Source organism: Glycine max, chromosome 10 (assembly GCF_000004515.6).
Source record: "Glycine max cultivar Williams 82 chromosome 10, Glycine_max_v4.0, whole genome shotgun sequence".
NCBI classification, from domain to species: Eukaryota; Viridiplantae; Streptophyta; class Magnoliopsida; order Fabales; family Fabaceae; genus Glycine; species Glycine max.
In genome coordinates, this window is record NC_038246.2 from 1,136,122 (window position 1) to 1,241,714 (window position 105,593).

General features: G+C 32.7%; 12 protein-coding genes, 1 non-coding gene and 1 pseudogene across 19 annotated transcripts; 11 read left to right on the forward strand and 3 right to left on the reverse strand.

Moving 5' to 3' along the window:
• Window positions 1–2,400: 2,400 nt before the first annotated feature.
• Window positions 2,401–4,091, forward strand: LOC100783821 (DELLA protein RGL2-like; annotated as a pseudogene).
• Window positions 4,092–8,117: 4,026 nt separating this feature from the next.
• On the forward strand, window positions 8,118–18,182 carry LOC100808730 (histone-lysine N-methyltransferase EZA1). Of its 5 annotated transcripts, none has more exons than XM_006588501.4 (17): window positions 8,118–8,338; window positions 8,778–8,879; window positions 9,148–9,419; window positions 9,608–9,769; window positions 10,082–10,166; window positions 10,310–10,465; window positions 10,549–10,596; window positions 10,678–10,749; window positions 12,457–13,091; window positions 13,700–13,853; window positions 14,475–14,695; window positions 15,076–15,207; window positions 16,725–16,812; window positions 16,932–16,979; window positions 17,069–17,197; window positions 17,436–17,513; window positions 17,628–18,182. In XM_006588501.4, exons 1-17 carry the CDS (start codon window positions 8,300–8,302, stop codon window positions 17,817–17,819), a joined length of 2,613 nt encoding a protein of 870 aa, XP_006588564.1. In that variant the 5' UTR covers window positions 8,118–8,299; the 3' UTR covers window positions 17,820–18,182. The 5 variants fall into 5 exon arrangements, with proteins under 5 accessions (XP_006588564.1, XP_006588563.1, XP_006588565.1 ...); XM_006588500.4 differs by having other exon boundaries at window positions 8,132–8,338; window positions 10,546–10,596; XM_006588502.4 differs by having other exon boundaries at window positions 8,132–8,338; window positions 10,546–10,596; window positions 12,460–13,091.
• A 454-nt stretch (window positions 18,183–18,636) lies between these two features.
• Window positions 18,637–18,708, forward strand: TRNAD-GUC (transfer RNA aspartic acid (anticodon GUC)). Its single transcript has one exon. It is a non-coding gene; the product is annotated as a tRNA-Asp (tRNA).
• Window positions 18,709–19,738: 1,030 nt separating this feature from the next.
• On the reverse strand, window positions 19,739–22,939 carry LOC100809270 (uncharacterized). The gene is made up of 2 exons (XM_003535880.5): window positions 22,337–22,939; window positions 19,739–20,468 (listed from the first exon to the last, which is right to left on the reverse strand). The coding sequence occupies exons 1-2, from the start codon at window positions 22,860–22,862 to the stop codon at window positions 19,927–19,929; spliced, it is 1,068 nt and encodes a 355-aa protein (XP_003535928.2). The 5' UTR covers window positions 22,863–22,939; the 3' UTR covers window positions 19,739–19,926.
• Window positions 22,940–26,488: 3,549 nt separating this feature from the next.
• Window positions 26,489–27,903, forward strand: LOC100500524 (cytochrome c oxidase subunit 5C-2). Its single transcript, XM_003535882.5, has 2 exons — window positions 26,489–26,582; window positions 27,500–27,903. The coding sequence occupies exon 2, from the start codon at window positions 27,515–27,517 to the stop codon at window positions 27,707–27,709; it is 195 nt and encodes a 64-aa protein (XP_003535930.1). The 5' UTR covers window positions 26,489–26,582; window positions 27,500–27,514; the 3' UTR covers window positions 27,710–27,903.
• Window positions 27,904–31,296: 3,393 nt separating this feature from the next.
• On the forward strand, window positions 31,297–31,967 carry LOC100814289 (calvin cycle protein CP12-2, chloroplastic). Its single transcript, XM_003535887.5, has one exon. It carries the CDS (start codon window positions 31,458–31,460, stop codon window positions 31,845–31,847), a length of 390 nt encoding a protein of 129 aa, XP_003535935.1. The 5' UTR covers window positions 31,297–31,457; the 3' UTR covers window positions 31,848–31,967.
• Window positions 31,968–38,918: 6,951 nt separating this feature from the next.
• On the forward strand, window positions 38,919–39,725 carry LOC547726 (lectin). Its single transcript, XM_003535888.5, is given in 6 exon segments — window positions 38,919–39,006; window positions 39,009–39,058; window positions 39,060–39,127; window positions 39,129–39,341; window positions 39,343–39,429; window positions 39,431–39,725. Coding segments are annotated over 6 exon segments (801 nt in total).
• Window positions 39,726–44,194: 4,469 nt separating this feature from the next.
• BZIP59 (bZIP transcription factor bZIP59) lies at window positions 44,195–45,360 on the reverse strand. The gene has a single exon (NM_001250082.2). It carries the CDS (start codon window positions 44,939–44,941, stop codon window positions 44,483–44,485), a length of 459 nt encoding a protein of 152 aa, NP_001237011.1. The 5' UTR covers window positions 44,942–45,360; the 3' UTR covers window positions 44,195–44,482.
• Window positions 45,361–45,409: 49 nt separating this feature from the next.
• LOC100818891 (vacuolar protein sorting-associated protein 51 homolog) lies at window positions 45,410–55,333 on the forward strand. Its single transcript, XM_006588506.3, has 21 exons — window positions 45,410–45,550; window positions 46,433–46,667; window positions 46,786–46,925; window positions 47,013–47,067; window positions 47,165–47,272; window positions 47,427–47,525; window positions 47,635–47,712; window positions 48,157–48,234; window positions 48,498–48,608; window positions 49,054–49,154; window positions 49,241–49,308; window positions 50,669–50,742; window positions 50,895–50,961; window positions 51,258–51,367; window positions 51,490–51,756; window positions 51,864–51,980; window positions 53,713–53,784; window positions 53,885–53,935; window positions 54,230–54,457; window positions 54,539–54,715; window positions 54,931–55,333. Exons 2-21 carry the CDS (start codon window positions 46,497–46,499, stop codon window positions 55,048–55,050), a joined length of 2,292 nt encoding a protein of 763 aa, XP_006588569.1. The 5' UTR covers window positions 45,410–45,550; window positions 46,433–46,496; the 3' UTR covers window positions 55,051–55,333.
• A 3,085-nt stretch (window positions 55,334–58,418) lies between these two features.
• On the forward strand, window positions 58,419–72,224 carry LOC100784354 (bromodomain and WD repeat-containing protein 3). Of its 2 annotated transcripts, none has more exons than XM_006588507.3 (26): window positions 58,419–58,764; window positions 58,902–58,985; window positions 59,493–59,856; window positions 60,461–60,615; window positions 61,225–61,464; window positions 61,762–61,871; window positions 61,965–62,042; window positions 62,118–62,218; window positions 63,268–63,359; window positions 63,750–63,883; window positions 64,004–64,107; window positions 64,188–64,265; window positions 64,397–64,475; window positions 64,641–64,809; window positions 66,323–66,393; window positions 66,635–66,715; window positions 66,811–66,881; window positions 68,049–68,145; window positions 68,230–68,289; window positions 68,400–68,454; window positions 68,533–68,918; window positions 68,987–69,828; window positions 69,905–70,820; window positions 70,995–71,549; window positions 71,690–71,748; window positions 71,898–72,224. In XM_006588507.3, exons 3-26 carry the CDS (start codon window positions 59,507–59,509, stop codon window positions 72,097–72,099), a joined length of 5,085 nt encoding a protein of 1,694 aa, XP_006588570.1. In that variant the 5' UTR covers window positions 58,419–58,764; window positions 58,902–58,985; window positions 59,493–59,506; the 3' UTR covers window positions 72,100–72,224. The 2 variants fall into 2 exon arrangements, with proteins under 2 accessions (XP_006588570.1, XP_040862194.1); XM_041006260.1 differs by having other exon boundaries at window positions 58,420–58,764; window positions 68,987–69,795.
• Window positions 72,225–75,336: 3,112 nt separating this feature from the next.
• Window positions 75,337–78,622, reverse strand: LOC100776501 (uncharacterized). The gene is made up of 7 exons (XM_003535901.5): window positions 78,009–78,622; window positions 77,858–77,929; window positions 77,652–77,719; window positions 77,146–77,284; window positions 75,922–76,002; window positions 75,732–75,830; window positions 75,337–75,628 (listed from the first exon to the last, which is right to left on the reverse strand). The coding sequence occupies exons 1-7, from the start codon at window positions 78,168–78,170 to the stop codon at window positions 75,539–75,541; spliced, it is 711 nt and encodes a 236-aa protein (XP_003535949.2). The 5' UTR covers window positions 78,171–78,622; the 3' UTR covers window positions 75,337–75,538.
• A 7,248-nt stretch (window positions 78,623–85,870) lies between these two features.
• Window positions 85,871–87,063, forward strand: LOC100306535 (uncharacterized). 2 transcript variants are annotated; one of them, NM_001249483.2, is given in 4 exon segments: window positions 85,927–86,153; window positions 86,264–86,376; window positions 86,464–86,582; window positions 86,688–86,964. In NM_001249483.2, coding segments are annotated over 4 exon segments (492 nt in total). In that variant the 5' UTR covers window positions 85,927–85,969; the 3' UTR covers window positions 86,764–86,964.
• Window positions 87,064–89,722: 2,659 nt separating this feature from the next.
• LOC100784884 (uncharacterized) lies at window positions 89,723–91,052 on the forward strand. The gene has a single exon (XM_006588512.4). It carries the CDS (start codon window positions 90,199–90,201, stop codon window positions 90,799–90,801), a length of 603 nt encoding a protein of 200 aa, XP_006588575.1. The 5' UTR covers window positions 89,723–90,198; the 3' UTR covers window positions 90,802–91,052.
• A 6,436-nt stretch (window positions 91,053–97,488) lies between these two features.
• Window positions 97,489–103,634, forward strand: LOC100778624 (probable beta-D-xylosidase 2). Its single transcript, XM_003535905.5, has 7 exons — window positions 97,489–97,943; window positions 100,058–100,336; window positions 100,978–101,147; window positions 101,262–101,359; window positions 101,479–101,829; window positions 101,915–102,328; window positions 102,537–103,634. The coding sequence occupies exons 1-7, from the start codon at window positions 97,548–97,550 to the stop codon at window positions 103,142–103,144; spliced, it is 2,316 nt and encodes a 771-aa protein (XP_003535953.1). The 5' UTR covers window positions 97,489–97,547; the 3' UTR covers window positions 103,145–103,634.
• The last annotated feature ends 1,959 nt before the right edge of the window (window positions 103,635–105,593 follow it).

The window sequence follows — 105,593 nt, forward strand, 5'->3', positions numbered from 1 at the left end:
TAAATTCAGTTTTGTGATAGGCTTAGTTATCTCAAAACTTTGTTTGTGTGTTAAAATTTTGCCTACAAGTTCAATTGTGTAGAAGTAAAACTTCGATTGTTTTTGCAAATCTTTATCCAAATATACACTTAATAGTAGAAGTTAGTCAATATTGATTTTACTTGTCATTTGATATATTATTTATAATTTTAATCCTCCTAACATTTTTCTCCTATGATTTCATCCTTGGTTATCATTATCATTAATATTAATATTATTATTATTATTATCATTATCATCAACATCACCTATAACATCATTTATCACTAGCAAGTTTGTATCCAATACAAGACATGATGACATAATGTTATCTATTGGACATCAAATATTAAATAAGATTAAATTTTATTTTATTCTTATTTTTTCCATATTCTTGTCTTGCTCTAATATTGTGTTTGATTTAAAGGATGAAAATAGAGAATAGAAAGAATATTTTTTTCTTAATTAAAATAGTATAAAAGGTGTATGACTCAGATAAAATCTACACATTTTTTTCCTGTTTCTCTCTTCTCCCCCTTGACTAAACACAACCTAAATAAATAATTACTAAAGTCCATTAAGTTTTTTTTTGTTCTAGGTCAGAAATCACAAGTGTTTCTCAACCCACTAGATCATAGACTAATCTTACTCATGGTTTGTAGTTACTATTGGCTTAAGAGAATTTTACATACACTGGAAATCGAATACAAATTCTTCTATTAAATAAATCATTCTCACTCATGAGAATGTAACGAAATTTTACAGTCGTATGCCAATCTCTTGGGTTACTAAAGGTCGTTAATTGGCCATACAAAAGATTTTATTTTATTATATTTTGGAAAGAAATTTTAATTTGAGCGCAGTCAGCTTCACCAAATATATTGAAGTTTATTTTGGGGCCAAATATATTGCAGTTGGATTGATGGGTTCGATACAAAGTTTGTACCTAGATTCAACAAATTTAGTCATGGGTGTTTTTTTCTTTCTAAAAATGGAAAATCATAAATTACAGGTGGACTAGATTATTTTCACGTTTTTTTCACCCATATTTTTTCTTTATTTTCCTTTCCAAAAAATACTCCTAGCGAAACTGTGTTTCCACTATATAATGTACCTACTAAAAATGCATTTTTGTCATGTTAGGGAGTGTGTCCTTCATACACAACAAAAATACATTTATGGAGGATGGAACTCTAACACAATGAAACCATGTTTTTATTGTGACTATGAATAATACACAATATGAAAATACACTTTTGATGAGTATTGAAATTCAATAAAAAAAAAATATTTTGGTTGTGTAATATTTTAAGATTTAGAATAGAATGTGTTCCATTATATATTGAAGAGAAGGAGAAAATAAAGGCGAGGATAAAATAGTAATTTGCTGTCTTTTTATATAACAAAAAGGGTGGAAAGAGCAAAAAAGAGTGCGAGAATAGAAGCCTTGTTCTGTTCGCTGTCATTCCAATAGAAAGATGCTTTTGAAAAATATTATTTCTTTCAAAAATGTCATTTTATCTTTTATTTGTTCACTTTTTTTCCTGAAGTGTATTTTCTATTAGAGTAAAAAAAAAAAGTGGAACGAATAGTATTTTTTTTCTTATAAAGACAGCAAAGGAGACATATAAAGGGGATAGGTGAATTTCATCCTTCGAAAAGGTGCCAACACTATTGGATTCATGTAAAACAATCACACGTCCAATGTGACTATTTTTCATATTTATTGTCACCGTATTGTAAAATTTTTTGTTATTATCAAGGTAAATTTCCTTGTTAATTTGATTGTTTTTTTTCCCTAATTTGTCTTCAACTTAAATGTTGTTTTGGTATAATACAATCAAATTTATAAAGTATTAATCCATTCACTCACCCACTTTCTATATACACTTAATTTAAACATCTTTATAGCATATTCCTCATCTTTTCCGCAAGATGAAGTCAGTTTGGTATTGTGGGACTTCTCTGGAAAACCACCAATCCCTTGTTAAAAAAACGTCATCCATCATTTTCCCTCAACTTTTTCGTCACGCAGACTGAACTTCTTAGGAACATGTAAGGGATTAAAAACTTGAGCTATTATTCCATAGGAACACGTATGGTATTAAAAACTTGAGCTATTGCTACATAGTTTGTATTGATCCTTGTATTTGTTTCAATAACGACATACCAATTGGGGCTGATGACGGCTGCACTTGATGAAAACATCGAAATATCACATCAAAGTTGCATGATTCCTTTCATGTTCTAGATAACGTAGTTAATTTCTTTAATCATTTATACGTTTAAATATTCCTTTTGCACCATGAATAAGGACAATGCAAACACACCAATGTTGATATTTATCTAGAGAAGCTCATTGCCAGGGGAACACAGTTTCTTTTCAACAATGGAATTACTAGGAGGGATAAATACTTTCCCTACATCTTCAGAGAAAAACCAGAAGCAACAATATGATTTCAATTTTGATCCCTTGATGTTAGAGGAGTTCAACTTTGTACTTGTTCATCAACCAAAGCAATCTCTTCAAGAAATCAAGGAACCAAAGAAGAATGAACAGGTTCTACCATCTTCTATAGCATCATTGGAGCTTCTGAGCAATTATGGAAGCAGGTTCAAGAGGCTAGGGAAGCAAAACATCATCGATAGTAATGTTCAAACTTGTGTGAGTACTCCTCAGAAGTTGTCAACTGAAGAAATAATAAGATTGGCTGTAGCAAGGTATATTCAACACTCTACACAAAGGCATGAAGATGTTTGCATCCCCATGCACCCTTACCGATTTGGTCTTGGAGTTTTATCCAAAGAACTCAGTTTCTTCTTGCAGCTGCTGAGAGGGTAGGGTGCCAACAATTTGAACGTTCCAGCATGTTACTCTCCTATTTTCAGTTTCAGGTGATGGTGCCGTTCAGAGAGTTGTTTTTCATTTCGCTCAAGCACTACAAGAAAGAATCAGAAGAGAAACTATAGGAAAGTTGACACTGAACAAGCGTGAGAAAAACGAGGAAAAGGATATGATTGAGAAGTTAAGATGGATACTAACATGGCTGTTGCATGCCATCAAAAAATTCCTTTCAATCAAATGATGCAGTTTTCTGGGGTGCAAGCCATAGTGGAAAATGTTGCATCAAAAACCAAAATTCATCTGATAAACCTTGATATTGGATGTGGAGTGCAATGCATGGCTTTGATGCAAGCACTGGCTGAGAGACAGGAAGAGCAAGTTGAGATTCTGAAGATAACTGCCATTGGACTTCAAGGCAAGACCGAGCCAGAAAAGACAGGGAAAAGGTTAGTGAGTTTTGCTGAATCCTTAAACTTGCCCTTTTTATATAAGGTAGTTTTTGTCACAAGCATCATAGAGATCAAGGTAGAGCAATTTGGCATTGAAGATAATGAAGCTGTAGCTGTATATTCTCCTTATATGCTGAGGACTATGGTGTCGGATTCTGATTCCTTGGAACACTTGATTCGGGTGATGAGAAAAATCAGACCAAGTATAATGATAATTCTTGAGTTGGAAGCAAAGCATCATTCACCCACCTTTGTGAATCGCTTCATTGAGGCATTGTTCTTCTATTCAGCATTTTCTGACTGCATTGAGACCTGCATGAAGCAGGATTATGAATGCAGAATGAGAATTGAGGGAATATTATCAGAAGGGATACGAAACATTGTTGCTATGGAAGATGGAGAAAGGATGGTTAGGAATGTGAAGATAGATGTTTGGAGAAGATTCTTTGCAAGGTATAGAATGGTGGAGACTAACACTTAGCGAGTCATCGTTGTACCAAGCTATCTTGGTTGCCAAAAAGTTTGCGTGTGGGAATTTTTGTACTGTGGACAGAAACAGGAAGTGTCTAATATTTGGATTGAAGGGGACCCCAATTCATTCAATCTCGGTTTGGAAGTTTCTTTGATGAGAGAAAACTATATTCAATTGTCATTTATTCCCTTGAAAATTTCCCCTTCATGGCTTGTTTGGTCCATGTATTCTGAATATCAAGGAAATTGATGTGGCTTGAGTTAGTTAGATTGAAATTTATGGTTTCATCTTAAAAAAATAATGAAAATTAGTAATTAATAATCAGATTAAAAACAATTACACGATTTGAATGCAGTTGCAGATTTACAGTTCTTAACATGCATTGTTAGTTCCTGGCAAGAGTTGTTCTTTCTTTGCTTTTATAGTCTTTTGGCCTGCCTTGATTTTTTTTGTTTGGTCCTTCAAAATTAGAATGGAGAAAATTCTTTTACAAAGTATGTACAGGACAATAGAGTGTGTTTGGTTTAGAAGAGAAACTAAACATGCATTTGGAAAGAAGGGAAGAAGTTACTCCCCTTCCCCAAGTTTCAAGGTTTTAGAAATTTTGAAAACCGAATCATCTCTCAAATAACCCCAAATAAATTTCCATCAATTTCAACACATAAGCAACCACACAAAAATCATAATCTAAAACTAAAAATTTTCATCAATACTCGTCAATCAACCAAAATCACCATTTCAAACTTAAAAATCTAAATTTGCTTGAGCATTCATTTTCATACATTATAGTTCATTCCGAAAGCAATCTCAGGCCAATCCAAAGCAACAAAACACAGGGACAAGTGTAACTTCCCTTACCTTGCGTGGTTTTAAGTTTGGGTTGCCTGAAGAGGATGAGAAAGAAAAAGGCTTTAGGTCCAAAGGTATGGCTTTTCCACCACTGTACTACCACACACTATATTGGATTTTCTCTAAAGCTCTAGAGTGTATGAAACTATGCAATAGAGTGTGGAACTCTACTAATCCACCTTGGGATGTCTTGGGGGAGAAGAAATGAGAGATTATGACTAAGTCCATGTTCAATTTTCTAACTTGTAAGACTTAGGAAAGTAAGGATTTTAGGGGTTTTGAGGTTTTTCCTTTCACCAACGTTCAATCTATACACATTAACTCACCTATTTTGCTCCTTAAGGCCCAACCATAAAGCCCACCAACTCATAGACTCAAAACACTTAAACAACTTATCATATTTCATTAAATACATTATTCACTATTATAATTAAATATAGTTTCTCTTGTATTTTAATCAGACACTTAGTCACATAATTAACGAAAAACACGGTGTTCCACTCAACATGGTCAAACCTCCAACATTATATTTTCATCACTCATAGATTGCACGTGTTCCTCCATTATGTTAATGAGAACTGAATTTAAAAATGATAATGGTAAATATGGAGAAGCCTTCAAAAGTGTCAAACTAATCAAGGAAGAAAAAGTGATTCCAAGTTCAACTTAAGAAAATATACCCTATAAAATTAACAAATACGGCCATTAACTAAAATTACTCTCACTTTAGTAATGTACTTCTTTAATGCCAATTTAAACAGGCTATGAAGAGCCACAAATCCAGTCAAGGGAAAAGGATTTCTTTGATTGTGAGAGGGCTAACAAATCTCCAACTTTACCAAATACTACACAAAAGATCTAATTTACAAACTAAGAGAAGTATAAAATGTAAAAAATAAAGTTATAGAGAATAAATAAATAAAAATATAAAATTAAATCTAGTATGAAAAATGATCAATTATAACATGTCATTTAAGGTGATTCATAATACACCATTTAATACATGGCTCACCTTCATCGGATCCCAAACTTAGTATGTTACTTGTGATGGAGTCATGTGATACCAACTTTTTAAATATGTTTATGTGAATAATCACAATTTTAAAATTATCACCCCTCTATTTCTTTATATCTATCATCTAAACTTTAAATACATCAACCGAAGAAATCAATAAGTTTTTCAAAAGTGAAATTGTTAATCTAAATACCTTAGTCGGTTCACTCTCCCCAATGTCTCCCCAATGCATCTATTTCATCGTTTCCTCTAATATCCTTGTCTATTCTTTATATCTTTCATCTAAGGTTTAAGTACATCAACCAAGAAAATCAATAAGTTTTTTAAAAGTGAAATTGTTAATCTATTTCCTCTAATACCCTTGTCGATTCACTCTCTCTGGTGCATATGTTGCATCATATGTTGCATCGTTTCCTTTAATACCCATGTCAATTCTTTATATCTATCATCTAAGGTTTAAGCACATCAATCAAGGAAACAATAAATTTTTTTAAAAATTAAAATTATTAATCTTAATACTCCTCAATTCTTTATATCTACCATCTACGGATTAAACACATCAATAGAAGAAATCAATAAGTTTTTTTAAAAGTAAAATTGTTAATCTTTTTCATATAATACTTCTTTGGGTTCACTTTTCCCAATACATTTGTTGCATCTTTTTTTCTTTCTACAATTAAGTCCACTCACTATTTTCTCTTTCTTTCATTTCATAAAATTGACTCTCTAAAAAAAAATTATGCAAAGTCTTTTCTCAATGTATCTGTCAACTACGATTTTAACTCATAGGTCATTCTTGAACTTTTTGATTATTTACTACTTCATTCATCATATAATAAATGTCATGCTAGTTTTTTTTACACATGCAGTAAAAAAAATAATAAATAGATGTAATTAGTAATAATTTATGAAACTAATTTTATATTTAATATTACATTGAAAAACTTTTAAAACACCTATTTAGATATTTAATTTTCTTCATATACACTTTTTTTGAGAAATTCTTCTTACATGATACTTATTATGAAAAAGAGAGTATGTATTTTATAATGAAAAATGAGAATAAATAATCAATTTTATCTTTAAAAGTTTGAGATGCTATCAATTTAGTCTCTAAAAATAATTAAATAATAAAATGGTCCATAAAAGTATAATTTATGTGACTTAAGTATCAATATTAATATACTTTTAGGATTAATATGACAATAAATAATTAAACTTAAGAATTAAAATAACACTATAAGAACTTTCAGGGACTTTTTTTGTAATTTTTTATTTTAAAAATTAAATTGACAATGTTTTACACTTTAAGGATGAAATTTGTCATTTATCTTAAAAAATGTGTAAAATAATTAATGGATGCAATGTATATTTGAAAAAAAATATAATCTTAAAATAACAACTAAATAGAAATAATATATTATCTCGTAAAAATAAAGAAGTCAGTTACATTAGTACTTAATATGAATAAATGCAAATCTTATATTAATAATAAATCTAAGAAACTTAATGCTTATTTATGAGATCGACGCTTTCAGACCGTGTAATTAAAAAATCACAGCACGATGTACGGTTTAAATCCAACGGATACTAGTTTCTGAATTAATATTTTAACGGTAAAAATCATCCGCGGCACGATAAATGTAGTAGGACAGGGTAGGGTAAATTAATCCCATTCTGTCCTACAGCACTAAACCATTCCTTGCACCCTTCTACCTTTATGTTTATCTTTCGGTTCAAACCACAAAACGTACATTATCATTAGAGTAGAAGCAACAAATTGTTGTTTGTCACTAAAAGGAGCATTAGACGAATGAAATAAAGGCTTTCCCAAGGGCCACGTTATAAAAAGGTGTGAGGATCCGTCCAAAATAGGGGTAATTACTAATTAGCTCCCACAATAACCCAAAATATAAAAAAAAGGAAAAAATATATTTTTAATTTCTATATTTTTATAAAAACTTATTTTTAATCCTTAAAGTTTCATATCATTTAATATAATTCTTGTATTTTAAAAATAATAATTTATTTTTAGTTTTCTCTCGTTGAATTCTTATAGATGACATTAACTTTTATATGATGTGATAAATAAGATATATTTTTTAATTGATAAAAATGATGTGGAAAATTATTTTTAAAAAATTATTAATATATCTCTTTCAAACATATTAAATTATAACTTTCAAATGATTTTATTTTTATCTGCATTTTCATCGTCATTCCTCAACAATTGTTATATGTTTATTTTTGTGTTTTCTTTTAAATTTGTTTATTTATTGAACATTATTTCCATAAATTTTTGGGTATAATTTATTTGTCATATAAAAATTGATGTTATCATATGTGGGAAAAAAACTAAAAACAAGTTTTTTTTTATATAAATTACAAGGATTAGATTGGATTATAAAAAAAAAAATAGTGGCGGTGGATAGTGCGTACAAATACTACTTATTACTTAATAGACGGCAACACCAAAAATTACGTTGCGTTTGTTTCCGCGGTAGGCCATGTAACCAAACGTGTCAAAACTCAGAAGCAGTTATTTTCTTTCTCTTCGTTCTTACACACACCACCAGAGTGAGTGAGTTATTTCTTTCTCTCACTCTTCTTCTTCCTTTGATCAACTCCCCACACAGCACGGCACAAAAACGATGGTGTCCAAACCTACCGACTCTGCTTCCAAACCTCGAGTCAGTTTCTCTCTCTCTTTCTTCAATTCAACAATAACTAAAAACAGCTCCTTGTTTAGATGCTTCAATTCCTCTTTTCCTTTTCTGATTCATCGGAATCGGTGTCGTAACTACGTTCCAGAATTTCATTATGCACACCTAGAATTTTGAATTTGATCTGATAATCACAAACGAGCATCATTTAAGAGCTCTTTGTTCCTCTTTCTCCCTGTAATTGAATGCTACAGCACTTGAGTTCGCGAGTAGGGCTTTCAGATTGCGCTTAATTTTGGATTTTGGTTTCTGTTTTGTTGTTGATATTTCTGTTGAGAAACGATAATTATTAAATGGTCCTTGTGCTGCATCGCGTGAGAATTGAAATTTTACCAGTGCTGCATACAGAGGATTTTCTATTTGTGTATTTTGAACGTGGTAATAATTTGTTCTGTAATGTTGACAGAAACAACATGGAGAGCCAGCAAATGATGCAATTGGAAACTTGTCCCTCAAGATAAATCAGTTGAAAAAGCAAATCCAGGCGGAGAGAATATTGTACATTAAAGTAAGATTGCTATCGGGTTAATGTAGAGATTTTAATAAAGTTCTTATTTGACCTTTTCCATGGAGAGGTAATTTTTCTAATTTTGTTTGGTTATATTGGTGGCAAACCTTTGTATGAGCTTCCAGCAATTTTTTTTGCGTTTTTCTGGTTACAACATTTTGCTATTATTGCTAATTTGAACTTGAATTCAAATAATTAAAAATTTCAATGTTGAGATGGCTTCTTTTTGTATTCCTTGAAAATTTCAACCTTAGTTATATTTCTGCAGGAAAAAATTCAGAGCAATGAGAAGAAGCTACAATTTCATATGTCAGGAGTCCTGTCAGAAATATCAACAAGGGGATCTTCACCGCCAGAGGAAAATAGGAAAACTCCAATTCTTTCTTCAAGAATTGACCATCCTTTATGTAAATTCAGTGGTTTCTCTCCAGTCTCAGGAGACAAAGACCACAGCAATCAAGATGCATTATCTGCTACAAGTATCAAAATTCCATATATTGAAACATTACCGCCATATACCTCTTGGATATTTCTAGACAGGTGTTTTAACTTACAAAGATTTAACTTTTTGTCCTGATCTGCCTGTTGTGTAATTTTTTTTTTCCAAATTGAAACTGCCTGCTTCTTTCCATTTTAAAATAGAAACTATATTTCGGAACTTATTGATCAGTTAGTATGCAGACTGTATTATTCATTTTTGCTATTTTAAAATCTTTCACATACATCAGAAATCAGAGGATGGCAGAAGATCAGTCAGTGGTTGGAAGAAGACGTATATACTATGATCAACATGGAAGTGAAGCACTGATATGTAGTGACAGTGAGGAGGAGTTAACAGGACCCGAGGAAGAAAAACATGAATTTTCTGAGGCTGAAGACCGTGTTATATGGTAAGTTAAAATGAATAAGATAGAGATGTTATAAGAAGGTCCATATATTTGTGAATATTCAGTGAAACAAGAAGAATTTTGATTGTAACATGTCTCATTAGCTATATGAATAAAATTTAATTAACAAGTAATGTTGATGCTTTGTTGGAGCTCAAATGGTTGTTTTAAATGTTCAGGAAAGAATACTTTAATTGTGATCCCGAAAGAATTTTAATACCACTTTTAAACTCATAGCCTATAATTTCCATATTTATTCAAATGTTCAAAGTTTTTCCTTTCTAGAATTGTTGTCTTGATTATTGAATTTACTAGGATGGCATTTGAGGAATATGGGTTAAACGACGAGGTACTGAATATTGTTAGCGAATTTGTTGGGGGCACCAGTTTAGAAATTCAGGTAATCTTGAATAACCTGTGGGCACAAGTATATGCTTCGTGACTGTTAATCTTAATTATAGAGGAAAAAAAATTATTGGACTGAGTGGATAGTGAGAAGCCAATTTTATTTCTGGGAGTTTTTTTGTTTTTGGAAATATGTAGGAGAGGTACAAAACTATCAAGGAAAAGAACATTGGCAGGTTGGACCAGCCTTCTGAAAACTCAGGAGAATATGAATCTATTATTGGCATATGTCCAGAGAAAAGCCTGAGTGCCGCATTAGATTCATTTGATAATCTTTTTTGTCGCCGTTGCCTGGTACGTACTAAAGCATAATCTTTTCAGCATTCTTACCATTGTCATAGTAAGTGCATCTATACCTTTCTACTTTCACACAGCAGATTTTTGACTGTCGTCTGCATGGCTGTTCTCAACCTTTAATATATCCTGTAAGTAACAATGCTCTATGCTATTTTCTACTTAAGCTATAGTTACTTAATCCATAAAGCTAATTTGATGGTTTACTTCAGAGTGAAAAGCAGACAGTTTGGTCTGATCCTGAAGGTGACAGGAAACCATGCAGTGATCAGTGTTACCTTCAGGTATTCTTCTTTCTCTGAGATTTAAGTATTTGTTAAATTTTCTGGTAAACAGAACTTATACTTGTTTTCAGTTCTCAAAGAGATGAAATTAATCAATCTTTTTCCTCGGTTGGTATTCTGTTTAGCATGTTTTTATTGACTGTCGAATCATTATACAATAAATATGGTTGCATTTCTATGTTCTGTTGATTTATATTGGATTTTGGAAGTAATTCCAGTCAAAAAAATTGTATGAGGCATATATCTTTAACAAAAAAAAAAAAACAATGCAATCTCACACAAACATGAGCCAGGGAAGTCATAAATGTAGAATTAATTCAAAGTATTTGGATTTCCAATTGAAAACTTCTTTTGTGCCAATTTCAATTTGATTGCAGCCATGGCCACCACACACCTCCTTATTTATTTATTCTTTATTTTTATTATATACCTATATTAAAAAAGGAAAATCTTAATGCCAGTTCTACTCTGGGTTATCAATTTGGAGCGCAAGAATTAGCAAGCACAGTCACGACAATACACAAAATATACTGGAAATTTAATATTGCAACAGCATGCCATATATTATATATGAATAAGGTAATTCAATCATTTTAAAATTTATATCCAGTACACACAAACGTTAAAACATGATTCAACCATAATACCCAGAACACTGTTAATCTCAAATTCTTTATATGAAGAACACAAAAACACATCTTTCAAGAATTATACCAAGGAGGTTTTCAAATTACATTTTACTCACCTCTTAAAGGAAAGTAATTCACACTTTTCCTTTAATTTTCCTCTTCTCTATTGACTGCGTCAACATGATTCTCGTTGTTTCTTCCTTCTCCTCAATCCTAAGTAGTCTACTAATTTCCTATTTACTAAGAGAGAGACTGTCTATGGAATTCTAGGAAAAGGAATCTGCCTATCCTTATATAAATGCAGTTGTACATAATTTAAGATTGGATTGCATAAGGTTTGTTTCAATTAAATAGTTATATTTTAATTCAATTGTTTCAATTAAATAGTTATATTTTAATTCAATTGTTTCAATTAAATTTAATATATATATCATAATACAAATATTTATAAATAAATAATCCCAGCTAAATAGTTATATTTTAATTCATTTGTTTCAATTAAATTCAATATAGATCATAATACAAATATTCCAAATAATATATATTGTCATAACCATTTTAATTCAAATAAATTATTATACTAATAATTTTTTACACTAAACCCCATAACTTAATATTTTAAATAACAATAAAAAACTTCGTACCCCATTGCCCGGAGGCTCTTCGCTATGCGAAGGTATGGGGGAGGGATGTTGTACGCAGCCTTACCCTTGCATATGCAAAGAGGCTGTTTCCGGATTCGAACCCATGACCAACAAGTCACCAAGACACAACTTTACCGCTGCACCAGGGCTCGCCCTCAATATTTTAAATAACAATAATTATGTTAAAATTTTAGTATGTTATTGTGAATGATTTTATGTGTGTGTCAGTATATCTAAGTGTGCCAGCTTTTGCACCCAGCTACAATGTAAACTCATCAGTATATTTTGCATTTGATTGCCATTTCAATTGCCATTAGTATATGGTGAATGATTCTATGTGTGTGTCTGTGTATCTATGTGTGACAGCTTTTGCACCCAGTTACAATGACAACTCATCAGTGTTTTTTGTATTTGATTGCCATTTCAATTGCCAGCAGTTAAAGGTAGTAAAAAATGTGACAGAAGATTCAACTTCTGGGTCTGATCAGAATAAGAGAACTACAATTACAGAAGAGGCAGATGTGAAATTGGCTCCCTCCATTATAGAGGAACCTAGTAATCAGAGTATAGCACCTTTTCCAACAGAAGTTGATTGTCTTGGATCTCTTAATTTAAATGTTCCTATCTCAGTGAGTGTGGAAAAATGGAAAGTCCCAAATCAGTCAGACACAGCACTCCGTGACTCATCACTCCCTCCTGATGATTCTCAGCATTCTTATAAAAAGCTGAAGACAATATCTGATGATGTAGTTACTGCAAATAGTGATTCTAGCAAGAACATAAATTTTGGTGCATGTGATGAAAGTATACATACAATTACTAGTGGACTTTTGGACAAATCTGTTAAAGATAATTCAAATAAATTAATAGATTCTTCTAGCACTTGCTGTAGTGATGAGCAGGACAAAAGTATTGGGGATGGACCAAAAGATCCTACAAATAAGACAGAATTTAAGAAGTTGTCCAATTCAATGGAAGGGAAAGTTGATGGGATGCTAAGGGTTTCAGATTGGAAACCTCTGGAAAAAGAATTATACTTAAAGGGAGTAGAAATGTTTGGCAGAAACAGGTATGGAGCTTTCTGTGTTTCACCTCCTATTATTATGTTGAGAAGTACAAGGATGGCACCAATTTAGTTGTGTTTCACCTCACAAACTATCCATTAAGCTTTCTCATGTCTATTATATATGTCTGTGTTGCCTGTTTGTACACTGTTTGTTAGAATTTTATTTTATTTTACTTATTATTATTATTTTTTTATTATTTCCATTGTAATGGAAGTGGCACTTTTCATTTTTTCCATAAATCCTACAAACTCAACCTCTTGTTTTAGCTTCAATTTCAATGAATCTTCTGGAAGACATGAGTAATTATGGAAAACAAAGGCACTAACTTGGAAGGAGTTTGTAAATTTTGATTTTACTTTCCATGTGTTATCTACTGAGTAAATTGTCTGCCTTTTGTTTCTTGAAAGTAATGAATTGTCTTGTATGTTCTGTAAGAAATTATTTTTGCACTTGACTTCCCCCCTCCAAATAAAAGGGAATAATAAAGATGGGTAAAAATGAAGACTTCATCTAAATGAAACTAATGCATAGTGCATGTCATAAATATCTACTTCATGTAGAGGTCTAATTTTATTTTGTGCTCATGTCAAGTGCAACTCGTACTCTGCAGTTGCCTCATAGCAAGGAACTTACTTTCTGGCCTGAAGACTTGTATGGAAATATCTAGTTACATGCATTCTGGAGGAGTGTCAATGCCCCATGGATCTATTGTTGCTCCTAGTTCAATCATGGAAGACAAGGGAAAATTTGATGCAGAGTGCACAGTGAGAATTACAAGCTCTTCTGTTTCCATCTTCTTTATCCTACATTCTTGTGTCTTGACCATCTTTTTGTTATTTTCTTTTTGGAGGTGAGGGGAGGATTGGTAAAGCTAAAATAAAGTTTTCCATATGTAATATACCAGATGGCTCCAACTGTTTTGATAAGTTGTGATTTTGTATTATACCAATAGGTTATGACCAATTTTTTTAAAAAAAAATTATATAACCAGCATCATTATATTCTGAAGAATTGGTATTTCTATAGTCTAGTTGGGCATCAAACTTAAAAAATATTATCTTTGATTGTAGGAATTTTTCTAGCTTTTTTTTTTGGCTTCCTAATAAATAGGATGTTTCTAGGTTGAACATGTAAAGAGAAAGATTAAGTTACTTGTGCGTTGATAAATGTTATTTTCTTCTTTCTTACCTCTGTCATGGTACTCTGTTTTGTATGATGAGTTCTTCATTTTTTTTTTTTACAAGAAAACATCAGTTTGAATTTTAACCTAGTTGCACTCAAATTTATTATGCAAATCTTTGTTCCGACAACTTCTAACAACCTTTATGAGTACCCCCTACTTTAGATGCCAAAAAAAATCGTTTCCATCTGGGTTTTTATGTTAGGACCAGGAGATGCCATCTAGGTCACGGTTGCTGAGGAAAAGGGGTAAAACAAGGAAATTTAAATATTCTTGGAAATCTGCTGGCCACCCATCAATATGGAAAAGAATTGCTGATGGGAAAAACCAATCTTGCAAGCAGTATACACCATGTGGATGTCAGTCAATGTGTGGAAAGGAATGTACTTGTGTTAATGGTGGAACTTGCTGTGAGAAATATTGCGGGTATGTCACTTTTCATTTAATTATGTAGCTTTTCTATTAATATAATGGAAGATAAAATTGCAGGATATCTTATATTTCTCATGGTCATGTGTAATTGTGTTGGACTGTTTGAATTATTCTGTTAGCAATCACGGGGCTATGGTCATAACATAATGAGGGTAATCTAGATTGATGGTCAAATATGGTTTCCCTTGGTTAGCAAGCTTTTGAACACAAAACAAGAGCCGAGGAGCTAGAGATGTAAAACTGTCAATATAAAGCTATTTCTTCAAAACTCTTATTTTCCACTGTTTTGCTAGGTTCCTATAAAATGTATTTTCAACTTAATTTGTGAACTATCAGACTTGACAAATGTAATAAATTGGCTCTTCTACCTTCAGTTGTTCTAAAAGCTGCAAAAATCGGTTTAGAGGATGCCATTGTGCCAAGAGTCAGTGTAGAAGTCGACAATGCCCATGCTTTGCTGCAGGACGGGAATGTGACCCAGATGTCTGTCGGAATTGCTGGGTTAGGTAATATGCCAAATATTTTTACTGTGAACTTTTTTTTTTTTTATCAACAAAATAATGTATTATATATATAAGATTAAACAGTACCAGAGGTACTGATACAAAAGAGGGATATACAGTCCTTATATCTAGACACCAGCACTGAATGGTATTCTAGATACTAGGAGAACATCTAGTTGTTCTATTTGTATCACCCATTACATATACAAAAGCCTTGTCTAATGTTGCTTGACCATTGATTTAGATGAATTGAGAAGTCTTTCTCAAAATGTCTAAGCCAAGTCCAGGTCAAGAAAATAGCTTCATCAAACAATCTATTAATATCAAATTCTGCATTTGAAAACAACATTCTGTTTCTAAACTTCCAAATAGCCCATGTTACCGCTAGCCACCAATATCTCCACCTCTTTCCCCTTACTCCTTTTATCTGAATAGAGATATGCTGAAGGAAATGCTGTACAGGTCTGAGAGGAAAGGCGCTTTTAATATTCAGCCAAGATATCGATTCCCACCAGATTGGTTGGATCTTTACTGTGAACTTGATTTTATGACTCCTATGCTTTTGAATCAACATGTCTCGATTCTATTGCTTCACCTGATCAAGAAGGTCATTATTCACAAAACCACAAGTAATATTTTGTACCCCAATGATCCAGTATTTCAGTAGTACTATGCAAACCTTTGTAAATTTTTCGGTCATATATTTCGACTGACTTGAGAAAATGTGACCTTCCGCTACTTCCATCTTCTCTGATGTCTGAACCTAAAACTGGGAAGATGCAATTTGTCTTTTACATCAACGAATTAATATAGTTGTGCTGAAATATTCATTTTATGTTTTGTTAGAATATCCTGTAATATCAATATTATATTTTAGAGTGTCTTAATAATTTCTATTTCATTATTTAATTAGGATTATTAGCAAAAATAAGAGTGAGTACTCTAGGTGTTATCATCACATTACATCTTACTATAATACAATCACATTAGGCAACTAAATATCATTCAAAGTTTCTTTTTCTCTCTATTTCCTCCCTCAATACCTAATAAATGTAATAAAACCAAAAGATTCCTTTAAACTGTCCTTGAAACTGTCCTAAATTCCTTCATGTTTTTATTTTTTATTGAGCTATATTGATTGTAATCATTGACTTCTTAGAACTTTATGTAGAATTGATCCTTTTTTAACATGTAAAGCACCTCTTGTACGAAAACAATTGAGTAAATCCTGAACAGAAAATTTTGCTATTAAATTTTCATCCCAGAATTTCACGTCCTCCACAGCCCACACCCCACCCCCTCCAAAAAAAAGTGGAGAAACTTTAGAAACCATGAATTGATAATTCTCTACTTCACCTGTATCTTCTAGTTTGGCAACACTGTAATTCCCTTTAATGCTGTATCAGTTAAAATCTTCTCAACTGTTTCCTTTTTATATGTTATTTGGACTCTGGAGTGCTCCTCCACATCAAATCATTGTGAATGCTTTTATAAATTATGTTCTTGTGTTCTTTATACAGTTGTGGGGATGGTTCATTAGGGGAGCCACCTCGACGTGGAGAAGGGCAATGTGGAAATATGAGGCTTCTATTAAGACAACAACAGAGGGTTAGTAATTCTGAGCTTAGGTGTTTAAAATTATCTGCATTTCACTCACGTGAATCATAATCATGGATACATATAACATGCATTTGGATCTCACATTGTTTTTTATTTTTGTCTGTCAGATTCTCTTGTCAAAGTCTGATGTTGCAGGATGGGGAGCCTTCTTGAAGGTTATAAATAAGATTAATAGATTTGTTTTGTTTTAAAAATTCGAACAACATTAGCTTCTTCTCCTCACTAATTGATGATGATATTTCAGAACCCAGTAAACAAAAATGATTACTTAGGAGAGTACACAGGAGAACTGATCTCCCACCGAGAAGCAGATAAACGTGGGAAAATATATGATCGTGCCAACTCGTCTTTCCTTTTTGACTTGAATGATCAGGCAAGTGTCTCACATCATCTACATTTTCTCCTATCTTGTGCTGCTTTAGCTCTTTTCTCATTGATTTGAGAGTTTCCTTCTAATTTATAAGAGGTCGAGTCATATATTATTTTTATTATATTTTTTAGCTTTTTGGCAACCAAGTATTTTCGTCTCATTTCTTTCATTGCAAGCTATAACAATTTGGGATTGCAAAGTGATTATTTTAGACCTTAAAGCTGCTATATTTTTTTAACAGTATGTTCTTGATGCTTATCGCAAAGGAGACAAGTTAAAATTTGCAAACCACTCGTCAAACCCCAATTGCTATGCAAAGGTGAGTCCAAAACTCAAGTTTTGGGGAGCTTTGAAGTTATAACCTTTTGGCTCAGTTTCTTGAACTTGATCTTTGAACCGTTACAATTATTGGCCTCTTGTACTTGTGACATAGGTGATGCTGGTTGCTGGAGATCACCGAGTAGGCATATTTGCCAAGGAACACATCGATGCTAGTGAGGAGCTCTTCTATGATTACCGTTATGGTCCAGATCAAGCACCACCATGGGCACGTAAACCTGAGGGTTCCAAGAGAGACGAATCAACAGCTTCTCAAGGCAGAGCTAAGAAACACCAGTCTCATTGATGAGCCTGGACCCAAGTCTAGCACATACAGATTTTTGCTTCTACTACTATACTCTATACAAACAAATTTGTGACATCCCATGGGTCAACTGTCACAGAAGGAGATAATAAGTGGTTTGCTGATGCTAATTTGCCATTAAATTATTGGATATGACACAGCTAAAGCAATAAAATGGGCAAGAGACGAAGGCATGAAGCAAATTAATGTTGGCGGCAAGTCGGCAACAAGCTAGTAGAAACTAACCTAGCATGGCATTTCGGCGAACTTGTTCTATTCAAACTTGGTTTTGCTCTTCATTATGTTATGTGATTGTGAGCCATCCAAGGTATTATTAAATATAATAAAATGCTGAGATTTGTGAAATGAAAAACAGATTTAAGATTTTAAGCTGTGTTAGATGTGGAATATACTGTAGCCATCTGATTGAAGGTTATCGTCGTTGACGTTTATCAATCTTAGATGACAACCAATTCAGGGACATTTTATGTTCATTAATATTTATCTATTCAATTTATTAAATAAATAAGTTTATAAATTTTTTATAATTTAAGATTTAAAAGTTTATTAATGAACTTCATTTTAAGGTTTACTCTTTAAATATAAAAAAAATATTACTTATAAGTATGTATTTTAAGTATTTATTTTATTTAAGATTTAGGATATATAATTATTCAAATTATTGCACCTCCAACTTTTTAATTAATTCATACTTTTTAAAGAAGTTAGTAAATTTAGTTAGTAGCATTACATAAGGAAGCAAATAGTAACTTTATTATGTTAGTATGTAAATCAACTTAGTTTGAAAACTTATAAATAAGTCGTTGTAGTATAGTGGTAAGTATTCCCGCCTGTCACGCGGGTGACCCGGGTTCGATCCCCGGCAACGGCGTGTTATTTCTTTTTTTATTTAGGAGCAAAAGTAGTAAAACATAGCCACATAATTTTTTTATTTCAAGGTAATGGATCTCTAGTTATCCAGTATATTATTATGCAACTTTCAAAGAACCTTAAGTATAAGTTGCAGGACTAACGTTATATTATTATTATAGTATAAAATATTTACCATTTTTACCCGTCATTGATATATGTAAACAAAATTGGTTGATTATCATTAATGATTTTAAACTCAAGACTTTTTGCTTAAGAAATTGAGAATAATTTTATTCAAAATTAATGACTTATAGTAACAACATGACAATTCATGTATTTAATCTTTATGCTACACTTAAAAAAAAGTATATTTAAATTAATTAACTTTTTAAAAAGAAATGATTTGAATTAACGGTCTCTTTGAAACACATTTAAAACACATTGATTATAAAATTTCTAAATGAATACAACTTAAATTAAACATGTGAGATCGGATTAAGTTGGAATAACTTTACATCAATTGATCTAGATATTCAATAGTATTTTTTTTCTTTTAAAGAAAATATTTATATATTAAAATAAAATAAAATAGTAAATTTGATCCCTAAAAATGTATTACATTTCATGTTATTCCCTTAATGTAAATAAACTAAAAAAAAGTCTCTTAAAACAGCTTCCGTCTTTCATATTCATCTTTATATATTTGAAATAAGTTCTCACATGTTATCATTAAAATGCAATTTAGTCCTTACATTAAACTGCATTTTAATGATAACTTTTAGGGACCTATCTAAATCGAAAGAGGAATATGAATGATGGAAGTTATTTTCCGTGATTTTTTTAGTTTATTAACATTCAGGGGCTAACTTGAAATTATCATTTACTATTCGTGGCCAAATTAACTATTCTACCATCAAATAAAAAGTTTACAATTTAAAATAAGCTTGTAATATATGTGATGTGCTTCTCATGCCTAGTATCAGCAGATTCAGTTCCATATGCGATCGCCAAGAAACAGAAATAAGAAAGATTTGGATGCACCCAAGAGCTAAGACAACAGGGTAATTTACTTACTCGAGCCTCTTATGTTTTGGTTGAGATTCATCGAGGACAAGTAATGCAACAAAACCAAACATAAATAAGCGAAGGTACACCAAATTTCAACAAAACGTCCTGTAAATGTATGATCCCCACATGCCCAATTCCCTACTGTTTACATTTCTAGAAAAAGTATGAGTTAAAAAACTGCTTCAACAATTGCATGCTTCTTTTTGGGGTATCCAATTCCAACCATATGGTTCAAATACACCTTCCCTTCCTTCACAGTTGCTGCTGAGGCCAAGCGATGCTTTGGCCCTGAGAATGTTCCCACAACAGAAGCTGTGTTCCACCCATCAGAGCTCTCCACTAATCTCCCAGAAGGATTCCCAGCAACTACAAGCTTAGTAGGAGACAGTAGTTCCAAACCATCTCCAAAAGATAGAGTCCCTCCCTTTACCTTTATTATCTTCACTTCCTCTCCTTTTGTTAAATCAATCTTGAACAAGTTGCCGCTGAAAGTGTGAATCACAATCAAGAACCCATCTGGGTGGTAAACTATCCCATTTAGCCCAACCAAGTTCTTATACCACTCTTTTGCACTAAACAACGGGTTTCTAATGATTGATATAAGCTTCCCTTCCACCCCAACTTTCCAGATTTTGTTGCCTTTTATATCTGTGACATAGGCATTGCCTTCTGCGTCCACTGCAACATCATCCGCGAAAGATTTCTCATCACCTGCATCCAATTGAAAATTGATATTGTCACAAATCACAATAATGTCACCAAGACCCACCAGTTGTATATCTAAGCTGACACAATTTGAAGCTATACCCCATGTTAAGAGCCAACAAGATAATAGGACACATGCAATTAATGGGAGGTACTGGCGTAGGTAGACCACTTCCCTTTGGTTTATTATTATTGCCATGCATAGCTCACAACCATCCATATGTTTTTTTTTTTTCTTTCTTACTTTATTCTTGCACACATGAATAACACGTGCATGTGCAGACAAGTTTTGTGGCGTTGATTTGAATGTTGATATGAATATCAGGCAGTTAACTAAACGAACAAACCAACTTGGAGGTTAGATCAAATGTTGAAAGATTTGGGTAAAACAACTCTTTTTTTTACTATCATAAGTCCATAATTATCTCCGTCTTACCGTCCATTTAGAGTAATGATATACAACACTTCATTAATACTCATTATTATTTCTTTTTAACACCCAATTCTATTATATCAGCTATTACACACTTATACTTAAGTTTCTTTCTTTTTCTCACTTTAGGTGTCATGTAACATACAATTCTCCATATATTATTTTCCTATCATTTAACTGTCGTATACCTACCAACAGGTCCCATCCAACAAAGAGTGAGGTCTAAAGAAAAAATTGAAAGAAACCTTCTGTATTTTAAAGAAAATAATGATATGGGTCCTTCTAGGCTTTTAGCTAACATGTGAGATTTTTTTTTGCTTTAAAAAATTAATAAAAAATATTTTTTTATGAACTTAAAACTTCAGTTTTAGTTGTTTTATCCATGAGCCAATCATGCTTACCCAGTACCAACTATACGACACGTTATTTTCCAAGGGGATTCCCAATCACTTTGTTTAGATATGCTCATACACAGATTTTTAACAGCTTTATGATAAAAAAGTTCCATACTCTGTCAATAGAATTCTCTTTTTTCTCTTATACAATAGTAGAAGAGTAAAACTTTTACCTTTTATGTAGGTTCAAGAACAAGTTAAAAAATAGTTTCCTGATATTAAAATATTTGGAGAAAACAAACATCAAAATTCAAAAGGTTAGCATTTGTTTCAACCATCCACATCTAGATAGAGGATTCCCTGCAGTTCAAAATTAAATGCACGGTATGCACACATAATATTATTCACATGAAGAATTAACTGTTAAAGATGTTGATAGTACATGTTGCGTGTCTAACTTTGAAAATCTTTTTTATATATACATAAACTTTGAAAATCTTCATGTGCGTGAAGTGCAGATATATATATGATTGAATAAAAAAATGTAAATAAAGACGTATTAACACGAATTCTCGTGGAATTGGCACCTTGCAAACGAGCATCTCACATCGTTCAGTTTAATACTAATCATGCAACAATCCAAACCATACATTTTATTAAATTCCAAATGACATTAAAAAATACTATTAAGCACAAACTACATGGAAAGCGCGTGTTTTGTACTTTTTTTTAATAGAAAAACAATTGCCTTTTCTATTTAACTAAAAAAATTAAAAAAATATATATTTTGTTTTAAGAAAATAGTCCAAACATGCATTTATTTATTTGATCCAATAAAACTACTCATTTAAACATAATATCTGTCGAAAATTAAAGAGTTAGTTAAGAGACAATAGTATATAGACTAACGGTGTCAACGATTATTAACACTATCATTTAATCAAATCCATCCAATATGTTCAGTAAATTTGTTAGACTTTTATAATAACTATCGGACATGAAAAATACTTTATATGAAATAAATAAAAAAAACTATGAAAATATTTAGTTTAAAGTGAAGAGATATCTCCTCAAGAAAAGAAAAAAGTGAAGAGATAGAAGCTTACTTGGAGAGCTAAGTTGGGTTAAAAAGAGGCGATTCCAGGTGGAGAGATCGTATGCTGCAAGCGCACCGTATCGATTACCGATGACGTCAGCGTTAACAACGAGGACTCGATTTCTGGGTGGGTCAATGGCGATGCCCAATGACGCATTTCCGGCCAAGTGTGCATCTCTGACCACCGTGACTTCCTCCAACGGCGGCGATGACGAGGACGACTCGGAATCCTTCTCCGGCAGCTTAACCTGACCAAGACCACCTTCGAAGAAGGAAACAATGAAGCGGCGATGATGAGAATCCCACTTGGCGCATTCTCGGAACCAGCCGGAACTGTGGTAGTGGTAGACGTGGGTGGCGGGTTGGGCTCGCTCCAAAGTGACGATGATTCCGATGGGTATGGCAGAGAGGAGTAGGAGGAGGGTGAGGAATCTTGGAGAACAGAGAGCCATGTGAGAGAGAGAGAGAGAGAAAAAGAGTTTTGGTGTTGGTTGTGGGAGTGGTATTGTAGTGTATTTGTGAAAAGGAACTTGCATTGAGAATGGCGTTGAAATTTGAACAGGATCCAGCACAAGACAACAACAAAACCGAGCCAAAGTGCAACTACAAAAGTTTGATAACAATTAGGTACGGGTTCGTGAAAAATAAAAATGCAATATTTACTATTATTCACTCAACAAATATACCAAGCATAAAAAAAACTGAACAAATATACTAATTACTTCTACTATGCCTGCCTGGTACGAGATTTCTCTTCCAAAACAAGGAGGGGACGTTATGCAATTTATACCACTTTCATTATTTTCAATATTAAATAATTAATATAATATATAATATTCGTTTTCATACACTGTATATGTAAAGATATTTACACTATTAATTAATTTTTAATTTAGTTAATACAAAAGTCAATAATTTTATAACATATAGTAATTTATGATTCTATTATAATGTAAAAAAATGCATCGTGAGTGTATTTAAACTAAATTCATATAAAATTATATATAATTCATTTTCTTTTTATTTTTTTATCTTATATTATGGAATCACAAAAAATTTTAAAATCTATACAAATAAGGGAAAAATGAAAAAGTTTGAAATTTGAAATGAATAAAAAGTGAAAAAAAATGTTTTTGAAAGTTAATCTTCTTTTTCTACTTTTTCTCTAATAGGAAAAAGCATCATTATTCATATTTTTTATTCTTCTCTATTTTCTTTCCTCACAACCACTAAATGCTATAAGTTTAGGATTCACTTAACATTTTAAATTTATAAATATCAAATTTACTTTAAAACTATTGTTATTACATTCAAAAGTATATTTTTTTCCTTTTGAGAAAATCCAAACACTACCTAATTTTACTACCCTAAGAAAATTCATCTCATAAAAATTACCAATTATTTGGTCAAATTTTTGTTATCAATTACTAGCAAAAACACATGTGTGTGTTCGCATTTTTATTTCGCTATTACATTTTGTATTAAAATTATTTTTTTAATTTATCATACTATGCATTGATGTGTATTAAAATAAATATAAATAAATTAAATTATATACAAAGGGGAAAAAGTTAGGAAATTTTGCATTCATAAAAGTCAAAGGAAAAATATTATTTATGTACAATACTATCATAATTGATAATCATAGATCTTCCTTAATTGGCAAACCAAACCATGCGCATTTTAAGACCATCTTTAGCTTTTGTGCAATTTATGAAAACAAATGTTAATTTTATCATTATTTTTAGCTAACCGGTAAGAAAACATATTAATGAACCAATGATATTAAATTTGAATAATTATTAACCTTTGAAGGATTCTTCTTAATTCTTTGTAAAACACATCATCCATAGTTTCTTATCTTTTGAAAAACTACAAAATAGGTCACATAATGTCATGTATATGTTGGGTAATGGTTTTTCATGTAATTTAAAAGTAGTTAATTAAAGAACTAATTACAACCTTAAGAATCAAGATATTTTGTTTTGCATGAAAGTTATTAATATGATATGTATCACTTGATATTGCTTTTTTAAGTCTCCTAATATAGAGAACAAAATCCTCAGGTTAGAATTGATCAAAATTGAGAAAATTTTAAATTAAATATATGCATGTATTAAATTAGAGTACATAAATATTTTAAAATAACCTCATTATATACCTTTCTATCATTTGAGACAATAATTCTCTTTTTATCATATTTTAAAGTTGATTTTTATTTGTTGTTACCATAGAACCTCACCCAATATAATAAATTTTTGGACAGTAAACTTGTGTTAAAGAAAAATTAAAAATGCAATTAATTGATTGAAAATGACATAATATAAAGATTTTTAGTAATAAATTTGATATAACCTTGTTGTCAATGGGGCAAATTGTTCCTAGTCAATACTCTTCATTCCAAGCATTCCATAGCTTTTGAGATTTTCCCTCCTAAAAAAACCCCAAAGAAATAAGCATTTATTATACCACTTACATGTTTGTTAAACTGCATGCCCAAATGCTTTGTTTTCAACTCCTAGTATAATTGAAAGATATCCTTAAATGTTAATTTACCTTTAAAACCAACAAAAATATATATAATCAATGCAATACCTAAGTTTGAGATAAAAAATTTAAAAAAATAACATTTTTTTGTGAAGTTTTCATCCTCTTCTTCAAGCTTACCTTCTTTAATAAAGACTTTTGTGGGAGATTGTTTCCTAAGAAGATAAAGGGAAGTTTCGTACTCTCTATCATCTTATGTTTAATTCTAGGCAAGAAAGCTCTTCTTCCAACATGGTGACCACTTAGGATTTCAACATCCAAACATGTTCTTAAAAAAAATCCATGACATAGTAGTCTTCTCCCATTGCACACACAGAATTTAGGGTCTATGTAGTTTGTTATGTAAGTATTTTATAAATTTTACGACTTTTAAAATTGGTTTGAAAATTCCGAGTATTTTCATAAACATTGATGCATTTAATTTTCTATTCTTTTATATTTTTTATCAGCTTTAGTTTAAAAATTTAAAAATATATATGTAAAATCAAAATGAGTTTTAAAAAAAGAAAAAGATATAGTATTTTAAAAAATAAATTTATTTTGTAAAAAAATTAAAATTATTTTTTGCTTAAAGAATTAATTTTCACTTAAAAGGGTAAAAATTATATATATATATATATATATATATATATATATATATATATATTTATAAAATGATTTTTAAAATCTGGATAATTTTTAAATTAATTTGTTTTTCTAATTTTAATTTTATACGGAGTATATTTTTCCTTTCATTTTTTCATTTTTTTAAAATATTTTTCTCGAAATTCTGATGTTTGTGATACATTTGTAGTTATTTTAAAAAATAGATTTTGTATCAATAAATTTTTTAAAATGAGCGATTATTTGAATTCTCGAAATTCTGATGGACGGTTATTTGGCAAGGCTGAACAAATATATTTTAAAAAAAAATTAAATCGGTTTCAATTTTTTTTTATCATAAATCGGTTTTAATTTTAAAATTAATAACAATTTTACATATAAAACCAAAATGAGTGAGTTTATTCAGTACGTGCATGTTGATTTATCATGTATCAGTGAGTTGTTTAGGTTTGGTAAAAATTAAGGGTATATCCAAATTGTTTTATTATTTATGTTTTAAAAAAAGAAACCTATGAAATTATAAATAACTATTGTCTTATTCCTCCATTTTAGTTATGTTATGACTTTTTAATTTAGTCACGCTAAATTCAATTATAAAACTTATAATCAATTTTGAATTCAATACTATTCTATTACCGAATTGAGAGAGAGAGAGAGAGAAAAAATACATAGAAGAGATTTAGGAATTGGAAGTTACTATAAGAAAGATCAATTTTATGGGAGATTTAGATGAGTAGAGGGGATGAGACACAAAAATATACGTGATTCAATCACACTGTATTGTGTTCAGATAATTCTTTTCAAGTCACTTTTTGAACAGAAAAAATTACGTGGTCAGATATGCTCTGTTGCCGTGCTGGCAGAGTAAGCAAATTGTTGTGCGGTTTTCTTTAACAGCATAAGACAGTGGAGAGTTGAGAAAAAGATTAAAAAAATACCATTGGGGTGAAATCTGAGAGCCCAAACGCAATTCGTGTTGGGCCTGAAGGGCCCACGAAGAGCTGTGTGTGGCCTTTGGTAGATACTAATGGATACCCTCAGCGATGAATGCTTTTTCCCGTACTCCTTCGACGATCGTCTTCGCCAATCGCCTGCGTCTCTCTCTGGTGAGTTCTCTCATTTCTCTCTTCTTATTATAGATCTTCAAACCCTAGCACTACACCTTTTGATTCTTCTTCTTTTTAACGGTAATAATTTACCCCACTCACTCTGATGAGCTCCGAGAAAATGCTTGTACGTTCTGTTGACTTTTTTTATTTAGGATAAATTTTTGGGGGAGAAGACGATAATTGGGTTCAGATTGAAATTTTATTTGTGAAACATTGAAACATTCTATCAGATAAAAATATTGGTGTTTATCGGGACCAAATCTGGTGAGAGAGAAGTTATAGGAATAGCGTTTTTTTCTTCTTCTTCTAGTTTTTAGTGGAATAATTTGTATGCCAATGTTTGGGTTGTGTGGGTTGCGCCTTATAGGATTTTCTGTGACACGAGAATTGATTTCACAGAAAGGTTACTGAACCAAACAAAGTTGTACCGAGCTGATACTTTGGTGTATATGAACAACTGTATTAGGTTTAAATAATGCTTTCTTTTTCGTTCTAATGGTCGATGTAGTCATTGTGGAGAATTGCTTGTTTTCGTTGAGAATGCAACTGTCAGGATTTGTGATTTGTTTTGTGTGCTACAGTTGGTACATCGTGATAAACAAGAGTGAAAATTTAGGGGTCATTCCCAAAAATTTTCACCCCCAGTTTTAAATTTTAATGGTGTACCAAACTATCTTCGGGATATAATATGTGAGGGGCAATGACTCCTGGGTTCCTCTTGTGATTAAAGAGAAAGCTCCAAGAAGTCAATGCGTCTTGGTGTCTGTGTCTCTTCTACTTTGCTTTGTTTTTCCTCCATTCTCTTGAATAAAATCATACAACCATAATGGTTAAGATTAATTGGACTGTTTTGAACTGTATCCAAGCTTAATATATCTAAATATTTATAACACAATGTTTTGTAACTTTTGTAGAATTGACTAGCTTAAATGGCTGGTCCTAGGATTGCCCATGCTACCTTGAAAGGTCCGAGTGTGGTTAAGGAGATCATAATTGGAATAACACTTGGCTTAGCTGCTGGTGGTGTGTGGAAGATGCACCACTGGAATGAACAGAGGAAAACCAGGACCTTCTACGATTTACTGGAAAAGGGTGAGATTACTGTTGTTGCAGAGGAACAGTGAAAATGTTCTTGTTTTGTTGCCTATGCTCTCCATTTATAGGCTTTTTTTTCCCGTGTTATATTCAATTGGCTCTTCAAATGTAAATGAGCCAACATACTATGAGATTGAAAAGAATAAGTTTCTTGAACTGATTGAATACTATGTTGGCCTGTAAAAGTTTCATGCAGTTATGTTTTTATTTTGTGCTTGGCTTATTTTCTTCTTGTTGCACAGTTCTATGTGTTTTTGCTTTTATTCTTTTCAGATTTTTTTCCCCTTGTTTTAATAACTAAATCAATTCCTTTTGAAAGTTGCTAGATATAATATTTTATTTTGTTAGCATGTGCTATTGGGTTGGGCTTGTGCTAGTTGCATTGCACTTGTTCTCGACATAGAACATTAGTATATATAACAGTATTAGGTCAGTGTTTTCTCTGTTTTCCTTTCCATCTAATCCCTAAATTTCAACACCATAGTACCATCTAGATTATGCAAATAGGCATCACTTCATCCAGGATATAAAATCCTTCCCAAATGTGGTATATTTCAATGTTGGACTGTAAGCTGTAAATTTCTCTGTATAATATATGGCTTCAAGGGGTGAGCCTTGGTGCAACAGTAAGGCTGTTGCTTTATGACTTGGAGGTTGTGGGTTTAAATCTTGGTAACAACCTCTCCCTTTGCAGGAGTAAGACGGTACTGGCTGCCTTTTTTAATATATGGCTTCAAGTTTTTGTTGCTTGCACAAAAATGGATAGTAATTGGCTGGTAGCATTAGCTGTTAGGGAATCATTCTCCATCTATTGAGCGATACAACCCAAATTGCTATGGTGTTCGTTCAGTAGCTTCTTTGGGGAAAATAATTCAATGTTCCAATTTTAGTTACTAGGGATATTAGAGATATTACAAATTTCTATGATGTTCGTTCAGCTACTTTGGGGAAAGCATTTCAATGTTCCAATTTTGTTAACTAGTGATATTAGAGATATAATAATTTTATTCATAAGCCCTCACCTAACAGCGTAGGCTTTCAATGAGAGTTGGAGTCTGACTTGGTATTGGAGTTGCCATGATTAGGTGATCAAGTGTTATTCCTCGGTATCACCATTCTTCTAATATATAGTTGAATTTCAACTTCAATATAGAGTGGGTTTGTGCATTTTTTCGTGTTTCCAGCCCAAGGGGACTTGTGCTGTGTAAGGGCTTGTGTTAGGAAATATAATAAAGTTGTTAATAAATTTACCAAATACTTTGAGGAGAGTTGGCTGTTAATGAGAAAATAAATTTTACCAAACACTAGGCTGCCTGTTAATTTGTTGGCAAGTGTATCAAATTTGTCACAAGTAGTAAAGTATTCGGAAGTCTGAGTGTCGAATCTACAAGGACTTTGTTTGTACTCAAATTAATGCAAATCTAATTTACAAGCAAGAGATAAGAATGATAGATAGAGAAAGATACAGGAGAAAAGATAAAAGATTTTAAAGATAAAAATAGAAGATGAAACAAAAAAAGATAGGATAAGAAAAGTAAAAGATAGGAAAATTAAAGATTAAGATAAAGATAAAGAAAAGATAAGATAAAATGATTAAAAGATAAGTTATTAAAATGTGGTAATGTTATTAGGACCTAGCATATCCACATTTTGATTTTATAATTTTTTTTTATCAATTTAGGTGATTTTATCATATCCACATCTATTCATTTAGATGTCCGTCCATGATTCCTCACGATGACAAGCTTATTTTATTTATATATCTCCTAAATTTCTTTGAAAAGATTTGACAAATAAAATGCATTTGAATTCTAGATGTTTGCAAAAATGCATGGGTAAAAAACTATCATTTTATGTCTAGCAATTATTTTCTTATGAAATCTTTTCTTTTTGTTCGATTAGAAGTTACCTCTCTCTAGCGCTTAACCCCTAAAATAATGAAAAGATGAATAATGCGTGAAAAGATAAATAGAAAAGATAATAGGATAAAAAAAATCTGATATTGCATTGATAAATAGTGAGTACATATCATCGCTTGACTTTTAGGCTTGTCAAGTCCTAAATAGAGATTTAGTCACTCATGGTCATTGAAGGTTTTACAATGGATGAAGTATAAGAAGTGATGGAATAAGAGAGGTGAAAGAAAGAGAGAAAATGATTTCCCCTACTACGGATGCATTCATCGTTGAGCTCTGAGTCTCCCGGGTTGAGGGTATAGTTGTTGGAGTGGGTTTTGGGCCTTTGTAGGCTTGCTTAGCGTGTCCTTCCTCGCTTAGCGCACATCGAGCTCTTCTTACTTAGCGCGTTTAGTTTCTGTTTTGCCCACTTAGCGTCTGTTGCCCGCTTCGCACAGGTGCTAAATCTCGTGCTTAATGCCCTCGCTTGGCGCCTGGATCTTCAATGCGAGCTGCGCGTTGAGCGAGACATCTGGGCTGGGCCTTATTGCATATTTCTTCTTTTCTTTGTTGTTCCTCCACTTTTTGCTTTTAGTACTGTCAATTTTATATCCGAATCAAGATTTAACGAAACATCAATTCTTTAACACTTAAGTACAAATAACTACTAAATAATTATTTTTAAATATAATTTTACTTTGTTTTTTATTATCAAAGTATAATTATTTATCAGTTATCACTGTCATTTTTAATATATGACTTCAAAGGGTTATAACATAAAATTGCATAAAAAGTTATTGGCTATTTGGGCCCTAGATATTTAGTAGTCTTTTGATGTGATTTAGGAAGAGGAACGAGCAATATTGCATTTTGAACTTTGAAATCGTTCTCAAATTTCAATCCTTTTTTCTTTGGATGTGTTTAGAAGTTGTTAAAAGATTTGTCTGCCCTGCACAACAAATGAGTACAGGAGATTGGCCTTTCATTATTGTAAAATGATCCCATGGCTATTTGACTCTTTGAAGAGAAAGTATAAGTATGATAAGTGATGATGTTTTAAATCCGCTGTAAAATAAGAACTGTCTAATTTGTTTTTGCTGTTTTTTATTGTCAGGTTTAGTTATATTTAACAATTTAAAACAATCCGTGACAGCGTTAGGAATTTTAGACGGTGAGAACAAAAAAGTTAAAATACTGTAACTATAGATATTAAAATGGAATGTCTTAAAGTTTAAACAACTAAAAAAATCGTTACAATTATAAATATCAAAAGGTAATTAAACCCTCGTTTTCTGAAGACAATTTCAATTACTATCTCCTGCACTGCAGCAAGCTTAACACATTCGTGAATTATCTTTCGTATTTTTGCCGTGCGTGTCGCAAAAAGTAAAGAGCATTTTGAACGAACACGCAATATACGTAGACTTTACGTTTTCTAACTATTTTGTTTGTAATATTTTACGGCAAATATGAGAACATCTGGTTGGCTAAAATACGAGAGCGTGTCGATGGACGACTGATATTTTCGCGTCCAAACAATCTTCATACTTCTAAGAGCACGAAAAATATCAAGATTTTTATGACTATTCCAAAATTCTAGAAAAACAAAACCAAGCACAGGTTCCGAAAAGTTAGAAAATTAAACAAAGTTTGTGTTCTGTTCTCTCAACAAAATGAAATATCTCTTGTACTAAAAAACAAAAACTGGTTTAGTGTTGGACGTGGAAGGCCACAAGTGGTTATGACAAGATAAGTAATATGCGTACACAAATATTCAACAGCATTGGTTATATATCTTAGCATATCCCTCGCTATCCCCCAACATTAAAACCTCTCTATTACAATAAAAACACTCAAAAGAGGAGAAAAAAAGAAGAAAAGAATGGTAACAATAGCTGGTGGTGTGAGTCTTTCAAGCCCTAGCAGGGTATTTGCTAATGCTAAGGGAATAGACTCAGCACAAAAGGCCCAGGCCGTGAGGTTTCCAGCTCTGTCGAGGCCCATTCAAAAGTGGCCTGGTTTGGTGAAGACCCGGCCCGTTCGGGCGACGCCGGAGAAGATATCGGAGAAGGTAGAGGAGAGCATAAAGAGCGCGGAGGAGGCGTGCTCGGGAGGCGGCGGTGACGCGGAATGCGCGGCGGCCTGGGACGAGGTGGAGGAGCTGAGCGCGGCGGCGAGCCACGCCAGGGAGAAGCAGAAGCAGTCTGACCCGCTCGAAAATTACTGCAAGGACAATCCAGAGACTGATGAGTGCCGCACCTATGATAATTGATGACTGAACTCAGTCATTCCAAAGTTACATGCATGCATCTATTACTTTTACCTTCTGTTACGTACATCAGACACCATGTATTATTAATTAATTCTTATTTATAATAAACACAATTCAAAATCTGAATCACTCGTCATATGTAGTGGTTCGTCCTAGCTGTTTAATTTATATATTCATGCTTATCTGTCTTTCTATTTGTGGCTAGTGGATGGAGGCTGATGTGGTGCAACTTTTACATGTTGCAAATCAGCAAGTAATTTAAAACACCAAATACAAATGGTTGCCTCACTAATTGTCTCTCCGATTCAAATAATAATGGATCGATCGACAACAAATTATAAAGGAAAAAATCAGCTAAAAATTGTCAGCCTTGTTACCTTCCAATTTCCATGATAAAAACTTCGATTCTGTGTGCAGAACAATTCTTCTTCCACCTTTGCATTTCTTGAAGAAGCCATTAATCATTTCATGTTAATAATATATATGACTGGACCAAGGAGTACTGTAAGAACGTTAAATTACCTAACCTCCTTCCGTGGGCTTTTTGATTGAAAATCCTAAACAAGCTCTTAAAGATTTAACCTATATATATTAATAGCCTAAAGTTTTAGAAGGACTTTATGGTAGTCCTACACAACGAAAATTGTTGATTTACCCTAGTTTAGAATTATAGACTATTACAGATCTACAATGCTAATAAATTCACTCAATTTTATCAACTAAACAATCGATTGTTTTATCACTTTTCATTTGTGTAATTACAGATTTACAGCGCATATATAGGGTGAAGAACAGTAAAAATATAAATATCTAAAAATTAGATAGAAAAGATTAAGAATATTTAGAACTCACAACCATAAAAAAAAAATGCATTCATTAACTTACATTTGAAGGAGTCTAGCTTATATACTACTTGACACCTTGAGAAAGAAAATGAGAAAAGAGAGAGAGAGATGTAGCTAGGTAAGAATGTATAGAAGATATGATTAGATGACACTAGGATTTAAAATAAGAAAAAAAAGATTTGCATTCTTTCACTTTACCATTCCGACATGACACTAGATAAATATAAAATATCTCTTTTTTCTATTGATAAATTAAATATAAAAAAATCTATTAAAAATGAAAAAAAATCTCAAGAAAATTTGCAGATGTTAAGTATTAATTCATGAATTATTCTTGAATATTTGAATATAAGTAGTATTTTTCTTAATAAGATAAGAAAATAAAATTGATAAATAACTAATCAAATTTGCTTTTTTATCGGAATTTTTTTTTCTCTTCGTTCCAATTATAAAAGCAACTGTCAATATATGTAAAATTCCTTAACAAATTTGCATCAGATCAGCCCAGTCCACTTCCACTTCTTGGCTCAACAAACCTAGGGTTTTGTTAGACATACCTCCCACTTTTAATCGTTTACTTCATGTTCACTTGTTTCGTAATTATGCTTACAAATATAACCCTCTTCATCTTTGGACATTAGTGCACATCCTTTGTGTTTCACCAATTAATTTCATCGCATTTCATCTCAAGTCTCAATCACTTTTGTTTACTTTTGCAAATCAAGCAACCCAATTAATTCTTTCTCTCTCTACCAATGAATTCCCTCTCACATTTTCTCTTTCACTTTCATTCTTGTCTCAGGAACCAACAAAAACAAAATAAAATTCTACAACTGAATCAAACACAAACCCTCACTCACTTACTGCCACGCCAATGTCGCTACTCTGCTTTGCGATTGTACCCTCAATGCTATTCATTTTTTGTTTCTTAAATTTCGTAATCACTGCCACCGTGTTTGACTTCAAAATGTTAACCTTCGGCATCCTCAAGCTTCTCAACGATGCTTTGAACAAGAACACCCTCAAGCCTCATGCGCAACCTCGTTGTTCCAATCTTCAATGCTGGCACAACTCTTTAATCTCTATCGGCGACAACCTCGCCTTGGTTCTCTCGTCGGACGACGAGACCAATAGCAACACCCATTGGTTTCTTAGCCTCTTCTTTTTTATCGATCCCCCCTTTCTAAGTCATTCTTGTCTTGAACAAAGACAAGATGGAAAAAAAGAGAAACAAGAAAGTCGTTAAATAAACCGCAAAAGAGAAGAAGAAAGGACATATTTGGAAAAATAATTATAAACTAAGGTATAAAATTAAAAGTTGGAGATATATTTAACAAATGTTCAAACCTAGACCGACTTCACTTGAGCATAAGCACGACAATGAGGCCGAATGCGTCCCGATTTTGACGGGAAAAACTCGATTGACTGGGATCGGATTCGAGTTTTCTTTGACAATCAAAGTTGGGTTCAGGGTCGAGAATGAGATTATTAATACCCGCCCCCAAATTCACTCTGCTAATAATTAATTTACAAAAATATTCTTGCATATATATAACACACTAAAACCTCAAACTATTGGATTAAATTTTATACTAATGTTAGATTAGATTTTATGTTGTTACGTAAAATCTAAAAATATGTTGTGATTATTATTTAAAGTTATTATTTTTTTCATTCTATAAAAAATTGTATTTTTTATAGGATTTTATAAATATATCGGGGCGAGAAAAATCTGACTCTCTCTGACAAGAATGAAGATGAGAATCAATTTATACCCCATCAAAAAGATTGGGAGTCGGGGCGGGTAAGCAAAATCCAAACTACCATCTCTGATCTAATTTATGATTGATTTAAAAAAGAATCACACACAAATACATTTTTTTACTAACAAAAACTTGCCCTCAAAACTAAAAATAAATTATAAATAAATATTTCATTGTCGTAATTTGATAACCAACCACAATTATTAATTACTCAAATAATTAAGTATGTATAAAAATAATTTATTACATGATTTTTCCATGCTGTATTGTACTAATGTTGGGTGTACGAGTCGGTTAATAACCAACCATAGTTATTATCCCACAATACATCTTTGCATAAATCAATTACGGAGTTAATAATATGTTAGGAGTATTGTACTGTTTTGGTCATTTATAGTTTTGTGATCTTGTTTTCATTTCTTCGCTTGATATGCAGACAGCAGCGGATTCAGAATTTTTTTTTTTTGCGAGAACAACAAATAATTTATAATATTATCAAAAAAAAATATTAGCTATTACAAAATATGTAATATTATAATAAAAAATAAAAAATATTTATATTTTTATAAATTATAATTATCTTTTATGTATTTTCATATTTTCAAAATATTTTATATTTTTATTGTCAATAATATAAAAAATTAAATAAATAAACAAGTAAGATTGATATCAATTTATTTTCTTTTTTTATTTATTAGATTTTTCTTACATTCATTTTAAAACAATTTTTCTTTTATTTTTTTATGAGGGTAATTTTCCTTACTTATTACACATGTACAAATAAAAAATCTTATTAGAACAGTTACCCCCCACCCTATAACGTGAGTATACGTACATATAATGAGTAGCAGTTGGGGATATTAATATGCTAGTCTGTTAGGTGTAAACAGACAGAGGAACGTATGAAGGTGGGGGGCCTTGCCCCGCCTCCCCTAGCTTTTTTAAATCTTTTTATACTAAGATAGATATATTATTTTTTATTGTATTTATTGTGGATATAATTTTATTTTTTTCTCTTTTTATATAAAATATTTGAACATCACTTATTTATTTTGAAATTTTAGAAATATAACCTGTTTAATATTTACATCAACTATAAATATAACCATAAAGTAAGAAATACTAATACTTAGAGATGCTGCTCAGAATTGTATTTTTCGCAAGAAAAACCAACTTATGAAAAGATTCCTCCCATGTAAATACTTCTCAAAAGTATTCATATGGATATTTAGTTTATTGAAAATCCCCATTTTCTTCGTAAAGTCTAAGAAATAGACCTAATTCATGACAAATTCTATGGTGAAAAACTAAGAATGTGTTTGGATAGGATAATTTAATTACGTAATGTATTTTTTATAGGGAATTAAATTATTTTTTTTATTAAAAGTAACTGTTTGAATATTTTAGTAAAAGAAATTCAAAATTTTAGAATTTTAAAAGAGATTTTAGTTAGTTGAAAGGATAAAATTTCAAATTCTATCGTCAAGGGAGTGTGAATTTGGAAATTATGTAACAGTTCTCTCTTCTCTCTGGTTCGTGAGGTTCGTCACGGAGCGTGCCTTCGAAGTTCTGGAAGATTCCTTCGGAGTCCGCCAGCTCCATGGCGACATGCTCGGGCGGCGCGTGTGCGAGTCGTGGCCTTGCGCGGAGGCGCGTTGGTCCTTGATCTCCCCCAGGCGAACACTCGGACGGCGCTGCCACTTCAGAGCTAGTGCTAGAGGAGCGGCGATTTCGGCACTTGGTTGTGACCTCGTTGTCAGAGCCGGAGCTGCAGTTTCCTCCGCGGCATCCGGTGCAGAGGGGATTGCAGGTTCCGGCGACGGTGGAGTGTTTTCAGGCTCTTTCGCCATTGTGGTTACAGTGGTTGTGGTGGTGTGCGCGGGATAAGGGAGATGAAGATTTTTCTGGTGCGATAGGGTGCAATTTGAAGCTTACTCTGAATTTGAAGCTTTTTCTGAAGAGGGAGAGGTTGAGCTTAGGGGAGAGAGGAGAATTTGGGTTTGGTTTTGGTTTGAAATCTGATGTTGTCATTTGGTGGTAATTATGTAATTGTTGAAGAGAGAGTTTGTATCTAAACACATAATTTTAAAAATAACGAAATTTAAATTGAAGCATTTAAAATTCTCAAAATTTAAAATTCTTTAGAATTTTAAATAACCTCATCCAAACCTACTCTAAAGATTTTTCCCACTATGGGAGAGGAAATTTTAGACTATTTAAGTTTTTTCTTTAAGTTTTATTCGGTGGCTAAGATTTCTGTTTCTTCCTTTTTCCCAAATTACCCTCTTCTTTCCCCTTCCTTTGTCTTTCTTCTTCCTTGTTCTTTGTTGCAGACCACCATCACTACACAACAACCACCACGGTGATGCCATCAAAGGAAGCCAACTACAACAATGACGACAACACTTAATAAGACTCTTCCTCCCAAGCCAACGACGACAACACATTAGCACGACAGGCAATCCTTTCCTTTTTTTTTTCTCTTTCCATCTTCAACCAACCTTTTTGGTGTCTATTTGAAGTTGACGACAACGACATCACCACTAATCTCTCCTGGCTACCGGCTACCCTTTTTCTTTCGTCATCCCCTCTCTCCATCACAAACACCACTTTACTACTAATAGACCCATTGTTTCTCCATGATCATCAATGGCTTTCAAGAAAACAACAAACAACAGAGGACCCAACATAGAACAAAAAATCTAATGCAAATAAAACTATGAAGATAATGTTCAATATATTTCAGATTTGAGAAATTGATACAAAAACCAACAACAAAAATTCATGGCAACAGATTGAAGAAACAGATCCAAATAATAATAAAAAAAAAGCCACTCGCAAGCCTCTGCGAAATCGATCCCGAGAGACAAACACTAGACAACGAACTACCATGAAACTCCTAGTTCCTCATTCCGTCGAAGACAACTTATGTTGTCACTAGAACCTCATTTTCATCGGTATCATGAACCACACCTGAAAATGACCTTCCCTTTTGATGTATGAAACGAAGACCTCATTTACCACCGCACAATGCATCACAAAACCAATCCCTCAAACCCACCAAAGTCGCCTAACAAGAATACACTGCCGTAAATCGTTCTCCTTCACTCTCTAGCTCTTCAGTTTTGAAGAAAAAATGGTTTTAACTAAAAAATTTAATATGTAAATTTAAAGTTTTATAATAATATTTAATAAAAATATTATTAAATAAAAACTAGGTGAAACCACTGATTTCATGTCCTACACCCAAGCCACCTAGTCTCACACCCAAGTCAGCATCACTCCCCATGGCAGCTTCCCATGGAAGCTCTGTAAGGAAGTCACGCAGGCTCGAGCTTGCCGCCTCCACCTATTTTCATTGTCGACAATCCTGTTTCTCCTTTCTCAGTTTCTCTCCCTCTCACTCTTGTGACAGCCAGAGGAACGTTCACAATCACAGTCTCTCGCTTTGTCTCTATCAGGCTCCTTCTTGCACCTGCCGTTCTCGCCATCGTTCGCGCCGTTGCCCCTCAACTTCTTGCTCTGTCCATCATCGGCGTCGACGTCCGCCACCATACCCGCCACCATCTCCACCACCACCACGACCAGCACGGGTTGGCACTTCGAGGATAGTGGTGTTACGACCATCTAGCTCCTGGTCGTTCACTTCGATGTTCATCGTTCTCCTTGGCTGCTATGCGGCGCAGGTCACAGATCCAATCCTTTCACCTTCCATGTTGTTGATAACCCTCGAGGGTTATCATTTGGCAGAGCCCAACTCAACAATTTTACTCACATACCTATTTTTTTCTACACCCACCCCTGTATTTGCTTGTTTTATTGTCCAACCTTAAGGACAAGGTTGTTTTTGGAGTGGTGGGTAATGATAGCAATACCATATAGAGAGAGGGGTGCGGATAGCAGCCATAGGCCCACAATTAGACTAGCTTTGCCTTGCTATTATCTTGTCGAGAGTTTGTTATAGCTAATAGGATAATTTTACAAATTCTATTTCCATTCTGTTACATTCTTGTCCCCCACTATCAAGTGTATCAGCCATTATAAATACCACGAATGAATGAAATAAAGCAAGAAAAAAGTGTTATCAGTATAGTCCCATCGCAGCAGTAAAAATTAGCAATAGCATAGAAGCTCACCCTAACATGATCCCACCAAATTAGGTAGTGAGGTGAACGGGTGACACTTTGCAGAGAGTGATGCCACGAGAGGAATTGAGTGGTACCACAAACATTTCACGTGACTTGAATCATTTACTGTAGTAAATAGAGTAAATACTTTGCATACCGACCCAAAATGGTATCTGGTTAGAAAAAATTACTTATTTTGTTCAAAAACCCGTGGAATTCGTCCCCAATTCAATAGTTTTACTACTATGTCATTAATTTTATCTAGAGGGTGAAGGTGAGTGTTAGCTAGTATAAATACGGGATGACTCCCCATGCATCGTCACATACACTGCAATTATGGCTACCTCCAAGTTCCATACCCAGAAGCCACTCTTTGTTGTTCTATCTGTCGTTGTGGTGCTACTCACCATGACCAAGGTAAACTCAACAAAACCGTTTCTATCACCTGGGACAAGTTCGTGCCGAACCAACCGAACGCTGATCCTCCAAGGAGACGCCCTTGTGACCTCATCGAGAAAGTTACAACTCACCAAGGTTGACGAAAGCGAGGTCTCTTGGTCGCGCCCTCTACTCCACCCCTATCCACATTTGGGACAGCGAAATCGGCAGCGTTGCCAGCTTCGCCGCTTCCTTCAACTTCACTGTTTATGCGTCCGACATAGCAAATCTGGCAGATGGGCTTGCCTTCTTCCTCGCACCAATTGACACTCAGCCTCAGACACGCGGAGGGTATCTTGGTCTATACAACAGTACTGACACACAACAACGTTATCTCTGTTGAGTTTGACACTTGGGATTCACCAAATCTACTCATCGGAATTAACGTCAATTCTATCAGATCCATCAAACTCGTCGTGGGGTTTAGCCAACGACCAAGTAACCAATGTTCTCATTACCTATGATGCCTCCACCAACCTCTTGGTTGCTTCTTTGGTTCATCCTTCGCAGAGAAGCAGCTATATCCTCTCCGATGTGCTCGATTTGAAGGTTGCTCTTCCCGAGTGGGTGAGGATAGGGTTCTCTGCTACCACCGGACTGAACGTAGCTTCGGAAACGCATGACGTGCATTCTTGGTCTTTTTCTTCCAATTTGCCATTCGGTAGCAGTAACACTAATCCTTCGGATTTTGCAATCTTTATCTAGCGTGTAACTGAAATATTGTACGTGACAAATTGAAGAAAGTGTAATAAGACTCTCGCTTCTTCCTAGTGAGTGTCATTGCTATAATAAATGTTATCTATCACATACAATTTATCGTAATGCATGTCAGACTATAACACAATTCTACTTGTCAAATGATCAATAACTCTCTCCTGGTTTAAAACTCAAGTGGCTGAGGGGGCCATACGGCAACCCAAACATTTTTCTGTTTTTATACATATGAAAAAGTAGCCAAGAAACATGGTAAGCTAAGATTAGTGCCCGTAAATTTTTAATATAATGTACCTCAAGTTCAAAGAATAACACTTTTTTATCTGACAATTTTTTTTCATTCGTCTAAATAATACTGCACTCTATATCCATTGACGGACTTCAACTGCATGTAGTTTAAGAGAAAATTTACCTGATAAAGTATTTGTCACAATTTCGATATTTATAATACTTTTTAAAGTTGATTATTTCTCATCACATTAACTATTTTCATTAATGAATTATTTTTATAATATAACTTTTTTTTTTTTGCTTTCTTCAGACTCATGTTTTCTGTAACTTTTATATTTTCATTTTGTATAGAGGAGTTAACACAATATAACTTAAACCTTCAAATTTTTTCTTGTGGATTTTTCATGCAAATTCTTTTTATGAATTTTGTGACTTTCCTGTATTTTTTTTTGATAAATTTGCTATTATTATTTTTGTTAAAAAAGGTCATCTCCTTAAATTTGTCAAACAATTCGCAGAAAATTTAATGTTTTTTCTTTTGCCTATTTTCATAAAAAATTGTCTTGCAGATTGTTTTACAAAAATTATTCACAAATAAATTCTCTAAATTATTTTTGTTCAACAGCTTAAAGATCATAAAACCTCTTTGAAAAGTGTTGCTAATAAAAAAGGATTTTTTTAATATCATAAAAGTTAATTAATTTTAAAAATTAATAGTTGAATAGTATATTTTAATGCTTAAAATCACTCAAAATATAATATTATCAAAACTATTATATTTTATAATCTTAATTATTTTAGTCCCTCTAAATTTTTTTCAGGCTCCGCAACTAATTGAGGTAGATAAAAGATGAGAGGGGAAGAGTCAAGAGCAGGGGTGAAACAAGAATTGATTTGGGGGGGGGGTGTTAGGAGGGAAGAAGAGTGTAGAATTGGAATTTTAATTAAAATAAAGGTTGATGTGTGAGAATAGAGAAAATGTTGGTGAGAATAACATCCTGTTTTAACAAACGGTCTTTTTTGCTGACACGCGGGCTAGCCTATCTGAACCAGCCCATCCCCTTTTTCGGCAAATTATTTCCTAAATTCATTTGGACATATTTATAAATATTTCAATATTCAATCACGACAAATAAACGCACAATACTTTTTTGTCCATTCACAAAATTGATGAAATGAAGATGTCCAATCATTCCCAGTTCTCACTTTATTATGGTTTTTTGTCACATAAAGTTTTTCTTAAAACTAGCATTGAAATCCATGCATGTATGATTCTAAAGAAGAAAAAAAATACAAAAAAGAATAATAAATAAATAAAAACAAAAGGAGTAAAAAGAAACTTGAAAAACTGTCCGGAAAGTTTTAATAATATTATTGGGTATTGATGAAAATGGTGCCTCACTTTAATATTAAAGTATGCCTTGAGTCTGATATATAATTATATACTTTACCTAACCCAGACGCACAAGGGGGATATTCATCTTCGCCAGCCACAAATGAAAAATTTGACAGGTCAATTTCGCCAACCATGGAAAGTGAAAATATCAACTAGGAAATGCATAGTGGTTTGGTAATGGTGGCTCCCTTCAGGTGGCATTTTTTTAAATCAAAATGACACCTCACTTAGGCAATATCTTTGAATTACGACATCTCGGATCACTTGATAGATACATCACACAAGAACCTTCGAGGGAATTACCAAGCAAACACGATCAAGAGAATAATCGGAATCAACTCAAAAGATGCCCCAGCCGGCAATAAATTAAGGAAGGAATCAGGAATATTCCACGACTTTTTACTAAAATGTTAGACTTACCCGTGGTGAATTAGGAAAAAAATATTAAGATGCCACTTTCTTTCTTTTTTTTTTTTTACTTAGTTTTGTGAATGCTTTTGGAAAGTTTGATTTGTGTCTTAGAATTTTTTATTAACCCAAAAACATCTTTAAGGATATTAGTGGTGGAGAAATTAACCAACCAGGCCACGGTTGTTTACTATTTTGATGTAGTATATTTTTTTAATCACTTTAATTATTAAATTATACGATGCTTCCAGACAGCGTTCTGTGATTTTTCTCGTATATGTACAACTACTAATTATTATTCTTTGTTTTCACATAGGTGTGTCTATTTTGACTGCATCATTCTTTGTTTAAATCGTTTCCAAATTTTATTTTCTTTTGACAAAAGAGAATCAACTAATTTCCATCGATACAGTGGATTTAATTTAATACAGAGGGAATTGCACGGAAACAATTATTGTTGTGATTCTCTAAAGAAGACTTAGGTATGATTGTTGTTCTAACCATTTCAAAGCTCTCAGCATGGCATAGAACTCTCCTTGTTGACATCCATAAATCCATAATAGCATCAATCGAGTCGTATGAGCATATTTGGTTTTCAATTCAAAGGATGAAAATGTTTTTACAAACCTCGTCTTGCTATTAGATACCCAAACATGCACTATAACCTTGAATAAAGTTACCTTCCTCATCTCTGACACAACATTCAAATCCGATTTTGCCCAAATCTTTAAAAAATGCAACATCAGTATTGCATTTAACAAACCCATGTATGTGGTGGTTTCCTCCCACCTGAATCCTCAACATTGGCAGGCAACTAAACCGTAAACCCTTGTTTCATAGATTGTGCTTCCTCCAGCGCCATGAACTCCAAAGAATCATTACTAATCTTTTAGAATTTTCAGAACTTAAGAATACATTTAGAACTTTGAAAATAAGCTCTACAAATGTGCTACAGCTGCATAAGGGGCTCCTCCTATTGAACAATTGTCCCCTTCTCTAAGCCATGGTTGCTGCCCACATATTGATCAAAGACCCGTCACCTATACGCTAAGCATGCGCGTATTTAACACGATTCCATGAATAGAAACACGTTTTAGAGTATTTGTTATGTCACATGCTTATATGCTCACAATTTAGATTCGAATGGCAGTAAAAACTATATTTAGTAAGAAACCAGTGTTGATTAACCGTACGCAGCCTCGTCTTTGGGAAAAACCACGTCAAATTTATAAAACAACGCAGAAGACATAGTGCGTGTTTGGATATACGTTTTGTAGAATTGATTCTAAATCAACGTGATTTTATAAAATTAATTTTAAAGAAACGTGATTTTGGAATTTTGTCTGAATACTTATATCTAAAAATTAATTTTCACATTCAATATTGTTTGGAAACTTGTTTTTAAAATCAATTTTGAATGTATAAATTACTAAAATGGACATTAATTATTTGAAAAAGTATTTTGTATTAAACATATTTTAAATAGTTAAAAATAAAACATAATTGGAGATATTTTATATTAGATACATAAAAATTGAACACTAAATATATATATATATATATATATATATATATATATATATATAATTTAAAAATAAATAATTAAATTTATATCATATTTTTTGCACAATAAAATTAATAATTGAAAACATTTGCATAATATTTACAAAACTAAATTAGCCAATTAAATATAAAATAGCAATATAAAAAGATACAGACTTACAAAAATATATTAAATATGTTGTTAGGTAAGTAAAATTTAAGTTGATATTTTTTTTTGGAATAAAGTGCAGCACATTTCCTAATAATAACTTATTTTTATATTTATTAGTGAAAGAGTATTTAGTGCATGAATAGGTCGGTGAGAAAGGATATAAATGTTAGAATGAAAATATATACCGATGTTGACCATTCAAAAGTAAAAAAAAAAAAGAAAAAAATAATATTCACAAAAGTTAATTTTGTTGGATTCATAAGCTACTTTAAATTAACGCACGTCCAATGAAAACTAACGCGGTTTTAAACTACACATAATAAAATGCATTGGAAAAATGTAAATCCACTTGATGCAAAAATTGTCATTCTAATATATTTAATTTTTTTTATTATTATTATAATTTAGAGTTAATTCAATTAATTTTTAAAACTTGCCCCCTTTAAATGATTTCATCATCTAAAAGAACTTAATAATACATCACAACTTTATTATTCTGAATGAATACTTGTGGAAGCATTGTCTAAATGTAAAATTAACTTGTTCCCTTAGTTCTTCTACAACTATCTTACGGATTCTTACAAGAGGAATATGTTTTAAAAAAAAACAAACTTACTTTTATTTACTAAGTTCAAAAAGTAACAGAGAGGGGCCATATTGCTAAACGAAATTGCGACAACCCCGATCCATCGCAGATACTTAGTCCAAATTCCAAACAAACTTATATATTCTGAATTCGGCTTACTCCAATTTGTAATTTTAAACAGAAACATAATTTTATATCGATACACAATGCCAGTCACTACGACAAAGCAGATACATTCAATTCAACTATATAACGACGATAGTGCACACACAAAACATAAACACAGATCTTAAAAAAAAAAAACAGCACACCAACACACGATATAACTCATAAACATCTAACACCATTCCCTTTCTTTATTCACCAAAACACTAGGGAACATCAACAATAAACCTAGCCTAATTGAAGTACTATCAAGCAAACAGGCCTTGATTTCCATGGAGGAGCATGTCAGGTGACGCCATCATAGGGTGGGGGATCTGCCAGGGCATGAAGAGAGGGTCTGGAATCTGCGGAATCTCGAAGGATTCACCACCGCCGCCGACCTCATCGGCGATCTCGAGAATGGAGTTCAGAAACCTTAACCGGTCGGCGAGTTCCATGGTCTGTGCTCTGAGGATGTCGTTCGCGGCTTCGATCTCAACGTACGCTTCCTCCTTCGCCTTTATGCTCTGCGCTAAGCGCACGTTCTCGCCTTGAAGGCGACTCGCTACGTCGGATAGGTCTTCGAGCAGCTTCTGCTTCTTCATCCGCGATCGCCGTGCGGACTCGCGGTTCGACTCCATCCGCTTCCTCTTTCTCTCGTCCATCGCAGCCGGATCTCCTCCTCCCTCCGAAGATCCCGAACTCGCCGGACGCGGAATCGAAGCCATTGGATTTGTTTGAATTTGGGGTTTTTGTTAGGATAGAGAAATTAGGATTTTGCAAATCTGATTAATTAGAAAAAAAATGGGGAAATTGGAGGAATTAGGGTAGGGGATTGAGAGGGAGTTAGTTCATGAGAAAACGTAGAACCAGTAGAGGAAGACGACGGAGAAGGAGTGGAGGAGACGGATTCGTCGCATGGGGTTGCGAATCGTCATAGAAATTCTTCCTTAAACATTTGATTGTTAATTAAGCCAGAAACCCTAGATCGAAGAGAGGATCTGGATTATGAAGACACAAAAGGGAGAAGGGAAATCGAGAATTGAAAAAGAGAAATACAGAAGGGAAAATTGGGGGTAGGTAGGGGAATGAGGAGAATGATGTTGAGAAACAAAGGGGGAAGGTGAAAAAGGTTTAACCGAAGAAGGTTTTCCTTCGATGTTTAGGTTGGTTTTTATAGAAAAAAAATGTGAGGTGGGAGATGGAAAACGTGCTTCGGTGTACTGGACTAGGAAAATTAATTTGGAAAATTTGATTTTTTTTTTTTTTTAGGGCTTAATGACACCGCGTCATAGCTGGCGGCAACGTGACGACACAGAGACAGCTGTTTTCCTCAAGTATCCTTACTCGTTTCAACTCTACCGTCTTACCTTACTACTACTCCTTTCATTTTTTTTTCTTTATCGGGATCGGGAGTAATTACAAAGATAGCTTCTTAAATTATATATCTTGTATGCCATGATTGATTACGAAACGTAAATTTCATTTAAAAAATATGGTGTGTGTTTAGATTATAAAACAAATTTTTTTTCATTACCAACGTCATCCAACGAGTTAACAGTTTAAAATTATAAGTATAATTTTTAATATCATTATTTCAATTTTTTAATACGAATTACTTATATTATAAATTTTAAGTTAGATACAAAACACACCTTATTCTTTCTTATTCTCAGTATTTTTTTTTGACGTGTGTTTCATGGAAAAACTCTCACAATTAGCAAAAAAAAATCTCTTTCAGTTATACTCCCTTGGTTTTTCTAATTGTCGGGTTTTTTGAAAAAAAAATCATTTTTTAGTTATCTATCATTTTTAAAGTTTAAGGTTACATTAATTATTTTTTGTCAATTATACTGTTATCCACATTAATTATTTCACACATTTAAATAAATAATTGAATCTTTCAAAAATGAAATAGTTATTGATCAGTGATTTGGTGGATAAGTGGAGAGAGAAATAAGTGTATTGAGAAAGTGAATTCACAAGAGGTATAATAAGAAAAGGCCTAATAAGCTTTATTCAAGCAGTACTACGACTAAAGGGTGCCGACCATAAAAAAAAAAAAAGAAAGAAAGAAAAAGACGTAAGGGTTGTATTTGGGCTTTTTTCATCAGCCCAACTCAACTAGTCGTGGGCTAAGGGCCTGGTAGGCCCGTTTTGATTTATGACTTGTAAGTTGCAACGAACATCATAGACTCGGTTTCTTTTTCATTTCACAGATCGGAGGGAGGAGCAAGTTGAGCAGAGGAAAAACAAGCGAAAAGAGAAAGAAAAGAAGAAAAAATGGTGGGAGAAGAAGTAGTACCAATGGACGACAAAGCGAAGAGGATGCGAGATCTGCTATCGAGTTTCTACTCCCCTGACCCTTCCATCTCCAACAACACCTCCAAACACGCTTCTCTCGACGACATCAATTCTACTTCCTTCGATCCCGATCAGTACATGAACATCCTGGTAAATTCTTCTTCCCCTTCTCCCTCAATTAGTCACTCTCGTCGAAGTCGAAGACGAACTTGAATTTGGAGCACGAAACCTCACTTGATTTTATTAAATGAATGAATGAATTATGCAGGCACACAAGTCCAATTTGGAAGGCCTGCTCCAACGCCACGTTGAAATGGCAGCTGAAATCAAGAATCTCGACACCGACTTGCAAATGCTGGTTTACGAGAATTACAACAAGTTCATCAGTGCTACAGACACTATAAAGAGGTGCTTATGCTTGTAAATAACCATTTCTATCTTCTCTTGCTCTATTGTATCTAAATTGTCTGCATCTAATATTTGATTCTTAAACAGGATGAAAAGTAACATTTCCGGGATGGAGACGAATATGGAGCAGCTTCTTGAGAAGGTAACCGTTGTGTACTTACTATATTTAAAATATTAGAATCAAAATGAAAAGAGGAAGAAAGGGAGTTTCATAGGAATCCGCATTTTCTCCAATGCAGATAATGTCTGTGCAGTCGAGAAGTGACAGTGTCAACACTTCTCTATTTGACAAAAGGGAGCATATTGAGAAACTACATCGGACTTGTAATCTTCTTCGTAAAGTTCAGGTATTAATTATTAAAGCAATCATGCATGTTTCTTTATTCCGGCTTTGCATCACTGAAATATTTATGTTTCCATACTTGACTTAGTGGTATGACTTCTGAGTCTTTTGTGGAAGTGGAATATGACTGACATACTTTTTACCTTTGTTGAAAGTAGTTCATATATGACCTACCCGATAGACTAAGCAAGTGCATCAAGTCGGAGGCCTATGCAGATGCAGTCAGGTTTTACATTGGAGCAATGCCAATTTTTAAGGTTGTGGTTGGCTTATATGGTTTCTGATTCAATCCCTTGATTACTTTTAAACACAACGTATTAATCCAGGTCTTAGATGAATTATCTTGTTTTCCTCCCTCTTTATCAGGCATATGGAGATTCTTCATTCCGGGATTGTAAACAAGCTTCTGAAGAAGCAATAGCTGTTGTAGTAAAAAACTTGCAGGTATAGTTCTTTTACCTGTGTCAGACTTTTTGGACATGAACCATGAGCCAAAATGCAAGTAAGGGGACACTGTGGATTTCTTTATCTATTCCTTTTTTGAAATTATTTTGGGCATGTAAAATAAACAACAGCTTATTTAATTGTCTAGTTATTATTTTGCTGTATCCTACCTCCCTTGTAAAACAACAATATCAGCTTACATGTTATAAGGCTGTTTGCGGATATCTAGATGCTATCTTTTTTTGTTACTGAATTCATAGTAAAATTGGATAGAATTAGCTTACCCTGTCCAGCATTTCTATTCTTCCAAACATGGATAAAACTTTAAGAAGTTAATAGATCACTGTTAACATTCATCTCTAATATTTTGCTGAATAATAGCTGATGCTCAATTGTTTTAACAGAAGCTTGTTAACATGATTTGACATTTTTCTCTCTAACCAGGGGAAGCTATTTTCAGATTCTGAATCAATACAAGTGAGAGCTGATGCAGCAGTGCTTCTTAAGCAGTTGGATTTTCCGGTTTGTACTTCTTTTAAAAAAAATAGAAGAATGGCATTTTGTGTACTTGTTGAGATATGATGGGATTCTATCAGCTAGTAATTATTTTCTGAATGTTTACTTTTGAAGAACTGTCCTTCTGATGATTTTTTTAGGCATTGCATGGAGAGCTTTGGGCATCCACCATGTCTTCTTTCCCTCCCTTTTAGAGAGAAATAACATTATATTTTCTTGGGTGTTATTAATAAATGTTATATGATTCTAGGTTTTCAATTTATTTGCAGGTGAACAATTTGAAGGCAAAGTTATTTGAAAAGTTAGAACAATCTATTACAGACATTCGACTGAACCCTGAAGAAATAAATAATCCTTCAGGGGACCGTTCTACTCATGAGGTAACTAGTGCTAGAGTAGTATCGTTTTGTTTAATGTCCTCCTGTCTCACTCCTTGATATCTGGTTTAACATTTTACTATGAAAGCTTGGTTACTTAAGATGTTAATGACAGACAACATTGAAGTTATGCATGTATCCTATAAGTAGCTCTAAAAATGTTGATATTCATGTGCTGGAAAGGATGCTGATGAGTTGGCCAATAACAGGAAATGAAAAAGAAAGTAGTGATTAAACTGATGATTGCTTCAATGTCCATGAATGATTGCGTCAAATAATCTGCCAAGAGAATTGATGAATGGAATATTATTACTGTTCCAATCCAATTCAATTTTCTTTTCTTCTATTTAGCCTAATTTACTTCCATTAGTATGTATAATTTCTCTTGTAACTGAGGTTACATGACTGATGAATTAGAATATATTGTTGTTCTCATTTCCTAATGTAGGCAGCTATACATGAATTTGTGGAGGCAGTTTGTGCATTTCGTGTAATATTTCCTGATTCTGAAGAACAATTGGTTAAAGTTGCTGAAGATTTGGTTACCAAGTTTGTATCATCATTTACCATAGGAAACATTTTTATTTACAGTAAGTTAAATTTGTATAACATGCACACATTGTAATGTTTGCTAGGAACTTTGTAATTGCTGAGGAATATGTAAAGACACGGATTTCCCCAGAAGATCTACTTGGTGTTCTTCGTAAGTAGTAGGACTTTGCTAGTACTTTAGTATTTATTTTATTTGTGTGTGTGTGTGTGGATATTTGTAATTTCTGGGCTTATAGCCATATACTTGACTTCTAAAGCTAGATGGATTTTTACTTTCAGTACCACATTAGACATACGAGCTAGTGACCTTTTGACTCATATGCCTGCTATATGATATTTAATTTTTATATGAAAAAATAGCATTTTTTTGGTCCAATTTCCTTCTTTATATGCATGTCTTTTTTTTAAAAAAACACTTGGATTTTTTCTCTCTCTGAGCAATCCAATTCTATTTCTCATAGGCACGAAGGGTGTGTTTAGAAGAGCTTATCAATATGATGTGACATAAGCACTTGTATAATTGTTTGGTAGAACTTACGAAAATAGTTTGTGATGTGCCCATAAGTTGTTTCAGCTTATTTCAATAAGCTTTCCAGGATAACTTACGGAAAATAAATTATGTGAAAACAATTTACGATATTTCTTCTTCAATTCTAGAAACTTATACATTAATGCTTACTTGATTAGCATTTAATTAAGTTGTTTACCCAAACCCATCCTAAATATATTGAAAAGGTCTATACCTTTTGTGAACACATCCTCTTTTTCTTCTCTAAGTGCTGCCTGTATGCATCCATGTGGATTTGTCTTTTTGAATGTCATTTATTGCAATGGGGTGTTTTTTCTAATCATGTCGTATAGATGATATATTAAGACCATAAAGAGAAACTCGTTATTATCTCCATTTTTATGTGCCTGGCTATATATTCATCTTATAGATTTGTGCTGTATATGATAAATTAAAAGTTTTTTCTCTGTAACTTAAATATTTAATCCATTGAAATCACTATAATCACTAATATAGATGTGTTTTTATGAAGAGGAGGGATAAAGTTACTCTTAAAGAGTTACTTTTTGTCTTCACCCTTTATTTTCTTTTAATCTAACAATCAAAAATGTGTTTCTTGTTAAAACTATTAAATTAAAAGAAAATGAAAGGTGGGGGATGAAGAGTAACTCTTTATACTTACTCTTGGAGTAACTTAATCCCTCTTCTTTTTTGAAATATTTTTATGATGCTAGTGATTGCATTCACCTCTATACATCTTGGCAGAAATTTATCAAGCTACCAATTTGCAATAGCAAAGTAAAAATTAACATCTGAAATTTTCAAATTTATCTATTGTTCTTTTACCATTTATCCATGTGCAAATTTTCAACATATTTGTGTGTCCAAGCCATTTTTTCTTCTCTTAAACTTCTCACTTTTCCATAAGTATATTATTTTAATTGTTAAACCAGTCTTCCCTCTTCCTGACTGGACTATGATTTCTTTAAATTTGTAATTACAGGAGTTATCTGGAATGACGTGCTCCTGATAGATGAAGTCTTACAGGAAGCAGCTCTCTCTAATCATTCTCTTGAGGTTATCCATTAATCTTGTTGGCTCAAATTTGATTGACCTAAACTGTGGCTAACTAGCTATTCAATGCTCCCTTTCCCCTATTTTCAGAATGTAATAATTACAATGTTAATGTTTTAAAAATGAATTTCAATCAACTAACCCAATATTTCCAGGCTGCAAAGGTTGTTGTCACGTCGTTTGTTAGAAGTGCATTTTTTCATCTTCTACAAGACATCTCAGGTTAGTTCTTTGATAGTTTGACTTGTATTCAGAAAGCTTATGATATTAGGTTTCAGCTTAAAATTCAAATATTTACGCTACCACAATATAGAAAAATCAAGAAATTAAAAATCATTGTTGATTTGCACCAATGTGACTGGTTGTTTTTTTGAAAATGATCAGAAGCATAGAATGCTATAAATTATGTTGTTGTTGATTATCACTTGTCAAAATAGCTCTATTATATGGTTTTAGCTACGGGAAAAATTTAAAAAAGTTGTTTTCATAACTGTGCTGAGTTAGCATCTGTTTGGTAGATTCCCTCTTACAAATCCTGAAAAAGGAAGGAGCAGAACAGTGCACTCTTGATGTTGTTCTTGATGCAAGTACAAAAGCAGTTCTTCAAGGAGGACTGAATGTGTTGCTGGTAAGCATGTTTGTATGCTTAGATTCATCTATACAAGGTTATATTCAATTATGTATGCATGTATTGCTATTGTTAAGATTTTGTTATTTTTGTTTCATTTACATTTAATTTCTCTCCTTCAGGACTTTCGCAAAATTTTAGATGATGACTCTGGGATCCTAGTTAGATTAAGAGAGTTAATCATTGATTGGGTTCAAGAAGGACTTCAAGAATTTTTTAGGCAACTTGAGGATCAGTTCCTTCTGTTTTCAGGAAGAAATCATTCATCTATTCAAGTACACGGTTTGGCAGAGGGAACTCAAGGTGATAAAGCTTTTGCTGGCCTTGTCCTAGTGCTGGCACAATTGTCTGCTTTCATTGAACAAACCGTCATCCCAAAAGTCACTGAGGCAAGGGTTCACTTGATAGAGTTTGACTCCTGAAATTTCAATTTCTGTGGTTAATTTTTCTTCCATATCCTATGGGTATACCTTAAAATTTTCCTTGTAATCTTCAGGAAATAGCTGCTTCCTTTTCTGGTGGTAGTGTTAGAGGCTATGAATCTGGACCTGCCTTTGTTCCTGGAGAAATATGTCGAAAATTTCGGTCAGCTGGTGAAAAATTCTTGCACCTGGTATATTTTTAAGTTCATATTTTCTTTTCAACGGAACTGCAATTCATATGACACACTCTGTATATCGTTGTCCTTGTCAGTATGTCATGTTAAACAAGTGGCCTCAATAACTTAAGAGGGGGGGGTGAATTAAGTTTCAAAATTTTTCCCTAACAAATTTTAATTCTCCCTTTAAATGATATATGCAGACTTAATATGCAGAAGAAGCAAAGAATCAATTTAATCGATGTTCTTTAAATGCGCAAGACAAAATTAAATTGCAATAATGTAAATGAGATATGGAAAGAGAGAATTTGCAAACTCAGTTTATACTGGTTCGACCACTTTCTGTGCCTACGTTCAGTCCTCAAGCAACCCACTTGAGATTTTCACTAACTTTGTAAAAATTCTTTTTACAACTTCTGAACACCCGAGGGATCCCTTTCCCTTGTGTTCAGGAAACTCACAATTTAAGAGACAAATAGCCTCTTGATCTCAATAAGTCTTTAAAGAAAGTACAAATGTTTTTCTCTCTTTTAGAGAAGAAGATACAATATGAAGTTCTTAGAAGAATCTTTAATTGATTTGCAAGTATTTGATCAATGATTTGTTTTTGAGAGGATAAGACAATAAGGTTCTGAAAAACTCTGAAGATTTTCGAATACAAGTCACATATATATAGGCCTTTAGTGGCTTTTCAAAAACTCATGAAGGGATGTGACTTTTCAGAGTTATTTTTGAAATTTTCTCACTAGTAATCGATTACACAGTTATTTAATGAGGAGCCATGTCTTTTCAGTTTGAATCTAAAAAATTTCGTTACTGGTAATCGATTACAGCTTTTAAAATTTAAATTCAAAACTTTCTGAAGCAGCTTTGTAAAATCAAATTTGGCTTCTAACAATCGGTTACAACCTCTAGTAATCGATTACCAGAGAAATATATTATTTTTCAAAAGTGTAAAACACTTAAAACTTTTTATAAGAGATTTTGGAGAATTTAAGCTTTTAAGGCCAAACCTTTTCAACCATTAAGAGATTCTTTTAACAAATAATGGACTAACGTGAATCTTTTCTCTTGATCTCTTGACCTTGACTTGAACTTGTAAACTTTGAATTACTTCAATCTTTGGCATCATCAAAACCTTTATACAGCATAGGCAATCACATGTCACTCCCTCATTCTTATTCATCTATTCCTTAGCTGATGCCTAAAGCCTGCTTGGCATTTTAGCTTGATTTTAATATTTTCCCGGAGAATATTTGTGTTTCTAAGGAAAAGAGGGGTTTCAATTTGATTGGCCTAAATGGCCTTTAGACAGTGCCTGTTTGCGTGTGAAATACAATCCCATTCAAAACATGTGAATGATGTTGGACAAAATTTCAGTCATTGAATGGTGTAGTTGTTGCATTATGTATTGTCAGTTTTCTCTCATGAACTGACTAGTTTAGATGCTGTGAGTTTTGGTAGTCCTTTGAGTTTATTAGGGATGGATAGTTCATATGGCTTTGCTTTGATGTTCTGGGATGGTTTCTTTTGAGGGATTCTTGTCTGATTCACAAATGAACTAGCAAGCTTTACTTCACTTTCTTTGTATTGTAGTACCCTTTCTTGAGTGCTTTGATTTTGGAGGATATTTAATCTCCATTTATATGTACCGTTCTGTCCTTAGTCCTTTATTTTTGCTTTCATTATTTAAAAAATATCTTCAAGTTAAGCAGCATTTACATGTATACTGTTTGATTCTTTTCAGTACATAAATATGAGAAATCAGAGGGTATCACTTCTCCTGAAGAAGAGGTTTACAACCCCTAATTGGGTTAAGGTCAGCCTGTTATATACCCTTTTTTCAAACATATAAGACTGATGATCGGTTGTCTTTGAAAGAGCTTGAATCTCTGAAGTTTTTCCTTTGCTTTACACAGCATAAGGAACCAAGAGAAGTTCATATGTTTGTTGATCTATTTCTTCAAGAGGTTGGTATATCTGTATATTTAAATCAGTCATTCTTTTCTGTGTCTTTTCAGTTGCCTTGAATTGTTTAAGCATTGTGATTGAGTATTAGTCTTACTAAATGTTGCTTATCTGGAATATAATTATATCATATTTGATGAAAATATATGGTAATTGATTGAAGCAGCAACAACAATAAAAGCCTTATCCCACTAAGTGGGGTTGACTATATTAATCACGTGACACCATTGTTAAAAACCAAATTTTAATTGAAGCAAACTGGAGGAAAATTTTAATTTCCTTTATTTTATTTCCAGCTTGAAATTATAGTTAACGAAGTGAAGCAGATTTTGCCTCAAGGTAGACGTAAGCACCACAGGACTGATAGTAATGGAAGTAGTGCTTCATCAAGGAGCAATCCCTTGCGGGAGGAGAAACTGGTTAGGTCAAATACTCAAAGGGCAAGGAGCCAGCTTTTGGAAACGCATCTTGCAAAATTGTTTAAGCAGAAAGTTGAAATTTTCACAAAAGTAGAATATACACAGGTATGTATGATTATTATATTGGTGATTTAAATTTAAATAATTCTTTGAGAGCCGTGATATCATTTTCCTTACGAATCGCAGGAGTCTGTTGTTACAACTTTAGTTAAATTGGGCCTTAAAAGTTTTCAAGAATTTGTCCGACTCCAGACTTTTAACCGAAGTGGATTCCAGCAAATTCAATTGGATATCCAGTTCGTAAGGATCCCTTTAAGAGAAATAGTTGAAGATGAAGCTGCAATCGACTTCTTGCTAGATGAGGTTGGAATTAAGTTATAATTTTTCATAGTGATGTCATGCATTTTTTCTAATGAGAATTACCTGTAGCTTTGCCGTTATTTTTTTCCTTATCAAAACTCTTCCGTGGGTTTTAGCTTCTTAGTTCTTATGTATCTCTTAGTGAATGTTTGATTTTTGTATCTTTTGGGCATAGGTGATTGTTTTTTGATGGCGATTTTTGTATCTTTTGGGCATAGGTGATTGTTGCTACTGCTGAACGGTGTCTAGATCCGATTCCATTGGAGCCTCCCATATTGGACAAACTTATACGAGCAAAGTTGGCTAAAACCGAGGAGCAAAATACAATTTCTTCATAAATATTCCTTCATAAACTTATACGAGCAAAATTGTGTTTGCTGTGTTTGCCATCTCGTACAATTTGTTAGGGTTTTGGCCGTTGAAAAGTAACTTGGTTCCTTTTGTAAATCTCTTGTAAGTTGTAACATATGTCATATTAACATGTTATTTGTGGAAACATTGAGACATGAGAAAATTATATCCATGACGGGAGGCTAGAGTGGGAGACCTTATTGGGTCTCTCACCATGGGAAAGAATTTTTAGCCCTTAGATTTTAAATGAAATGTTGAGATTTTTCTTTATTTTTTCTTGAGTAAATTATAATGATCATTCATGTGATTTTTTCTTGTTTCACTGACACCTTTACTTTTTTGAATTCTACAAAAAATATTTTAATTGTAGATTTTTCGTTTCACGAGCTATCCTTTGATTTTTTTTTTTTTTTTGGTGAAAGTCTCCCTTTGATGTTTTAGACGTGAGAGAAACATTAGTTTGCAACTGTCATACGAGAAATATATAATTTTTAATAAAAGAATTGTTTTAAATGTCTTTATTTAGTTTCTTCAACTTCATAATTGTTTTATATTAAAATGATTATCGAGAAGTTCATGTATAAAATAGTTCATATTAAATTAAATTTCAACAAGTTCAATCAAAATTTAAAGTTCCATTAAACAAATCTAAAAAATTGTTTGTAATTGAATATTAAAATGGTTGTTGATGAAATTTTTATATGTCACTGTTTAAATATTTTTTTCTTTCTTTTTTTCTTTCATTGAATATTTTTTTTTCTTTTATAAATTTCCTAACAAAAGTTTCACGAAATTAACCAAGATTAAAAATAATATTAAAAAAGAAAGAGTCACGAATGTAATATAAACAAAAGGCTGTTCATTGTAATTAATTCTTTTTTCTTTTTCTGCCGCTCATTTCCATTTTTTACCCATCCGCCATTCTCCATTTCCCTGCATTCAGATCCACTATGCACCACCACCAAAAAAATGTCATGAGCCATCCACATGTTACTGTTTCGGTGTTGTAGGCAACGGTGGTGCGACCTACAGAACCCCACCTCTTCGATTTACAATCCATATAAGCACTCACCATACCTATTCACAAATTGCCACCTTCAACTGTTGCACACATGAATACACAAGTATAAGACTGAACACATTTGATGCCCTTTGTGTGGGTTTTGAAACCAAGTTCTAAAACAAGCTCAAATATGAAAAAGAAAATCAGATATGAAATTGCAATTTGACATGAACACACAAGTATAACACTTAACACATTTGATGCCCTTTGTGTGGGTAAGTTCAACAAATCGCCATAGTATCTAAAGAGATTTGTTTTTTATTTGGTAACAGTCACAACATTTTGAAACCCATCTCTGAAAAAGAGAAGGTTGGATCTAGAATCAGATCGAAGGAGACCCACTATTATGTGTCTTTCGCACTCACTTTGATTTTGTATTTTTATGGCGGAAGGCGAGGGACTCGTGGGTGAAATCAAGAAGATGAAATTTACAAAGTGCATTACATTTTATCAAAATTTTAAATTACTCTCCTCCCTGTGTTAGTTGTAATGTTCAAATCAATTATACTTGAAACGAATGTATAATCTATTATGTATACAATTATAATTGATTATATTATTAAGCATATTATACTATAGATTATACGAGAAAAATGTAAGAATAGAATTACTTACCAAAAATATGTAATTGAGATACTAGGAAACGAATAATAAACATTTCTGTTATCCTAATTCCAAAATTAAGGTTTAAAATAAGAAAATAAAGTTGTGTTTACATAGTTCTAATATAATTTATTTTCCTTTTTTCTCTTTTAAATCAAACAACCTCATAATTTTATTTCCATTTTATTTCTCTTGAGTCAAACAATTAATATTTATACTTTATTTTTTTGTGTATTTCTCTTATCTTCCTTTTTCACTTACCTATTTTTACTCTTTTTTTTTCCTACCAAACAATGATGTAAGTGTTAAGATTATTCATGTGTTATGACTTAAATATAGTATTAAGTGTTTTGATTTTAACTTTTTTTTTAGTTGGGAGGCCTGAAGTCCCATGACATACTAATGTTTGTCAAATATAATTACTATATAGTATATATAACTAACTTTTTCCACCACGTTTTTTAATACAACTTTTTTTTAATGTACACTAGTGATAATGTGGATTAAATTTAAGTCCTAAAAGTTTATCTCAATCTCTCTACTAAACCGACCTTAATAGTAAGTTTTTTTAGAGTACCTTATTAGTAAGTGTTTAATAAAATTACATACATAAAACTTGAATTCAATATCCACTATTTAAGCTATAACAAACTAGCAGTAATAGATCTGCTTGGTGGTAGCAAATAGTATTTCTTTTATCAATATGTGGTAACAAATCTTAACATTAATTTTACATATGAGAATACTACTAAATTATAAAAAGCCCTATTGTGAAAGAGAGAGAGAGAAGTCAGTACATTGCGTTATTGCACTTATTAATTGTTGAAGAACCATGTGATTTTTTTCTGCTAGAAAGAAATATGTGATTTCCCAAAAAAAACAGTACCGGTTGTACTTTTTGTCTTCCTCTTGGTGATGTTAGTAAGGCTGCGCAAAAAATGTACTGGTTATTTGGTTCTGAGGAGAAAAATAAAAAAAAATATTTTTGTATAATTAAAATAAAATGTAAAAAAATGTAAATCTCACCTAATAAAATATAAAAATTCTTTAATATATTATTTCTCTCATTTGTATCGAACACAATCTAAGTCACATGGCACACGAGTAAAGCAGCCAGCAGGAATGAACTTTAAGATGACATGAACTTATTTTGCTAATTTTCATTCTTTAATAGATTCATCACTTCATTGTTAAGTTTTAGATTTATTACTTTTTTTTCCCATTTCACTATTATTTATAATAGTAAGTATTTAAGATTTTGTAGTATTTTTTACATTGTTTTTTGTAATTCATTATATTACTGTATTAGCATATTTGTTATATGGTTACTGTTGGAATTATTTTTCGACGTTTACACGTGTCAGTAGAATGGAATATTGAGAGCTAAGAACTTTAAGGGGAAAAATATTATTTGAATCATTGGTTGATTTAATTGGTATTGTTATGGAGTATAAATTTTAAAGATATAGATTTTTTTAAGAGATTATAAAGATATAGTAGATTACATCAACTAAGTGCAGGGAATATAAAAAGTGTTCCCAAATAAATGACTCTAAAATATAATTAATTTTGAAAAATAGTACTCTTTCATGATAATTTCTTAAATTTTCTGAAAGATAATTATTCTTTGAAAACAAATCAAAACAAACAAGACTTAAAAGGTATAAGATCCCTAGAGCATCCAACCCCGCATTGCCCGAATCCTCGAAATCTCATTACCTGCCCGAAACGCCAGATTTTTTATTTTTTTATTTTTTATTTTTAACCTTTGCGGTCTTTCGCAATATATAGCAATTTTTATCTTATTTTATTTTTCTACCATAATTAAACGTATTTCCTTGAAAAAATAATTTTATAAAATCCCTCAGAAATTCATCCACCACCCTCCCTTACCGGCTCCGTCGCGGAGAAACACCGCAAAATTCCGTCAAAACAAGAGCTCCAATTCAAAAAAGGGTTTTTCCTTTTACATTTTCCTTACAACTGCAAGACCAATAATAAATCCACTTGCACCAAATCCATGGCAACACAAAAGGTCAGTGATTAAATTTCTCGCAGTTTTTGGATTATTTGGATTTGCTTTTTTGGATTCGGATTGCATTCCATTCGTTCATTCTCGAGAACAGTGCCCAATTCCGCCGCATAAATAAATATAACACCTTTCGGTTTCAGTTTCAGATTTTGTCCTCATTCTTCATGCGCCTTTGAAGTGTGCAACCCCTCTTTTCAGCTGCAACAACTTCAACGGTTTTCGAGGTCCATCTCTTTTTTTTTTTTCACTTTTGTTTGTTTTATTCACTTAACTGTTGCTCGCTTTGTTTTTTTATAATTACAATTATTATTCACTTTGCACCAATCTCCGAAGCGTCTTCTTCTGGCAACTTGCCAGCAGTAACATTTAAATCTTAGCTTCCACTGAATGTTCAATTCGGGATTGACCTATCCTCGTTTAGGTTTTCCCTCAATCAATTGAATTAATCAATCTCTCTATTGCCATGCACTCGGAAGAACAAAGAGTGACACTTGTTTTGATTTTCATTCAATTTAGATTTAGATTGGTAATGAACTGTATTTATTGTTAATCTAAGGTTTGTGTTTTATGATGTGATGATGTCATGCTGTTAATCCAATGCTTGTTGGATGATGTGGTGATGTCAGAATTTACACTATGTTTGTTACTGATTTTCAGGGATTGATTTTGGAATTTGTAGCAAAATAATAATTAGGACAATTTATGCAGTATAGTTTGTTTCTTTGTTGCAGGGTGTTTTCAGAACATGGATTCACGGAAGGGCAAAGCTTCTGTTCACGCATCTTCGCTTAGTGTTGCACCTTTGAGTGTTTCAAATAAGGTGGATCAGATGGTGTCGCCCCCTAGGCATTTGAGAGCTGTTGAGACTGATGTGGATATAGACCTTAGGGAAATTTACTTTTTAATCATGCACTTTTTGTCTGTCGGGCCATGCCGTAGGACTTTTCTAAATTTCAAGGAGGAACTTTTAGAGCATCAGCTTCTACCTAGAAGATATCATGCTTGGTTTTCAAGAAGTGGTGAACCCAGAGTGGATGATGCTGATGAAGATGATGGCATCTCTTTACCTTTAGATTACAGCAATTTAGTGGGCAGGTATTTTTGCTTTATATATGCCTTCTGATTTGGTTTTGTACTAATTATTACTATATGCAAGGTTGGAGTTTTATGCATAACTTTTCAATATTTTTATTTTTATGAGGGCACAGTGTTGTTAAATTTCATTATACCTCATGTCGATAGACTATCAGCATTTATTATATCTGAGTGGTTGACAGTTGACAGCTACCCTCAATCAGATGGGCTATCAACACGCTTGTCCTTTAAGTGCAAATAACTGACTTAACATTTAAAAAAGGGTAGCTGTACTCCATCTCCATGGTCAATGCTAATATACTTAAATATTTATTGTTATTAAGCATTTAGTGATGATTCTTTTTAATTATTTGGAGTTTAGTGTAGGAAATGCCTTTTAAAAATAAAAATAAAAAAGAAAATAAACTAATCATGGGAATGTGTGATTGACTCTGGTAGAGGTATCTTCATTTAAAGATTACTTGCAAATAGAGGATGCTTCATATTTTATTCCAAATATTTATTGTAATCTGGTTCGAAACACTTTTCTCTTAAGTTAGTAATAATTGTTATTTTGATATTACATGTAAAGGCTTAATTATTGTTCATTTTGTGTAACTACAAGGTATCCTCACATAACTAAGGATCATTTGGTAAAGCTTTTGAAGCAATTGATGCTGAGTACGGTCCATCCTTTGCATGGGAAACTTGAAGGAAGTAGTCCTAATGCAGCTGATGTTCCTACTTTACTTGGATATGGTTCATTTTCGCTTCTTGATAGTATGTGATAAGCTATAGTAATCTTTTTCTTGATGATCACTTAAGCTAAGATCACGAGTTATTAACTCAAACTTAAAAAATGTTTATAATCTTAGGCTATTATATGAATTTAATGAATTAGCAATTTGTATATATCTATTCATGATTTTCTTTTCTTAGTTTTGTGGAATATTCTTAAAGGGATGATTAATATGTCAGGGCTTGCTTTAAGTTACTAGGTTTGGAATGGGTATATATCAAAGCTTGTTTCAGTTTTTGCTTTGTTAGAATTGATAATTGAATATATAAACCTCCCAAAATTATATTTGCTTCTATAAGTGCACAGTTTACAATTGTTATCCTTGGTCAGCTCCACCAAGACTGGTACTGGCATATACAAATACAATGTCATCATTGTGTGGCAGGTAGTAATGAGCATGTGTAAAAAGGGAAAGGTCCAAGATTCTAAATGTTTAAACACTTGATTGGGTAGTTGTCTTTGGTTTAAAATTTTCTATTGGCAAATTTGCATTTAAATATGTCTGGAAGTTGCTATAGTTGGCCATGCTCCCAACATTAACAACAAAAGAATGGGATATTTACTCTATTTTCATTCCTGTGAATGTACAGTTGATAGAAAAACAGCTGACAAGCTGGTGAAGCCCCCTCTACTTTACATGCGTTGGCCGCACATGAAGGCTAATCAGGTTCAGGGGCTAAGTTTAAGGGAGACTGGAGGTGGTTTTGCAAAGCACCATCGTGCTCCTTCCATTCGCAGTGCATGTTATGCTATTGCCAAACCATCTACTATGGTGCAAAAGATGCAAAATATTAAAAAGCTAAGGGGGCACCGTGTAGCTGTCTATTGTGGTATGAATCACTCTTCTTCTAAACTTCTATTAATGTGGTGGCTTTATACCATTCTCTGAGTTCATGTTCAGTTATTCTCATGAAAGTCACTAATTATACGTGAGTCACATTACACCAATAAAAGCTGAATCCAGTGCATTTTCATTTTAAGTGTTGCTTTCTCTTCTTAGAGTTTCCTTATAAGTTAAATGTTGATTTATTAATAATTAATCATTTCCACTTAGATGCATATAAGTAATTACTTTAATAGCTGTACTTATGGTTGATCAATTTAAAAAAAATGATTTTATCTTGCAGCCATATTTGATGGATCCGGGAGATATGTTATTAGTGGTTCAGATGATCGTCTTGTCAAGATTTGGTATATGGAAACTGCATTTTGCTTAGCTAGTTGCCGTGGACATGAAGTGAGTCAAGAATATAATTTATGAAAGTAACTTTGATAAGTTTGTTTTCCTTTTAATATCATTTAATCTTATGCTGTCATTATTAAACTGAAGGGTGATATTACTGACTTGGCTGTAAGCTCAAACAATGCTTTGGTGGCATCTGCTTCAAATGATTTTGTCATTCGAGTTGTAAGTAGTAGAACTTAATTTTTTGTTCTGTCCTGCAAACCTTGTACAACTAAGTTGACATTTGCTTTACAACAGTGGCGCTTACCAGATGGGATGCCAATATCGGTTTTGCGGGGACATACTGGAGCAGTTAATACTATTACATTTAGTCCCAGTGTTATATACCAGCTACTATCGTAAGTTTAAGAGTTATTATGGCCTATTGTTGCCTCTCTATATGCTGTCCTAGTGATTCTTGTGACTAACAAGGGATAAGTCTTGATGCTAATCTATTTATTTCATTCATAAATAATTGAATTGTAAAAAATTTGCTTTTCTCATGACCTGTGCCATATAAAAATCTCAAGTTTTTTATTTGGGTATACATACTATACCTGTAAAACTAAACTTTAATATTGTAATAAAAACTTATATTGTGAATTTAACATACTCCTTTGCATGCCATTGGATCACTTTGCACCATTCGAATGGCCTACAAAGCACCAGCCATGTGACAATCATATTTTATAATTATATTCTTTTAAATTATTTATTTTAATATAATTCAACTATTCTTAGTCTTTTTTTAGAATATATTAAGAATATTCAATAGCTTATCTCGTCTTAAATCTTCTTATCTTCTAGGATCCTTATTCTTAGGGATTTTATCTTATCTTTTAAAAGTTATTTGTTCTTTAGGATTAGGAGTCTAGTATTAGTATAAATAAGGGATGTTTATTTCCATAACAATGTGAAGAAAATAGTGTTCTGTCTTTCTTCTCAATTCCTTTCCTCGATATCTAAAACTGAATAATTTCAACATGGTATGAAAGTGGTACCATCTTCTTTGACCTATCATGTCATTGTTTTGCCGTCAAGTTCTGTAAAATCAGGAGCTCTACTTTATTTCCATGTATTTTCTTACCGACTAACCATCTATTGTGTTGTATCCTCATTCTGGCAAGTTTAGATCTCCCTTTCTCGTCATCACTGCTGCTGCTCTGTTTTGGCCTTTGTCTTCATTGCTGAACTCGCTTGCCTTTGTCTAGATCTGTGCTCACACCTGCAACTTCAGACCTCTTATTTTTATTTTTTTTGGGTGGGGGTGGTGGGGGGTGGGGGTATTCTAACCAGTTAAGTGTAATCTATGCCCCAGACCAGAAGAATATTAATTTCTTCATTCTTTTACACACATACATCATTCTAGTGTTCTTAATCTAACTTTTATGACTTATGAAATATGTAGGTCATCAGATGATGGAACTTGTAGAATATGGGATGCAAGAAATTCACACAATCCACGAATATATGTGCCTCGACCTCTAGATGCTATAAATGGTCAGATAATTGCTTATATTTCTGTTAACTGATCAGTCCTAGAACTGGTTGTGGTTTGAGTTTTGCATTTTTACCATAATAAATTTGATATGGTGGTACAATCTATATTCAGTTTTTGTATTGGATCAATTAGATTCTATTAAAATCTAAATTCAATATAAAAAATGAAAAAATATTTTTACATTTCAACATGTTTTTTAAATGAATAACTACACTCAGAACAATGAATGGAATTATCAAATCTAGTTCAAATCAAAACTATGCAAGTTTGGACATACAAATTGATGACTTGTTACTTAAACATTCCAAATCAGTAGTCTCTGACTTGATGACTGCCATAATTACTTTTTTGTTATTAGGTTCTTGATTGAGGAATTAAAACTTTTTCAGGGAAGAGCAATGCTCCACCAGCTAGTTTGCCATCATCCTCAAGCAATGGTCAACAAAGTTATCAAGTACTTTGTTGTGCATATAATGCAAATGGAACTGTTTTTGTTACTGGTAGCTCTGATACTTATGCCAGGGTAGGTTTACTGATGTACTCTTCGCATATTTTCTATTTTCTTCCATTAATACAATTAGCCTTGTCTTATTTAAATATTTCATCTATTCATATATGTTGAGAAAATTACTGCTATTTGCAGGTGTGGAGTGCTTTGAAACCCAACACTGATGACTCAGAACAACCAATACACGAGATGGATTTATTATCTGGTCATGAGAATGATGTTAATTATGTGCAGTTTAGGTTAGCCATCCTGGTTAGATCTACACTTATTTAATTTTATTTTGTAAGGATCCTTATTGTCTTTTCTACTCTGCATGCAGTGGTTGCTCCGTGGCTTCAAAAATTTTGACATCTGACCCCTGGAAAGAAGAAAATACGCTGAAGTTCCGAAATTTCTGGTATATCCTAATGCTTCTTTCCTGTAATTTTTTTTTCTACTCTTGTTTAGTTTTATTTAATGTAACAAGTGTACCCTGCACTCATTACTAAATATGTTGCATACTGATGTCATATAATTTGTGTATTTCAGGTATTGTCATGATAACATAGTTACCTGCTCTCGTGATGGAAGTGCAATTATATGGGTTCCCAGATCACGTAAATCTCATGTGAGCTCCTTTAAATAAGATTACCATTGAACTTTGGTCTATTTTTATTCTTGAAGACATTTTCTTTTCTATAACTATTTTGGGCATCTTTGTGGCATGTTCAGTTTCATTTTTTCCCCATGCTTACCATATGTAATATGTTGAAGTTTTCCTCTTCTATTCCAGGGAAAAGTAGGACGCTGGACTCGTGCATATCATTTAAAAGTGCCACCACCGCCTCTGCCTCCCCAACCTCCACGAGGTGGTCCAAGGCAGAGATTTCTACCTACTCCTCGTGGTGTCAATATGATTATATGGAGCCTGGACAATCGCTTTGTGCTTGCCGCTATTATGGGTAATGTACTTGCTAACCCTTTGTTTGTCATATGAAAATAAGGGGGAGTGAGAGTGGAAATAGGGGGAGAGGAAATAATGTTGGTTGTTTGGTTGAATGGAAATAGAGTGGGGCCCACTAGTACTTTGCCACTCTATTTCTCACTTATTTCCATGCATCTTCTATCTTGTTATTTCTTCTCTATTTGTCTTCAACCAAACACCTTTAAATTTCATTTTATTCCTCACCTATTTCCATTAACCTTTTTCTATTTCCATCCACTCTATTTCTTTCCGCTATACCAAACAGACCCTAGAAGAAATAATGAAGCAGGGAAATTTATACCAACATATTATACACTTTTTTGTATACTTGGTATTTTAAATTAATGGTTATCCAAATCAGTCAAGGTGGTATAAAAGTTTTATTATTATTATTATTATTATTATTATTATCTCTTTTTTCTGACATTATTTGTTCCTTATCCTTTGCTGGTCTCTCTTCAAGTAAATCACAATTACTCATTATGTTGCTGATCTATTGTATTAATTTCTAACTCTTTGATATGATAACTTACTAGAATGAAATAATGTTATAATTGTTCTGACCTCAAGTTTGCTACATTGTTAGATTCATTGCATCTGAGATATTGTCAGCTTTAGCTCACATTTGCCTCACAGTTTTCCTTAAAAGGAGTGTTTGATACCCACTGTGGGGCTCAAACCCACAACCACTAGAAACCTGAGGCCTACACAAGAACCAAAGTGGACAATATCTTGAATCTGGTGATCCTAAATGATGCAATAGACTTGAGGTTGGAACAATAATGGAATATTCAAAGGATCCAATTTGTATAATCCATTGTTTGAAAATCGATTTTCCTATAAACTAAATCTGTCAGGGAGCATGCATAATTTCTACTTGGTACTACCACCTACTGCTGTTACATACATCACTATTGACTCAACATGGATCCTGGTTTAGTATGCAATGATATTTTATTATTCTTCATATGGAGTAGTGAATATTGGTTTTGTATGCAATTGATTTTTTATTATCCCCTATGGAGTAGAGAATATGATTTTGCTGTTTCATGTATCATTAAGTGTTGCCTCAACATGGATCCTGGTTTAGTACACAATTGATATTTTATCATCCCCATATAGAGTAGAGAATATGTTAGGTGTCTGTTGAAACTTAGAGTCTGTTCCAAGTCTTGCAATTTAGGGAGAGTTGTTAGTTTTTTGTTATGGGATTGGGCTTGAGGTTGCAACATTGTCTAAAATGCCTAAGGCAATTTCAACTTGTGCACCTCTTGCTTATATGATATCCCCCGTACTTGTCTTGTATACAACCAATGTGGGACTTTTTTATTTTCCAATATTATCTCACAAAAATTATATTGTTATGATAGTTGTCATGATAATACATCTTTATTCATTTGACTTTGCATTCATCCACCGCTTTGTGATCCGTTCCCTACTCTTCTTTAGAACATCAATTTTAACTGAGTACATGTCTTTTCATCTTGAAGATTGCAGAATATGTGTTTGGAATGCAGTTGATGGCAGCTTAGTGCACTCTTTGACTGGTCATACTGAATCCGTAAGACTTATCGTCTGCCTTTCTCTACCCCCCTCCTTTCTTTGTGTTTTCTGTATTTTATGCAGTGCTAATTTGCTCCATTAGTAAACATCCTCAACTTATATTTTTTGGACTAACAAAATTGAAATTGGCTCATTCTTTTCTTATTGGGTTCAGTTCTAGCCTCTTATTACTTTTCTGTCTTGATTTGAATTTTTACAGTTCTTTCATGACTAAATACTGAGTTTTCAATGGTTGGCAGTCTTATGTTTTGGATGTTCACCCTTTCAACCCTCGAATAGCTATGAGTGCTGGGTATGATGGACGAACCATTGTGTGGGATGTAAGCTTCTTTTCTTTTGGGTCCCTAAATCTTAATGTTACATGTTCTTCGCAAAACAGATTAATTTATGCCTTTGTGGTATATTCTTTTTGCAGATATGGGAGGGCATACCTATTCGGACATATGAAATTGGACATTTTAAGTTGGTTGATGGGAAGTTTTCTCCGTAAGTGTCTCATAGAATAATTGTCTCGATGCTGAGCAAAAAAAAAAAAAAAAAAGAATAATTGTCTCGATAGGATTTTTTTTTGTTTTTTTTTCTTATTTTTTTTCATTTAATATTTCCATTCTTGCATCTATTGTTTTTTTTCCTCTTTATAGATTTTGATTTGTTCCACACTTTGGTTGTTATTACAATAATGGTTAAGCTTATAACTAGTATAAAACTCATTGTGTGTTTATTGTTATTGTCATAACAGTTATGATTATTATCATTTAAAATAAAAATTAGTTTCAATTTTATTTGTGAAAATAGTAAATGTTTTTAAAATTATTATTTATTAGATATTTGACATTTAAACAAATACAAAGGAAGAAGCAAAATTCATCCCCCCCTTTAGTGGATTTCTGGATCTGCCCCTGGTTAGAGGCAGCTAGAACTGTTCCAATGCTAACCGATAGTGTAAATACTAAACTTCACACTTTCAGTGGGTAACATTCATTCATATCAATACAACTAAATTCTCTCAATCTCTTTTCCTTTCTGTTGTATTTTCTCTCCACTATGAATTCTAAATCCCAAACCCAAACTAATTTGTTTAACATTATTTTTTTTAAATTGCTTTTTAACATCAATTCTACTAATAAAATCTAAACCAAATGTGCCCTCTACATTTTGCTTAAGTTCAATTTTTAATTAGAAAAATGGGGTTGCAAGCATTAAACTTAAACACTTGTCCACCACTATGTCACAGTGGCATTTGCTTTAAAGTGAAATCCAATAGGTAAGGACTCTGGAATTGTGTTATATCTAACTTGTTTTTTTAAAGGCCTGTAATTGCCTCCTTCCACTTGGATAATTCTGAATCTTGTCATATGGACAATAGTTCTCTGCTCTATATTCAATCTGACCGACATATTTTTACTAATAGTAATTGTCTGGATCCATGCCAGCACTAAGCTACAATTGTCAAGTTTGTATATTGATCATTTCAAGCTATGAGTTTATGCCTGTTGCTTTGTGTCTTGATGTGGAAACTCTGTAGGCTCTATACCTACCTTGCTGATCATGAGGGTTCCATGTCACATGAATTATGCCATCTTTTATCCATCTTAGATGAATCAGGATCTATGACGGTGTGTAATTCATTAAAATATTCTGCGTTCATTTTAGGGATGGAACATCAATTGTCCTTTCAGATGATGTTGGCCAAATATATTTTCTGAACACAGGTCAAGGCGAGTCCCAAAAAGATGCCAAATATGATCAGGTGGTCAAATTTTTCAATATTTATGTTGATATTAGCTTCATAGCATGTAAATTTATATGTCTATTTCGTTGATTTTTCTGGCAGTTTTTTCTTGGTGATTATCGACCCCTTATTCAGGATACTCAAGGAAATGTTCTTGATCAGGTTGAGAGTAGTCATTGTGCCCCTGTACTTTGTTGATTGTCATCTTGATTGACTTGATAAGATTGTTGAATTTTCAATGTGTTACCCAACCTATGTCACATCTGATGCAGGAGACTCAACTTCCACCACACAGAAGAAACATTCAGGAACCCCTATGTGATTCTAGTATGTTATGGCTCTTATTCTGAAATTCTTATATTACTAGGATGCAAATTTCTCTTACAATAATTATTTCATTACCAGGTATGATGCCATATCCAGAACCTTATCAGAGTCAATTTCAGCAACGTCGACTTGGTGCACTTGGCATTGAATGGCGTCCTTCATTGATAAAATATGCTGTTGGTCCAGATTTTAGTGTTGGTCAGGACTACCCAGTGGTACCTTTGGTAGACTTGGAAGGAATGGTTGAGCCACAACCAGAGTTCTTGGATGCCATGTTCTGGGAGCCAGAATATGACATTATTGTAAGTGATGATAATGACTCTGAATACAATGTGAATGAGGATAGTTCTAGTGCAGCCGGGCAAGGGAGTGTTATCTCTTCTAGTGATCTAGAATACAGTGAAGATGACTCTAGTAATAGGGACGGCCTTCGAAGATCAAGAAGGAAAAAACATAATGTTGGAGTAAGTATCGCCTTTTTTGTTGGATAATCGTTAATTACAAATTGTTATCTAACCATAATGTTTCTCAGGTTGAGGTAATGACTTCCTCTGGAAGGTGTGTAAGGAAAAGGAATTTGGATGAGTGTAATGGTAATACTTCTGGAAGTAACAGACTCCGCAAGAAATCCAAGGGCAGCTCAAAACCCTCAAAAAGGAAATCTTCCAAAGCTAAGACATTGAGACCCCAACGAATTGCTGCACATAATGCTCGTAGTATGTTCTCTCAAATTGATGAAGCATCTACTGATGGGGAAGATAATGATTCTGATGAAGAAGCATCAGACAGTTTCCAAGATCCTGATGATCTTAGTGAACCTGAGATGGAAATGAATAATAAGCATGTTGAACTTAAAATTCCCCTTTTAGAAAAGTTTGCAACTGTGTCCAAGCCTCCTGCATTCTGTGAGTCCCAGGCAAATGTTGAAACTAGACCGAGACTGGTTGTTAAGTTTTCACTTCGTGATTCTAAGAAGAATGTGCCCACAGAGGACACAAGACTAGCTTGTGAGACTCAGGATAATATGGTATGCCAGTCTTTTAGACCTCAACCTGAAGAAAGTGATCAAAAAACTTTTCCAGACACAAAATCGTTGGACCCTGCATTATCTTCTATGGCTGCACCTAATGCTAAACTTCCCCAAAGCCTCGACAGAAATGAAAATGATGATAAAGAACAAACTGAAAATATTACAAATAATCTGGATGCATCCAGATATGTTGAGGCAAACACAGATCAGTGCAGAAAAATGAAGACACATACACACGAACTTTCAAGATCAGGGGATGCTTTGCTGACTGATGCTGAAATTGATGACCATCTTGAACAAAATGCCAATGGGTATGTAAAGCCTGAGATGAATCTCACAAAAAGGTTAATGATACTGCTTCCTTTTATTTATTTGGTAATCTCTTCAGAATCCAATGCTTTTTCCTACTATGTTTTGCAGGAGATCAGAACAAGTGATTGGCAAGTTAGAGACTGTCGGGAGTATGGTTAATACAGAGCTGACTGATTTTGAAGATGCACCTAAATTTTCATCACTTGAACCTTCATTGTTTTGCAATCCTCAGCCAAATGCTGAAGGCTCCTTGACATCTGGTTATGATAAGTTCCATGGTGGTGATAAAGGCCAATCTGGATCTGAGAAATGTGCAGAGGACTCACTAGAAAACAATGAAGTTGTTCAATCAAGCCACTGCCGTAACCTCAAAATGAAAGCGCCTGTGAAATCAACCAAGTTAGTTATTAAAAAGAAACAAATTTCACCAGACACTGAAGGTTCTTGCAAACTGAAGATTGTTAGTTCTAAGGCAGATTCAACTGGTGCTAGAGGTATTGTAATATCTGGAAGTTCCTCCTTTATGGGGCCTAATCTAGTCACAGAAGTACCAGAAGGTGAAGATGACAGAAAATTTAGTTCTCCACAGCTACTGCATTCATATTCTGACAAGAGAAGTTATGATCATGTCCATAAAAGGGACAAGTCATATAAAGGTAAAGTCAATCAAGATGGTTTTGAATCTTTTGATTGTGATACGGAAGAACATACTTCTGTTTTCAGCAATCCACATGGTTTAGGAATTGGTTTGTTTGATGTTACAAGTGATCCTATGCGTCAAACACGATCTATAAGGATGAAGACAACTTCTGAGGAGCCAAGCACTTCAAACAGAAGAATTAAAATTCGACAGGGTCAAAGCTCCAGGGGCAAACCTGAAGAGGGTGTCAATGATTCTGGTACTTCAACTCGAAGGGTGTCAAATCACCATGTCAAAAAATTGTCATGGCTGATGTTGTCAGAGCTTGAAGAGGGTTACCGATATATTCCTCAACTTGGTGATGAAGTTGTGTACTTTAGACAGGTAGTTTATGTTATATATATATATATATATTTTCTGTATGGTTTGTATTACTTTATAGTTTGTTTTGGAAGTCAAGTTTCCCTAATCCGTATCCTAGTTTATGTTTTTATCCTTATTTTATTGGTTGTGTAATCCGTTTCCAAATTCATCTTCTTTAGCTTATTTGATTGGCAGGGCCATCAAGAGTACATAGAGTCATATTCATTATCTGAATCAGGTCCATGGAGACTATTTGTAGGACTAGGTGCTTCTGAAATTTGCAAGGTTGAAGAACTTGAGTATGCGGAGCTACCAGGCTCTGGGGATAGCTGTTGTAAACTTAAACTTAGATTTGTGGATCCTTCTTCGTGTGTGCATGGCAAATCATTTAAATTAACTCTACCTGAATTGATTAACTTCACTGACTTTGTTATTGAGAAAACATGGTATGATACTGCCATGAAGAGAAATTGGTCTTCAAGAGATAAATGCATGGTCTGGTGGAGAAATGAAGATGGGAAAGGTGGAAGTTGGTGGGATGGTCGGATTATTCAAGTGCAGGCCAAGTCTGATGACTTCCCTAACAGTCCCTGGGAAAGGTATCGGGTCCAGTACAAGACTGATCCAAGCGAGAATCATCTGCATAGTCCGTGGGAACTATATGATCCTGAGATGCTGTGGGAGCATCCCCACATTGATCATGAGATCAGAGATAAGCTGCTTTCCTATTTCATCAAATTAGACCACAGGGTAAGTAGATATGAAGTTTTATTAACTTTGTTCTTTCCACTTAATTAGGCTTATTCTTGCAATTTGCAATATTATAACTTGATTTGGGGGTGGGGGGAGAGATGGAACGTTTCTCATTGTTTTTATTTCCATCAATCCAGCAGAGGTTTGATATCCAAGCATTGAACCAAGTAGCTGAGAGGTTAGAGTTTGCAAACAGGTACTAAATCTTTTGTCTGATTTTTTATACAGTCCTGTTCCGCAATTTTCAGGCCTTGAAATTAGGTAAACAAAATGTAAAAATGTCAGAGAAAGCGACAAGTTAAATGTGTGACTTCAATAATTTGTCATATTGGATTTGTATTACAGGTTTCCTGCCCCATTCTATCCTGAACTAATTCAATCAAGATTGAAGAATGACTACTATCGGAGTGTGGAAGGTGTGAAGCATGATATAATGGTAATGTTATCAAATGCTGAAGAATACTTTAAAATTACAAAAAATGCTCAGCTGGTGAGCAAGATCAGGAGAATATCAGAATGGTTTAGAAGGAAACTTGAAAGGATATAGAAAGCTCAAATTGGGTTTTATAGGCTTCTTCTAACATTGTTTTGCATTCTTTAATCCAATTTTGGAGAATTAGTTGGTGTTTAAGTTGGTTTTATAAAATGAAAAAGGTCATAGGTGGTGGTAAATATCAGCTGTCACGTCCTTGTTAATGCCAATTGTCGTTACGAGGCATCTTCGGCTTTATAACTTTGATTACGAATTTCAATGTTTTGTTGGTTTTGCCTAGGCCTCCGCTAAAGCTGAGTTTAAGCTTCAATAGAAAGTAGTCTAAAAGCAATAAAATATTCCATTCCCTACTCGTCAGTTGTCAGTGTATTCAGGTTTGTTGTCAGAAAAGAAATTATATACGAGAACTTTCAAATTGCAACTTTAATTGGACTGCAGAGCAATTCAAATAGGATAAACTGCGTCATTCTACATGCATTGGCTTAATCTGCGCTAAGAATCATTCAATGACTCACATGGATGAGCAACCAAAAGTAGACTCTATCATTTCCTGGAAAGCTACAGTAGGAACGGGATTCCCCTGCCGCTAGGAAGTTCTTGCATTTACTCATTCAGATAATTGAAACTGCTGGATGAAGATAGGATGATTATATGTTTGAGATGTGAACTATCTGACCTTTATCCAAATAGTGCTAATTTATTGTGTGAATATAGGGAAATTACTTCCATGTGCCATTGGTGCACCTAGTTTGGTCAATAGTGGGTCACAAAATACTGAATGCAGATGTAGGTGGAGGATTCCGAGGAATACAAATAACCTCTGATTTTCAGATTGAGCATCTAGAATAACCCATTGAAATTACAACTCTACTGAATCATTGGTCTTTGCAGTTTAACGCTTTTTGCGGGTTGGTTCAGCATCATAGAGATGCTCCAATATTAACTTATTAGTTAGACTTATTAAACACGTTAAATTAAATCGGTTAGCTTATAAGTTTTCATGTCTTCTTTCACTTGATTAATTATTGAGGTTATTTTCTTAGGTTTAATTACTGTTTTAATCTTTAAATTTAAAGTGTGTTTTTTTAGTCCCTAAATTTAAAAATATTTTTTTAATTCCAATTTTGTCAAATTATTTTTGTAGTCCTTGACACAATAAATTAATATTTTATGTCGATTTTTAACATTTTGTGGTGGATTTTTAATATTTTGTGATAATTTTGAAATGTAAATTTAAAATGAACCAATATTATGACTTAATTTGGAAAATTAATCTATTTTCTTGCCAAATTGGTTTAAAATTTTTTTAAAATAAGTATAAAAATTGGTCTTTTTAATCAAAACTAATTTTAAACAAGGCCTTAATGTAGTTTTAGTATTTTGACCAATTGCTTATTTTAGTTTCTAGCATAATAAATTGACACCGTGTGACGATTTTTAGCTTTCATAAGTTAGTTTTTATTTTTTAACAGCTTGAATTTACATTTTAAAACTTTCATAATGCTAAAAATAGTCACAAAGTGTTAAAAATTATCATAAAGTGTTAATTTATTAGGTCAAGGACTAAAAAAAGTAAATTATCAAAATTGGGGAACTAAGAAAAACATTTTTAATTAAGTCTTTTTTATCACTCATTGAGGTTATATTTGTATGTAATCTAGTCAGACTATATCAGTTTTTAAATAATAAATATGCAAAAATTAATTTAAACTTATTGTTTCTTATCTTTTTTAGTACTTTGTACTTAAAAAACATGCACACTAGCAAGTTATCAGAATATTTTACATGTAATTTTTTATGCGTATATTTCATGTAATTTTAAGTTTAAGTAAAACCTTAAAGAATAAAAAATTATCATCATTAACAAATACAAAGTTGGGTGGGCTTTTTTTGCGGAATAATAAAGAAAAGCAACTCATAATTAAGTAACTTTTTCATCATAAGAAACACACATATGAAAAGGTATAAAGAATGGAAACAATTTTGTTATGACATATATCATCTTATTGATAAAAATATTTTAAAATAAAAATATAACTAAAAATAAAATTTTAATTTTTCAGATGATAAGTAATTCAAAAAAATTATAATAATTTAATTTAGTAATTATTTTAAAACACAATCTATAAATAAATAGAATTTCCATAAAAAGCATATAAATATGTTCTTTTACCTTTTTTATATTTATCAGCTAATTCAGCAACTAATTTTACAATAAACTTCAAATTCAATCATTTAACTTCTTTTTTTCCGGAATTTTATATAATTATCCGTCGGTGACTAGTGAGAATGAGATGCCCCTTTTAGTAGCAAAGTTTACTCAGTCGCATAATGTTCCAAGTTCCAACTGTAATGTGCTAGTTAGTTGCATCTTATGTTCTGTGTTTGTATACACTTTCTTAAGCCTATTTATATACGGCATATTAACATGAAACTGATTTAAACATTCTGTCTTTCTGAATATCAATTTGATCTCGAATGCAGTCATCACATCAGATTCTCACAATTTCATTGGTGGCTCTGCATAGGCTTGTGCTGGGATCTCAATTTCTGATAGACAAACCATTACACACGTGTTTGCTGTGTTGTGGGATTAGGTAGATATGCTGTTGTCTCTAATGTTTTCATTTTAGTGTTTGATTTTCTCACTTCTGATCTTTCATCTCAGTTTCTGCTTTAATTTGTGCATTCAAAAAAATTTACCCTGGAATCAGTATTATGGAATCATTAGATATACTAGCTAATTTATGTTTTCATTTTACTGAAGTAATGTCAACTATCTTGGCTAATGTTTTCGAAACCCGCAAATTTTTCTGAAAACGATTTAGTCTCATTTCAGAATTTGAGACTAGTGTTGGTAAATATCAGAACCTTGTGAATTGTGATAGCTACCTGAAAATACTTCAGAGTAAAACAAGCAGCAACAACAACAACAACAACCACGCCTTATCCCACTAGGTGGGGTCGGCTAAGAGTATAAAACAAGCAGCAATGTGAAATTATTCCAGGACAAAAATTACTATCCAGCATTAAAAATTGGAGTTTTACCTCAAATGGCTAACCCTCATCGGATTTAACATAGACATGGTAGTTCATTCTTTTGAAACGCAAGCAATAGTTATAAAGCACTTATGTTGATTTCATTCTTCATATGATAGAACTCAATGTTAGTTATCCAACATGCCAGTTTCGTTGGTAGTGTGTCGATTTAATTTCAAGTTTCAGCTAAATACATGAAGGCTTCCCCATTGTACATGTTTGGAAGATTGTCTAATGGACTTGTTTTACAAGTGAATACATACATATAGGTGAAATTTGGTTGTTCTATCTACTTGGATTGGTAGGAAACAGTATAAATACAGCAAAGCTATATGCATTTCAATAAATGAATTATTCTTTCTTTTTTTACAACAATAAATTTATGCCTCCAAAATGGTAGAACTTGACAGAGCATCAGTATAATGCTCTGATACAAGTTAAATCAAATAACGACCTATGATTGTGAATGTCTTAAAATTTCATCATTTGGTGTCTCATTTTCTTCATCATCTCCATCAGATATCGATGAGTCATCGTCAGAATCCTGATAAATAGAGGAACAATCTTTTTTAGTTGTGGCTGCGTGTCACTCATAATCGGGGAATCAATCAGTACAAACAAACAAAATGCATGAAAATTTTTAAAACCTGATGATGGTGACGCTTAATATTGTCATGAATGGCTCCGATCGCCTTAATAATTATGTACATGGGTATAATAATTCCACTGGCCCTTAGGAAAAAGACCTACAAAAAATACTGAAAAAGTTAATTTAATGATTCACAAAGTAGATACTAGTATTTCCTTTTAGTAGAAAACTGGGAATCAAGTACTTACCGTAAGAATTGTAAATGGATAATCTTCCATTCCATCTGTAAGGAGTGCGAAAAGATGTCTTACAAGCAAGATGAGTGTAAACTGCAAAAACAAATGGCAACTAGTTATTTTAAGACATCTAAAAACATCACAAGTTGCACTGTGAGCAACTAAACTATTTTAGGTTTGGTCATGTTAATATCAATATCTGCAAATCCACTACAACCACCGGTAGGAGTAAACTCTACCTTCTTAGTTTTTAAATTGAAATGAATAATTTTTTTAAAAATATATTGTCTTCTTACTAATCTTTTTTCTTATTGAATGGAAAAAGTAACAAATGTGTATTTTTAAAATTTTTAATATATCTTTTTTTTTTATAAGAATAGAAGACAGTGTCAAAGATTTATAATAATTCATACATCTTATTCAATCAACTGAATAGCATCTCTTAATTTTTTCTCTTTTCTATATATTTATTTTATTTAATAGTGTTTTTTTCAATATATGTATTTTATTCAATATTATTCTGTCATAAAGTAGTAACAAGAGAGATAATAGAAAACATCATAAAAAAAAAATACTAGAGCACTACTAGTAAATAATAATATTCCCAACAAGGCTCAACAAATCCTTTGTTTCCTTGAAGAAGAAAATATTGTAAAGGTCAATTCAAATGTAGCTCTCAACAAAGCCGCGTGTTGGTAGTGGGCCTAGTGGCATCCCCATTAACAACGGAATCGGATTTAAAGCAAACTTTCAAAATCTGAATCGTCCAGATTTTCATGCAACGGTTATAAAATTAAATGCATCCACTGCACTGAATCCAGTTCCACACAACAGGCCTATTATTCAGTTGGCAGTAATTGCAATCTAGGAGTTTTTGACTCCTTCAATTTTTTAAGTGCCCAATTTCAGACCAATTAATCATAATTCAACAAAATTAGGCATACAAGTACCGCAATGCCAGTTGCCTCGCACACTGTTCACTTGCATTTAAAAAATCTGAATCAAGTTAAGATTTACCCATCACCCACTACGAAACAATAAATCTAAAAAAGAAAAAGAGTAGGACTGCTCAACGGCACTCCCTTAATAAATCCAAAAAAAAAAAGAGTAAAATACTAAATACATTATAGTTTAAAAAATATATATTTTTCATTTAATACTTTGTTTTCGAAAATCTTTAACAAGTACTATGAAAAAACTCAATATAAAAAAAGTATATAAGAAAATAATGCTTACTGCTAAAGCCAGGGATCGACAACAAGCTGCGGTTCTATCCGAAGCATACGTGCATTCAGAGTAATTGTTTCCTTCAACTATACCCACTATTCTTGTATTTAACGGTTCTTGTTCAGTCCTTGAAATTTGCATGCTATCCCTGTAATGTAATACACCACCAACGAATTAAAAATGAGCCTTTAGACTATTTCTCAATTTTTCCACAAATAATCAAGAAACAACTTTTCTGCACCTAAAAGATAATAAAAAAATTGGGTTTGAGAGAAAAACTGTGCCAACTTAGCTTAGTCAAGGTGCCACATTTTAGAATTGTGATACGATTAAGGCTAAACAATTGGTTGCAAGGCACATAATTTCACTTTGATTGAATTGCACGCGGGAAAGTTGAGTCACTTTGACACGTTGTAACCAAAAAAATTAAAATTGTGTTTTAATACTTAAATTTAACATAAGCATGTGAAATCAATTCAACCATACGAAAAAATAAACATATAATGCGGGAATACCTAATGGTCATTGCTGCATCAGCTACTTGCGATTTCTTTGGGGCTGCTGTATATCCGGATTCATATTGCTGCAAAAACAAGGTACAAAAAATAAAAAAGAATCAGTTTTTGCTCATCACATTAAAATAAAATAAAAACCGAAGACCCAAAAACGAAAAGAAAAGTGGATCACAACAGACACTTTAACCAAAAAGCTTCATATATACCTGGAGACATATTTCACAAGTTGTATTTCCTTTCTCATTGCACCAAGTCTGAATGCAATCTCTGTGAGCAAACTGAACAATAAAACTAATCATGACAAGATTCATGAAAAACAAAGTAAACATAAAAGTTGTTAAGAGAATGTGGATTTACCTTAACTGTCCCAGAACAAGCACAAGGAGCTTCCAAGGTTTTGGAGCTCTCAAATTCTTCTTCATGACATATTCTACAGCGAGAAATCCCAGAAAGTGATCTCAAATCATCAACCAGCAACACAACTTCTTCCATGTTTCTTGCAACCACAGAGAGCTCCATGTCTCTTATTAAAACTTGAGCCTTGGTTTTCAAATTCCGTTTAGTACTCTGTTTTCCCCTCTCTCTCTCTCTAGAATCTCAACTATATATATATAAAAAAAACCCACCGAATTTCCAATACTGCCCTTGTATGATTGTTTAACTAAATAAATCTGTCAATATTGATATGACCTTTTCTTCCTTATATTTCCATCTCTCTTTTTTATATGGAAGAACGGTTCGTGGGTAGCAAACTTGTATTCAGTGGAACCAGATCATTAACCATAAACATAATAAATGAAGGCTAGCTTTGACTCCAATGCAAATGCATGCAGGGTCAAACAAAACCCCATTTTGGCTTCCTCCCAAGGCATGGAGCATTTAAGATAGTCAAAATTAAGAGAGAAGACCATATGAGAACATTAATGTGTTCTAGAATTCCTTGCTTATAAAAGGAGAACAAGTAATGGACTATGCCAAATGGGAAAGAAGAATATTGCTAAATGTACCAATTCTCCAAGAAAAGTGTAACTTATAGTGGTGGCTGACTTCAACCAAATATCTTTACATTTTTATTTTATTTTTTAACATGTTATTATAGCTAACTATAATAACCCATTGATTCATACTAACTTCGTACTTAAAGCCTTTTGGTGACATATAGCAATAAAATACATTGTTGTGTGTCCCGCCGTGTAAATCTGGAACCCCCGATTAACGGTCACAAACAATCAAAGACAAACTGAAATTTGAAATCATGGGCCCCGCTATTTCATTAGATTAATCCAAACGCGTTCACCGAAATACATCATTAACCGTGATTCGGCGGGCCTTCCTTTCCATGTCTCATGTCTCATGTCTTATTCCTTTCTTTCTTTATTCTTATATATGAATATTAAACAAAGATAAATTCAAAATGAGATCACAGGGATGTGATAAAGAGAAATAGAAGGGCAAAATAATGTTATAAAAGATATTATATAAATAATGTAACTCATAAATTAATATATTCATTTGAAAAATGAATAAACAATTTTGGCAACAATGATCCAATCAGCTATTTGATAGGAAAATAATTGTATTGTAAGATGCAACTACGTATGTTTAATTTTTCATTCTTTTCAGAAAAAAAAAAAACTGCATTGAAACGTAATTTACTAATATCATTTTTCTTATAAAAATAAATGAAAGGCATACGTGTGTATATAGAGTTATGAATAATCGAGGGTTTTATGATTTTATCTCTTCACATATATAGGTACAAATACTCCTATCATCTATCGATTTGCTCACCCAATAAACTTGATTTGTTTGCCATGTAAAAGAATACATTTTTTTTAAATAGAGGAATATGTAAAAGTACTAGTTCCACACGTAATTTATTTCATATTATATGGGAGAAAACTGACGAATGTGTTTTATTCTTTCTCGGTCTTATCGTCTCTCTTTCTCTGGGTGGATTTATCCAACAATTACAAGCAATCCTTGCCATATGGAAGCTTCGCAATTTCGAAAATTTAAACCTTTCTTGAGCTTTTCTGTAAGCAAATTATCAAGTGGACGGCACAAACTTGTTTTTGTGGAGGAAAAAACCTTACTTCATCATTAAAGTGTGCCCCACTCACAATTACAGCTGCATCCATCCTAAGTAGCAAATTAAACGCTTATGCTTCTCCGATCCTGCTACGTGCTGCCACATCCGCGTATAAGAGAATTTGATATTATTAACGAAAATAAATGGGGGTTAAAATAAAAAGATACTCCTATAATTTAGATAATATTTATTTAGATCTTCAACCAAATAATAACTTGTGAATAAATAGTACATGCACTAAACAATTAGGATTATCTAGTGATGGAGAAATTTAAATAGTATACACAAAGATATAAGTTCTAACTTCACTGCCATCATTGTACAAAGAAGTGCATGCACTGCTAATTAAACTTAAAACTTGTTGATGTTTCTTTAATATTATGTCGTAGCATTTTAAGTAAAAACTATTTAATGTTATAAAAAATATTCACATATTGTTATTTGATTTGAAATTTTGATTATATGATATAATAAAGAATTTGGTTTAAATTTCTCTCTTAAAAAATTGCTGTAATGCTAAATAGTGCTTTGTAGTTTGTAATTATGGAAATTTATAAATGTAGTATTTGATGTTTTCTTTTTCTTTTTTAACTAGGGTATATGGTGGCGGTTGATAACGAAGTTGTTCGGTTAGATCAAGAAAACGCCATCAACGTTGAGCTTGATTGAAGCTATGGTTTGTGTATCTTAAAAAAATGTGCTCCGATAAAGAAGTAGTGAGCAAAGTATTCACCCAATGTTTGCAAATTTAACTGTTTTGATTAGGAGTGAGAATTAGAAGGTATCCTAGCTATTATTGAACATTGACGTCTTACCTTCCAAGTTCATGCAAATAGCCAAATATCAGAGGTTAAGATAGATGTAGGAAAAATGTAACACTTTGTTTTTTTTCAGGTAAGGTGGACCATAACGTAAACATAATGCTCTTTACAATAACGCTTGGATATAATTACGATTTGGAAAGGAGCATATGGGCTAACATATCTTAGTAAGATTGCTAATAGATATCTGGCTGCTGTTGGGTGTTTTCTCTCCCAATCATCCAAAACATGAAGCAGTTCCATGTGGGCTAGGTCTCATTCGGTTGGTTTTGAGTCATTACATGTCCATTAGGCCATTTCTAATTGCCTGGGCTTCACTCTCCTTCATCTTCAATCGTTGCTCCAATTCCAAGTTTCACGAGTGAAGAGTCTAATGTAGAGTTCAACAAGGTAATTAACATTCCTTAAACTCAAATCTTATTTCATTTCAACAATTCATAACTTTCACACTTTTAATTAACCCTTCATTCCTCTAAATGTTTGTTTTGCTCATGCTAATTAAATCAGATTTAGAAGAGAGAGAAAAAAAATAGTTCAAGAAATCAAAGTAACTCATGGTGCTCAAATTGTCCGGTTGTTGTTCTTTCTCTTCCAACCTTAGGTGGGCAATGAAATAATTTTCAGGCGTTTGATAGGTAGAAGTTCCATGTTTAGGTGTACACTACCTAGCTACATATTGGTGGCTTTGCAACTATCAACTAATATTGCTACACCACACTCTTAAGACTCGAGGGATATATCTTTTTTTTTTTCTTCACTAGATAGAAGATCATGTATGAGATTGGTGAGGAAATCGTCTCAATCCTGGAAAAACAGCATAAAATAAAAAAGGATCAGTTAACTTATATCGTGCCTTCCATTAAAAAGAAAAAAAAGAAGAAAAATAGTAGATGCTACTTATTGGCCACTCTGTCAATTCCTTTTAATCTTTTGATTTTTCTTTTTAATGGGCAATATCTTCTTTGTTTCTTTGTTTCAAAGAAAAGTAGCTACGCAGGGAAACTAAGTTGGGACGATATTCTATTTTTGATTGGTTTAAATTGTGCCAATTCATTAAATGGATAAGAAAATGCAGTACCCACTGAAATAGACACCGGCGTGCCACTCAAGTTGACTAAGACTGCTGTTGACGGGAAAATTGTCTAGCTAGTCCTTCGATATGGGTTAAAGAACTAAAATCTTTCTAAACATAAATTTGGGTCATGATACGGAGCTAAGTAAACATAAATCTTTCTGAAATCTAGTCATGATATGGAGCCAAGTAAACATAAATCTTTCTAAATTAATATTTTTGAAAATAATGTTATTTTCAATCCTAGATAAATATATATACAATTAGTAATTTTGATAAATTAATAAAATTATTTTTTTTAGCAAAAATGTTGTAAAAATTTGTGGCTTAAATATGCTTTTATTTTCTCAAATTTGGGTCATTTTATTTTTATTTTCAAATTTCAATTTTATATTTTTAGTTTCTTAATTTTGAAAAATAATTTTTTTAGTCTCTTGTGACTATTTTTATTTTTAGTTTCGATGAATAAATTTGTGATTTTTTTTACTGTAAGGAATTAAAAAGTATGTTTTAAAATTGAAGGATTAATAAAATAAATTTAAATTTGAAAAAACAAACGTGACCTGAATTTAAAGGACAAATACATATTTAAGCCTAAATTTATAAACTCATTAATGTTATTAAATTAATGACCTAAAATAACAACATAACTAGAACAGTTTTTCTTTTAAAAAAAATAGAATAGTTTAGTAAATTGTGAATTTACTTTCAAACATTGTTGTCATTTTTTCATGTAATTTAAATTTAGGTGAATTTCAATATTTCATTTTTAACTTTTCTCATTGTATTCAAAAGCTTTAATGTCGTGCTCTCGAACTCAATAAAAAACTGTGAAGAGTTGGTGTTACCAATAATGCTTCCTTTTGCACAATTAGTGTTATTCTCAATCTAAAAGAAAAATTAAAATTAGTAACATAATTTATATGCAATTTTAAAAAATGACGCTCAAATTTTGACTCCATAATTAGTGATGGAAACCTAATTTTCATCACTAATTATTTGACTTTTTGTAGTGAAATAGGATTTTCAATCCACAAATTTTCTGTGCTTTGAACTTCTAAACATTCAGTATTTTCACCTAAATAATCTAACCGAAGATTGACATCTATTTTATTCAGGTAACTAAGATAATTAATCATTTTCTCAATCTCATGAATATAACTTTACTTTATTTATGTTTTTTAAAAGAATAATAATACATGGATATTTCCTAATTTTAAACATTTTATTAATATCTTTTATTTTTTTATATTTTTCTTCTCAGATCATAAATTTTATTATATTTATATTTTTTTCTCTTTTACTAAGTATTGGGTGTAGGTTTCCATCAAACATTTTTTCTTAAAATTGCTTTTATCATCCGGCCTAGTAATGAGATTGAAGTAGCTTACATGATGTTTTAAATTTCAATTTCATTGTTATCGTTATAAAATAAAATAAAAAACCGAACAAATTTTATATTATTGAAAACAATTTACTATTGTCCCTTATTGAATATTTATCGTCTAACTTCAGACCATTGCAAGATTGATGATATATAAAATATTAGTAATATTTTTTTATAACATTCTCCAAATCACAGCCTTCAATATCTTACGGTAAAATCTCTTTCTGTAACACATCTCTTGAAAGTTTTTATGTCATGTTAGGCGGCGGAAAAAAATCAACATTTCATAGCCTTTCAATCTTGCTTAGATGAAGAAATGATGAGAATTGTCCTATCTTCAACCAATAATTAATAACTATGTAACATATTATTATTGATTAGAATCTTAAATGATACGATAATCCTGGATCACTTAATAATTTTTTTACTTAGATGGATTGGACAATTATATATTACCAACAAAATTTTTCTATAACGCATTTCCTAATCCAGCCGAAGACACATTGGTCGTTAAAAAAACACACTAGGCATCCATGTTCTTTTGTTGGCATAACAAATCAAGATGTTCATGGTGAGATTTTTTTTTTTGACATTTTCATGGTGAGATTCTTGAAGCAACATGACTTTGCATAATTACTAATAATCCGTAAAGGAAAATTTTCTGAGTCATCCTCATTGTAACAAATAACAATTGTAAGCTTTTCTTTGCCCTGTTTTCTGCTTTCAAATTACTTTTTTTTTGCAAGGGAATGATCAACTACTGTAACCTTTTAAAAAACAGTATATATTGTCCATACTAAAAACCTCGTTCTTTGTGTATCTCCAAAAACCATCTTTCATTGTTTTTTTTTTCTCTCTCCGTAAAATGGATATAATAAGCACTTGAATAATAATGTTCATTCAAAGGAATTTTCATACAAATATATAAAGAGTATTTTTTGTTCTAAATCGCCTTCAATTTTAACGTTGCTTCTCCTTTATGTGAATCAGTGAATGGATAATTTCGGTTTGTATAACATTTGCTTCTTTTTTATTGATCATGATGATTGAGAGTAATAATAAACAGACTCATATTTTATATGGAGAATTAAAATTTAAATATATATTAAAAATAGTTATTAAAAGAAACTTCCTTTGTCAAAAAAAAAAAGAAGAAAAAGAAGAATCTCCCTGGCTATTTGGCTATCTCGACGAGTTGCTGTTATGAGAATGATGCAGAGGTAGAGTTTCTCTTAATTATTTGGATTGTGAATATGACACCGTTGGTTGTTAATTTGAATTTGCTGCGTCTTAGCCAATATTGTTGTACGTATCCCGAAACCAAGACAAATTCAAGAAACTATCAAACTCAGTCTCCTTATATATACACATCAATTATTTTTTGTTTTTATACAACAATTTTTCTTTTGGTTTATCTATTCGTGCACTGAATTAAAAAGATCAAAGATATTTTAGGGGTATCACTTTCTTGGAAAAAGTATTGCATTGATAGATTATTATAGATTAAGGCTTTATTCGACTGTTTTTGAGTTAATTTTTAGCTTATTTTTATTAACTTAAAAGCTTATTTAATTATTTGGTAAATGATTTTTTTAAATATTTTTTATTTTTAATATATCTATCAAATTTTTTGTTTACATATAAATCATAATTTTATTTTTTATTTTTAATCATTTTACATCTTTCGATTAATTTTTCAGGACTTTTTTTGGGGAACAAAACTTAAATAGTGTAGACAAAATTTATAAAATAATATTTATCGATATCTTTCCAATTATTTTAATTATATTTTTATACTTAACATTAATTTAGTAAAAAAAAAATTACTTCATTTTATTCATATTGAAAAGCATGTATATTAAATGTGATTGCCTCAAAAAAGTTGTGAAATTGACCATTAATTTCATAAACTAAACGAATATCTTTCCACAGGTCGTCCAAGCGAAATCAGTACTTAATCATAAATCATCATTAATCATTATTCTTAATAAAAAAATTATCCCTAAGAATAAAAAACATCAAAGATAATACCAAAGTTTTACAATATTTATACCTCCTAATCCATTAATTGAACTAATCCTTTGATTCGTTAATCTTAATATACTAAAGAGAATATATATATTTCAATAAGTTTGTCGACAGAAAAATACCATTTAATAGTTTACAGAAAAATTGTAGCAGTTAATAGATTATTAATATATATTTAAATATTAGATGAAAATTATAGAAATTTAAGTAAACAATGAATGCAACTTTTAAATAAAATTATAATAATTAATGATATTTATATAAATTTTATTAAATAAAAATATAGTAAAAATAACTCGTATCAGTTTTCCAAGTTTTTGGTATAGTTTATACAAAAGATGGATGGACATTGAACACCTTATGCCGGTAAGTACAGAAAGGCCGAGAGTAAAAAGGAATAACAAAAGTATAAATGTGATATAAAAAAAAAATAATAAATATCAACAATGTTTGCATTAGGTGTCGAAAAAATGTTATTGTACTTGATATGAACAAATTTGAATAATTGATCCTGCTGAAATAAGTGATAATATTAATTATTTTATTATTATTATTTTAATACATGGTATTATAACGTGTATACTTTTTTCTCTTCTTTTATCTTTTACATCTACTTAGCTTTCGCCAGCTAATGGTTGTCACGCTGACTTGACAAGTAGGCACTGGTGTAATAATTTATAATTTAAAAAACTGAGACAGAGAATCCACAGGTTGTTTTGTTTGTTTTTATGAATTATGATGATTGAGGAAAATCCACAGGTTTAGCAATTTAAGTTAAAATTTTAAACAAAAAAGTACTATTCTATCCTAAGAAGCGCATGAGGAGTGACGCGGCTAGCTTCTATATATTCCAACCCTATCTTCTGCCGTTATCTATCTATTATTATTCAAAGCCAATAATTTCTCAAATATCAAGTTATGACGAGTTTGCACTTTGCAGAGATGGAAAAGAAAGAGAGAAAGATCATGGTGGCTGTGGATGAGAGCCAAGAGAGCATGCATGCACTCTCCTGGTGCATCACCAATCTTATTTCCGAAACCAACAAGCTTGTTCTGCTTTATGTCAGGCCACCTTCTGCTTTCTACTCCTTGGATGCCGCAGGTTAATCTTATTATTTGACCCTGTTGATTAATTAGCATATTATATATATCTTCTCTTAAAATCAGGATTTTTACTAACTTGGTGATTGCAATATGCATGATATTTTACAGGGTATAACTTTTCCTCCGATGTTGTTGATGCTATGGAAAAGTACAGTATGCACTTGGCTAATTCAGTCATGGAAAGAGCTGAAGCTGTTTGCAGAGACTTGAACGCTACTAATGTACCTAGCTTCCCTTTTTTTTTCTTTTCCCTTTCTATATATATATATTTTTCATTCTTTGAAATTGGGTTGGGATTTAATTTGCAGATCAATATGGAGAGAGTGGTTGGTGTAGGACATGCCAAGAATGTAATATGCAGTGCTGTCAAGAAACTAGAGGCTGACACCTTGGTCATGGGAACTCATGGCTATGGATTCTTTAAGAGGTAACGTTATCGATCTGCAGAGTTTGCCGAGTTTTTTTAATTGTGGAGAGGCACCTGCTATATATGACTAACTAAATTGCTTTCTTCATTCTAACTAACTTGCAGGGCACTCCTTGGAAGTGTCAGTGATCACTGTGCCAAACATGCAAAGTGCCCTGTTGTAATCGTGAAGCAGCCATAAGAGATCAATTTGGTTTCCTTTTCTCATCACGTACCTTCTTAGTGGTTGGATTAGATTCTCTGGAAGCAGCTTCCATTTCACTACTACACAAGCACCCTCTTGTTGCCTACAATTTGTGTATATATGTTGCATTTCTTTTTTCTTGTTGAATCATGATAGAGAGGTAGTATCCCAAAGGTTGGAAATCATGAATATTGATACAAACCACGTGCTTCTGCCAAATAAATTAGGTATTTAGGTTTACCCAAACTCAAAAAACCACTGGCACAAAGATGACTATAAATCTTCTGATTTAACCCACCCTTTAATTAACCATTTGAAACCTTGTTATGTACTTGCAAACACAAACTGGAAGGTAAGAGGTACTATTGCATGTCTCGCTTAATGCCTAGTACTAGGAAGTCAACACATTAATTAGTGATATGACAAGTAACAAATTAATGTCCCTCCAAATATTGCAAAGATTAGGTATTCCTAAATCCTAATTGAAGAAGAGACATGGAGGATTGGCTTTTGATATTTTGGACAAGCTAAGCAATAATTTTGTGAAAAAAGTTAAACTGACATGAAGTAGACAGGGTTGGCCCAACAGTGTTTTGGGCTTTTAAAATTATAAAAAAGATTCATATTTTAAAAATTTATCTTTCAAAATATTTTAGAAGTAAAATTATTTATTAAAATATCATAATGCATTTCATTTAAGACAGACGTTGATCTTAAATAATATTTCTATATTAAATTTAGCTTTGAAAAAATTTCTCTGAAACAATGGTTACTTCAATTGATAAATAAGACAAAGAAAGGACTACAAATACTGAAGTATAAAGAAAATATTAGTACTATTAACTATGTAATTAATTTTTGTGGAAAAATATTTTTTTCTCTTTTTAGAGGGGAGAGAAAGTTAAAATAAAAGAGATGCCTTTCCTAATAAAAAATATTTAATAAAATTTAGTAAATTAATATTATTCTTTAAATAATTTTTTTAAAAGTATCATTAGAGGAAGAAAAAAACGGAATCTAAAGCAGTTGTCTGTACGGCCTCTGCTTTTGGGCCAGCTCTAAAATTTGTTTCCTTGATCAGTACTGGGCTTGAGATGCCCCTACCCATATTCACCAACCGTTCAGGAATTTGAGAAAATAACTTTTTAATTAACGATAAAGTACTTTTGAATTTTTTATGATTCCTGATGAGCCAGATATTCGTTAAAGCAAAAACAAAATAAGGTATAATAAAAAAATAGATTAGGTTAGTTTTCTGCTTAAACACAAAGCTGAACTTCACCTATTAAGGATAACAGGAGAGAGAAATTTTGAATAAGGATAAACAATTATTTCCGTTCGTTAGAATATTTCGAAATATTAATTTTAATCCTTATAAAATTTAATATATTTTTCTAATTCTTGCGTTCATCAAAAGTAATGTGATTGTAATCTTTCGTCAGAAAATAAAAACTCATATTTCTAGATAAATATAAAAACTAAAAATGTTTTAAAAAAAGAGAGAATTAAAACCAATATTATAGGGCGCATCATGTGATGTAACCAACCTGATTATTATGAATTGAACACTTAATTAGATACAGTTTGTTTTTAAAAGTTAAATTGACAATTGGCAAGTCACTTTTACCTGGATAAAATTCATTTGAATTGATCAGTTAACTGTTTAAACCAATTAATAATGAAATTATTGTTTAATATTTTTTATATTTCATATTATTTTAATTTTATGATGTTAATTAATACTTAATAGCGCGAAACGTAATTTTATGACGTCATTTGATTGGAACAATCAGTTTAAACGGTTGAAATTAAAACTCAACTCCCATTAGACACACTCTTCCCTCCATTGGTTAACTTTTATCTTAATTACCATAAAAATCATCCTTACTACTTACTAGTAGGATAACTTTCTTTTATTGATTTATGGTATAATTTTTCCATTTGTTTACTTAATTTTTTACATTAACCACGTCATAGAAATTTCACTAAAATATTAAGGGAGAGTTTTATCATTTATAATAATTCTATCTGACTTAAGTATGATTATGTAGTTAAAAATATTTGTGGTTTAGAAAAAAGTTCACTAAAATTGAATTGTAAACCTTTTTATTCTTTGACCAATGAACACTAATCTTAATCTTTATCATCTGATCAGTGTCTATTATTGAAATTTGGGATGCTAAGTTTCCAAAAAAGTTCGCCTTGAATCATGCCACATAACCCGTGGTTCCTTCCACAGCAGGTCAAGCTCACGACCAAACCAATTCGTCATAATTCACGTAATCGATGGCTCATCAACTTAATGATAGCGTACAACATAAACTACTTACTTAATTCATTATTTGATGCTGTTATTGCATTTACATTTTCTGTTGACTACTACCCCTCGACAGAAAAAGGTTACAAGGTTACAGTTATACGACCCGCAAGCAACAAAAACTTCATTTTAATCCAGTAGGATGTCACTAGCAATAGAAGGACACACAAAACAGAAAGATAGAGAAATTGTTGAGCTCATGAAAATTGTACTGCATCATCACATATTCACATACCAGCATACCGCCAATAATAACCAAATCCAATTAGTTAAAGACAGAGTATAGTTGAACGGTTCCTTCAATTAATTTCCCTATTATGTAAACGGATTCCACTAGAACAATCTAATTTGTAAAAGAAATAAAATAAATTTCTCCTATAAACTAAAACTAGTTTATGACTTATGCTAAGTTAAAATTTGTTTTTTTTAAACCTATAACTTCAAAAAACTAATTTGAACTTATACATAAAGTTAATTTAATTTACAATTTTTTTCTTGCTTTCTTTTTCTATAAATATTTAAGAAGAAATTTATTCAAACATATTTTATATATCAACCACATGGATAGAATTTGATTGGTTGAGTAATAGGTATGAATTGCTGTAAACTTTCTCATGAAAACAAAAAATCTTATATATCACATGTTTTACCTTTTAAGTTTTATCTAAATCCAAATCGCCATCTCCGACTATATTACAACACATCATAACTGTGTGGCATTGGTTCGTTTAAGGAAAAATAAAACAAATGTGGCAGACATCCTATGCCCCAAAGTCAAATTTCGAAGTGACATTATAACCAACACAAAGGCTAAAAGACTCATCTAAACGAGAACTACCAAACCAAGTCCACCCTTATGTGCGTCACAAGATGGAGCGGTTTAAGCAACATCAAACCCCAATATAATGCAACACAAACCCAAACCCCTTTAGTTCAACTCAATTCACAACCACATTATCAGGGTTTTTGGATTGTCAATACCAACCTTCTTTTGCGTCCAACCTCCGTTTCCAGGAAGTATCCTCTTCTTGTTTCTACGTTGAAGTTGTCTCGTGTATTTCGTGCTGCAGCAAAATTGCCGAAAATCCAAACACGCACTAATTTTCCTCTCAGAGATGGGTAACCAATTAGTCTCACTACGCCCCTCAGAAGCCACGGGCAAAATTATTACGTGGGATGGTTCGGTGCACGAAATTGAGCAATCTTTGACAGTGGCAGAGCTGATGCTGGAGCACCCAGAGCAAGTGGTGGTTGAGTTGCATTCAGCGGTGAATAATAAAAGGCCAACGCCATTGCCAGCGGATAACAAGTTAGAGACAAATAAGGTGTATCTGATGCTTCCATTGAAGCGAGGGAAGCCCGTTGGATTAAGCGGGGAAGAAACTCGACGCATTTTATTGATTCTTAATTCTGCTCTGCAGCATTCCAAGTGTCTTGTGGGTTCTTCTTCTTCTTCTTCAAAGTTTGTTCCCTGGCTCACGCGTCTGTGCCAGAACACTACTACAATTGTGGAACCTCAGAGAAAGATTAACGAGGAAATAACGGAGAAGAGTGATGAAGAGAGCTGCCAGTTGTTTTTGCCGGAAATGTTGGAAGGGAGGCCTGAATATTTGAATAGGCAGGTTTCAGGGAAAGGGTGGAAGCCTACTCTTGACACCATTAAGGAGAAGAATATTGACAGAAAGCTCACTCACTGGTTATTCCTCAAGACCTTTTAGTCTTAGCCATTTTTAACTGTTTTTGGTATTACTTTTCTATTAGAGTTTCATTTCGATGATCTAATGAAAATTTGCAGTCAAGATCAGAATAGATTATCGAAATAAAACTCTGGTTTTAATTAGAAAGTGATACCAACGACATTTAAACAACTGGGTGTATTTTTGTTTTTACGTATAGTTGTTAGTTAATGAAAATGTTGTGGCTTTATGTGGGTACAATATTGTAAAAACGTAAAAAGAGAGTTCAGGTATTAGCCTATTATTGTATGTGTTTACATTTCTGTGACAGGACAAATATTTTTAGGAGGTCCTTTCTTCCGGTTTTTTTAGGAGGTCACAAATATTTTGCATGAGAAAGACCAGTGGTATACTGCATAGTACTAGCATACAATAATGTTCTAATCCGAAAGTCTTCAACTATGCTAGATTCAATCTAAAAGGAACAAACCCATGAAAGGAATACTCCAAAAGAGAATTTTATTGTGTATAATAATCCTATCTATCCAACTTGAATAATATGTTCCTCAGGACTTAGATTCTCTACCGCACGACAGCCCCTACAGCTTCTACAACAGCATTTTAGTCTTTCATAGTTGAACATATAAGTCTATTTTTATAATCCTGTTTTTAATAACCATTAGATTTAAATCCAATGGTCAAAATAACGGCTGCAGGAACAGCATGGTTGCAAACAATTCACACACCTGGTCCTGTTGTACACATGGTATTTATCCATTTCAATAAGTTCACTTAGTTTTTTTTTTTTTAATGTTTGCTAGATTTTGAGCCGTGTTTTGTAATTTGCACATGAAAAACAGGATAATTATAAGATTTTTTTAGATTTTCATTTTCAGTTATAAAACTGATTTTTTTTTCTTTCAAAAATTTGCATAGAAATCAATGAAAGCATAAAATAAAAAGAGAAAACCACAAAGAAAATTGACAAAAAAAAATCTCAAATCAAATTACTTTTGAATAATTAAGTTAATTACATTAGTGATACTAAATCTGTCAATAATTTACATTACTTTTTAAAAATAAATCTTAAAAACACTAGAACTTTACTTTTTAAATTTTTTTCACCAAATTAATTAATCAATTAATGTATTTTCATTTAAATTTTGGACCGTCATGTTTCCCTACTCTCATGAGAGCAAGAAAGAAGGTTCAAGAAATTAATTTATAATATTTATTGTTTATTATCATAAAAAGTTATTAATCAAGGGAATTCCTATAAAATAATAAACCAATATATAATTTTTCTTACTGAACCAATATATAATTTAAAGAGAAGAAAAAGAAGCAAACTTTATGTATTGTACACCAAAATGTATATTTAGTACTTTAAGTAAGTAACTAATGCCGCAAAAAACCCGACTAAATTGGGTTCGTTCCTGGTTCCTGGGTATACCCAGCCCATTACCCAACCATCCAGACCCACTAACTCAAACTGAGCGGAAAAAAAACTTACAATATTACAAAAGAACAGTGAAGGTGACCAGCGAAGAGAGAAGAGAAATGCAGAAATTAAATAGGAAATTAGAGAGGCGGGCCAGTGAAGGAGAAGAGAATTTTTATTTTTTTATCTATAAATATTAATTTATCAGAGTGTTAATTTTATTAGTAAAGAGAGTGAAACTGGTGATCTTTTTTCTTTTTTTTCTTCTTCTTTAACTATCCATGATTCAACCACCTTATAGAATATGAATGAAAAAAAAGGAAATTTTATTCAATAAAGCAAAAACTAACAAAGAAGTACTCTCGAAAACTCTCTTTGTATTCTATCTAAAGGATGCCCTGTAACATATGAGGGCCTTCATGGATAGAAAATGAAAACGCTAGTATATAGATTACATGACTTGGAATATTTCAGATAATTGATGTATGATATCATAACTTATTTTGATTGTTAGAGTTTGATGAATAGTTCAAGGCATCATCAAATAAGAGTTTCAATGTTTATATGAATTGTTTAACTTTAATTTTTTTTTTTCTGGAAACATATGAGGTGGAGTTGCTAACATAAATAATTGTTGTTTGATAATATTATATCATAAATAATATATTTTCAAGCATCATAAAATTCATAAAATTAATTTTGATACTCATTTTAACAATTTTAACATTGAAATGAATTTTTATTTAAAATGCTTAAATCTATATAGAAATGTAATATCCATAAAATTATGATAAAAATTTCATATAAGTAACTATGCGTTGCGTTGTATAGATGCTGTAACCTAACAAAATGATTGGTCTTTAATTAGCAATTTCCATCTAGATTAACCTCTTAAACAAGTATCTTCATTTTGACAGAATATGTTCGAGAATGTTGCCAATAGAGAAAAATTAGGAAGACTTTGCTTTGTCTGATGACTATGTTTCATTTTGCCTAAGGAAATTGAGAATACCTTGTAATGTTTTTGCAAGATATTTGCTAGTGTCTAGATATCAACTGCCTCTAACTTTTTAATTTGAATTCTTTTTAAACCATAATTTAACACTCTGGCCACCACTTTACATATACATGACACTGTAGGCCTAGCAAGTCATTTGGGTTTTGTTTCCCATACTTGTATTGCTAGGAAAACATCCATCCCAAGGAAAAGATTAAAAAATGTTGAAGATTAATAGGAAAGGTTGATTCTTCTAGGTTTATTTTTGGAGGAAGGATTTGTGAAATAAGTCTAAAAAATTCCCATCAATGGAGGAACTATATTGGAAAGTCATATATAACATGATTTTTTTATTAGTTAATTTTGCATTAATATTATTAAATTTAGAGTGTATTTAGAAAGTCATTTTAATAGTTTATAAGCTGATTTGATTAACTTATTTGACACAGAACTTATTTTAGTACTTTCAAACTTATTTTTAAAACTTACTTCAACTGCTTATGAAAATAAACTAACTCATAAGTTATTATCTTTTATATTTCTTTCATTTTCATCTATCATAATTTATTTGAAATTCCTTTATATTATTTTTTAAATTTTTTTTAACCTATTTTACCGTCTAACTAAATTATAATCTTTCAGTTAGCTTGTAAGCTTGTTTTACACACACCCTAAAAAAATTAAAACACATAGTTCCTCAAAGCTATATCTTTTCGCAATTACAATTGTGCTATTGCCGATTTATATATGTCACGGGCTCACCATTTTTTTTCTTAAATCTCAAGCAACAGTTACGTAAATTTAAACACAAAAATGATTGTCTTTTGGTTCCTTTTTTTGGTTCAGGAAAAGTGATAATCATTTCAGTTGCAAAAAGGGTTGTGGAGCATAGAGCATATGCTGATAACCATTACGGGCCGGGTAATAAGGTTCAGGCGTCTTTCAGTATGGGCTGGCAACCTCACTTTTCCATCTAACTGAGTGATGAACACAGAACAAGAAGTATAATGTTCGTCCCAAAAGACAAAATAAATAATGCCGAAAGAGTTGAAGTCTTTAATAAAGACTACCCACCCCTTCTAACAATAAGGAAAGTTGTTCTCCTTGGAACCTAGAACGACGGCTTATAATGCATTTCTTTCTTTCCCTTTTTTTCTTCTTGTTTTGTTAGAATAATGCACTTCTTAGACTAGTGTGATACCAAATTCTTTGGAAGATGCAAAATTAGTAGTGTCTCAAAGTAGGAGAAAAGAAAAAAAGAAGAAGGAAGAATTTAATTATATATATCATGATATATATAATTAAGCATATTATCTTATATATTTATAGTAACCAGCATGACCCCTTAAAGACTGCATGGCGTATATAAATGGGTGTAGTTTGCACATTATATGTGACTTTAAGAACCTTTTAAAAAAATGAAATTGCATTATTATCATTAACTATAACTTTTAATCTAAGGATAAGTGCTTGACCAAACAAGTGATATCACCTAAGTACGTAGTACTAACAAACCACCAACTTCATTTGTTCAATATCTGTTATTTATTATCCCCGACCCTGCATGCCAGGTGTGATCCTACAATACTTGTGGGGGGAACAGTGTTACCAACTTAGCACGGCGTTTGAAAGATGGTTAATGGCAGGAATGCGCTAGAGTGCAGAGACCAATGTTATATGGCAACATTCTCAAACAAACTAGTTCAAAGGTCCTTATTAAAATCCTACGAATTGTTGTGCCCTTCATGAATCATCATGGGGTTCTTAATGGCCAGCCCCTTATTGGTTACTTCTGCAAGTGAGCAGGAATAATAAAAACAATAATATCAATAAAAGCTTTTATTGGCACCGTACAGTACCCATCATGCATACTGCATAGTGCATAGATGGAAAGCGCATGATAAATAATGTATCAAACTATCAAAGTAATAATATTATTATTCTGTTCAACATAAAAAGAAAAGTAATATTATTTCCATATTGCGTATGGAGAATCATTAGAAAAATAAGATGAAGATATTATTGACAGAAAAACCTTTATTTATTTCATTTTTAGCATAAAATGTTAACATTATCTAATCAATTGAGTTAGATCTTGTTATCAATAGTATCATTTTTTGTGTTCATACATCAAAATCAGTTAAGTAGTTATAATTGAGGATCAATATCATCAACAATTTGTCTGTTAGTAGTTAATCTACAAATTTTGGCAAAATTTTAGGAATGTACGAACACTGAAAAGCTATTCAGGGCCGGCGCCTGAAAACCGTTGTGGCCTTCAATTCCCGGTGATGCTTGTGTGTGTTTTTGTTCTGTTTTTTTTTTTCATGTTTTCCTTTTGAACTTTGGGTCTCTGTAATGAGTCTGGTTAGAAAGTCCAAGTTAATATAAGAAGATCACTTAATTCTAGAAGTCCCAATATTTTATTTTTTTATTTTTAAAAAAAGTCCTAATATTTTATTACGAATCTTAACTCTGAAATTTAACTCAGGTAATGGCATTTAACTCAGGTAAGTCTTGATAAGCCAAAACAAGAGAAAAGGTCATATTTTATATTAGACATTTGATGAATGAATTGGTAGAGTTGGAGCAAAGATAAGAACGAAGAAAAAGTGCGAAATGGTGAAAGAAAGCAGACAAAACTTCTGCGCGCAACACATTATGGGCACCTTCCCAATAGTAATATATGTAATTCTTCTCTTATTCGATTCCTATTGTATTTTCTTGGTAAGTAATCATGAATAAGATTAATTTATGATCCAATGAGTTAGAAAACACTCATGTCTCTGATTCACTAAAAAAAATAATGTTTTTCCTCTTTTTTATTTTTTCTTTCTTTATATATGAGATCTTTCTGTGATGCAATTATATATGAGATATTCACCACTGGCTGGCTACGGGTTTGTAATGAGTTATATGATCTGAGCCAGAAGCTCTGTCCTGATCCGAACCTCACTTGTAAGCGAAGCTACTCTAAACCAACAACCACTTTTTTTACAAATATCTAAATTAAGATTGGAGAGGGACCAATATTTTTATTGAAATTTAACCTCTACTTTCTTCATATGTAATTTCCGTGGACCGGACTCCACTTTGTTTTGATGTCTCTGATTTTTCAATCAACTCCCTTTGAATAATGTGTGTGATACACTCAAGCTATTTCAGGTTCAGTTCATTTTGTAAGTTAACAGCTCAACAAAGAGTAAAAAACATCGAGCAACTCATGCATGAATGATTAAATAGCTTGGGAATGATTTGACATTGGTAGCAAACTACCAATCTGGGCAATAATTGATTATAGTAAAATTATATATCATATAACAAAATTAATTAATTCCAATCCAAGTCATCCACTTTTTATGGAAATTGCTACATTTGATGGAATAGTACTATGCAACAAAGTCAAATATTTTCTCAATAATTGTCATATTTGGCACAGGGTGAAATAATCGGTTAATTAATTACGCCTACCAATTGTCACGACTCATGAGTTGCCCATAGGCATTAGTCATTTCGGTGATGAATGCTGTTTCTTTATTCTGGCCAAAGATTCTCTAGCTTCCAAACCAGATATAAGAAGAAATTTTGGACAACCTAATCATTTTACTGGCCAATATAAGTTATGTTTTCACCAAAAAATAAAGAAAGTCAATCTCATGCACTCTATCTAACATTACACATTTGTCCTAATTATTAATGTCTAACGAGTAGGACCAACCATACTCGAGGAATAGGGATCATCAATGCCCATCAAAATGTTGGACCGATAAAGACTAAAGACATCAGCGATTGCGAATCCTCAGTAAAAATAAATAAATATAGAACATCTTTTATGTTATTTTCAATTTTATATGAAAATTGAGCGTATTTGTACAACAATAATATTATTTGTGACGAACGACTCGGGATAAATAAAAATGCTATAAAACAAATATTAGAAACATATATACTTGCATAGCTGTAAATTTGCCAAATTCACTTTCGTGATAACTAAGTAATAGACTAATAGTATAGTTTGGTTTCAAAACCAGCATGCGGCAGGTAAATTCTGAGTTATTAAGTTGATAAATTGGCTTAGAGAACTTTTGTTAGTCACCAACTTGTGTTGAAATCCACCAGCCAAGTTGCTTCATTTGCTAAGAAGTAGAAAGTAAAAAAATAATGGAAAATCCAATCACTGAAGGCCAGCTAATAGGTACACCTCTATCTAACATCTATAAAAACATGGAATTGGATTTGTCATGATGTCCCCTCAACTATATATATATATATATTGTTCCATCCGTCCCATAACTTCTCAAACCACCAAAGCCTACGGCTACTACATTACATTCTTTTTTTCTTTCCCAAATGGGTTCCATCTTTTCACCCTTAACCAGTATCTTGCTCCTACTCATACTACTTTGGGGTGGCGAGGCACGTGACCCTTTTGCTTGTGACCCTAAGAACACCGCCACAAAAAACTTACCATTTTGCAAGGCTTGGTTGGCAACAGGGGCAAGGGTGAAGGATCTAATTGGAAGGTTAACACTGCAAGAAAAAGTTAACTTGCTAGTGAACAATGCCGCGGCAGTGCCACGGCTTGGTATCAAAGGGTATGAGTGGTGGTCGGAGGCACTACATGGGGTCTCAAATGTGGGCCCCGGAACAAAGTTCGGTGGCCAGTTCCCTGCCGCCACTAGCTTCCCTCAAGTCATCACCACCGCTGCTTCTTTCAATGCTTCTTTGTGGGAAGCAATCGGACGGGTCAGCTTTTTTCTTTTGTTTTTAAAATGTTTGTTAGTTAAGAATTTTTTAAAAATCTATTAATATTTCACTATAATAGTTCATTAATTCACACACCATATTCTAATTTTGAATAAAAATACTATTTTATCGTATAATTTGCATAATTAATAATTCTGTTAAGATGCACATTATCTTAAACTATGCTTGATTGATGTGAAAAAGAAAAGAAAATAAGGGGAAAATTGATCAAATACAAATTTAATTTAGTAAAGAAATTGAAGAAAAGGAAAAAAAAAAAAGTAATGTAGATTTCACGCATTTTTTGTTTCTCACCACTTTAGTGAACAAAACTGAAAAAATAGAGTGATCAGTGAGACTTTTCTTTTATACACTCACATCTTTCATTAATTCATTGCTCTCTCTCTCTCTCTTTTTTTTTTTTCCGGTAATACAAGTCGACTTGGGTACTTTAGAGTTTAGACTCCAGATAAATATTTGCATTAAGACATTTTAAAATGAATAATATATTTTCTAAAATGACTTTTCTCGCTTTTTTGTGATATAAAATTAGTTATTAAAATTGTATAATCAGGTTTTAAAATCATTTTTTTATATTCATGAAATATTTAAATCATTAAGTATTTCTGAGACACATTTGAATGTAAATAAGATTTAGTTATTTTTAATTTTAAAGAATTAATATTAAATAGTAACACTAGCAGTATTGTCATTGTTTGTCCAGACATTGATTTAATTCTCTATCTTGACTTTAATTTTATGCTCAACAAGAATCTAACGCAAACCAATGACTCTAAAATGCTCAGAATAGCCTATTGAAAGAGCCTCACTTTCTTTACTTCAATGCTTGAAGTAACACTGGGTTTGGTAAAAAAAAAAAAAAGAAGTAACACTGGATTTGAATGAAATTTCAGAACTGACCAACTGAAAATGACCTATATTAAGAACCGAAAATTATTAATTTTGATATGAAACCAAATATTTTTTTCTAAAAAGATTTGTGTTCGGTATTGATTTTGACCAGAAACTAATTTTAACAACTAAAATTTGTAGTTTTTTTTATAAAAAAAAACTACAAACTTTATTTCATAAGTGAATTGATAGCATTGTTTAAGAGAATATACTTATTAATAGAAAAAATAAGAATGTTTATTCCTTAAGTAATAAAAAACATTTATCATCTCCCTGCGACGTACATAGAAGATCAAATTTTTTTAAAACACTGTTAGATTTTTATACTTTTCTACTTAAATAGTAAATGCATGTTTATGAAAAATGAATTATCATAAATAAGTTAAACTAATCATACACCAGGATTTGATGATGCCGTGCAGTGTGCTCCAGGAAAAAAAAAGTTGGTGTTTTCAACCAAATGAATTCCATGATTAGTTCATTTTTTTATTTTTTATTTTTCTGTTAGACTTTGTGATATTGGTTCCCCTCTCGAGTTCCATACCACTGTGACATTGCATGCCAGCTACCATGTCATGTTACCCAAGTTTGTCCCCCTTTTATAGCAACTTGCAAATAAGGGTTAAGTACGAAAACGAGCAAATTTTTTAAAAAATTATAAAAATGGGTAAATCATATTTTTATTTGTTTAAAATATTTTTTCCTTAAAAACTAAAATCATATGTTAAAATAAGATTTCAGTTTTTTTTTTCTTTTTCTAATGAAATAATATGCAAAAATAAGATTTCTAAAATAATTTAAAAAATGTTACAATCGAATTTTAACATACGATTTCAACTTTTAATAATAAAAAAATTAAAAAACTAAAATCATATATGCATATCCGATTTCGTAACAATTTTCTGCAAAACAAAATTATGCTTTAAAGCATCATTTTTTATGATAAAATTGTACATCAAAGTCTGATTTATCCATTTTCATAATTTTTTTAAAAAATATCCATTATAGTAATTTTTTTAAAAAATTATATCATTATGATACAAGAGCCTGCAAATGCAAATCATGCCGTGCCAGTGGCTGAGTTACGAACCCTTTATGCACATGTTGGATACAGTTTCAATATATATATTTTTTTAAAAAAAACGTATTGTTTTTAAGTTAATAAAGTAAAATAGATGTCTAACATAGCAAATAATGTGCAGGTTGCCTCGGACGAAGCACGAGCAATGTACAATGGTGGAACGGCTGGGCTGACATACTGGAGCCCAAACGTGAACATTTTTAGGGACCCACGGTGGGGCCGTGGACAGGAGACTCCCGGTGAGGACCCAATACTAGCCGGTAAATATGCAGCCAGTTACGTAAGAGGGCTACAGGAAACGGACGGTAACCGGTTGAAGGTGGCTGCCTCTTGCAAACACTTTACGGCTTATGACCTTGATAATTGGAACGGTGTGGATCGCTTTCACTTTAATGCACAGGTAACCCTTATTTAATGGTATGTGGAAATTTTGGATTGGGATAATGGGTTATGGGGAATCTTCTTCTTGAGGTGAGGTGCACCACTCATGTAGATATTATGCACTGCTGAGGTAGTTTCCCTAGTTTGGTAGGAGTATACTTTTGTGTAGCCCAAATTGTCCACTTTAGCACTTTTTCTGCTAATCCAAAATGATTTGTAGGATGTGTGGGTCGTTATCTATAATTTCGTGACTTAAGAAACACTCCTACTAATTTCGACTTGTCTATATGCAATTATACAGTGCAATGAATAAAATATTTTTCAACTCGTTTTGTTAATTCAATTCTAGCCGCATCAACTTGTACACAGCATGTCAGAACTTTAAGGTTCGGTATGTAACATTGAAAATCTAACAACCACGCGAGGGTAAAAAGTGCAACAACTCAATGATAGCTTTTATTAAAAAATTTAAATGCTAGTTTAAATTGTAGTATTTTGCACAAAATTCTTTAGGATGGATCATGTTGTCGGGCCATGGATGCATTTTGTAGTTTTCTCGATCACTTTCAGCAACCCTTATCCAAGCAAGGATGACAAAAAGACCGCACAATATAGTAATATTATTTTTCGTAGCAACTTACTTTTGAAGTTTATGGGCAGGTTAGCAAGCAGGACATTGAGGACACGTTCAATGTTCCATTCAGAATGTGCGTGAAGGAAGGCAAAGTGGCAAGTGTGATGTGTTCTTACAATCAGGTTAACGGTGTTCCTACCTGTGCGGACCCCATCCTCCTAAAGAGAACAGTTCGTGGCCAATGGGGTCTCAATGGGTAAGCTTATAAACAATACCAAAGGCTAATAAGTAATAATTGGGTGGTCCTCACATTCTGTCAAAGAATTATCCCAAACTATATCTTTATTATTTGCTTTCCTGTGTGATTTAGGTACATTGTATCAGATTGTGACTCTGTTGGGGTGTTTTACAATAGCCAACATTACACATCTACTCCAGAAGAAGCTGCTGCTGATGCCATTAAAGCAGGCTAGTTACTAAATCCAATTAATTTAGTTCTGTTCATTTCTTAGTCTTTCACATATTATTGTAATCAAGAAAAAAAATATGGGTTCGAATAAGGGCTTAGCATTTGATCATGTTTACAGGTTTGGATTTGGATTGTGGGCCTTTTCTAGGACAACATACGCAAAATGCTGTGAAGAAAGGCCTCATAAGCGAAACTGATGTGAATGGGGCTTTATTGAACACATTAACAGTCCAAATGAGGTTAGGGATGTATGATGGTGAGCCATCAAGTCATCCATATGGCAAACTTGGTCCAAGAGATGTGTGCACCCCAAGTCACCAAGAGCTTGCCCTTGAAGCCGCAAGACAAGGGATTGTGCTTCTTAAAAACAAAGGTCCTTCTTTGCCTCTCTCCACTAGGCGTCACCCCACGGTGGCTGTTATTGGGCCCAATTCTAATGTCACTGTCACAATGATTGGCAACTATGCTGGTAGGCCTCCTTTTTTATTCCCTTAAAATATTGAAATTTAGATCTAAGCCCATCACCTCCAACTATTTCTTCCCTTGTTTTTTAGGTATTGCTTGTGGATATACAAGCCCCTTAGAAGGAATAGGAAGATACACCAAGACTATTCACGAGCTGGGCTGTGCAAATGTGGCTTGCACTAATGACAAGCAATTCGGGAGAGCTATAAATGTAGCCCAACAAGCAGATGCAACTGTGCTAGTGATGGGCCTGGACCAGTCCATTGAGGCTGAAACTGTGGACCGGGCTGGCCTGCTTCTTCCTGGGCGTCAACAAGACCTTGTGTCGAAAGTAGCAGCTGCCTCCAAGGGCCCAACAATTTTGGTCATAATGTCTGGTGGGCCTGTGGATATAACATTTGCAAAGAATAACCCTAGAATCCAAGCTATCTTGTGGGCCGGTTATCCCGGACAAGCTGGTGGTGCCGCTATAGCAGATATCTTGTTTGGAACATCTAACCCTGGTTTGTCTTCTTTTGGTTTAAAACTTGCTGCACTTCCAAAAATTGTTTATGGCACCCCATTGCATTCTACAAAATGTAATGGGTTCCGGAAGCAATTTTTGGAGGTGTGAGAAACAACACTCTTTCTCATATAGCCCATTGTAGGCCCAAACAAATTATATTTAAACACATACTTACATCAAAACATTATGTTATGTTTTAATTTCAGGAGGCAAGTTGCCTATGACATGGTACCCACAAGGGTACATTAAAAACTTGCCAATGACAAATATGGCAATGAGAGCAAGCCGAAGCAAAGGGTACCCTGGAAGAACCTACCGATTTTACAATGGCCCAGTGGTGTATCCATTTGGTTACGGATTGTCTTACACACACTTTGTTCATACATTAGCTAGCGCACCCAAATTGGTCTCAATTCCAGTGGATGGGCACCGCCACGGCAACAGCTCCAGCATCGCCAACAAGGCAATTAAAGTGACACATGCACGATGTGGCAAGCTTTCCATTAGCCTTCAAGTGGATGTTAAAAATGTTGGTTCCAAAGATGGCACTCACACTTTGTTAGTGTTCTCCGCACCACCTGCGGGTAATGGCCATTGGGCTCCACACAAGCAACTAGTGGCATTTCAGAAACTTCATATTCCTTCCAAGGCCCAACAACGAGTGAATGTCAACATTCATGTTTGTAAGCTATTGAGCGTGGTTGACCGGTCTGGTACTAGGAGAGTTCCAATGGGTTTGCACAGTCTTCACATTGGTGATGTTAAACACTACGTGTCTCTTCAGGCAGAAACACTTGGAATTATCAAGTCCTGAATTTTTGGGACATCACCCACCAATCATATTCATGGCATTTGATTCCTTGCCTTTTTTTCCCCCCCAGCAAAATATACATATATAGTACCTGCTAAATAACCTCAACCTCTACGTAAGTGTATGATACATAGATAGATTAAATGTATGCTTATTGCCAGGGACATTTGAAGTTTGACCTCTAAACTTCCTACATGGTGCCTTGGTTCTAAGGAACCGTTGATTCAAGCCCAATTGTTGATTTGTCATGACTCCCAAGACAGGACATGTTAGATTGATTCCTCAAACACAGCCAATAAAGTAATAGGATTGGTTGTCATTTTTGGAGAAGAGATTAGGGAAATTTATTGTTCTCTCTCCGATTCATTTCTACTTTGTTTGCCATTCTTTTTGCTTGTACTTTTATTAATACGAGACATTAGTGTAATTGTAAGATTGGTAATAAGAATGAGCTTTTTCACCATGATGTGCAGAGCTTACACCCAGTGCCCAGCTTCCATTGTTAGTCATTTTCACCATAATGAATTCAATAAAAATATAAGTCTCTTGTTACGAATGGAATGCAAGAGATGAGCAAAAAAAAAAAAAAAGCGAATGGAATGTTAGTCAAGAAAAGCCATAACAAATCGTATTTGTTAATTATCATTGTACCTAAGTACTTGGCAAAGTATAATTTGTACTGCTTTTGATGACAAATTCAACATGGCCACTTGCTACGATTGGAATGCAAGAAAGCAGAAAAACATATTGTTGAGGGGGAAAAATATTCTCAGCTAAATGTTTAAATCATAAAAAATGAGATAGATAGAGTAAGACATTAGGGAAATTACATATATGAATTATTTAATACTACTAGCTTACTACTTCCCAAATGGGGAAAGAATAATCAGAATGCAACTTGGCTTCGTACAAGGTGAGCCTCCCATCATTGAGATTTTAGAGATGGAGAACTACTATTAAGGCAATCATGTGGCATCTAAACCAATAATGATTCAAATTGATGATAGAAGCAGGCATGTGTGGGCCAAATAAAAACTCAGTCGAAAAAATAATACAATAAAAATAAAGTAAAAAAAAAGGCGCTGATAATGAAATTGGCCTTGATGTTGACATATAGGTAATATAAGAAGCCAACAGAACAGAGTAAAGCATTTAATTCAAGTTCCCATGTTCCGAAAATATGGACTCACAAATTCCACGCTTTGATTTGTATTATTCAGCTGGAATGAAGGACTTCTACTATTCAAGATTGCTTCCGTCTATTATAATATTGCAACGCAATAAAAAAAGGGGGGGGGGGGGGGGGGGGGGGAATTTAAGTGGAAAAAAATCATATCAGTATATAGTCACGTCACAGGTTCAAAATATATTGTAGATTTGTAGCTGATAGAAAAACTTTGCTCGTTTTGGTTACTTTTACCAGCACAAGTATTACAATAAATTGATATAGGCATATATTATTAATAAGCAACACCGTTTTTTTAATGTTTTGTGAAACTTTTCTTATCTTACCAAGTTGCAAGAGCATGAATATAGTTGGTCAGCCAGCACAGTGTTACCTAAACATATACATTATTTTCAGTATAAAAGAAAACGAATGCTTGACTTTGAATTCAAGTTTCTACATTAACAATTATACTTCAAGCTTCATCAAACAATTGGTAAGCACTGAGCAGAAGTGATGGCTTCAAGAGGGGTTTGGGTTTGGTGGAATATATTTCTCCCAGTAGATAAAAGGTAGTATAAACAAAGAATAGAACAAGCATAGTACTAGCTTCTTGTGAAGAGCTTTCTTTTTCCATCCCTGACTAGTCATTATTCAAAGGACAGACTTTAGGAAAGGGTGACTTATAACATATTATGAGAGGCTCAAAACAATCAAGAGAAAAAAAAAGGGTACACCACCCGAGGCATTACATATTTTCATTTCTACTTTTCCACTTCTATCTCTTAAAAATGTTTCCAATTATTGGGGAAACCTCTATGCTCTTCCCTCATGTTAAGTACCAACCCCTGGAAGAGGTAAGGCTGATAACATATTTTTGGTACTTCCTTTGGGTGTTGAATTAAGTGGTCCTACTTAAAAGGATTTTACCTTTTGTACAACTAATTAAAAGCTAAAACACATAAGATTGCGAAAGATGACTCTACAGAGCCCCACATGGCTGGTTAAATTTATGTTGAACTTATTGGGAAGAGTTTGTTTGCTGAATCACTGATGATGAAGACGAGGTCTAAGAATTGTCAAATGTCAACTGCTCGAAAAATGAGTTGAATCGGCCCACTCGCCCGGCCTGCCATCAACCATATTGAATTTTGACTTTTGTTCATGTGGCCCTTTCAACACAAAATCTGATAGCATCCACACCATGTGAAAATTTGGATCCATACAATTGGGAATGATTCCCTCCATTCACACATTCATAAATTAGAATCGTTAGATAAAAGATCA

Excerpts from the sequence above, each read along its gene's own strand:
- LOC100306535 (XM_041005545.1), top strand. The coding sequence starts at position 85,970 with ATGACGAGTTTGCACTTTGCAGAGATGGAAAAGAAAGAGAGAAAGATC. Across the intron at positions 86,154-86,263 it reads CTACTCCTTGGATGCCGCAG|GGTATAACTTTTCCTCCGAT; the intron begins GTTAATCTTATT and ends GATATTTTACAG. Across the intron at positions 86,583-86,687 it reads GGCTATGGATTCTTTAAGAG|GGCACTCCTTGGAAGTGTCA; the intron begins GTAACGTTATCG and ends ACTAACTTGCAG.
- LOC100784884 (XM_006588512.4), top strand. The coding sequence starts at position 90,199 with ATGGGTAACCAATTAGTCTCACTACGCCCCTCAGAAGCCACGGGCAAA.
- LOC100776501 (XM_003535901.5), bottom strand. The coding sequence starts at position 78,170 with ATGGAGCTCTCTGTGGTTGCAAGAAACATGGAAGAAGTTGTGTTGCTG. Across the intron at positions 77,930-78,008 it reads CTTGTTCTGGGACAGTTAAG|TTTGCTCACAGAGATTGCAT; the intron begins GTAAATCCACAT and ends TTTATTGTTCAG. Across the intron at positions 75,831-75,921 it reads ATCCATTTACAATTCTTACG|GTCTTTTTCCTAAGGGCCAG; the intron begins GTAAGTACTTGA and ends TATTTTTTGTAG.
- LOC100808730 (XM_006588500.4), top strand. The coding sequence starts at position 8,300 with ATGGTGTCCAAACCTACCGACTCTGCTTCCAAACCTCGA. Across the intron at positions 9,420-9,607 it reads TCTTGGATATTTCTAGACAG|AAATCAGAGGATGGCAGAAG; the intron begins GTGTTTTAACTT and ends CACATACATCAG. Across the intron at positions 16,980-17,068 it reads GATGGGGAGCCTTCTTGAAG|AACCCAGTAAACAAAAATGA; the intron begins GTTATAAATAAG and ends ATGATATTTCAG.
- LOC100784354 (XM_006588507.3), top strand. The coding sequence starts at position 59,507 with ATGGATTCACGGAAGGGCAAAGCTTCTGTTCACGCATCTTCGCTTAGT. Across the intron at positions 62,219-63,267 it reads GTTATATACCAGCTACTATC|GTCATCAGATGATGGAACTT; the intron begins GTAAGTTTAAGA and ends TGAAATATGTAG. Across the intron at positions 68,919-68,986 it reads GGAAAAAACATAATGTTGGA|GTTGAGGTAATGACTTCCTC; the intron begins GTAAGTATCGCC and ends AATGTTTCTCAG.
- LOC100809270 (XM_003535880.5), bottom strand. The coding sequence starts at position 22,862 with ATGCAAGTTCCTTTTCACAAATACACTACAATACCACTCCCACAACCA. Across the intron at positions 20,469-22,336 it reads AACCCAACTTAGCTCTCCAA|GTGATGAGAAATCTTTCGCG; the intron begins GTAAGCTTCTAT and ends AATTGGATGCAG.
- BZIP59 (NM_001250082.2), bottom strand. The coding sequence starts at position 44,941 with ATGGCTTCGATTCCGCGTCCGGCGAGTTCGGGATCTTCGGAGGGAGGA.
- LOC100818891 (XM_006588506.3), top strand. The coding sequence starts at position 46,497 with ATGGTGGGAGAAGAAGTAGTACCAATGGACGACAAAGCGAAGAGGATG. Across the intron at positions 46,926-47,012 it reads GCTACAGACACTATAAAGAG|GATGAAAAGTAACATTTCCG; the intron begins GTGCTTATGCTT and ends ATTCTTAAACAG. Across the intron at positions 47,273-47,426 it reads ATCTTCTTCGTAAAGTTCAG|TTCATATATGACCTACCCGA; the intron begins GTATTAATTATT and ends TGTTGAAAGTAG.
- LOC100814289 (XM_003535887.5), top strand. The coding sequence starts at position 31,458 with ATGGTAACAATAGCTGGTGGTGTGAGTCTTTCAAGCCCTAGCAGGGTA.
- LOC100778624 (XM_003535905.5), top strand. The coding sequence starts at position 97,548 with ATGGGTTCCATCTTTTCACCCTTAACCAGTATCTTGCTCCTACTCATA. Across the intron at positions 101,148-101,261 it reads GGCCAATGGGGTCTCAATGG|GTACATTGTATCAGATTGTG; the intron begins GTAAGCTTATAA and ends TGTGTGATTTAG. Across the intron at positions 101,360-101,478 it reads TGCTGATGCCATTAAAGCAG|GTTTGGATTTGGATTGTGGG; the intron begins GCTAGTTACTAA and ends TCATGTTTACAG.
- LOC100500524 (XM_003535882.5), top strand. The coding sequence starts at position 27,515 with ATGGCTGGTCCTAGGATTGCCCATGCTACCTTGAAAGGTCCGAGTGTG.